The sequence below is a fragment of the Phodopus roborovskii genome, unplaced genomic scaffold, assembly GCF_943737965.1.
Source record: "Phodopus roborovskii unplaced genomic scaffold, PHOROB, whole genome shotgun sequence".
Lineage (NCBI taxonomy): Eukaryota > Metazoa > Chordata > Mammalia > Rodentia > Cricetidae > Phodopus > Phodopus roborovskii.
Window position 1 is genome coordinate 39,021,625 of NW_026125295.1, and position 144,179 is coordinate 39,165,803.

Genomic DNA, 144,179 nt, shown 5'->3' on the forward strand with positions numbered 1-144,179 from the left:
TATACAGGTTGCAGCATACTGTAAGATAAAATACAAAGGTAATATTGGATATTTGAGATTCAAGCTGCACTTGCCAGGATAGTTTTCACCTGAGTTGCAGAGTGTACACCAGTGCAGTTACGCTTCACGAGTAGAAGTCAAGGCGCATTGGCTTTGATTGCTTAATGTTGCTGAGTATTTGTGTAAAAGTATAATATTTACTACAGCTGGGGGGCCTCTCAACACACAAAAGCATGAACTGAAAAGATGTTCATTTTCCTTGCTATGAAAGCATGTAAAGATGCATTTTTAGTTTTAAATGTCTCTGACAATTATATTTTCACATTTTTGAGTATTTTAGAACAGAAGTTAAAAAAAAAGATACTTATATATATCCCCATGAAATAAAAATCGCACTCTAAGGAATTATACAAATCCACTAAAGAATATCAAATTAATCATTTCCTCCTATAAATAGTTTATTTATTTGTGTTTAGAAGTTGCAGTTTCAGTACTATTAACAGAAAATACATAACAACGGTTTCCTAAAAGTGAAAAAAATAATTATAAATGTTGGAAAAATTGGCCTCATTAACATATTTACAGACTTTTACTTAATACATACTCCTTTGGAAATTACTTATGTGACATTTTTACAGCATTAACATTTCCAAAATCTCTGAGTAGTGAGCATTTCAGCTGTGTACTGTGTACAACCCAAATAGAATGCCATGTGATTTCTGAAGCTACAAGCCCCAGCCTCCTAGTCATTCAGACACACTGCTGGCGTACTGCTCTGCTCCATCCCCTAAGGATGCTTCTGCTGAGGAAGTGTCCTTCAGCAGCCTCTTCTCTTTACTCTGCTCTTCCTGCAGCTGCAGAATTATGTTTCGGATTTCTTCTCTTTTCGTTTTCATTCTAGGCAGAGGAAACCAGTTCATCAAGTTCATAGGTAGCTCAAAATTTAGTATTGGATTCTGAAAAGATTAAAAAGCCTATTAGAAAATTATAATGGGTGACATTTTAATTTCAACTACAACACTCAAAAGTTAGATACCAGCATCTATTCACTTGTTACATTTCACAAGCAGGTGACTGAGTTAGGCACTTGAGATAAAACCAGTAGTGGCTTATGAAGCCTACTGTCTAGATTAGAGGGTGGCAAACTACAGACATTAGGCTGGGTTCTACCCATACCCTATTTCTGCAATATATTTCTTTATCAAGCAGAAGCAAATAAATTCACAGTTTGTAGTTGTTTGTACAACAGTAGAACTGAGTGCTGCTAGTCTCCACAGCTGCACAACATAGTATTTACTTTCAGACCTTGCCTAAGAAAAGACTGCCAGCATCATGCTAGATAAAAAAAAAAAAAAAAAACAATTGACCTTGGCAAACACTAAGGCAGGAAAGTATGAAGTGCAATGAGAATATAAACACCATCGCTGACATTTTGGCAACTCTAGAGAGTAAGCAGATGTTAGCTAGCTAAAGAGTGACAGAAGCCTCGGGCAAGTGTGACACATGGCACATAAAGAAACAGGATGACTACCAACTGGCCAGTATACAGCAATGTAGGCCACCAGAAGGGTTTTGTTCTTTAGCTCAATAGCACCAGGGAACCACCAAATATAAACATGGTGAGAGTAACCCAATTAAGAGGTTTTGGAAAACGGCAATAAAAAGCAGAGGGCATAAGAATCTCACTAGCATATGGACTTGGAAAGTGGCAGCAGGAATACAGTAGTGTACACATGTGACTTTAAAAAGGATTCAGTGGTTCATTCAAAATGAATAGTGGTTAAAAAGGAGTCACGGGAATACAGAGTTCTAAGAGAGGTATGTGGAGAGCCATGTTGCAGGACAAGACAAGAGTGAAGAAGGAATAGCTCAAAGGGTGCAGGAGGTCAAGAAAGCTTTCAACGTAAGGGGAGGGACGGTATCACCCTTTATAAAGACTTGAGAGGCTGTGTTTGTGCGTGTGTGTAGAGATGAACACATGATGGATAGATGTTGAAACATCATGAATCATAGGTGAGATTTGCTAAGATAAAAAAAATAAGCTAGTGGAAAGAAGAGGTTGATCAGAGATGTTCCACAAGCCTGGAATCAATAATTATAATATTTGGGATTAATAATTACAGTATTTTTATACATTAAAAAGCCTCTAACTTGGGAGATTTTGTTCCTTAGAATCATTTTTAAAAATGAATTATTTTCTTATTGTGTCCATTACAGAAAAGTCAAATACACATTTCATTATTTCACTAGGTGCAGTGAACTGAAACTCACCTCAAAAAAGCTCTCTACGTACTGCAGTGTGTACACGCCGCAGTCGCTGAAGTTGTTCTGCTGTGGGACTTTGGGGTTGGAACCTCTCATGACATCTTTGGAAAAACTTCTTTTGCTTCCTTTTTTAACCTCCCATTCCACTTCTAAATACCTACAACAATACACATGTACCAAGAATACACACACATGTAAATACTACTGCCTCAGCTACAGTATATCAAACAGCTAAGTTATGGTTTTGAACTTACTCTCTTAAAATTTTGACTACATTTGACCGAGACGGGCCTCTGAGTGAGTCCATAAGTAGGATACAAGGTCTGGAGGGTAGAAATAATAATAACATTAAATATGAATCATGGTGTTACATGTGCACAAGAAAATTTGTAATAGTGAATTAATATGATTAAAAACCTTGAAATTTTCTTTTATTTCAGTACTCAGGAGGGAAAGCAAACCTTACAGATATAAGAAATTTAAGTATCTATGGTAATATTAAACATTATGTTATAGGACAGTAATGTAACTCCAGTATAATAAAAAAGGAACCCTATAAAAAGCATATATATGCACATACATGTACCATGGCAACTTGAAGGGGCTGGCTCTCCCTTTCTACTATATAGGTTCTGGGGATTAGACTCAGGTCATCGGGCTTGCCAGCAAATAGCCTTACCTGCTGAACTATTGTAAAATACAGCTATTACAGAAAACCAGTTAATTCCAAGAATTTTTTTATGATACAATATATTTGTAGTCAAAATTTTTATTTTAGAACATTCCATGAAACTCATATCTAACCTTCAGAATTTTAATTTGGTAAAAGTATGTTGTAAACTCAAAATAAGTGAGGAAATCTAATGTGCCAAAATAAGTTCAAAATGTTAATCTTTTCTCTCCTCCATTCTAGCTCCCCCACCTCTTTATGCTAAGGACTGAACTCAGAGCCTTTATATAGATCCCTTAACTATCAGTTATATTTTCTAAATATCTGTATTTTCTTTTATAAATGACATTTGCTTTTCAAGGTCCATTAATGCAGTTTTTGCTAACATTTTCCACAGCAAAGTAAAAGGAGGTAATTGTAGTACTAGGCAGTACTGCATCAATTAATGAGTTTGGGAGCCTCAGGGGATACTATAGAATACACATGTAGTTTTGAAAATTGGTAATGACTTCCTTTATCTTCAGGGTTCCCACCTGCATCCTGTCCCTACAGTAATGCACACAGTCTCAGATAAACCAAGATATGAAGAAGGTGAATGTCCTCTCTTAGAATTCTGTCAGATATAAGTGAGTCTCTAAGTAGGAAATATGTCTGCAGTGTGTGTGGGAAGGCCTTCAGTCACTCTCTTCCCACTTCAAGTAGCTATGAAACTCACATTAACTGCCAACTTGTTATTATTGATTTGATTACATATGGTGTTTTCTTCTCAAAAACACTACACACAAATTTACAGTGGTTCATTATGAAGGTATATAAGCACCTATGGGAGCAGAGGCTGGGAAAACTGCAGAGTGGAAACCAGAAATGTCCTCCCTGTTGCATCTCTGGGTAGCATACCCACTCTTCCTCCCTTACCCTGAGAACACTTGTGAATTCTGTTTAAGTAAGAATTGTTCTGTTGTGTTTTATTCTATGACTGAAAAAAAAAAAAAAAAAAAAAAAAAAAAAAAAAAAAAAAAAGCCTGCAGGATGTAGTCAATGCTTACTGTTTACAGACAGTAGGCTTTAAATGCCACTGTCCTATTTCTGAAGTGTAGTTTTCATCAGCAAGGAGTCCATCATCGCTGCTATCATCCTATAAAAGACAGTCTTTGGTTAACTATTAAGGATCTGCTATGGAAATAACTAAAAATCTAACAAAACAGCATTGCATCCAAAATTCCTTCCAACAAAATGGTAGCACTTTTAGTTTCAAGGAGGTAACTGACTTAGAAAATTCATCCTGCTACTCAAATTTATCCAATGCTAGAGCATTAACATTAAGGATTTATTCATTATTATTATAAAGGAGAGAAACACCTCTTGCAATTGTGCTCTGACTCCCACGAGCACACTCTGGTATGTAGGTGTGCCCCCAACACAAAACAAACAAATACAACTTTAAAAAAGAAAATTTAAGAAATAGTATCTTGTTAGTTTCTCAAGAATTCTCACAATTTAAATAAACTGTTTCTGAAACTACCATAGTTTCAACAATGACACTAATACATGTATCCCGGTAACTTCTAACTAGAAAAATGTTTTTGTTTTGAAATACAACCCAAATCTGGAACCCATACTGCTTCTGTCACTGGTTGAAGGAATAGCTTCTAAGATTCTGTAACAGATTCTTACAAAGCATCTGAGTTTACCGGGTCATCCTGGTCCTCTGAGAAGTCAATGAGTTCATCTTCAAGCATTTTGCCACCTTCAGCTGATTGATCCCCATAGTTTAGTCTGATTTTGCTTAAGGCATCTGTATCAACAGGAAACACTGTATGATTAAAAAGCCCATGCCTATGACCCAGAAGATAGAATACTTAAATGAATGCTAGTAATAAATGACAGCTGAGGGTACAAAAATCTGCTACAGCATGTAATTCAACAAATATAAAGTTATTTTAAAATAAAAACATGGATTGGTGTCAAATTACAGAACTGTTCTATTACTCTATTACCCAAAACTTATGAAAAAATAAAAACAAGTTATATAATATATCTGTGTGTATGTATGGGTGTGCCAGATAGCAAATAGAAAGCTATGAGTCTAAAAACAGTAATTCCCAAACAAAATTACAAACCATAGACTACAACACAAGATTAAAAAAGAGAAATGTATACTTTCAAGATTAAAATTATGAAACCATGGAAAAAACAAAGATTAAAAACAGTACAAATAAACAGACTTGCTTCTGTACGAATCAGAAAAATAGTAATATGACAGGGAGTGGTGGAGCACACTTTTAATCCCGGTGTTAAGGAGGCAGGTGAATCTCTGTGAGTTCGAGGCCAGTCTGATCTACAGAGTTCTAGAGAGGAAAGGGGAGAAGAGGAAGAGGATCGAAAAATATGAACATGACTATAACGTTAGTATATTGGCTATAAACAAGATTCCAACTGTTCATTTTCTAAGTTTGGTTATATTAACTGTAGGTGTTGGTACCACATAGTTTATCATAGGATAAAACTAAATTGATATTCTTAAAAGTTCATTCTAGGGGGAGGGGAAAGGGAGTTAGGAGAAAGAGCAGGCAAGAAGAGGAGTGGGGGGGGGGGGGGAAGAAGACATGAGGGACCAGGAAGATTGAGTCAGGGGAAGACTAGAGGAAAGCAAGAAAAGACATACCTTAATAAAGTGAGCCATTATAGGTTTAAAGAGAAATCTGTCACTAAGGAAATGTCCAGAGATCTACAAAGATGACCCCAATTGAGAATCTACGCAATAGTAGAGAGGCTACCTTAAATGCCCTTCTAAAACCTTCATCCAGTAAATGATGGAAGCAGAAGCAGACACACACAGCGAAACACTGAGCTGAACTCCTGGAATCCAGTTGCAGAGAGGGAGGAGTGATGAGCAAAGGGGTCAAGACCAGGCTGGGGAAACCCACAGAAACTGCTGACCTGAACAAGGGGGAGCTCATGAACTACAGTCTAATAGCTGGGAAACCAGCATAGGACCGACCCAGACCCCCTGAATGTGGGTGTCAGTTAGGAGGCCTGGGCAGTCTATGGGGCCCCTGGTATTGGAACAGCAAGGTATCTCGAGAAAAAAAGATAAATAAAACGTATTCCTGAAAAAGATAGATTGATTAAAGTGCTGCCATCAGGAACATGCTACTTAAAATAACCAACCAAGCACAATGGTAAGCCCCCTGTTGTACACACAATAAACTTTTTAAAAATTAAGTATTGGCAATTAATGAGTTAACACAAATTATTTCTAGAAGCAAATCATTCCTATCTATAAAGTATCGTTACATTAATATTTACCTCACACCAACTAAAGTATTTTAAAACCTTCCAAAAAACATAGTCCATGGCCATACCACTCTGAATGTGTCTGATTTTCACAGGAATGTAGAAGTTAAGCAGGGTTAGGTTTGGTTAGTATTTGGATGGGAAAATTAATTTAAATAATTCAGGTTTAAGAAGTATCGTTCTTTCAGGATGGGTATAGTGGTACTCAGGCGGCAGAGGCCAGGGGATCTGAGTTTGAGGTTGATTGGTCGGTGCAGTGGCCTACATAGCAAGACCCTGTCTAAAGAAAGGGGGAGTGGGGTGGGAGTAAAAAAGACACAGCAGCTAAGATTGAGAGCATGTTACTGCTCTTCAGAAGAACCCAGGTTCAATTCCCAGCACCCACATCAGGAGGCAACTGCAGCTCTAGGAGGATTCCATACTTTCACCTCTGGCCACTGGCAGCACCTGCACATATGCAACACACATATACTATTTAAAAATAGTTTTAAAACAAACTATAGGGGTTGGGGATTAAGCTCAGTGGCCCTGGGTTCTGTCCTTAGCTCCAGAAAAAAAGGAAAAGCATTTATTTATTTACTGTGTTCATGTGTGTGTGCATGTGCATGTGAGCACAGTACATACATACTTCTCTGTGTGTAGACCAAAGTATAATTTTCAGTAGTCAGTTCTCTGGTTTCTGGGGACTGAATTCACCTTGGTGGCAAACATTTTAACACAATGAACCACCTCAGTAGCCTAGTATCTACATATTTGAGTATGACTGTAAAATTTAAACCCACATATTTCTCAAATCCTTGACCTGATCATCATGTACAGCTAAAAAAAACAAAATGGCAAATAGTGATCTCACACATTAACTTCCAATAGCTGGCCTTAAAACTGCAGACAAAAATCCCCTTTATTTACTGTGGCATGTTATCTGACACTATTAGTAAAAACATATTAGCTACATGGATGAGGGAGTTAAAATTATGCAAACTATTTAAAATACATCTCTTGAACTATATTGCCAGGCCAAATAAAATTTAGCTGCTTAGGCAGTGTGCCATCATCGAAAGACCAGTCAGTCATCCTCTAGTGGGAAAGTCACACTTAGAAACCATCCTTACTTAGTGTACTTTTGAGCCATTGTGTTCTTCAAAGCATCTGATAAACACAAAGAAACCTCAGTGTGTGTGTGTGTGTGTGTGTGTGTGTGTGTGTGTGTGTGTGTGTGTGTGTAGTGTGTAGGGATCAACTACCTCACTCTAGAGCTATTCTCAAACTGCAATGCTGCCAGCATTGAATCTAAGCAAGCGTTAAAAAAACTTATTAGTGTTAGCACTCAGACAAACAAACTGTTTTGTGAGACGCTAGTTTCATACATCTTCCCTTACTTTAGTCTCCACCAGAATTTTGAGACTGTGTCTTCAAATGTAACAACAACTTGCAGGGGACACACTTGGAAGTTCTGCAGTTGGTGTACAGGAAAGACCCAAACTGGGCTCCAATGCACAAAATCCCTCACTTCATTTATTTGATCTCATATTAGTGTGTAAGACTAGTGCTCGAAACGAAACTATTTTATATTGTTGGTAGTGTTGAGTAATAGAAAGTAATGCTGGTTTTCATAATGATTAAATGACTGAATACATTAATAAAACTTAAGCAACACCCATAAAATGAGTTAATGTTACTGTAAGAAAATGCCTGACAAGAAAAATACATAACTTTAACAATTCTAGTTTGAACTTTTTTACTCTTTCATAATGTATCAGTACATACCTGGATGATGTACAGAATTTAAACATTCATCCTGTGGGTCATTCTCACTTTTAGCTCTATCAGTAACTTCCTGGCATGCAGAGTCTCTATTATTTGAGTCTTCATTTTCACGCATAGCATGATTTTTTTTTTTCATACTACATTTCACGCTGTATGTGTTTCTCTGATAACAGGGCTCACTTTCTTCCTGTGCAGCACTGGACTCAGTGACAGTCAAGCAATGCTTTCTGTTTAGCATCTTCTTAATCACAGGCTTGGCAGAAGAGTTCTGTGAACAACTGTCCATTTCACTGGCAGAAGAAACACAACTGTCCCCTGCAGCTGAACTTTTTTGCGTGACTGCATTTTCATGGTAATGAGGGTTTGGCTCATATTTTGGTTTTTCCAAACCAGGAAAACAAACAACAGCCAAAAACCAGTGTGCACTGTAAAACAAACAAGCAAACAAACAACACTACTGAACACATTGGAAAAGCTCATCATGGCTGCCAATAACGATCAGCTGAAATGCTATTTTTACAAGTTGGTGAGCAAGCACCAATCTTTTAAAGTTCTTGTATTTTTATAACTTGTTTACCAGTGGTTAACATAACATAATGACCACTATGTTAGGATTATGTACCCTACATTCATGCTTGCAAACAATCTTCTGAATCTTTGTTTTTTGGAATGAAAGATCCATTCAATTATTTTTTTATCATGTCTCTTTCTATTGTTTGGAAAGTATATATCTAAATAATACTTAGTTTTATACTATGTAGAAATGTAAATACATTAAAATTAAAAGGAAATGGCATATCTAATCTAGGCACTGTTATAAAATCTCAAGTATTAGTAAAGAGTTTTAACCATCAAGTGAAAGTGCATGATATCGCTATATTCAGATATTACAGGTATCAACTATATAATCCACCAGAAAAAATAAAATAATATATATATATGTTATAATATATATATTTGTGTATATATATATATATATATATGTGTATATATATATATATTATAAACTAATTGTTATTAACAACTTTCCATTTACTAGCCATAGGGCTATATGCCAGCAGGCAATGGATAAGCTATAGATGAAAGAGGACTTATTAGCTAAGTACAATATCTGTCATGTAGTAAACCTTTACTGACAGGTACAGTGATTATAATGGCTCTAATTCGTATGACTCTAATAATATTTCAATTTAACATGTTTGTTTTTATTTCTTACAAACATTCCTCTTTTCTCCTAAGAAGTTTGTGCTACTTTTTATAAGTTTCAAGAAATCCTATTTTATGCATAACTAAAACTAAAATTTTATTATGCTATGCAAAATAATACAGTCTTGCATAAGTTGTGCTTTGTAGCTATAACGATGCTTTGACTTAAAGAGGGCTGAGGTTTCCTAATTAAAACATCATACACGCATGCACGCTTGCACACACGCACAGCGATGATGGGAATAGAACTGAGGACCTTCCACAAACAGCCAAGCAGCCTATTTCTAAATTATACTTCTAGGCCCCAAAACATAGTATTTATTATCTATTTTAAGAGGGGATCTTAATATATTGTCTAAACTTCAAATTCTTGTGTTGAAGTGATCTTTGTGCCTTAAACTCCCAAGAAGTCATGACTACAGTCACACATGTCAAAAACACTTTTAAAAAGTGGTTGCTCATATTACAAAGTGAATTTACTTTACCAAAAAAAAAAAAAAAAAAAAAAAAGATAACCAGATAATTAGTACACCAGATAATTAGTACACTTTCAAAATTTACAATCTAGTGTAATATGGCAACGCTTATTACATATAAACAATCCTACAAAATATTAATTTTAGTCACCATTCCAATTATAAAGAAATAAAAAGGGCCAAAGTAAGGCATTTCTTGATTTGTCTAAGCAGAGTACAAGACTAAATCATAATGCACACCATAAAATAAATACCTTTCTCAGAATAAGAATGGTACTTCATCATTCACACAAATCAAAAAATGACCAATTCTTTCAAATGGTTTTTTAAATAAAATCAAAGCAAACAAAGAAACAAACTGTCAACTCTTAATCACATGACAAAACTATACAATCTATCAATACTGTCATAGTCACTGGATAAGAGTAATCTGAGATAGCATGGCTTTAGCTTAAATGACATAATTTTATCCACCTTTTTCTTTACTATTAAATGTGAGTAAATTTTAAACTAAAAAATTAAATTCTTCTATGTGACCCAATCATTTCTTCAAACAAGGCAATCTCCACAGACTACCTTATACCATACAAGCATCATTTTTCAAAATGACTTTCTTATACTTTGTCCAATAAAATAAAATTAGAAACCGCTGTCCAATATACTCTATAAAAACTCCTGTTGGGTATTTTTTTTTCTCCCAAGACAGGGTTTCTCTGTGTAACCCTGGCTGTCTAAGAACTTGCTCTGTAGACCCAGGCTGGCTTCAAACTTAGAGATCCACTTGCCTCTGTCTCCTAAGTGATGGGATTAAAGATGTGTGGCGAAAATTCTGTATCTTACAAGTCAACAGAGAACTATACTTACTTTCATAAAATAAGTATTTTTAATTCATAAAGAATTTTACTCACGCTTCATTAAGGGGTACAAAAATAAAATCCTTCTCAAAAATATCTACATGTCGGGTCCATGTTTTTACTCTCCCATGTCGCTTTTGTTGTATTCTGTAAGAAAGAAACAATTACCTTCTAAAGTGTCATTACAGTTACAATTTATATACAGTTACTTATAAGTTAGAACATTGAGCTGTCATACCTCACAGGTTCACTTGATGTCTTAACAAGTTGAGGAAAGAACACGGTATCTTAAAATTAAAAAGGTTATTCATCTTTATTTTATGTGTTCGAGTATTTTGCCCACATGTATATGTATCATGTGTGTGTGCCTGGTGCCCTAGAACTGTTGGTACTGGGAACCAAACTGCAGCAAGAGTAGTAAGTGCCCTTAACCACTGAGCCATCATTCCAGTCCATGAACAGAGTATCTCAGATGAAGTCAGAAGGCATGAAACCTAATGATGGAATCTACAGGGAAGGGAATTTAGTTCATTTTACAACATTCTGGGAAATTACAGTACTTCTCCTGGATGAATTTCTTTTGTCTCTACCATTTTACTGGTGCAATGTTGCTATTAACAACTATACTGAGATACTTATCTGAGCATAACTTAATGGTAAATGAAAGGGAGCAAGTAAAACATGCAATGTTTGTCAATAAATAAAGCAGCACCAAAAGTTATCCACAATGTCAAAAATCTACCTCTAGCCTATAATATAAAATTGGGAATTTTGTAAAAAAATAGAAAATAGAATTTATATTTGGCATGGCAGCCCCAACTCAAGACATTTCGGTGTTAGAAGATGTGCCAATGCTTGAATCTTTTGACCAATTAAAGCAAAGCCTAAGACCTGCATGCCAACAGCATAGAGTGGAACTGTAAAGAACTTAGGTGTGATGGCCAAATAGAACCACCTCAAGTATTCTGAGATCATTCTAAAAGGTTTATTAAATGTACAAATCATGGATGGGGATGCAGTCTAGTGGTAAAGAACACCTGTTTGCCTAGTACAAGCCAAGGCTCTGGCTTAGTTTCCAGCCCACCAAAAACAAAAAAACAAGAGAAAACAAAACAGATTCAAGTTTTCTCTCTGCATCATGGAGGGAACACTCTGAGCCAAGCACAGCAGTGACTGCTACATAACCATCTAAGAAATACAAATAAGTCCTATTTGGGCCCCACTGTTCTAGGCATTAGACCACTAACCTCTGAACTCTAAGTATTCTGAAACCAGCAGAAAATTAAGGATATTATTTTAAGAGAATGGAAACAAATAAATAATGTTGCTCAATAGAAGTAAAATGATTTTTTTAAAAGTTGCTCCTTAAAATTAGTGCAATACAATTGAGGTAGCCAAACATAAACCCATGAGAAAAATGTCTTAACTGAGCTGTGCTTTCCCCAGTAGCACAGTCAAGAAACAAGCTGTGGGGCTTTCACTGGGCTTTGATTTCAGGGATCATGGGCCCTTCATTTTGTATCCATGAACTCAACAAATTGAGGACGAAAATATTTTTTAGAAAAATTATACCCGTAAGACAGTACAGACCCTTTTTCTTGTCATTACTCACTTAAGAATACAGCCTAACAAATATCTGATGTGTTACACTACAGTACAAGTATTCCTATGAAGTATTGAAAGAATATGTACAGGCCATATGCAATCCTGTAGCATTCTGTTTACAGCATATGACCATCTGTAAATTTGATACCCATGAGAGATATGGGGAACTGATACCCGAGGAGACCAAGAAATAACTCCCAACTCAATTGTTGAGGTCTGACTTACGACAGGTTAGCTGTCTCAGCGTTCCTCCTCTCTCTCTGATTAAGGCGTTTATAGAAAAAAGAACTGAATATATGGATTCGGTCAGCATCTTCTTTCCTCAGTTTTTCAAGCACCAAATATCTATTTTAAGCAAAGACAATGATCATATGATGGATCACAGTTCACTCAATAGACAACAATCAAGCAGTGATATACATTTATTTGGCCATCATAATCACCATCTTTAAGAAATGAAGTTTGCTTCATGTATTAGATGCAATAGTCATCAAAATACCTTTAGGCAATGTAAAGCATTTCACATATTTTTGTGTATTTACGTGTGCCTGGAGCCCAGGTAAGCCAGAAGAGGGTACTGGTTCCCCTGGATCTAGAGTCAAAGACAGCTGTAAGCTACCATGTGGACGCTAGAAACTGAACCTGGATTATCTGCAAAAACAGGAAGTGTTCTTAACTGTTGAGACATCTTCCCAGCCTCTAAATCCATGCCTTTAAAGACCTTAATTCTCATCTATCACTCTATTATAGCTTTGACTAGCTGGCCAGCTAGCTCTGTAGATCTGTTTGTCTCTGCTCACCCTCCCCTGATGCTGAGGTCACAGGCAAGTGAAGGCAGATGGGCTTTGCACACAAGAGCTAGGGATTCAAGCTGAAGCCTCTTGCTTATAGAGCAAGCACTCTCTCCCACTGAACCATCTCCACAGTCCCAAGGCCTCTTTTTTTCCTTTCTTTCTTATTTATTTATTTATTTATTATGCATACAATGTCCTGTCTACATGTATTCCTGCAGGCCAGAAGAGGGCACCAGATTTCATTACAGATGGTTGTGAGCCATCATGTGGTTGCTTGGAATTGAACTAAGGACCTCTGGAAGACCTGGTAATGTTCTTAACCACTGAGCCATCTTTCCAGCCCCCCCCCCCAAGCACCTTCTCAAATAAGTAAAATAAGAAGTTGGAGAGACACTGGCAGTTAAAGGTACTTTCTATTCTTCCAGAGGTTCCCTGTTCACTTCTTAGCAACTACTTGGGCAGCTCACAATTCCCCATACCTCCAGTTCCAGGGGATCTGACACTCTCCTGGCTTTGGTGGGTACTTATGCACATTTGCCCCCCACACACACACACAGTTAAAAAAAACTGCAACAAACCCCCACAGAACAAGAAAAACTGTCCTTTTATTTCACTTATAAAAACATCATTAGAGATACTAGTAAAAATTTATAAGTATATATTAATTTCCTAGATTTCCTTTATTAACTAAGTTTTACATCAGAAGTTTATTTATTATGGTACCATCTTTTTATAGACTGTGAGATATGTCTTTGGCAAGGCACCTTCTAATTGGTTTAATCAAGAGTTGAACAGCCAATAGCTAGGCAGGAGAGGACAGGAAGGACTTCTGGACACAGACAGAAACTCTGGGAAGAATCAGAGGCAGAGATTAGCCAGCAAGAAGATGTGGAGGAAATTGGACGAACCGTATGGAGGAGAGGTAAAGAGCCACATGGCAAAAATGTAGGTTAATATAAATGAATAAATTTAATTCTTAATAGCTAGATGGAAACAAGCCTAAGCTAAAGCCCAGCTTTCATAATTAATAAGTCTCTGTGACATTATTTGGGAGCTGGCAATGCAAATAAAGTCAGGCAACATTTTTTTCCCCCTGAGACAGGGTTTTTCTGTGTAGCTTTTAGACCAGGATGGCCTCAAACTCATAGATGTCTGCTTGCCTCTGCCTCCTGAGTACTGGGATAAAAGCATATGCCAGCTCCACCTGGCTTCCGGCAACATTTATTATATGAAATTTAATTAGAAATAAAGTCAGGATTACAAACAGTTTTTAGTATAATATAAAAACTAAAGATTATTTAAATATGAAGCACAAAGAGTTACAAGAGTATCAGGGGTCAGTTGGCAGAGTGCTTGCTTAGCATGTATGATGCCCGAGGCTTATTCTGCAAATAGCACACAAGCAAGTTTTCAGCTGCTTGCTGGTTGTGGTGGCATACTCCTGCAATCTCAGCAAGCAAGGTAGAAGTCCAAGGTCATCTTCAGCTACACAGTAAGCTGGAGACCAGTCTGGGATATATAAGACTCTGTTGCAAAGTAATAATAACAATAATAACCCCAAAATACAGTTAAAAGGAGGAAATGCTTGCTATAAAAGTGGGGGGAAAAATCTCTATTGTCAACAAAGCAGACCCAAGAACAGGAAGATCAGGGATAAGAAAGGGTATCATATAATGATAAAGGTTAATTAATTCTCCAAGGTTTTCCTACCAACAGACTTTGAAATACAGGTGGCTTTTAAAGTCAGCACATCTGGAGATTTCAACAATCCTTTGTAATAATTTTATAGAACAATAGGCATAAAATAAGCTAGCCAAGTGTTCCTATCTAAGGCAAGCTGAGCCCCACCTAAACCCCATCTAAAGCATCATTAAAAATATGCTATTCATCCTTTGTTTTATGAGCATGTGAGTGTTGGTGCCAGCACAGAGGCCACAAGAGGGTGTCAAGACCCCCTGGAGCTGGAGTTATATGCCTTTTCCCTCTCAAAGTACAAGATGAATTCCACTAGTAGGCTATTAAATCAATTTTGCAGGTTTCAAAAAATGTTATGCATTATAAAATACACTGAAATAAATTAGGAAAATAGCCTGCATACATGAAGGATAGGCTCTATTTTGTTTCATGTATGTGACTTCTTTTATTACTCATACCAGAAAATACACATGGTTAAGTTGGTATTTATGAAAACTATGCTGGACACTATCCTTACAACCTCACATATATTATATTACATATATTACAACCCCTTATTCTCATTTTTAAATGTGGAAATGTAGGCACAATAAAATACTTGAATAGAGGTTTACTCTTACATGTCAGAGTATGTTGCAGTGATCAAATTCCAATCAAAATAGTCTGACTTTATAAAACAAGGATTTAAAAGGATATGCAATAGCAGAATGGTTAAAGCTTTACTAGTAAGTTAGCTAACTTACTTCAAATAAAAGTCGATTATGACATCATTTAAAAACTCTCCTTCACTTAGACAGTGCAGGTCCTCATTGGTAACAGAGATGCCTCCCTTAGCTGGAGGTGGTGGATACACTATCAATCTATAATAAAGGAAGAAGAAAGCATTACTAAACACAAAAATAGATGTTTTTTAAGTACTTCAAACCCAGAAGAATTTTCTCACTTTTCTACAGGGCCAATAAAGATGGTGTGGCTCTCTCCAGCTTCTTCTTCATCATCATCAAAAAACTGCAATTCTTGTTTGCTTCTAAGTTGTATTTTAGATTCAAAGGACACCTGGAAAAGAAAATAACCAATTTGTGAAGTTTTGTTTTTTGTTTTGTTTTTTAAATAAAAAGAGCAAAGCAGAAAAGGTGTTTCAATGGAAAACGCACACCTATAACCTAGATACTCAGGAGATGTAGACAGGCTCACTGCAGGCTTCAGACAGCCTGGTCTCTAAAGTGAGCGTGAGGGCAGCCAAGGCTACAGCAAGATCCTGCCGCAGAATATAGAATGAGAAGCAAACAGCCAGGAACAGGACTGCTTTCACTTGTAGCTCCCAGACAATATGTAATAATGGCTTTCCAGTTTATTTCTACTATTCATATTGAATCAGACTGGAAATATTTGAAGAAACTAAGTAAAATAAACCCTAAAGTAGTTTTTTTTTTCTTTTTTCCTTCAAGTAGTAAAAACCTACCTTAGTTCAAAGGTTAGGCAGCCTACAGGGAGTGGGGCATAGGCACTGAAAACATACAGCTAAATGAGCTTAAGAGTTACTACAGGAAACGTAGTTTTATATCTGCAAAAGAGGTTTCCCCTCTTCCCCCATTTCCCTGCCATCTACTACATGTATGAGATCTAGATCATTTATCAAGACTGTATCTTGGGGGTAGATATATAGCCTAAGAAAGATGAATAATTGCTCAAGAGAGCAATAAAAAGAAAAGCTTGTCAGGCGTGGTGATGCATACCTTTAATTCTGGCCCTTGAAGTGGGGGTGGTTTTTAGGCTAGCCTGGTCTACATAGTAAATCGTAGGCTAGCCAGAGCTACAAAGTGAGAGCCATCTCAAAAATGGAATGAGTAAAAAAAAAAAAAAAAAAAAAAAACAGTTTCCAGCTGATTGTGGTAGACATAGGCGCAATTCCAGAACCTAACACATACAGCAGGCAGGACAGCCAGTTTGTGGTCAGCTTATAAAGCAAGGCCCTAAAACAAGTGAACAAACCCCATCAAATTATGCCTTAAGTAGCCCACATTTCTAAGATTATAGCCAGGTTGAGAGATTTATACCCAATAAACAGAGAAACCCTCAAAACTCAAAACTAGTAAAACCCAATAGCTGTACAAATGATACAGTTCTAGCATGGCCTATGGTTCACACAGCTTGAGAGTTACCTAGCTGAGGCACTTCCACGAAACTGTGTGAACTTTTTGACAAAGTGTTGTCAATATGTTAAAACAAATATGTACTATGCATGGGGGACCTAAGCCTCAACTCTAGAACATAGGGTAACGATCTATTTGATATATGCTCAGAATGAGGTACAGAGAGAAAGATGGAAGAGAAATAACGTTGTGGAAAGAATTAAAAAAGATCCCACAATTTGTATCAAATGCTGTTATACATTTTAAATTCCTCATTACTATTGAGGGTGTGGCTCAGGGACAAGGTAGCTGCTTAACATGTGCAGAAGCCCTGGGTTTGATCCCCAGCATCACAAAAAACAAACAATTACACATTATTAAAATTACTATAAGACTTTTAAATATAATTACAGTTTTCACTTTGTTCTCTTTTTGCACACAATTTCCTTTGATGCTCTCTTCATAGCTTCTTGTACAGGCAACAAGTCTGCTATTGGCTTCTTCAAAAGGAATTTTCGCAAAAAAGTTGGAAACATTATTCTTTATACCAATGTCAGTAATGATACTTTCAAAGACCACATTTGCCTGAGGATCAAGGCCAGTTTGAAAAATTAAAATAATGTACTGCTCTTCTAAACCTGTAAAGAAATAAATATAACTATAAGGCTGAGAGAAAAAAATAAGTTAAACAATTTTAGAACATACCAATAAGTGATGAGTATGGTGACTTGTACCTTTAATTCTAGCACTTGTAAACCAAAGGCAGGAGGAATGCCAAGAGTTTTTGGAATGCCTGGGCTACATAGTGAATACAAACATACTCTCTCAAAAGGGGGAGGGGAGAGCCAAAGAGGGTTGAGGAGATAATTCAGTCAATAAAGTGCTTGCCACCCAAGCATGAGAAAGAACCTGTCTGATTCCCAGACCCACATAAAAAAGCTGGGTGTGTGGACAGAAGCAGGCAGATCCATGGTTTGCATACCCACCAGTCCAGTCTACATGACAAGTCTCAGTGAAAGACAATCTCAAAAGTTGAACAAAACCTGAGGTAGACCTTGGGCTTCCACATCTGTACATGCACACCCACGCTTGGACATACATGTGCATTTGCACATACAAATAAGAAGAGTATCAACTATATCCTAGGTGATTATAAGTTCTAGAATATATATCCATAACAGTGTTAAGAACATAGGGAACACACATTAATATTGGAAAAATGAGCAGTGTTACCTGGAAATGTTAAGTTACCAAACAAAGGAACCAAATCCAGTGTAGCACATTAACAAAGCTATTTAAAAATATGTAAACAATCTGCTTCTACTAAAATAACAGTTCTCAAACTATAGGTCATGATCCCATAGGGTTCACATATACAATACCCTGGATATCAGATATTTACATTGTGATTCACATCAGTAGTAAAATTACAGTTATTAAATGGTAATGAAATAATTTTATGGGCTGGGGTCACCACAATATGAGAACTGTATTAAAGGGTGGAAGCATTATGAAGGTTAACAGCCCATAGTTCTAAAAGAATTAAAAACTAATTTATAGTCAGAAATAGATACCAATTAGCATTTCTGCTAAGAATGATTAGGAAAATGCTAAGCACACAGTATTATTTCCAGATGAGACCTGCATAGCTGGTGTTCACTAACTGCCAGATTTTAGTTATATTAGCATTTATTCACTGCTAAGCTGAACCTGCAATTAATGCTAAAGTGTTTTTTTTTATTAATTATTTTTATTGTGTGTGCATGTGTTTGCCTTCATGTATGTCAGGTAGGACTTATGTTCCTGGGGCCCACAGAGGCCAGAAGAGGACATTACACAGATAATTGTGAGCTGCCATGATGGTGCTGAGAAATAAACCCACATACTCTGCAAGACCAGTTAGTAAGTGCTCTTGACCACTGTCTCTCCAGCCCAAATGCACTTATTATATGAACAGCTGTGTTGCTATGGCACAAACTAAAGAACCACATCCATTTAAAGAAGAAATATTTCTTCTACCTACTCCAAAGTTTCCTAGTTCCAGCTTCTTACAGGAACTTAACTCAGCAGTCACATCAGTGAAATTCACTTTACTTAGTGTTACAGACTTCAGATCTTTTGAGTTTTAACCCAATTATCAAACTTTCTAAATGGTTTAGATGTATCCAGGGTTTATCTTTAGCCCTTCTACTTTCTGTGGGCTTTTCCTCAGAGGCTGCTGTACTCATTTCACAAAGTTAAGTATATCACATAATGAAGTAAGTGATGACTGATCTGATAATCACTGCTTCAACTTCTCATGATGGATGATAAAACTTTCCAAACACTCCTATTTTGCTACCCAGTAGACCTTCTTCTTAGTTGTAATTTGTTTACAAAACTTACTTGTTAACCTGTTCATTCCTTTACAATCATTCCAAACTTTCTCTTCTTTATTCATTTGCAGCTGCATGCTCAGCTTTTGATAAATTGGTGGTATTGCCTGGAGGAACACTACTGGTAATTTCCGGACATTACACCATTCACATTTAGTTAGATCAGAGGTATTTAAAATAATCTCTACAGGATCACTTTCTGGTGCTAGAGAGAAACAAGAAATGAAAAAGGAGTAAAATTTTAAACTGGCAAACCACAAATGAAGGAAATGCAGGCTTAAAATTAGTCACTTATCATACTCTATACTAAAGCATTTCAACCTATGCATGGTGGAGCACTCCTTTAATCCCTGTCCTCTAGGGAATTAGAAGCAGGAGGATCTCTTTGAGTACGAGGCCAGCCTGATTTACAGTGAATTCCAGGACACAGAGAAATCCTGTCTTGAAAAACCAAAAACTAAAAGAAATTCATTTGAAGTCAGGAGAGGGAGAGAGGGGTCATCAACGGTGAGCAAGAGGTCCAGAATTATTGAAAGCAGCAAACTTCCATAAACTTTCTTAAGAAGTGCCTCTGGCCGTGCAGAGACATTGCCACAGCCAGTCCAGGCCATGACAGGAGACAGCATCAGGACAGTGGCAGCAGACTATCCAATCACATGAGCCTGAGCCTCAGCCCCGGTTGCACCTGTGTCTGGCCCTGCCTACACGAGAGGAGAGACCATCTAAGCCTTGAGTCCATCAACACTTGAAGGAGTGATGACTGGTGGCTCAACCCTGCCTGCATCCAAGGGAGTGTTCAACAAAGCAACAGTTTCCAACTACACTAATTGGAGGAAGAGGGGCCCCCTGAAGCATAGACTCCCCTATACCGACTGGAAGAAGAGATGGGCAGACAAGGCAAGAATATACTCCATAACACAAAGAGCAATACAGCACCACCAGAACTATAGTAACAAGACTAGAACATCCCAATGAAGATGAAGCAGAGGAAAGTGACATTAAAAATAACTTTATGAAGATGAATGAGCCCTTTAAAGAAATGAAAAACTCCCTTAAAGAAATGGAGGAAAAGACAAAGAGTTGGAGGAGATTTTCCTTAAAGAAAACCAAGAAAAAGTGTTGAAGAAAACAGTTCAAGGTTTAAAAACTGAAATAGAGGCAATAAAGAAAACAGAAACCAATCTGGGCACACAATCAGGAACTACAGATGCAAGCATAAACAACAGAATACAAAATATGGAAGAAAGAATCTCAGGTGTTGAAGATATGATAGAGGAAATAGATTCATAGGTTTAAGAAAATGTTAAATTTAAATTTCTTAACACAAAATATCCAGAAAATCTGGGACACTATGAAAAGGCCAAACCTAATAATAATAGGGATAGAAGAACAAGAGGAAGACCAGCTCAAAGGCACAGAAAATATATTTGAGAAAATCATAAGAAAACTTTCCCAACCTAAAGATGTACGGTAAGGTTATAGAACACCAAATATACTGGGGGGGGGGGGAGGGGGACACCAAAAAACAAAACAAAAAAAGTCCCCTGCCATATAATAATCAAGAAAGAATATTAAGAGCTGCAAAGTAAAAAGGCCAAGTAACATATAAAGGCAATCCTATCATAGTAACACCTGACTCCTCAATGGAAACAATGAAAGCCAGAAGGTCCTAGTCAGGCATTATGCACACACTAAGAGACCACATGGACAGGACAGACCATTTTATATCCAGCAAAGCTTTCAATCACCATAGACGGAGACAAGATATTCCATAACAAAATCAGATTTAAACAATACCTACCCGCAAATCCAGCCCTACTAGAAGAAAAATTCGAACCCAAGGAAGTTCACAAAAAAACAAAAGAAATAGATAATCCCACACCAGCAAATCCCTAAGAAGAGAAATACACACACAATGACACCAAAAACAACAGAAACTAGCAATCACTGGTCATTATTATCCCTCAGTATCAATGGAATAAATTTGCCTATAAAAAGAAACAGGCTAACAGATTGGATAGGAAAACAGAATCCATCCTTCTGCAGCAAACAAGAAACCCATCTCAACTACAAAGACACATGTTACCTCACAGTAAAGGGTTGGGAAAAGATTTTCCAATCAAATGGACCTAAGAAACAAGGTGGTGTAGCTGTCCTAACAGCCAACAAAACAGACTTCAAACTAAAATTAGTCAAAAGAGATGAAGAAGCTCATTTCATAATCATCACAGGAAAAAATCCGTCAAGATGAAGCCTCAATTTTGAACATCTATGCCTCAAATACAATGGCACCCTTATTTTCAAAGAATCATTATTAAAGCTTAAATCACACATCAAGCCCCACACATGAATTGTGGGAGATTTCAACACCCTATGCTCACCTCTGGACAGGTCTCCCAAAGAGAAACTAAACAGAGAAATAAAGGTACTAACAGATGCTATGACTCAGATGGGCCCAACAGACATTTATAGAACATTTAACCCAAACACCTTCATCTCAGCACCGCATGGGACTGTCTCTAAAACTGACCACATATCCAGTTAAAAAAAACAAAAAACAAAAACAAAAACACCTCAATAGATACAAAGATATTGAAACAACACCCTGAATCTTATCGGATCACTATGGCTTAAAGTTAGAATTCAACAACACTAACTGCAGAAAGCCCATGAACTCATGGAAATTGATCAATGCTCAACTGAATCACAATTGGGTCAAGGAAGACATAAAGTTAAAGACTTCCTAAAATTTAGGAAGTGCTAAGTTTAGCAGCGCTAAGAGGAAAGTTCACATCATTAAATGCCGACATGAAGAAGCTGGAGAAATTCCACACTAGAGAATTAATAGAACTGAAAGCAAAAGAAGCACACTAACCCAGAAGGAGCAGACAGCTAGAAATAATCAAACCGAGGGTTGAAGTCAATAAAGTAGAAACAAAGAAAACAATACCAAGAATCAATGAGACAAAGTTGGTTCTTGGGGGGGGAGGGGTCAACAAGACAAATATTTATTCAAATTAACCAAAAGTCAGAGAGAGAATATCCAAATTAACAAAATCAGAAATGAAAAGGGGGATATAACAACAGACACTGAGAAAAATCCAGAGAACCACCAGTTCATATTTCAAAAACCCATACTCCACAAAATTGAAAAATTTACAGGAAATGGAAATTTTTCTGGTAAGTATCAAATATCAAAATTAAGACCAGTTAAACAAATTAAATAGACCTATGGAAATAGAAATGAAAAGTCTCACAACCAAAAAAAGCCCAGGACCAGATGGTTTCAGCGCAGAATTTGACCAGAAATTCAAAAAACAGTTAATACCAATACTCATTACTCAACACAACAGAAGGAACACTGCCAAACTCTTGAGGCTACAGCTACACTGATACCCACACCACACAAAGATACAACTAAGAAGGAGAACGATAGACCAATCTACCTCATACATTGATACAAAAATTCTCAATAAAATAAAATACTGACAGACTCAAAAAAAAAAAAAAAAAAAAAAAAAAAAAAAAGGTATCAGAAAAATCATCACCATGACCAAGTAGGCTTCATCCCAGAGATGCAGGGATGGTTCAACATATGAAAATCTGTCAATGTAATTCACCATATAAACAAACTAAAAGAAGAAACCACATGATCATCTCATGAGATGCTGAAGAAATCTTCAAAAAAAACATCAATACTCTTTCAGGGTAAGTGTCTTGGAGAGAGCAGGGATACAAGGAACATATATAAACACAATAAAGGCAATATATAGTAACCCAAAAGCCAACACCAAACTAAATGGAGAGAAACTCAAAGCAGCCACACTGAAATCAGGAACAAGAAAGGATGTCCACCCTCTCCATATCTATTCACTATAGTACTCAAAGTACTACCTAGAGCAATAAGATAGCAAGAGGAGATCAAGGGGATACAAACTGGGGGGAAAAAAAGGTCACACTTTCGTTATTTGCTGACGATATGACAGTATACATAAGTATACAAAAATTCTGCCAGGGAACTACTACAACTGATAAACCCCTTCACCAATGAAACAGGATACAAGCTGAGCTCCAAAAAAAAAAAAAAAAAAAAAAAATCAGTAAGTAGCCTTCCTTTACACAGATGATAAACTAAACTGGCTGAGAAGGAAATTAGAGAAACAACACCCTTTTCAATAGCCACAAATAACAAAAAAAATCTTGAGGTAACTCTAGCCAAACAAGTGAAAGACTTATATGACAGGAACTTAAGTCTTTGAAGAAAGAAACTGAAGAAGACATCAGAAAATAGAAAGATCTCCCATGCTCTTGGATAGGTAGGATCAACACAGTAAGAATGATAATCTTACCAAAAGCAATCTACATATTCAATGCAATACCCAGCAAAAACTGTCACAGGTCTCGAAAGGACAATACTCAACTTCATATAGAAAACCAAAAAACCCAGGATAGCCAAAACAATCCTGTACAATAAAGGAACTTCTAGGGGCATCACCATACCTGACTTCAAACCGTACTATAGAGTTACAGTAATGAAACCAGCTTGGTATTGGCATAAAAACAAACAGGTGGACCAATATAATTGAATTGAAGAGCCTGATATCCACACACCTATGAACACCTGATTTTTGATAAAGAAGATAAAATTATAAAATGGGAAAAAAGAAAACGTCTTCAACAAATGGTGATGGCATACCCAGATGTCAACATGCAGAAGAACACAAATAGATCCATTTTTATCACCTTACACAAAACTCAAGTCCAAGTGGATTAAAGACCTCAACATAAAACCAATCACACTGAACCTCATAGAAGAGAATGTGAGAAGAAGTCTTGAACATTGGCAGAGTAGACCACTTCCCAAATATAACACCAGTAGCACAGACAATGAAAGCAACAATCAATAAATAGGACCTCCTGAAACTAAGAAGCTTCTGTAAAGCAAAACATGGTCAACAGGACAAAATGGCAGCCTACTGAACAGGAAAAGATCTTTACCAACCCCACATGTGACAGATGGCTCATCCCCAAAATACACAAAGATCTCAAGAAACTAGATATCAAAAGACCAAATAATCCAACAAAAAACAACAACAAATGGGGTACAGATCAAAAAAGAGAACTGGCAACAGAAGAATCTCAAAAGATCAAAGACACTTAAGGAAATGTTCAACAGCCTTAGTTAGTCATCATAGAAACACAAATCAAAACAACTTTGAGATACCACATTAGACCTATCAGAATGGCCAAGATCAAAATCTCTGATGACTGCTTACTCTGGAGAAGATGTGGAGTAAGGGGAACACTCCTCCATTGCTGGTGGGAGTGCAAACTTGCACAGTCGCTGTGAAAATCAGTATGGCAGTTTCTCAGAAAATTGGCTAACAATCTACCTCAAGACCCAGCAATACCATTTTTGGGCATATACCCAAAGGATACATACTTACACCATTAGGCCATTTGCTCAACTATGTTTATAGCAGCATTATTTGTAATAGCTAGAAGAACATGGAATCAACCCAGATGCCCCTCAACTGAAGAATGGATAAGGGAAATGTGGTACATTTACACAATGGAGTACTACTCAGCAGTAAAAAACAAAGACATCTTGAAATTTGGAGGCAAATGGATAGAACTAGAAAAAGCCATACTGAGTGGAGTAACCCAGACCCAGAAAGAGAAATATAATATGTACTCACTCATCAGTGGATCTTAGACATAAAGCAAAGGACAACTAGACTATAGGCCACAACCCCAGAGAACCTAGAGGACCCTAAGAGAGACATATATAGATCTGCCTAGGAAGGGGAAATAAACACAATCTCCAGAGTAAATTGGGAGTGTGTGGGGGGGGTAGGGGGAGGGTAGAAGCAAAGAGGAGAGGGGGGAATGGAGTGTGAAAAAATATATAATTCAATAAAACAAAACAAAAAAACTTTATAAAACAGCCCCCCCCCCCAAATAAAAAGGGCTTTGTTACACTGCAGAATGAAATTACATAAAGACCTGGGCCTATGTAAGATGCATTAACTAATTAATGAGTTCTATGGTTATTTATTTTATTACTATAAAAAAATGGATCAGTGTAGACAAAGCTTTAGTGGATGTACAGATTAAAAAAAACAAAAACAAAAACAAAAAAACAGCTTACCATCTAGATGTATCCTGATTGACTCTAAAGAAAACTTTAAAAAAGAAAACAACAAATTAGTGCTGATGGTAGATTAAGATTTGTTCTATATACTCTAAATGACACATATAGTCCATATGTATACAGAAGGCAGAAAAACTGAGCCAGATACTATGTGCTTAAATTGAAGATGAAATATCCACCCCTCAAAAATAATAATAATAATAATAATAATAATAATAATAATAATAATACAAATCTCAGCTATTCTGAACATCTATTAGAGAAGTTGATGGAATAAAAGCCTACCTGAAGAGCACTCGAGAGGTAGAGACAGGCAGATCTCTGTAAGTTCGAGACTAGCCTGGTCTATAAAAGCTAGTTCCAGAACAGCCTCCAAAGCCACAGAGAAAAACTCTCAAAAAACCTACCCGAACACTCCTTTCCTGGATTCATCAAGTCATATTTATGCATCTACCACATTAGTTTTTACACATTATATTTTTACTTAAAAAAAAAAGTTACAAAGCAGGCAGCAGCCATAACTTCACCCTCAAATGGATTTCTTCAGCATGAATCTTCTCAGAACAAAAACATTTTCTTATGCAACTAAAATATCATCAGCACATCTAAGAAATCAAGACTAACTTCTTCAGTATATAGTTTATACTTAAATTTTCATAAATGCTCACAATTATTCATTGATCCCTGTTTTAACTTTCCCTCAGCCACTATTCTGTCAATATTTTATGGCATACATCCATTATGTCTACTCTACACTAGAATCTTGCCTCTCCATTCGTGACATGGCTTTTATGAGATCTAAGTTATACAAAACATACAATTTCCTGAAAGGATCCAGGCCATACATTTTCAGTAAAAAAGTAATGGGTGATATACTGAAATCCGACATTATCATACTTCAAGTGTCGGGCTGTCTCATTGGTGATGATAAGCTTATTCACCTGGCCTCAACAATAACTGCTAGGCTTTCACATTATTTCCACATTTATCCACATGCAACCAAATAATCTAAACAAAAACAATATCTTTGGATATATTTGCACACACTGGATATATATTGAATATATTTTACGCAATGATTTTAGCATCCATTGACATTCTTTCCTTGAATCATTTATTGGTGGTTATAAAATGGCTTAATTTTAGCCAGGTGTTGGTGGAGCAAGCCTTTAATCCAAGCATTCAGGAGAAAGAGGCAGGCAGATCTTTGAGTTCAAGGTCAGCCTGGTCTACAGAGTGAGACCCAGGACATGCAGAGTAACACAGAGAAACCCTGTCTTGAAACACTCCCCCTTGCAAAAAAATGTTAACTTTTCTAATGATTTCAATGTAGAGAGCAGTTACCATTAAGTCTAAGTAATAATCCTGAATCAAATTACCTTGTGTTTAGAGACTTCAAGAGACTCTAAAGGAGGCAGATACTTTGAAATGTATTGAAGAATAACACGTATTAATATTAGTAAACAAATATATGAAAAGTAAACACAGGCCAAGTGTTCTTAGTCCAAAATTTAAAAATGTTGAGGACCAGAAGCAGTTTCGATTTTGGAAGTAGTCATGTGGAATATTTCCTTAAGGCTTTAGTGTTTAAATATCCCTAATCTGAAAATGTTCCAAATCTAAAACTCTCTTATCCCAACCAGCACTGAGGACCGAACAGAAGGTTTGAAGCATGCTATGCTCGAGGTCTCACTGAGCTTTACCCCTACAAGCATCTCAACCTTTTTTTTTTTTTTTTAAATAAAACTGAGGGCAGTGCCTCTAACTGTATTATCCGAGCTGGCTTGTTCTGTTTGCTTGCTTGTAACTATGCCACTATACCCAACTCCCTGGTGATTCCAATGCATCAGCCTCCAAAATGGCTGGGGTACACAACAGCACATCTGGCTCAAGAATATTTTACCACTATATCCAGCAACATAAAACTTTTAAGTTACTGTCAGTCAGCACTCAAAGTTTCAGACCAGAGAATTTTGAATTTTTGGACTAGGGGTATTCAACCTGTAAAGTAAAGTACTAAATGACAGAACTTAACTGTAAGTATGAGTCACATGCATCTCCTACAGTAAATTAAACACTACTTTGAATTTTACATTGCATCTACATATCTACTAGTTTCTAATGGGTTATTATTATTTATATACTCTTAAACCAATCTGAAATCTTTAAAAATTTTGATATTCAATTAACTTTCTCTAACTTCATGAATTTTAAATACTATTGATTAGCCTTGTCAGTGGCATCTGAGTCTTAATAGTACAGCTACAGTTTAACAAAGTACTTACAATCACAGGCTCTACCAATAGTCGAAAGAGTGTTCCAACTCGTATACTTCGGCAGTTCAAAATGACACTTTCAAAGTTTTGGCAGTGTTGCAGTGATATAGTGTTAATTAAAGTTCCGTGAGTGTTTATTTTACGACGTTTTAGAGGTGTGCTGATGGGATTGCCAAGCTGAAAGAAAAAGAAAATTTCACACAGTAAGGTACTGTAAGAAGGCTGCAAAGTAAACACACATGTATAACACTACATGGACTGACTGTCCTTCCTCAGTGAAAGGAAATAGAAATTATGGCTATAATATAAAGTAAATTTGCAAGTTATGAGTTGAAAGTCGAGCATAGTAGTCAGGAATGAAACTCACAAATCACACTGGATACCTTCAAATAATAGCCAAAATACCAACTAATGATTTTGCAAAAATTAGCAATTTCCTTAAGCTTCAGTTTCCTAAACTAAAAAAATCACTGGACTAAGAATGTCTATCCAAAAGAGCATTGTCCCCAGAGTAGAGCAGAGAGATGGCCCATACATAAGAGCACTAGCTGCTGTTCCAGAGGATGCAAGTTCAATTCCTAGCACCCACATGATGGCTCACCACCAACTGTAACTCCAGTTTCCATTCTAGCTCCTATGGGCATCAGGCAGCCAGTGATATAAAGATATTCATGCAGCAAAACTCCCATACACATAAAACTTAAAAATGAAAAAGATTCCTATCTCTGACTATATTTAAAAAAAAAAAAAAAAAAAAACTCCAAAAGGAACTATGAACAGGTACAAAAAATACAGGGGAGTATTTCCAAATGATGGATGGCAAAAATCACACAAGACATTTAAAAAAAAAAAAAAAAAGCCCAACAGATATGAGAAAAACATTACAAACTATATGCCGAAAAAGGGTTAATATCTAGAATACATAAGGAATTCAACAATGAACTCAGAAACAACCCCCCCCCCCCAAATTGGGCAAGATGGCACTAGAAGTTCATGCCTATGATTCCAGCACTGGGGAGATGGAGGCAGAAAGAACAGCTCAAAATTATCCTTAGCTACCTAGAAAGTTCAAGGCCAGCCTGGACTAAATGAGATCCTACCTCTCAAAAATGTAGGTAGGTAGGTAGGTGGGTAAGTAGGAAGGATGGATGAATGGATGGATAGAGAAAGAGAGAGGGGGAAAAGAGAGAGGGAGAGGGAAGGAGGGAGGAACGAACATGGGCAACAGATTTAAACAGAGAGTTCACAAAACAAGGCACATAAATAATTACAGGTATAGGAACAACACAATCAGCTCCACTAATCACAAGGGAAATGCAAAGCATCTCAAAACAGCATCAGAAAGGTGGAAAAGATACAGACAAAAAAGGCACACTGAAAATTACTACAGCCGTTACAGAAATATGATTCTTCCAAAAATTAAAAATAGATCTAGTCTGTCAGAGACATCTACACTCACATGTTGATTACAGTATTATTCACAACAAATAAAAGAAACAACTTAAGAGCATATCAACTGATGAAGGAAATAAAAGCAAAAATATGGTACACAAACACACTAAAATAGTTCTCAGACATATAAAAGCACAAAATCCTGTCATTTGCAACACCATGGATAATTACTTTAACTGAATAAGCCCAAATCAGGTTTCTTCCACTTTTTAACCTTTGTACTTGGGAAGCTGAGGCAGAAGTACATCTGAGAACTTGAGGCCAGCCTGTGAGTTTTGAGGTTAAATGGGCTGGGAAGTGAGACTCTGTAACAGACCTGTTTATCCCAAGAATCCTCCAAGAAAACACAGCACACACGCACGCACGCACGCGCACACACACACACATACCCCTACCTACCTGATGGATATGGTTCTATACACTGATTTTTTTTCAGGCTAAGAAACTGTTTATTATGACTATTTTCTTTAATTATTAACAGGAACACAAAGACTTTAAGAAAAACAAAAAAACACCTTGGACATGTTTGTTATGTCTTAGTTTGGTTTTTAAGCTTTATGGTCATTTTCCAAATGAGAGTTATTCCGCTCACTAATGACAGATAATTTAAGTGTTATCCCCAATAGAATCCTAGAAAGATAAGAGTCTGAATTGAAAGATCACACACCCTGCTACAGAGCATCACTGAAAAGAGCAATAAAAGTCTTCTGGTCAGGGTCCCATCAAAACCTGAATAACCCTATCACATGAAAATCCAGGCCACCTAACAGAACTCATCTGCATTGCATGTACTTTCAGCCTGTCCTTTTAGTAAACTATCTCCAGTAAGCATTTCTGAAGAAGAGTCTAGTTCCTATGTGCAGTTAGTGCAGTTACTGCTCAGCTGCCCTCCAACCAACTTATACCTTACCCATCCCATCTTTCCAAACACCGCTGGAGCACGACTAGCTAGAAAGCTTTTTGGCAATCAGTACTGTTATAAAGGATCAATTCATTTCATATTCAACGTGTGCACACGTATGTAAATGCCTGTACGTCACCATGTGCTAGGCCCTAAGGGCTCTCTCACTGGGTAAGGGATGTACCTGTACCTGCTTCTCCAGCATTAAATTACCACCCACACTTGACTTTCTACATGGGTGCTAGGTATGGAACTCAAATCTTCAGGCTGTGTGGCAGGCATGTTAATGACAGCTATCTCCTCTCCTTAATCATTCTTGACTTCAATTACAAATACATAAAGAATCAACTAGTGCTATTTTTCTCATATTAACCTATCAAATCCTGATCATGTTTCATACACTGATCTGAATTTCATTTTAAAAACGTACCTATACTTCTGCTACTTATTTTTACTTGTATTCTCAAGCTTAGAAAGGCACTAAGGTTATATAAAAATACCAATCCATTTTAAAAAGTAATCTTTGAGTTACTTGTATTGTTTCTCATTTCTTCAGGTTCCAGTTTTTTCCTTTTTCTTTGGTAAACCTATGTTACTCTGTTTAAACTTCTGCTTTAAAAATAATCATTTCATAAATTCATATACTCCTGTACCTTATTATCCCTTCTAAAGTGTACTATATGCTGATTTAACTCTAATTGCTATCTTCAACTGGTCGCACTGGTTCAGCCTATTATTAAAGCAGGACTCCATACCTCTATTAGTGGGCAGTGATTTTTTTTTTTTCTCATTACTCATGTTTTGTTATTGTTTGGTTTCTATTTTGTTTTGATTTGTTTTTAAAGACAGGGTCCCACTTTGCAGCCCAGGTTGACATAGAAGTCACTCTACCCCAGAATAGTCTCAATCAAATGTGCAGTGATTCTTCTGCCTCAGCTTACCAAGTGCTGGGACTGCAGGCATGAGGCACCATGCTCAGCTAACAATCTTGTTGTATAAATACCTCACATCTTGGGAGAGAGGGAAGAATTCCTGTGAGAAAAATTCTATGGGGTCAAATGACATATATTAAAAAAAAAAAATATATATATATAAATATATATTATATATTTATATATATATATAACTTTCCTTTCTATTGCCAAAACAAACAAGTACCTACCTATGCCCTTGGAGTCTTACCAGAAACACATACTATTTTGTATTAATTTTAAGTCTACTTAATAAATAGTTAAGTTCTATTTCTTTAAGCAGTTCTTCCTTATTAATTTTTATGTGGTGGCTTACATCTAACAAAATGTCCAACTTCTGCTCTGATGGCCAAATGTAGTGATCAACAGCTATGAACACAACTTTAAACTTATTTAAAACACTGTGAGATTTAAGCAGACAATAACAACTCAACTGTTCAAGTCTCCAGCATGAACTGTATAGTTTATCTCAGAGACCATCACCTTAGAGTGACCAATCACCTTACACTGTCAAAAGGTTACAGACATCTGGTCCCTATTCCTTTCTTTTCTATCTTCAGTTTTAGTCATTTACTTTTTAAAAAGTTATATAGTTATGGGGAGAGGCAGTGCTAAGGTATGCACATGGAAGTCAGAGGACAATTTGTAGGAGCTGATTTTATTCTTCCATCATTACATCCTGGGAACATAAATTAGATTATTAGGCTTGTCAGCAAGCACCTTTACTTGTAGAACCATCTCGGCAACCCTATTCTTTCATTTTTAATAACATTTGATTATAAATATTTCTGTGAATCTTTTTATTTACATCACTTTACCTTTTTTCATTCGAATGTTTTGAAAATTTTAAGCAAATTATAAGCTATGGTAAAGATAGAACTATATACTATGGTGACATACACTGAAATTAAAATAACTTTTAGCCTACTAGGTTTTCTAAGAAATACACACATACATACACACACACACACATGCACATCATCCATAAAGTATGAACTACTCCAAACCCTGAACCTTTCTGAGCACCAGCATAGCACACCTGAACTAATGTGAGTGGTTGCAGTAAAAAATGCAAGTGAAGTACTGGTGAGATGGCCCTGTGGTTAAGCACACAACTGCTCTTCTAGAGCACACGGGTTCAGTTCTCAGCACTCACATAAGGCAGCTTACAACTGCTCCAAAGGATATGATGCCTGCTACCTCTGCTGGTACCTGTAATCATGTGCATATACCCACACATATCACATAAATAAAAGTAAGAAATTTTACAAAAAAAACATAAATGAACTAAAGATACTGTACAAGATTATCTGTACATTGTATGTGAAAGATATAATTTCCTTTTAGACTTAAGTCCTAGTTCAAAATACATACATACATAAATATTCCAAATTTTAAAAAACAACTGAAATTTAAAACAATAGTCACAGCCATATTGGAAAAGGAACCCGAACTGACATTTTGTTAGGAATGATACTGGCCTTTTTTGGGAAAGGGGGATGTTCAAGACAGGGATTCTCTCTGTGTAGCCCTGGCTGTCCTCGAACTTTCTTTGTAGACCAGACTGGCCTTGAACTCAAGAGATCTGCTTGTCTCTGCCATCCAAATGCTGGGATTAAAGATATTCGCTGTCACAGCCACCCTATTTTCTTTTTTTTTTTTTTTGCTGGATTTTTAACTTTGGTTAAATTGTAATTTATTTTGTAAATAATTTAATGGTCTTCCAAAAGAATCTTTTAATAGTATTTGAGCATGGATTTATAAATAAACCATCTTCTCCTGCTGTCATTAACAAATTGCTCCTGAAAACCAGAGGTTATACCCCAAAGGGAAGACCTTAATCTGAATGTACCTGGTCCTTCATTCTTGCTTTTCTTGGTATGACAACTGTATTTAACTCAAATTCTGCTGGAGTGCTTCTAGATTCCTGCTCTGCTCTGCAAATATTTGCATTTAGTGCAGCTTCTACTTTTCCAGTAGATGGTGCTGGGGAGGAACATGCGGAGTCAGCAGGCTGTGGGGATATACTTTCTCTTCGGTTAGTCCTGTCATCGTCGTCATCATCACTGGACAAAATGACTAAAATCATAAAGAACATTTAAAATTTACATTGAAAAATTGTACACTTATTTCACTTCTGTCAGTTAAAATTTTTACTGGGAAATACCAAATTTGTCTTAGATCTACTCCACAGATCAATAAAAGCAAATGACTGAGGAGCCAGTAAGATGGTTCAGCATGTAAAATTGCTTACAACAGAAGCCTAGTGGCCTGAGTTTGATCACTGGAACATGCATGCACACATGCACACACGCACGCACACACACACACGCACAGACACAAAGATAAAATCCACTGTATCTCATGAAAGGTTAAAAAAAGCATATGATTTATAGTCTTTATAAAAATAATTAGACAAATATGAAATCAACTTTTTAGCTTTAGCTTCTATAGTCACCACTATCAGTACTGGGGAGATAGCTCAGTGGCAGAGCACTTACCTAGCATTCACAAGGCCCTGGGTTCAAATCTCCAGTATTACCAAAGAAAAAATAAAACATGATAAAGTGACCACTAACCCACACAGCTACATCAGTAACTCACAAGAATTACCCACAGATCTTTTTCAGAGTTACAGAAAGCTTATGGCTTGAAAATTTCCAAATTATGTTCAAAATTATAACATACATTTTAAGTGTGTAGCCAAATAATTTTGCCTTACAATGAGAAGCACTAAACTCATAACTGGTCCTGAGGAGAAATCATACTAATATCCAATGTTCAACAAATCTTGCTTTATAAACATGGAACAAGACCACTGTAATGACAATTTGCTTAGATCTTGTGCTTATAGTACTACACCTTATCAAATCTATCCCTTGTAATCCATAACCTGACTGCGCTGTACTGGGTAAAATTCCAATACTCAATCCAGGAACACTACCAAGAATTTCTGTTGACTACCTTCAACACTCTTCATGTTTTGCCATAAAGTATTAGTCTGAAAATAACTTTTTGATGGACAGTCTAATGTAAGCACATAGTCAGTCACTCATTGATTTCAATGTTGTATCACAATGTTGTAGAAGTTTACTTGCAACTGTAAAACAGGGACAATGTCTTGCTCACTAATATAGTCCAAAACTTAAAACTGTGCTTCACATAGGAGGAAAGAAAGTGTTCCTGTGTAGGAGAGTAAAAAGTTGACTAAAGACATTCTGGTGATACAGCTGCCTGTGAATTATTCCCTCTTGGTAAATAACTTTAATAAAGAAGTGGGGTTTTAAAGAAGGCATGATGTATGAACTTACACAGACAGTTTTCTTTTTAGCACCCTCCACACACATGTTCAGTTAATACTGAGTAATGTACATGGCCCAGAGGGCCATCCCTCCAGTAATAGCCTTGATTTTGTTATCCAGTTTCATAACAAATACTGGCCTTTTGTTATTTTCAAAGCTAGTTATTTGATTCAATTTCTCTCCTCTATGGAATCAGAGATATCTACTTTACAGGATTGTTGCAAGGATATGTAAAATTCTATTACAGTGATTGTACCGATAAGCTTTTAAATTGTGTGTGCACTTTCTTTAACATGGCTTAAAAATGCCCACAAACTATCTTGCCTTTTGGTAAGAAAACTAATTTGCACTGTGACCTTTTTATGTGTCAAACATTATACTGAACTATGATTATTCATCATTTATGTGATTTTATTTCCTCAGCTCACTAACAAAGGGGCTGGGGAGGGAGACAGTTCAGTTGGCAAACCTCTGTAAGTACCCAATACCTGAGTTTGGTTCCCAGAACCCCACATTAAAAAGTTGGACATGGTAATTTCTAGCCCCAGCATTGGAAAAGGAGAGAGTGAACTCTGGAGCTCACCAGCCTACGTACCAAGTACACACATAAAACATCTAGACAGGATACAGACTAAGTAAAATTGAACAATAACTAATGGGAGCAAAGACTGGGGCCCAGCTACTGTTTTCTTATTGACTATTTTAACACAAGGGGAATGGGAAGAAGTCAGTTATTACTTCACAACTACATGGACATGTTCTAAATACATGATTCCCAAATGCTGCATACCTGCCACGAGACAACACCTCTGGAAACTGCTTCTCAAATAAGCTCACATTAAAAAAGAGACAATTAAAATACTGAATTGTTACTGTGTTCTTACAGTTAGTCTAGGCATGGTGGCTTGACCCCAGATGCTCGGGAGAGAAGGCTGGGGCTCATTATAGTCTTGGGAAGGTGAGACGGGAAACAAGAAGAAGATACTTACTTGGATCATTTAGATCTGACACGCTTGTCTTTCGTTCTTTCAGGTTTGTGATTTTAGGTATTTTTCCCCCAGGTAAAATGACTTTTCCATTAGTCTGTATATAATTATGTTTACTAGCATCACAAGTCACCAAAATATCAACTGGAATCTTTTCCACACTGTTACCATAAAACTTCTTAGCTGTTAATCCTGTGGTTTGTGACTTCTGTCCTCCAGAATTCTGATGAATTGATGTTCTTAGTAATGGTCCAGTGGATTCATGCAAAGTTATAGCTTGTCTGCAATTTCTTTGCAAGTCATTATGAAAAACAATACCACAACTTTGGCATTTGGTCTGATTTTCTTTTTCTTTTCCACATTTTGGGCAATATTCACGCTGTTCAGACACCTTATGTTCCAAAAAACAAAACAAAAAAAAAAAACAAAAAACAAAAAGAAAAGACTTTGGTATTTTAGCATCAAAAAGTTTCTTTAAAAAAAAAAAAAACTCAAAATGAAGTCTTTGTTTTTCCATCATCATTATTATGGCCTCCCTAAGATCCTGAATGAGTCATGATCTTTGGGAGTCAGCAACAGAATGCTAGAAAAATTTCAAGGCCATCCCATCCAGCAATTAGCTTTGCTAAATTTTCCCCCTTAAGAATCAAAAGGGAAAGAGAGCCCACTCTGCACACAATAGAGCCTAAGTTTGAGTCTCAGTGCCACAAATAAACCAGCAAACAAACAAAAAGGAAACACCCCAAGTGCTTGCTTTCAACTTTATTGTCTACAATAAAGGTAAACAAAACATATTTAAAAGAAAAGTACTTGAGGAAAAATAGCAATTCCATGTACTCTTTCTAGAAAAAAATGATACTAAAAAATATAGTAAGTTTATCCCCACCTTTCATGAGCTAAGACACACATAGTTCGCAAAATTGCAGCAATGAGAAACAAAATGAAATTATTGAACCAAATCAGACACTCAAATCTTAATGATAATAAAAACTACATGAATTTCAAGCCCTGGTTCACATGGATCAGATACTGCTCTTATAGAGAATCTGAGCTCAGTTCCCATGTAGCTCAACATAATTCATAAAGTCTAGCTCCATGGGGATCTGACACTTCTGGCCTCTGAGGGCACAAGTACACACACACACACAGAAACATATACAAAATTAAAAATATTAAAAAGGAAATAAAAATAATTTCAGGCAAAGAATGCTAACATACACCGGTAATCTAAGGAAAAAGAATGGTGTTGAAGGATAGCCTGGGCTACACAGTGAGACAGACCGACACAAAACACACATGCCCCACCTGCAAATACATCTAGGGATAAAGCTCAACCCTAGTTTATATCTCCTGCACCATGGAAACCCCAGCCCAAATGAAACTAATAAAAAAAAAATCTGAAAATGAAATACTACTTAGTTTTCCTAAGTTATATGTAACCCTCTGCCTTTACTTCATTGTTTTTGATTTTTTTTGAGAAAAGGTTTCACTACATAGATAGGTTGATCCTGTGCTTGGGCAATCCTCTTACCTCTCTGCCTGATGAATGACTGCCCAGCTTAAAGGTTTAGTTTATTCACATAAAGCAAAAACTTCCATAATTATAATTTCTTTATGAAAACAAAGATTATTAAAACTTAATTTTGCTCCACTTGGTCATAAAAAAAAAACTTATGAAGTTAAATAACTTCAAATTACATGGTTAGGGGATTATTTGATAGTAAAGTTCTTTCATCATGAAGTTTGATCTTCAAAACTCCAACAAGAAATCACTACAGATTTAATACTGCATTTCCCAGACTCTACATGAAATACCTTACTTAATTAAAAATTCTGTCTCAAACAATGGCATTCTTCTTATGTATTTTGGATGTTCAATTTACATAAAATTCAAAGATCCTGTTTGCTTGCTTAAGTCGCTCGCTCCCTCCCTCTCTTCCTTTTTTGATATTTAGAGACAAGGTTTCTCTGTGTTAACAGTCTGGCTGTCCTGAACTGGCTTTGTGAACTGCACTGGCCTTAAACTGCCTGCCTCTGCCTCCAGAGTGCTGGTTATAAAGATATGTACCACCACCCTACCCTCACTCCTGTTTTCTTAAAAAAGCAGTGAGGTGAAGAGTCTTACAGTCTTAGGCGGAAAGATAAACCACTAATCTTGTTTGTTAAAGATTACAAAGAGACTGTGTCCAATTTTTCCTCTCTCTAAGGGAAAATAGGATCAATTGGCACAAAAGTAGAGTCAAAGAAGGTTTTTAGGAATAAAGCAGTTTAGGCTCTGAGCTGGAAGCCTGGGGAAGAAGGATGCTGTGATGAAAAGGAGCTTCCCTCTTCCCCTTACTCCTTTTAGGAGATGTCAGTACAATCTAAGCCAACTTTAGACTGGTAAGCAAGGAGACTTGTCAATAGGGGAAAATGGAAATATATAAAAGTACAGTAAGGATGATGGCAACCAGATTTCTATGGCCAAAATGAATTACAATCCTATAAAGAGCAAAGATAAACACTAAAATAAACTCAAGGGCTTTACTACACATACATGTGTATTTCCCAGCCCTGTCTAATGATGGGGAATACAAACAGAAACTCAGTATCAATGAATATAATTAGAGTTCAAATGTCTCCCTGCCATGTAAAGTAACAATGACTTCCTGGAGATATATGACTCTTGGGCTGAGAGATCTATCTGAACAAATAAGACCAGAGTATTTTATTACAGCAAGTAAAGATGCTGTTAAAGAAAGAGACTAGCTTGAAAGGATAGTAGGAATAGTAGGAATTCCTACAATAGTAGGAATCATCTGAGCATCAAAAATATATGAAAGTTAAAGACTGTAACCCAAGTAAACTAATAATTCATGTGCTCACGATGATATACAACTAAATACGGGCAGAAGAGATAGCACTCGATACTCTACTATCAGGCCTGGAATTCACATCTCAACACCCACTTAAGAATTGGGTACTCCCATTAGGGTTTGCTGGCCTCCAATGAAGGCATGAATATGTCAATCCCATGTTCCTGCAAAAGACTTTGTCTCAAAGGAAGAGGTAGAGTGTGATAAAGGACAACTGATCATCTCTTTTGGCCTATGTGTGTGTCAACATAGGTCTGTACAACAACCAACACTCCCAGTCCTGGTGAACATATACTTACACAAACACACATATATACACAAATTAATAACCAATCTTCTACCATGTGTTAAAAACTCTTACTAATAAATGAGTAAGGACCTGAGAATACAGCTACAACCCATTGATAAAGCATAATCTTAGCACACATACAGAAGGCTCAGGATTAGATCCATGTAAAAGTGAAGGGAGAGGACAAGTTTAGAAACATATGAGAAAACATCTTAACTAAGGTGAAAATCAACATCATGTGCACAATGAGAAGATGCATATTATTTCTCAGATAAACATCGAAAATATATAATTATGATTAACAATAAATGTAATACAAGTGAAAGTAATGAAATGTAAGCACCTTAGAAACATTGAAGTTGGGGCTGGAGAGATGGCTCAGTGGTTAAGAACACTGACTGCTCTTCCAGGGACCCAGTTTCAATTCCTAGCACCCACATGACAGCTCACAATATCTAAAACTCATGAATCCATGCAGGCAAAACACCAGATGGAAATAGTCTAAATGCAATACAGAATACTGAAATGAAACCCAATTATGTATATGTTGAGGCAGTATGTGCATTTGTGAGTGATGATTTCCATAGGGTCCTATGATGAAAGATGACCCAGAATGTAATAAGTAATAAAGGCAACGTGAACAGGCTGTTGAGATAGCTCAGCACGTAAAGCCTGAAAGCCTGATGATGCCCTAAGTCTGATCCTAAGGATCCAGAGTATAAGAACCAACTCCCAAAGGCTGTTCACAGACCTCCATCTTATGTCATGGCATGCATGTGACCACACTCTCACAAACATACAGTCAGAAAATGAGATTTTAAAATAGCAATAAAAATTCTATGTGATTAGTAAGAAGAGTAACTTCTCTACCTACCTCTAAATGGGTCAAACACTTCTTTGAGGCAGGGGACAGTGGAGATAGCTGATAAGTACTACATTGCCGTTTCTGCTGCACTTTCCTCTTAATTTCAGGCTCTACATAGGATTCCGACTCTTCTGTTCTCTTCATTATACGGTCTAAAGGAAGCAGGGGTGAAAAGCACTAAATTTAAATTTAATAAGTTCCCCATGATCTTTGTTATAGACGAGTTAAAGCCCATATTTTCAAATACTAATTTCTAATTAAAATGGGATAGTGCATAAACATGTATGATAAAGAATAACCAGATTGCTAGTGGGCAGAGGTGCTTGTCACCAATACCGACAACATGAATTTGATTCTCAGGACTCACATAATGGATCTTTACTAACAACTTGTGTACTTCCACGACAGCACATGTGCGCGCGCATGCACGCACGCACACACAAATACATGTAAAAAACAAGACAACATGACCTTTAAGACGAAGGCAGTGATGTCCAAGCTACTTTTACCTGGTTTTCCCTTCTCAGCAGGATTTCCACACTGCAGACTACTTTCATTAGTATGGCAATTTATTTTATTCAGTTGAAATAAGTCAACAGACACCGGACTATACCACATATGCCCCTTTCCCTCCACTTATCTTTGTTCTTAGATTACTATTAAGAAAACATAGGAATTCAAACATTTGGTACAAATATTTAAATAATGTAAAAATAAACTAACCGTTAAGCTACAAGTGGATTTTTTTTTTTTTTTTTTTTTTTTTGTGGTAGTAGTTATTTAGATGTGTGTTTCCCCCCTAGAAATAGGAGAGAATTGTTTCAATGTAATCATTGTATTGGCATACTTCCAATTTTGCTAACTAGTTCTAATATTTCTTTTTTATTATTCCTCCCTTGTTGAGATGAGATCCAGTAATGCTAACCTGGCTAGTATGAACTCACTATGTATGTAGTCCAGACTGGCCTTAAACTTGTGAGCTTCCTCCTACTTCTGGGTCCCAATTGCTAGCCCAGCCATAGACCACCATATCCACCTTTCTTTTCTTTTTTGACTTCAAAACATCACGAACAAGCCAGCCTTGTTTATTTCATCATAGAGAGGTTCATTTCTCCGGAGTATTTTCTTTTATTCTCTTCCGTATGTTCCTCTCCACACAAGCAAAATCTACTCAATTTATCTGATGAATCCACATCCTTTTTTGCTAGGAAGCTGCCTTTGTCCCATCCTGGTCAATTAATCAATCCATAGTTGCCACTGCACCCACTTAATAACAAAATACTTGTCTGCACTAGTCTATTGTTGCCAATATGCCTGTGAGAAATAAGATATACATATACATACATATATACATATACATACATACATACATACATACATACATACATACATACACACACACATATGGTTTTCCTGAATAGCTTCGGAGCCTGTCCTGGAACTTGCTCTGCACACTAGGTTGGCCTCCAACTCACAGAGATCTGCCTGCCTCTGCCTCCCAAGTGCTGGGATTAAATACATATATATTTTTTTTTAAACCTAGAAACTACAAAAGACAAAAACTGGACAAGTATTTGCCAGATTAATGAATTGCCTGAAGACAAAACTACCTGATACATTTAAGTATGAAATTAGTGAAAGGTGGTGCTATACACCTTTAAATTCAGAACTTGGGAGGCAGAAGCAGGGGAATTTAGAAGAGATGATGTTTCTAAGTCACCTTTGAAAATAACTTATGCTTTACAATAGAGATAATGAGCCACATATAAACTTAGAACCTGAAGATTTTAGCCTACAACCAAAGGACATAAAAGACTTAAAAATTAATCAAAGTTTTACCCTGAGGTTACACAGAGAAACATGCTAGTCTAGAGTATCCAGATGTTATTGGTTATTATAAGGGCTAGTTTACTTCACTATTTTTAAACAAATGTCACTAAAAGCTACAGTATTCCACTCTGAGTAAAAACAGAGGGTCCGGAATATAACAAATTACTTGTAAAATTGATTTACAGCAAAATAGTCTGAAAACATGGCCCTCAACAGGATATGGGTTCTGAGTACTTGAAAAGCCAAGGCAGAGAAACTTGACCAGACTGAGCAACACAGAGTGTGCCTTAAAGAAAATCCTCAATCTTCAATGCCTTTCAACAACATGCTGCTTCAGATTTTTTTTTTTTTTTTTTTTTTGAGACAGGTTCTCACTATGTAGTCCTGGTTGACCATGACCTCACAGAGATGTACCTGCTTCTAACTCCCAAGTGTTGGGGTTAAAGGCTCGTGATACCAAGTCCAATTGAGTTTTTTTTTTGGGTTTTTTTTTTTGTTTGTTTGTTTGTTTGTTTGCTTTTGGAGACAGGGTTTCTCTGTATTGCTTTGGGGCCTGTCCTGGAACTAGCTCTGTAGAGCAGGCTGGCCTCAAACTCACAGAGATCCACCTGCCATTGACTTCCGAGTGCTGTGTGTGCCACAAGATTTGTTTTTTTTTTTTTTTTTTAAATTAAACTCAAGTATGAACATAAAGGAAAGTCCGAAATAAACAAATGTTTCATTAGATCTTATACATTGAACACAAGAGCTGTGCTGATCATTCTGCTCAAATATGTATCAGGTAGTATTTAATTAAGATACAAGTAAATATAACCGTATGAATTCTATTTAAAATGAGTATATAATCTTCTCTTTGTATCTGAGAGGGGCCTAATTACAGGATTCCTTAATACTACAATTTGCAAATGTCTGTTACCTGAAAGAAATGGTATAGCACTTACATATAACCTATGCCTATCTACCTATACCTTAAATCACTTTTAGCTTACTTATATTACTTACTATACTGTAAATGCTATCTATGTGTTATTTTACTGTGCTATTTAGTGTATAAAACAAAACAAAAAAGGGTATACATTCAATACTGTTACAATTTTGACAGATGCAATTTTCTTTTTTCAAATACAATAGATCATAGTTGCTGGATCTGCAGGCATATACTCCAAAGCTATGGAGGTTCACTGCACAGGAACACAAAGGTGAGATGAAGTTTTAAGATAATAAAATGGGCTAGCTGAGTATGAAAGGATACTTTCCTTCTGTACATGTGAATTAAGGAGTGACTTATCAGCTGACTGCCACCATTCTAAGGTATAACTGCATGAAAAATGTAAGTAAAATGTACATATTAAAAGCATATAATTGTCAAGTAGTTCTAAAACTTCTAGAGGAATACTAAAAACAACTGCAAAATAAAAAGGATGCTTAAGGAAAAAAATGAAAAGCAAAAAGAAAACGGGCAGTTTTAATGTATCATTTTTAAAATGCTATTCTACATGCTTGGAAAATTAAAGCACTATCAAACAAAACAAGCTACAAACCCAATGTGTTTTGACAAAGCCTAAAAAAAAATAGTTAATAGTTCATAAGCCTTAACTTTTTATTATAAAATTGCTTATAAATGCTAAAAGGGTATGGCTGTAACTTACTAAAACTCACTATTACTTACACCCTAAACTCAAAAATTGGAGCAAATAAAATAATAAAGAGAACTGAAGGCAAGCAAGACGATTACAGGTAAAGGTGTGTGCTGCTAAATTCAATCCCAAGCCGAGAAGATGGAAGAAAACATAAGCCGGTAGGCTTGTCTTCTTAAATCCACCCATGGAATATATGGCACTAGAAACAGGAAAAGGAACACATACACACACACATACACACACACACACCCTAACAAACTAAAATAAATAAATGTTAAAAAAAAAAACCCATGATATCAAGAACCTAAATTTTATTTTAAATTTTAAAATTCACTTAATGATGGTGGTGGAGATGTGTTTGAGTGCAGGCATGCGCACACCAAGGTGCATGTGTGGAAGTTGGATGGTAATGTAGTTAAGTCTCTCCTTCCACTTTTGAGGATTTGAGGAATCAAACTCAGGTTCCCAGCAACAAGTGTTCAAGAATTTTTATCCACTGGCCATCATGTGAGTACCACATTCATTTCTTTGAAAGGCAAAAACATTCCAGGAACTATGCTAGAAACTAATGATATATGATTTCCAAAGGAAATACGAAATTGAATGCGTTTTTCATGCAGCAATATATGTAATATTATGCTAGTACTGTAGTTTATCCTATAACCAGGCACATATCCACCTGCCTAACACAAAAGTGGCTAGCCAGGCAGTGGTGGCATTTAATTCCAGCACTTAAGAAGCAGAAACAGTCAGAAATCTGTGAGTTTGAGGCCAGCCTGATCTGGAGTTCCACAACTGGCTCCAAAGCTACAGAGAAGCCCTGCCTCAAAAATAAATAAATAAATAAATAAATAAATAAATAAATAAATAAATAGTGGCTGAAATGAAAGGCTCCATAACCTTTAATATAATTAAAGATAAGAGGTAGCATCTCAATATAATTTTGCACAAAACCCTGGGTTCAGTGCCCAGCACTACAGAAATCAAGAGTCTATCTGGAATATAAGACTCTGTTAAAAAATACCTCTCCCTTTGACAAAGCTTATAATTTAAATATGCAAATATTGTCCAGAAATTTATAGGTACTGCACATAAGAACTTACAAATATCAAAGAGTATTAACTTTCCTGAAAACAGAAAATTATCATTATACAAAAATGAAGTAATAACTGTTGTATGGATCAATAACAGCTTCATTTGAATCCACTAATGAACCTATGGGTGGTAGTGCAATTCTATAAGACCAGCACTACAGAGGTGTAGGCAGGAGGACTTGGAATTTAAAGCCAGGATTGAAATGAACATAGTCAAGTTTGAGGCTGAGCCATATGAGGCTGGCTGCCTGAAACACCATCCCCCACAACAATCACGAATGGATAATAAAATCAGATGGTGAAAAGTTGAACTAACATAACCAGTAAACCAAACATTAAAACCATGTAATCTCTGATATAATGCATTTAAAAAGGCACATCATTTCTGTTGTTGTAAAATAGGAGAGATGCAGCCTCATCAAATGAATGAATCATCATCAAACACAAATCAAGAGGCATTAAAAAAGCAACTCCCCTTGTAGTCATCAAAGTTAGCCAGGAAATTAAGAAAACAACTAATTGCAATGTGGGAAAGGCATCAATGGAAACCAGGTTACTTCTGAACAAGGTCAACAGATTAGCAAATAGTCTTATAACAAGACAGACCAACAGTGGCACACACCTTTCCCATCATTCAGAAGGCTACGGCAGGAGAGTACTAGTCTGAGCAAATTTGAACTACATAGTACTATGCAGGCCTGAATTATGTAATGAGGTTCTGTGTCAAAAAGGAAACAAAAACCCAATAAACAAATAAGCAAACACCTTATACTAATCTTCACTATAATAGAAGTATTGATTTGAAAGGTATTACAAGAATGAATAAATAGGAACCATTTTATAATAATGTTGCCATTTTTCTGTAATAATAGTACATAATTTTATCTACAGTTATTTTAAAGTAAAAAAAAAAAAAAAAAGGAATCCAAAGATTATTTCTAATTCCTTAATGAATATTATTGGGTGGTTTTTATTTGTTTGAGACAGGGTCTTGCTATGTAGCCTTCAATGGCTTGAAATTTCTGTGGACCAGGCTAGCCTTCAATTCACAGAGATCTGTCTGTCTACCTGCCTCTACCTCCAGAGTCCTGGGATATAAAGTGTGTGCTACAATGCCCAGTTGAATATTGTTGGAATATTAATGAGTGTTATTGGATAAACTTTAAGTACTCTAACAAACTGGCTGAATGGCATCTAAAATATTACTAGTGGATCTAATCACTTTGTCTCTCTGTAACCATTTATTTGTCAAATGGAAATAGTATTTTTATATTATTCTTCTCTAAAGACCAAAGTAACTTTGCACTGAGTAAAAGATTTAGCATTAAACAGATCTGGGTTTCATGCCAGCTGCCACTGCTAGCTTTTTAAGCCTGGGTTAGTAATTCAATGCTTCTATGGCACCATTTGCTCTTCTGTAAAAATGTCTAAAATCTGAATTTAAAGGGATTTTCCAAAAGAAATAGGACAGAAGTACATAACAATTATAATGTATTTGACTTATCAAGTAGGATGGAGTCAGTGTTCAATAAAGAATAAAAGTGTAACAGAAGATGGCCATTGTTGCTAAACTCAATTTATTAATATAACTATGCACTGTAAAGTATAATTCAAATTTGAAAAGAATAATGTGAGATCACGAGAAATGATGAAACTGAGCACAAAAAACTTATACAACAAAGGTATACTCAGTGCATGTACAAAAGTTTGGCACTAGGAACCATCATGCTTAAAAAACAAGCAAAGCCTTATCTGTAAACAGAGGACACACTTTGTTTGTTTATTTATTTATTTTAAAGAAGACACATGATAAGAAATCCATGCAGAGGACCAGAGCTAAGTTCCCAGCACCCATGTTAGATAGCTCATAACTATAACTCCAGTTCCAGGAGGATCTGAAGCCTTCAGCCTTATAGCAGCACACATCAGTAAGTTTCATCCACCTCAAAGGTTAAGAGAGGAGGAGTTTTGTTTTGTTGTTTTGGTTTTTCGAGACAGGGTTTCTCTGTATTGCTTTGGAGCCTGTCCTGGAACTAGCAGGCTGGCCTCAAACTCACAGAGATCCACCAGCCTCTGCCTGGGATTAAAGGTGGGGACCGCCAACATCCAGCTCAGGTGAGGAGGATTTAAGTTAAAGGACCCTACAACAGGAAACCTTAATCTCTAAACAACAAAAAGAATAACACTGGGCTGGCAGGATGGCTCAGAGAATAAAAGTACTTGCAGTACAAGCTCAGCCACTAGAGTTAATATCCCAGAGTCTACATCTGCAATTCCAGCATTCCTATGGTGGGATACAGTGGGAAGGTCCATATCCTGGAGTACACAGCGTGGCAAAAAACAACTAAACAGATTGCCTCAGCAAGGTGAAGGGAGGGAAGAAGATTCCCCAAATCTGTCTTCTGGCCTCCACACATGCCCAATGGCAGGCATTCCCAGATATCCATTAAAAGTAATAACTATTTTACATAAGGAAAATCAGATAGTGAAATACACTATGTGGTTGGTTTTTTTTTTTTTTTGCATTTATATAAAACTAGTATAATCTAATATAAAACTATTTTAAAGCTATAATGTATAATGAATACTTGGATCTTCAACAAAAACGTAACACAATCAAAAGATCTCAAATTGTACTCACCTGACTGTGCAACCATCCTGAAAAAAGACCACAGTTTAAAATAAAAAAAAAAAAAAAAAAAAAAAAAAAAAAATCTCAAATCTGTCATAAAGTATGGTTTTCAATATTGTTTCTATTATGCTGTAGACATTCTAAAACTAGTATCTAAATTCTCTCTGCATTCCTCAATCAGGAATTCAAAACCCTTCACAGGGTAACAAATAAAGTTGTACACTTACCTACACCTTGGACATGACTTAACATTACAGGGTTGTTTTCAGCTTTTTGTACATGAGGTGGATATTCTTTCCTACAAAAGGAAATTTGTATGATTTCATTCAAATAGGAAATGTAGTTTTCAAAATGACAAAGTCAAAGAACTACTTACAATACATTTATTCAGAGAAACAATTAACTTATGGTAAAAAGTTGATTCTATTAAATAAAGCTGCATTAGGAAAATAAAACTACAGCCAGAGAGCCTTGGTGTTATTTAAATTGTTAATCTACCAAAGCCACAATAGTGGATTGTTGGAATACTCAGTAAATAAATTCAAATTATCAGTTTTAAGGCAGTCACATGTTTAATTGAATTTTTTACTTAAAGTACCTCATTTATGGTCTCAAACTGCCAGATGTGAGAGACCCTCTGTCTTAACCTCAAGTAGCTAGCATTTCAGGCATTTCACCTTTAGCTGGCTTCTATGGCTTCTAAAGTAATCACTTTGGACACTATGTATTTATCCCTCAAAAGTAAACTCTAGACCCTTTTCTCTTAAAACTGCTTTTAACCAGTTTATAAATTTCACATTAAAAAACTAGTCACATACCAGCTTGAATAAATTACCCATCTGAATACAATTCAAAATTTTTTCGTGTGTTTTAAAATGTAATCAATTGAGTAAAATGAATACTGAACCAAAAATATGAATGTTAAGTTTGATCTTGACAATGCTAAAATCAGTACAAAAATTGTCTCATACAAATCAATTATAGAACAAGCAATATCTTGGTATTATCTTGCCACAGGACATTATGGGCAGAAATGCACTTGTGTTAAATATTAAACTAGTCTGTCAAATTTAGTATATAATTATTATTATTTCAGAAGGGGGTCTCATGTAGCACAGGCTGCCTTCAAACTTGTAATCCTCCTGCCTTGGTGCTGGGAGTACAATCATAAGCTACCACACTTCCCTCAACACACAACCTATAGTAAATATAATTTCAGGAACTAAGTGCCCTAAGTAGTAAATCTACCTATGTACACAATTTTGAGAAAGAACAATAATTTTCTGTAGCTAATATTGAGAGAATTCACTACATAAAGGGACAAAGAAGCACTGATTCATGGGGTCTAAGAGATAATTTCCAACCCTAGGTAAAAGTGTCTAAAAATACTGCTCTTATACAATCAGGAAGACAATGCAGCTATTCTATTTTTACCTGTTCTCACTAGTGTTTAGCAGTTTCTATTTAGTAGAGAGCAATGAAATTCATTTGATTAAATAAATCACAAATGAATAGTCTTTCAAGGATTTCGTATTTCCACATACAGGTCAAAGCAGTTAAAAAAAAAAAAAAAAAAAAAAAAAAGACAACAGCTATTTAAAAAGGAGACTGTAATGTATTTGTAAGTGCAATCAGTAAAACCCTGAACACTGCATGCCAGATACTAATGTTGAAGATGGTCCCTATTAATTCCCTATTCTCATGATAACCTTTCAAGCTACATATTATCAACATTTTCATATGTGAAAAAACTGAGGCAGACCTGGCTGTGGTGGCACACACCTTTAATCCCAGCACTCAGGAGGCAGAGGCAGGTAGATAGGTGTGAATTAGGATTAACTGGTCCATAGCCCCACAATTATTAAATGAAAATTTTAAAATAAAATTCCAGCAAACTGTGTCAGCAACTATGATGAAAGCAATAGCAGGAACATGTAAATAATTTCTAGTCTGCAAGATTTTTTTTGTGATAATATAAATTGTAAGGATGGGGAAAAGGACTACTCTTTCATGCAGTGGTAGCAATAGTATCAGGAAAAAAGAAAACTGCGGATTTAACTCAGTGGGTGGAACATGTTTACTTAGCCTAGATGAAGAACTGGGCTTGATGCCAGCACTGTATACTGTTTGTTTGTAATTCTATCCCTCAGGAGGATCAGAAGTTCAAGGTTAGGGATAGAGATAGGTTAGCAGTTACAAGCAATCTTAACTTCTATTGCATAGGACCCAAATTCTGTTCCCAGTTAGTACATGCATGCATGGGGACAGACAGACAGACAGACACACATACACACACAGTCGCCTATAACTCCAGCTCCTGGAAAAGCTGAAAGAGACAATGATTGCTTCTGACCTCCAAACTCACCTGCAGTCATGTGTCCATACCCACAGGAAGATACATTAACACATAATAACAATAAACCATAAAAGAAAAAAAATCAAGGTCTGGAATTTCAGCTACACAGAGTTCCAAGCCAGTTTGGAATATATAACAACGGACCAAAGAAAAAGAAGGGCTAAAGTCCTGCTAGCTAGTTTTCACAGTGCTGCTGTTATCTTCCTAGAATGACCCTACCGAATGACCCTACCTTCTAGATACAATACCCATCTGTCAAGCAGGACATGTTTACTGGGATAGCCAGATCCTTGCTGGTTAGCTCTGAGGTCCTCTGCACAGGAGGGAATTCATGCCTGATACCACAGACCTAGTCAGAAGCCCTTTACTGGAGAGGTCATGGGTCATAGTAATGACCTACTGCTGCTGGTTTGCCAAATAAACACAATATCAAACTGCCTTCTAAATTTATGTTTATACCTATATATACCTATAGAGCAGTGCTAACTTCAACCTTGTTCAGAGAAGTTTCTGTTTGAAATAGATGAGTCAATGCAGAGACTCACAAATGATCAAATTTATTTTTTCAAAACCATATTTTCAACTTCCAGCCCAGCATGGTGGCACATGCCTGTAATCCCAGCAGTTGGAAAGGCAGAAGGATCAGCAATTCAAAGTCAAGCTCAGTTTCATGGTGAGTTAAAGCCAGCATGGACTTCATGAGACTCCACCTCAAAAAAAAAAAAAAAAAAAAAAAAAAAAAAAAAAAAAGCAAAAATGTTTTGGGCTCCTAACTACACTAAAGCCTGATACAAATACAGTGGTACTTCACTGTAATTCTATGTCTCCTATCTTATGAACAACAAAAATAGTACTTTGAAATGTTGAATATTCCCCCGCACATTTATCTAACAGTTACAGATAAGTATCCTGGAAAACAAGTCACATACTGCATTACTGAACTACGCTCTTTGCAATCTGATGCCTTGCATTATCCTGCATTGCTAATGAAGATGAATATGTAAGTATCATGTAATACCCATAATGCTAAAATGTACTGCAACATTACATATATGTGCTTCTATTCCAGACTTCATAGCTACAGTCTCCAAATTTTCCTGCATATTTTCCTACACAAATAAGAAAAATCGGCTGATCTCAATTATACTAAAATGAAGACATAATAATATTTCTTAGCCAAGTGGTGCTGGCACACACTTTTAATCCCAGCACTCAGGAGGCAGAGGTGCACAGGACAGGGGTGCACATAGAAACCCTGCCTCAAAAAACGTAACAAACAAAAAAGCCATTAAGCCTAATATAAAATTTTTTCCATATGCATCCCAGATACCAAACTCAGGTTGTCAAGCTTAGTGACAAGCAACTTTATCTCGTGTCTTCTCACTTGTCCATAGGCATGATCTTTTTTTGTTTATACAAAAGTATTTTTGTTCGAATAGAAAATCAAATTACTAAATAAAGAAAAAATTTAAAGGTTTTATGTCAACAAACATAAAAAAAAAAAAAAAAGAAAAAGAAAATCTAATTACTGCCTATAATCTTCTATTCCTTAAATTGTAGTCTTCAGGCTAAGGATGTAACTTTGGGGTAGTACAACCAACCATTCCTGACATTCCCAGCTTTCTTTCTTTCTTTCTTTCTTTTTTTTTTTTTTAATCCCCTGGAGACAGGGTTTCTATATAGCACTGGCTGCCTTTCCCTTTGTAAAAGTCTCTTGTGGCCCAGACTGAGCTTGTACAGCTTAGATCCTACTGCCTCAGCTTCTAATACTGAGATTGCAGGTTGTGAGCCATCACTCCTGGCCAACCTTGGCCTCTTGTCTAAGGTAACCTCTACCAGTCTTCTCTATTCTAAAACTACCATTTTCCTTCCTTCCTCTATTTGGCAACAAATTCAGTCCATAATCAAAGGACAGCAATACCTACAAATTTACATTGCATTTAGCATTATTCTAGAAGAAAAAGTTATCTCGCTGTCCATTTTACAGAGCATGTAAAATTGTATTAGCAAGTCTAGCCTGGTCTACACAGTGAGTTCCGGCTATGGACAGATCTTGCTGTATAAACATGTATAAACTCTTCATGTCTCAGCCTACTCAAGTCATCCTGCTGGAAAGATTTTGGTGAAAGCAACTTAAGGCAATGGAAATTTTATTTTTAAAGAAAATTAGTCAGATATCTTCATAAATATATAATAACCATCCATGAACTAATATATGCATTGAGAATTATACTGAAATATTACCCACATACCAAATACCACAATGAACTATTAATAGGTTTCCTTTCATTAAACTAGTAAGCTTTAGTGATGAGCTCCAATTTAGGGTATTGTTCAAAGCATATAAGATGATAACTTACTGCTATACCCATGTTCTAATTTCAAACATTAAGCTTACCTTTCTTTTCGGTCCTGATTGCTTAAAACATGAAAAAGAAAAAAATGTAAGAGGGAAGACTTCATTGTTGATATGTCATTGCAGTTGTAATTATTGCAACCAACAAGGCAAAACTATTAATACAAGCAATTTGTTTTATTAATAATATTTACATATGTTATATACAAACTATTGCTTAATTTTTTTCAATTTTGGACAACATAAAATAATCTAAGTTGTCAAATATTTAACAGGAAGATATGGATGTGTAAAACTGAAAATTCTCAGAAGGGCTTTGCTTCTAAAGCATTTGATGACAGACTGTTTTATGACAGTCACAAATATCATTTTCAAAAAATAATGATTTTCCTGGAAATTATAAAAGATTCCAATAATTTCAGTTTTTATTATATTAGACACAAAGTTTCTAGAGCACAACAGTCTTAAAACAAATATTATATGTTATTTAGAACACAAGCAGAGCCTAGTATTATGGTCTCTTATCACAAGTCCAATGTATGAAAGTTCTACACTTCACCACAATTCATGAAAATTCCAGAAAACATCAGTCACTCCAGTAAAGCCATAGTCTTCAAGTTAGAATAAAACAAAACTCACATTATGAAACAATTGCTCTCCATCACATAAAGGGTTAGAGGTTCAAAATTATAAGAACTTAAGTAACAAAGTGTCAACACTATGAGCAGGAGACACATTAAAAGTTTTCAACAGTGAAGAAACTATACATCTATACTAATATATCTGGAAGTTTACCTTTGCTACTAAAAGTTTATAGAAAATGTATCTATGGTTACAATTTTTAAGGAAGGTTGATACATTTTTTTTTGTGTGCTTGGGGGAAAGGTTGTTAAATATATCATATTTTTATTATTTGGGGAAGATGATTTAACTCTCTAATCTGTTTTCTTACAACAAAAGTTGTTTTATACATAAAAGATAGGCTCATGCACTGACAGCACTAAGGGAAATTATTAGAGAAAAATGAACTTCAAGTATTTAAAAATTTGTTTACACTGCAGCTCCCCCCAACTTTTTTTTTGTTTGTTTTGTTTCTTTGTTTTTCGAGGCAGAGTCTCTCTGTAGCTTTGGAGCCCTGTCCTGGAACTCTTTGTAGATCAGGCTGGCCTCAAACTCACAGAGATCTGCCTTTCTCTGCCTCCCCTAGTGCTGCGACCAAAGGTGAATGCCATCAAGGCCCAGCTTCCATCTTCCATCCCATTTCTAAGCAGACTTAAAAACTAACACTTTTTTATACTTGTATGTTCTCGTTATAATTTCACTTTTTAATAGCTTTCTTTTAATGGTTGGTTTAAAAGTCTTATAAGGGGAAAATAAATAAATGTCTTTGAAAACATGTTTAATCCTGTAAGGTGTGACACAAATCTTTAATTCACCACTTAAGAGACTGAAGTGGTAGGAGGATCATTAGTTTGAGGCTACCCTTCATTGAGACCTACACACACACACACACACACACCATACTACACTCAAAAACTGACTGGGTCCTAGACCTACACACACACACACACACACACACACACACACACACACACACACCATACTACACTCAAAAACTGACTGGGTCCTAGAATAAGCCAGGTTTAATTTTTAGTGGATGGTTCTACCTTGGGAGACGTCTTGAGATCATAAGCCAAGACATGAATATCAGAATTAAATCAGTGTCTGCTTTCTTTTTTATTTTTATGGTTTTGTTTGAAGATCCACTTTTTGTTTTAATCTGTGTAGCTATATGTGTACATGAATCTAAAGGTGCTTAGAGGCTAGAAGAATGTTGGATTCTCTGCAGCTGGAGTTGTAGGTAGTTGTGTGTCCCAAACATGGGAGCCAGAAGACAAACTTTGTCCTCTCTGCTCTTAAACACTGAACCATCTTTCTAACCCATCCTTTTCAAGACCACTAGCACAGTGTTAGTTAAAAGAAACTTTTTCTTTCCCCTTTAGTATGAAATGGTCTAAAAAAGGAGTGCAAGTTGACACTTTCAAAGTCCTGGTTTTTTAATAACTTCCACATGTTTAATCTATTTATATATATATACATGTATATCCTGGTGTGAAACCTGTGAAGACATACATTGAAGCGTCTCGTGGAATGCCATGACTTGTGAATTAGTCTCTCTCTCTGTGTGTGTGTGTGTGTGTGTGTGTGTGTTGCTGAGTATGGAAGCTAGGGCTTCCACTCTTACCTACTGATACCTTCTGTTCCTAAAATGTATTTTTCTTAAGGGTAAGATAGTAATGAATTCTTTCTCTTCCTGCCTCTCAGTTTATTGGGAAGAACCAAACCAGTTTTTGTTTTATAGTCTACACTTTTTGTAGTTTTTTTTACAGGTGAGTTTCAAAAACACAAAGTAAATTCTTGTTTGCCTCTTGGGATCAGCAGTATGACATTAGAATTATCTCACTTTTAAGTGTTTTAATATTTCCTAAGAGAGAGAAAAAAGCTAGGCTGCTGACTTCAACAGAAATGCCATGTTACCATTACAAATTACTAGAATACAGAGTCTGACTGACTTCAAAAGCAAGTCTACTACTCTACCAAACTTGTAATAGTTCTTAATTTTTAAGTTAAGATCTAAGAGAAGTCATAAAAGAGTTCTTTCTCTTCAGGCCCCTCTCTCTCAACTGTGCTCAGGGCCTCTGGAGCACTCTCACAGGCTGCTTGCTGTACTACCTCCTCCTTCAGGACAGCTCTGTGCCATGCTGTTCTCACAGACTTTTGTACAACCCAACTACTGCACTTACTAAACCTAAGCCCTTGTTGCTAGGGGTGGACTGGTGGGGAATGGGGAGGGGGAGGGCCCAGGCCTCTCTGCAGTAGACCTCACTAAATTCTCTAGCCCAAGATGTCCTCAGATCCATGGCATTCTTGCTGCTTCAGCTTGTTCCTAAGTGCTGGGATTACATGCATATGCCAGACATCTGGATTCATTTATTTGCCTTCCTGTCCTTAACCATTACTCATTAAATTTGATCTTAGAGGGTGGAACATACTAATCATCCAGTACACTGTTCTTCAGCTATACCTGTTTTGTAACATACCAAATCCCTTTGTTTTTGAAGAAATACAACTGAGAACTTTCAATGACTTGACTTGGAGCCCAAATCCTTTAAAAGACAGGTCATAGACCAAGAAATGTTTCCTCTTACACAGAACTGAGACACGCATGAGCACTGTGCTGCTCACCCGGGCCGCTAAAGTCTCCCTCACTGCCCCTAAGCACCCTAAGATATTCTGACTCAGGATGGCTGCTGCTCTTTAGAAAACAATCTTTTTACCAATAAACACTAGTACCTACAAATTAAATCAGCATTTTCAGAGATGAGAAGCAATACACATAAAAGATAACTAGCATAAAACAAAGCACAACCCAATTTTTTGACTTTAATCTTTTTGTGTAACCATTTATATGTTTTATATCCTTTGTCCTTATTAGTGCCCCATGTTGGCCAGAGACCCTGATTTGTTTGTGTACCCTGCATTACAACAAAGCCATTTGTGCTGTGAGCACTAACATCTGTCTACTGAACTGAATGTCTTAAGAATTTTATGTCAAAACTATAGGAACATATTTACTAAAAAAAAGTTTTCATTTAGTGATCTTAAATTATGGGAAAAAAATTAAAGATTTTTGTCAAAGATTATTCCAGTAAATCTATATAAGCACCAGATACAGCTTGTTTCCAAGGTTTGAAACATCTTTTTTTTAAATGAGTAACAAATTTAAAAATAAAGAACACTATGTAAATTGTATACAAAAAAATAAATGTAACCAGTTATAATAAAGTATTTGTAGTTTACCATCCTACGGTCTAAGAATCTTGAATCAACTGAAAGAGTTATTAACATTCTAAAAATGATTCTGAAAAAGCTCAAACTCTTTCTCTAACCATTATACTTTCATTGCTTCAAGGATGAAACAGTTTCAAAATTAGTGATAACTCCAACATTTATAATATGACCGATTAATGGGATTTGCCTGATACTCTGAAATCTTAATAAAACAAGAAAATGAATAAAAATTAATTTTGCTCTTTAGGTCAACTACCAGTTCAAGCTAGTAAAATCAATAATATTTATTAGCTTCATTAAATATCTTCTTAGATCTAGAAATACAGCAAATAGTTCTTATTTTAAATTCTCCACAAAATGTGACTTTCTAAAAAGCAAATACAAAGTACAAGAAGTCATGAAAGTTTTTGGAGATATAACTCTTTAAAGACAGCGAAACTAGCAAGTTCTACACATGAAAGGAGTGAAAAAGATACTTAAGAAGAGGGAATGCTATAGCCCAAGAGAATGAGGTCCTTACCTCTGAGCCGCTGTTTTGACACCTGGTATCTGTACGTGCGCATGATGGAAGCGTCTACCATGAACTACAGTTCCAGAACACAATGCTGTAGCTTGGGTATTTTCACTGTGCATTCAAAAACAAAGGATAGTTTGAACACACAAAAAACTGCATACACACTGACAAAAAAACCCTTTAAAATTTGAGCACACACAAGCAAAAACTACACTAAAATAATAAAGACAAACCAAATTAACCTCTAAAATTGTCTTCCTAATATCTTTTCAAGTATTCCCAACCTCCTTAGCGGAAAAGAATGAATAGGATACTAGAGTAGAAATACAAAGCCTAAAACTTTACTTCTACTAACTTGAAAGTTACCTGGTGTTTACCGATCTTATTCAGCTATCTATATAGTGATAGAGTGACTTTTCTATTGCTAACAAGAGTGATTTTTAACTCCATTTATGGGCTGTTACTGATATTAACAGTTCAGTCCCAGGGTAACAATAGTTTACTACCACAGCCACTAGGAAAGGAATGTTTTATCTGAAGAAGTGGAATAAAGTCTTTGTGAAGAGAAAACAAGACCCATGTTGAGGTGATCTGAACTAGGAGGTATGTGAATGTGAGTACATATATTATACTGCCTTACACTTCTAATGTGACTGTTTTCTCCATACCTACACATAAGAAAATGCATGAGACGTCATGTACTAAAATGTTTCTAGATCACATGCTTTATTCAGAAATCATTACAATTAAGTCCTAATTCAAGCCTCAAAGGGCAATGAAGAGATAAGATAGCTTGGGGAGTAAAGTGATTGTTATATGAGCATGAGAACTTTAGTTCAGATCCCTAGCATCCTTGTGTAAGCCTCCTGTGGGCCCCAACACTGCCAAGGTTAGAACATGCAGACCTCAAGGCTCTCTGGGAAAACAGTCTACCTGAACAGCAAGCTAAAAAGGTATAAGCCAGGTGTGCTAGTGCATATCTTTAGCCAGCAGCAATCAGGGACAGAGGCAGTGCATTTGGATTTGAGGCCAGACTGATCTATATAGTGAGTTCCAAGCTGGCCTAGGACTACACAGTGACCAGGTCTCAAAAAAACAAAAAAGTTTAGAAAAAGAGACACCCTACTACAAATTCTGTTCAGCTTTCACACACATAGAGCACACACACACACGTGTGTGTGTGTGTGTGTGTGTGTGTGTATGATGCACACACAAAATAAAAAACATGTAAAAAATAATTTTAAAAGACTGGATATGGCAAGGTGAATCTGCTGGTAAAGCAAGTGCCACCAAACCAACAAACCTGAGTTCAATCCCAGGACCCACAAGATGGGAGAGAACAACCCAACTCGCTCAAGTTGTTCTCTGATCTCTGTGGGCACATCATGGCACATGTACATACATGTGTGTACACATAAACACAATAAAAATATGAGCATGAATGTTAAAAAAAATTTTTTTTAAAGATTCAAGGAATCAATGCAACCTCCTGGCCTTACTGAGAAATTCAAAAGAAATGAGGTATGGAAGACCCCGGCCACAAAGTATCAACCTCTTTATTTATCCTCTCTATAATGAAGCACCTACACGTCAATCTTTCTATTTTTAAAGAATTTATTCAACTTTTAAATGTACCTCAGTTTCTTATTGTTGCTTAACATGTTAATTCCAATTGGGTTGCCTTTCAAAGTTTTAAAACTGTCAGTCTTGTTTCGTCTTACATAAGTCTTCAAGATGAAATCACCAGAACTAGTAGCAACAATTTCAGATCTCCGATTTAACTGCAAAAAGATCCACAGATGTTAGAGTCAATAAGCGTGGTAATTTATCAACAATATTTGAAGACTCATTAGTTAAAAAAACAAGCCAGTTATGATGGCATACAAGATAGAGGCAGTAGGGTCACAATTTTAAGGCCAGCTTGGGCTATACATTGAATAAACCAGAGATGGCTAGGTGGGCAAAGGCACGTTCCACCAGGCCTGGCAACTGGGATTCTGATCCCTAGGACTCACAATGGTGAAAGCATAACTGACTGCTTTAAGTTCTCCCCTTACTTCCACATGAATGTGTTGTGCACGCACACACACACACAAATTAATTAAACATTTTAAATGCCAACAGGGCCTACTGGCCTCTAATTTCAGCACTCTGGAGACTGGCAGGCAAACTACTGCCATACATTTGAGGCCAGCCTGGTCTATACAGCGAGTTCCAGGACAGTTGAGAATATTACAGTGAGACTGTCAAAGGGAAGGGGGATGAGAATGGCAAAGAAAAGGGAAGGGTGGGGAGGATAATGCAGGGGAAGAGAAGACAGTTGGAGACAGAGACAAATGGAATATGGTAAGAAGACAGCAGGACAGACCTGAGAGAAAATGGTTAGATTCTTTTCCCCTAAAGACAATGTAAATTTGTAGGAACATTGTAGGAATATTGTTTTTCTTTTCATATAAATCTCCCCAAAAACACTTAGAAAAGTTAAGGTGGTGGTGGTACACACTTTTAATCCCAACACTCAGGAGGCAGAGGCAGGCGGATCTTTGTGAATTCGAAGTCAGCCTGGTCTACAAAGCTACATAGAGAAACCCTGTCTCAAAAAAAAAAAAAAAAAAAAAAAAAAAAAGAAAAGTTAATAAGTAAAATAAATAAACAAGCAAAAACTAGTAGTTACAAAAAATAACATATCCATTGATTAAAAGACCTGCTGCCATCAGCATGACAATATTGCAAAATCTATGCCTTTGCCTCAGCATCAAAGTTCCCACCTAAACACAAACCAAGATCATGTCTTTGGCCATCACAAATGTTAACATAAACATACTGACAGGAAGAGCCTGGGGAATTTAACCAACCTATCTTTGGTATGATTCACTGAAGGCAAAAGGTGCTTTCAGATTCCATGGTCCAAGTAGATATGAGTATTTTGTCCAAACATATATATGTGTGCTATTTGGGGGCTCTGGTGTCTTAGGCTAGAAGAGGACACTGGATTCCCTAGAACTGGAATTATAGAAAGCTGTGAGCTGCCATGTAGGTGCAGGTGCTGGGAACTGAACCCAGATCCTCTTTAAGAACAGCAAATGGTCTTAACCACTGTGCTGATGGGGGTTACCTTTCTATACATATGTTTCTATGTTTCTCTTATTGGTTAATGAATAAAGCACTATGTGGCTAGTGTCCAGGCAGGAAGGATAGACAGGGCTACCAGAGAAGGTGAATTCTGGGAGGTGTAGGCAGAAAGGAATCATCATGTGAACCCGGGAAGAAAGGAAGCAAGTCAAGCATTCTCCAGTAAGATAAGACCATGAAGAAATACATAGAGTAGCAGTTACAGGTTAATTAAGACAGAGCCAGCTAATTAAGAATCCCTAATCATCAGCCAATAGTTTCATAAAAGTCTCTGAGTGTTCATTTGGGGCAAGGTGGTTGCAGAACTGGGAGGGAAATCTGTAACACTGCACTATATCTCTAGCCCCAATATAAAAGAAAACCACGTGTCTATTTTACTATTTTCTTGTATGATCTGTTTACTTATTTCACATATGCAGTTCTCTTCTTCCTCCATGTGTAACAAGCAACTTTTACACACAGTACACCTCACTTTGGCCTTCCTATCTATTTTAATGCCTCCTTCCTTTTCAAAAATATCCATATTAATTTTTTGAGAATGTCATACAATGTATTTTGATTATTTTTACTCGCTTTCACCACTTCCTCCCAGTGGTGGGATTCCATAGTCACTTAGACATATATAGTCTTGGTATATATAGTCCTGAGAGGATTAACACTCAAAACAAGCCTCCTCAGACTCCTGCTGGGGTAATATGCATGTGCCATCACATCCAGCTTAATTTCTTTAAAAAACAAAATAAAACAAAACACTAAGGGCTTACTGTGGAAACTAGACTGGGATAAAGTGATAAAACTGGCTATAGTCTTAGTCATTAGCACAAAGTATATATACATGTATTTGTTCTGCAAAGAAATTCTCTTAGGCACAAATAAACTGCAAAAGGAACAGAGCTAACTGGGATAAATGACATTCTTTCATTTTTCTGAGGTAGATGCTTGCCTACTATGTTCAAAGCTCAGGGTTGGATTCCTGGCATAGCAAAAAGGCAAAACAAGACAACAGAACTCCCACAGCTGTTTCACTATAAAAGCTGCATTTGAGGGCTACCTCCCTGGGTGATTCTGATACGCTATCACATTAGGAATGCTAGAAGCAAAAGATTTACATACACCACAAACTGGCAGCAGAATCAGCGGTACATGCATGACACATTCTTGTTTGTGATGACCTGAAGCCAGAGGCAGGACTGAGTCTGAATGTGAGGTCCTCAAGCACTTTACTACTGAGCTGTCGTTCCAGCCCTTCAACCATGTCTCTGACTAAGGAATTGCGTGTTTTCAAATAGTCCTTTTGAAAGCAGATGTGGTGGGACAAGTCTGAACCTTCAGAACTAGAAAGGAAGAGGTAAGAGGATGGAGCGTTCAAGGTCAGCATAGGCTATATAGTAATACTGATTCAAATGAGTATCTTTTCTAAGAAAGCATTTGAGGGAATATCTACCAACAACCCAATGTCATCATCAAAGCAAGAGTATATATGTAAGAAAAATTCTTTAATTCCTTACTTCTGTTGCCTGTAAGTTGTTTATAGGACAGATCATTTCAGTCAGCAACAAAATAACCAGAACTTCTAGTTTCACTATGTGGTACTTCTAGTTTCATTATGTTGGGTTTGAATATGAAACATCACCACAGGCTCATGTGTTTGGACACTTGGTTCCAGGCTGTGATGTCTGGAAAGTTGTGGGATCTTGAAACAGAATAGGCTTGTTAAAGAAAACATGTCACTAAGGGTGGGTTTTGAGGTTTTATAACCTGCCCTCCCTCCTTGTTCTCTCTGTGCAGATGTAATGTGACTACTGCTTCCTAACTGCCAGGCTGGATGGACTAAACTGTCAGTAAAATAAGCCCTATCTCCCCTAGCTCACTTTTTGTTAAGGATATTAACTAATACAGTTAAGAACTATGAATATCATGGAAACTGTCACTTATTATATTGCCAATTCCCTTTAAAAAAGCTTTCCTTACTATCTGTTACACTTAGTATTTAGCTTCAGGAAAATTAATTTACCATTTCTTTTGTTTTCTTTTTTAAAAAAGGATGTTATGTATTATCTTTGTTTACATAATTGGCTGTTTTAGAGATAGGGTATTCAGTTTAGCTCTAGCTGGCTTTGAAATCACAAAGAGATCTGTCTGCCTCTGCCTTCCCAGTTCCAGTATAAAAGGCAAAAGTCACTATGCCTGGCTTATTAATGTTTTGTTGAAGCAGGGTCTCATGCATCACAGACTGGCCTTGAACTTCCATGTAACTGAGGGTGAACCTGCTGCCTCCATCACGCATACCTGGTTTATATGGTGCCAAGGTTCAAACCTACAGGTTCCTTTTCGAAGCAAGCATTTTACCACACCCCAGGTCCATAAATGTACTACTCTATAGCAGAATCACAAAATATAAGCTTACAATGTTTTCTTGTCACACAGCACAGTGCTATGCAAGCATGAGGGGTGGAGTCTGGACTCTCAGAACCCTCATAAAAGCCAGGCAGGCACGGTGACCCGCCACTTAAAATCCCAGCATTGGAAAGCAGACGGGATACCCAGGAACACAGGACTAGCTAGAAGAGCCAAATCAGCAAACTCTGGGTTACTCAAGAAACTCCGCCTCAACAATAAATACACCAAAGATCAGTCAAAGACACTCAACTTTGGAGCACAATCCCCACCCCAAAACACACAGTTTTCTTTTTAGAAAAAAAAAAAAAAAAGCAACATAAACAGTATTTTACTATTTTAGATTATCTGGTATATCTACTTTTCTCCTAGTAATTTCTAATATGGTCTTAGTCGGTGGCATACCAAATTATTGATGAGTGGGAAATAGTAGTAACAAGTATAAATTGAGCTATTTAGAAATTATTATCTCACAGGTTAGAACATTCCTGTTCATAATAATCAACATGATACTTTGGCCCAAGTCAGTTTTCTAAATAATACTAGCTGAATACTACTGAGGTATGGAGGAAGAAGAGGCTCAGTTTATAGAGCATTTGCTTGGCATGAGCAAAGCCCTGGAGATCCCAGCTCTAGGCCTCGTGTTCGTGGAAAAAACACTACCCACTGTGCCATCTCTCCAGTTCCTAAGCTATTTTCTTTGGACTGTTAGAGATGGCCTCCAGAAATTCCAAGTGAAAGCAAGACTAGAAAACCAGGTATAGTACGTACACTGCCAACTACATAAGGCAGCAAGCAGGGCGAGGGTTGCTACCTCCTGCTCTGCTTCCCATAAGCCAGGGGATGAGAAGCTTCCTAAGTCATATGTATGCTTCCACATGCTGTTACAGGCCCAAGCAACAATGGACAAAAACAATCTTGAGCCAAAACCAATCTTCCTCCACTATTAAGCTAATTTAGCTATTTTTTTTTCATATTCATGGAAAGCCCAACAAAGACACATTTCTATAGAGATAAACAAAAATGTAGAATGTTTGTGTCTAGAGTTGGGAATGGCACCACTGGGACTTACAGTAAAGAGAATATAAAGCTTTTTCTTTAAAATGACACACCTCACAGTGTAGCCTCGCTGGCATAAATTCACTATATATACCAAGCTGGCCTAGAACTTGGGGCAAGCCTCCCTTCATTAATTCCTAAGTGCCAGGATTACAAGAACAGACTATCATGTCCAGCCAAACTTTTTTTTGATACACACACAAAAGAAAAAAAAATTATTTTAGAACAACACTTGCCTTTTTTCCTTTTGAGGTTTCAGAATCCTCATCTTCTACACTGAGCAGATTTGCCCCACTATACAAAAAATAAAGGAAGAAATCTTAAGCAACAGTTACAGTCCACACATTAATGCATCTGCTTTATTTTCATTGCTCATGTTAGTGGAATTAGCAAACTTTTCTGCAAAGCCTCAGGCAGTGAAACATTTTAGGTTTCCCATATAGTAACTACATATACATTCTCTGTTACATCTTTGCCATGGCAGCATGAAAATAACCATAACATTATACAGCTGGCTGCTTTTCAACACATTATGAACAAATCTAGGCACCAAGCAAAAAAGATAATCCATTGACCCCCCCTCCCTTAAATGAACATATGATCTTGTTTCTCAGGCTACAGATTTTATTTAGTTGTCCTCTCCTTTTCTGTCTTGATGTTTAGAGAACAGCAAAGTTATAAAATAAGAACACCATTCAGGGAAGGAAAATGATTAGCTAAGAAGAAAGGGATTCCAATGGTGTTTGCACAATGGCAGTCACAGCACTGCCCTTGGAGACATCACCCTTTCACTCAGAACCAATGGCCACCATGCTACTACATTAACAGCTCACCAGCAACCTCAACATGATCAGAAAGTTGAAATCCCTGAGGAACACAATAAACTGTCAAGTGCAATCTACACACAAGATGCACAGGATGGCACCTTAATAGATCACTTAAAAAAGATAACAGTGGGAAATCTCTCAGAACAGAAATCAAATATATCTTTTAGATAATTCTGCTATATACAGTAAACTTCAAGCTATTTGTAATAAAAAGGTAATGTTTTGCTTCATTACTGTGTTACATACCAACACTAATACAAAAATTATCTTGTGAAAATTTTAATCTCTGGAAGATTAAAATATCTTTGTCACAATTTCATATTTAGCCCCAATTTTTCAAAATTATATTAATACCAACAAATATCTACTGGGGAAATTTTTTTTTTAATAATCAGGAAAAAAGGGTAGTATGACCAAAAACATTGAAATAAATATACCAATTCACAGTTCTCTTTCAAATAAAATTACCTAAAATAATGGACGTGGAATACCTCAAGTATTCAGCCAACATACTTCAACAATAACCTGTGCAAATATTTCTTTTTTAAAAAACTGGGTGTAGTGAAGGATATCTGCAATTCTAGTACTAAAGAAGCTAAAGGAGAACAGCTATAAGTTCACTGCCACTGAGTTATACAGTTGATTTATAGGCTAGCCTGGGCTAGAGTGAGACCTTCTCCCAAAAATCTAGGAAAACAAAATTTCTAAAAATATATTTATAACCAGGTGTAGTGGCACACAACTTTAATCCCAGCACTTGGAAGGCAGAGGCAGGTGGATCTCTATGGGTTTAATTAAGGCTAGCCTAGTCTATAGAGTAAGTTCCAGGACAGCCAGGACTGTTATAGAGAAACCCTTTTCAAAAACAAAACAAAAAACTCAATAAATAAATAAAAATATATTTATAGCCCTGGCAAAATTTTGTGTACTTACATGTCTCTGAACTTGTTTCTTTTGGCAGTGAAAAGGAAGTCAGTAAACCAATAAGTTAAAAATAGTATTGAATTTGCAACATGATTATCACAGTACACAAAAGTACTATTGCAACTCTTACTGAAGGCTATGGAAGTACACTGTTGAAAGCACTTTCCTAGTAAATGCTCTGAGTTTGATCTACAGTACTACCAAAGCAACAACAAAACCCACACCTCTTTTATAAAACTTCACACAGGACTGCTTCCAAGCACAGTGACAAAGTGACAGTGCCCATTTAAATCATCTAGACTGGTGCTGCTTCCCCTGGTAGAAATCTGATCAAAGGTCAATGTGATGATCATAGGATCACAAGGAGAAAACAAAGATAATCATTCATACAAAATTCAGAAGCTTGTTAAATTGTAGCTTTTCAGATCTTTCCAGAAAGGCTACCTTTTAAAAAGAGGAGGAGCCAAGGTTGAAAATTGTTGTCTAATCATACTTCAATCATTAGAAAACATGTATTATGTACACATACATTATAAAGACTAAGAAACTTAAGCAAAGCATTTACCAATAAAATACTGCTTTATCTTTTCTTACTGCAAAGATACCATAATATTAAAAGAAAACTTTCCACAATGTATACATTGAATTTCTATTTTAGTTTCATTCTTACAAAGTATCAGAAGGAAATATCCTTACTCTTTATCTGCATCTCCTTCACTTTCTTCTTCATGATCAAAGCTCCAATTATTTTTAAAACCTCCATCTCTCTTAGATTCTGATCTAGTCAAAGCTGAAATAAAACAAACTGAAATAAGTATTCATTAATGTAACTGTTGAATATAAAAGAATCTGAGCATTCCCAAAACTCTGACTGTTCTAACTTTTTAAATCTTCCTTTTTTTAAAACTATTTCTTATAAGCATCTTACTTCCTCCAAGAGGAAAAAAACAACAAAAACGTATTAAAAGTTGGTTTTCTAATGAGACGTGTGTCTACTACAGAAACTTAAATTACTAAAACACAATAAAATAGGAGGGGCATGCATGTTTATATTAAATATATAAAATCAATCTTTGATCACTGATTCCAGGAATTAGTCCCTCTGTTTTAGTTTGTTTGCTTTATTCATGAGAACTACATGGGGGGGGGGGTTCAAGACAGGGTTTCTCTGTGTAACTGCCCTGGCTGTCCTTGAATTCACAGAGATATGCCTGCATCTGCCTGCCAAGTGCTGGGATTATAGGCCTGCACCACCACAGCCTGGCTCTCCTCTGCCTTTTAACAAAAGAAAATGCAAGATCTTGTGTGTTGGCAACATAGTTAATTTGATAACCAGAAACCTCTGTATCACCAAAGATGTTATTAGGAAATAAAGAACAAAATGGGAAGGGTGAAATAAATGAGGTTCAAAAGCTAGGATCTGTCTTGGAGCCACATGACAAAAGTCTAACTTCCCCAAGTTTGGGTTTCAAGGTCCTAGTGTTATGAGAGGTCAGACTGACCCAAATGGCAGGAAAAAGTGAAATGGAACTAGTGAAGACCTAACCTTGGATCTTAACTTGTCTCTTGAATTACTGAGGACAAAGTATATCTATCTACAAGCCCCAGTGGGCAAGCAGAGGCTCAATGACAGAATGCTTGCCCACCATGCTACAGACACTGGCTTTAATATCCAGCACCACAAAACATAAATAAAGTGAAAATATAAAGTGTACCCTCTAGGTGTATCCAGCCACTGGCTGCAGCCCAACACAAAACTGTAAACTTACTTAAAACAGTATATTATTTTTTTTGTTTAAAAAAAAGTTACTTAATTTCATGTCTCAAGAATAACCTCTGTAGGTAACAATTTCAGATTTTCAGATCACAATATCAAAAGGCAAGGCATCAATCTATCTAAATGTTTGTGTCTCTCTAAAATTCAGATTTTTTTGTTTGACTTAAGAATGAATTAGAACATTTTAATTATTTATTTTTATGTGCATTGGTGTTTTGTCTGCAAGTGTGAGGGTGTCAAATCTTGGAGTTAAAGACAGTTGTAAGCTGTCATATGGGTACTCTCAATCACTGAGCCATCTCTCCAGCCCCTGGAGTTTTGTTTTTGTTTTTTTCTTTTTTAAAGGCAGGCAACCTGTAAATCTTGGCATCTTCGCAGAGAAGAAAAAAATGGAAACAAGAAGCGGGAAAAGCTATGATGTTTAAGTCAGCATGTAGAATAGCCAAGGGCAAAAAGCAGCCCAATAGCAGGGAGGCAGGCTTCAGAGAAAGAATAAGAAAACTACAAAGTTCCAGAAAAAGCATGCTTACTCTCTAGCCAGCATCCAAAAGAAAGACAGGAAAGAAAAGGGGAAAGTTTTTGTAACAGCACCCCAAGAGACTAAGCAAACATTCTTAATCATGAGCCCTCAATTACTAAGTGTTGATATAGAATCAGTGTGATATAGAAGTCCATAATTAAAACAGCTTCCTTTTTGGTTAGACACTTGAGTTGACAAAGGCCATCAATATTTGGAAGCACTGCAACTAGACATCCATAGTGTGCTGCCTTCTTTAGATGTTGGCCTCTGGAAAATTTGACTACCTTACTAGTTTTAGTTATCAAGCTATATAGCCTCTAGAATCTTGTGGGGTTAGAGTTTTAGTGAGGGGTTACCTAGATTAGTTGGCCTATGACACATCTGTGGAGAATTGTCTTAATCGTGCTGAGTTGGGGAGGACTTCAGATGGCACCAGTCCCTGTTTTGGGGTCCTGTACTATGTAAGAGTAGAAAAAGCAAGCTGAGCATATGCATGATTCATTCATTTTCTCTCTGTTCTTAACTGGATGGGACTAGGTGTTTCAAGTTCCTGCTTCCTTGACTTCAAGCAATGGTAGACAGTAATTTTGTGAGCTAAATTGAACCCTTTTTTCTCCTAAGCTACATTCATAACAACAACCAGAAACTAAAGTGGGACACTCAGCAAGAACAAAGAAAAGTGCAACTGGAGCACCGAAGATAAAAGCAAAACTAACCTGGAGTGCCAGTCAGATGAAACACTCAAAACACTGGCCAGCACACACTTTTGTGAATGGACTACCCAAACTAAGAGGACAACATGGCAGCATTCAGTCACTGTTGAGAATGTCAGTGAAGACTTAAAACAATGAATGCACCAAGTCTAACAAACCAGAGGCTGGAGAGAAGGCTAGGAAGTTAAAAGTGATGGCTGAAGGCCAGCATTTGGATCTCTGTATCCATGTAACAAGGTGGGCATCCCTGACACACTTGTCACCCCAAACTCTTAAGTGAGAAGAAACAAAATTGTTGGGGCTTACTTTTCTAAAATAACTGAGAAAATGCAAACCCCAGGCTTAGGCAGAGACCCACCCCCAAAAGAAATAGGTGAACAGTGATAGAGGAGACCTCCAATATCCTTTTCAGATCTCCTCATGCATACACAGGGGAACACACATATACAAATATATAAGCAAGAAAAAGAACCACAAACTACAGAACTGGTTAGATACAATCTCTCAAGTAAGGAACATATTTTCCTTAGAAAATATTTCAAATAATATTATGTGCATGATGTCCCGAGAGAATTTCCTCAGAATAAGCTAGACTTAACACTCACTCCCAATACATACATACATAAGTAGAAGATTTAGAATAAATACAAAACCACACAGGATTTAGAAAGGGTAGGGTCAGGCAGTGATGGCACAGGGCTTCAACCCCAGCACTCAGGAGGCAGAAGCAGGCAGATCTCTTGAGTTGAAGCCAGCCTGGTCTACAGACAGAGCCACTTTCAGGACAACCAGAGCTACACAGAGAAACTCTGTCTGGAAAAAAACAAAACAAACAAACAAACAAACCAAAAAAAAAAAAAAAAGTAAATGGACAGTGAAGAAATCCAACAAACACCTCTCCACTTAAGCATGGAAGGTTCCATCAATAGAGACATCTTATTTACAACATACAACAAACAGACAAGTCCACAACTGTCAAGAGACCAAAGGAAGTAGGCATGGTGATACAGGCTGAGGCAGGATGGGGATCACGGTTAATATGATGCCATGTAGGTCTACAAAATCAGTTCTAAGCTAGCCAATACTATTCAGCAAGACCTGGAGAGAGAGTTACTTTTCCAGTCTCTGTGCATCTCTCTCTCCTTCTCTCCCTCCTCTGCCCCCTCTCCTCAAAAAATGTGCAAGCTCAAAATAAGTCTGGTACTCTAAGTGTTCATGGGAAAACTCTTGCTCTGCATGAGACAACAGAAAGGGGCAAGGTGTAAGACCTCACACACCAAAGTCTCTACACTGATCCTGAACTCAGAATATAGCTGAAAGGGAACCACTTAGGGAAGTGTTTTTGTTAGGGTCAGCCTGGAGAGCATGCAGAGGCTGACACAATCATGGTTCAAAGAGGTGAGGGACCAGCTGAAGCTGGCAGCAGAACTTGCCATTGTCCATGTTCTGTTCATTTTTCAGGCATGCCTTCAAAGACTTAAGAATGAGTGAGTCATGCAGTCCACCTCCATGGTTCCAGAGGGCCACAAAAGCCACACAAAGTGAGGGAGGTTCAGAGCCCTTGGCCCTATGTGAAGTGCTTAAAGTGAAGTCTAGGTCGAAAACTGTTATGATTTGAATGAAAATGTCTCCCTCTCCCCCCATAGGCTCCTGTGTTTGCACACTTGGTTCCTAGCTCTTTGGCACTGTTTGGAAAGGTTATAGACTCTTGAGGAAGTGGAAACTTGCTGAAGGAAGTGGATCACTATGGGCAGATCTTGAGGTTACACAGCCAAGCCCCACTTCCTACTCACTCACTGCTTCCTGCCTGTATACAGCTCAACCAGCCTCCTGCAACTGTTTCCATGCCTTACTGAACAGAATGAAATCTCCCAGACTGTGAGACAGAATAAAGCCTTTAAAGTACTTCTTTTCCTTTCTTCTTTTTGAAGACAGGATCTCATTGTAGCCTATGCTAAGTAGCTGTGAATCACCTTAAACTTCTGATCCGTGTTGACATTGCAGATATGCAGCAATGTGCACAGTGTATGTGGTGCTGGGGAAGTAACTCAGGGCTTTATGCATGCTAAGCAGAAATGTAAAATCCTCAAACGTCCCTGAGTATTTACATGCCAACACACTATTATGAGTAACACTAGTAATTATCAGTGGAAAACTATAACCACTGTGCTTCAATGAAATTAGGCTTAAAAAAAAAAAAAGAAAATGGTTAAGAAAAGTTTCCAATAGATAACAAAGTTGTTTTATTTACTATTATCTTAAAGAAGAAATAATTTCTTCCAGTGGTGGGAATCAAAACTAGGACCTTGTGCGTGCTAGGTAAGTACTCTAACACTAAATTATCCCTCCTGCTCAATTCATACATTTTTTTTCCTTCTATATTTGCCACAAAAATGCCAATGATGTAAGGAGGAAAACAGAGAGATAATAATAGTGAGTAAAAGAAGCAACAACAACAAAAAACAAACAAACAAACAACAAAAAGAAGTGGGGACTGAAGAGGTTGCTCAATAGTTAAGAGTACTTCCTGCTCTTCTAGTGGGCTCCAGTTTGGTTCCCAGCACCCACATCAGCTGGCTCACATCCACATTACTCAAGAGGACCCAACATCCTCTTCTATTCCAATACACACTCACACACACTTACTTTAAAGAAACAAAAGATGAAATTTTAATGATAGGAACTAATTAGTTGAATCTGAAAGAGGGCAAGGGTGGTACAAGGCATGGTTTGGAGGAAGGAAATAGAAGGGAAAATGGTGTGATTATATTATAGCCTCAAAAATAAAAATATTATTAAAACAAATTATTTTAGTAGGACATGTTCAATCTGAAGAATCCAACTGAAGATTACTGTCCAGAACAGAAAATGCATTATAAACATATAGAATACAGACACTGGAGGAGGGAGAAATGGCTTGGTGATTAAGTGCAGTTGTGGTTCCCTATACCAACATGGGGCAGCTCCAAAGTACCTGGAACTCCAACTGTAAAGGACAAAAAGCTTCTGGCCTTCAGATGTACCTGCTATCATGTGCACCTACACCACCACCACCACAGACAGACAAACATAGATACACACACACTTTCTGTTGCTGTGATAAACATCACCAAAAGCAACTCAAGGAAGGAGGTTTATTTGGCTTACAGGTTACAGCCCATCATTGAGGGAAGAAAAGGCAGAAATTCAAGGCAGAACTCTGAAGCAACAAATGAAGCAGAGACCAAGGAAGAATACTGCTGCTTACTGGCTTACTCTTCATCGCTTTCTCAGCTTGCTCTGTGATACAATACAGAACCACCTGTCTCCTGATGGCACTGCCCACAGTGGGTTGACCTCTCCTCCAATCAGCAATTAAGAAAACGCCCCAAAAACATGCCCACAAGATAATCTGATGAAGACAAATCAATTGAGGTCCCCTCTCCCCAGACACACCAAGTTTACAACTAAAGCTAACTATAACAATTGTCTAGCACTAGGTTAGAACACAGTAATTTTGAACCTTGAATAATTTTTACACAATTTTAAAAATATTCATCCTTGGTATAAAGTACTGTAACTTCAAGTCACACATGGCACCCAATCAGAGAACAAAATTAAATCAATCAAATAGTAGTAGTCAAAGGATGATGATATCTAGCAAAAGGAAAACTTAAAGTCTGTGGACACGATTTCGCATACCAGTTTGGACAGCGATGTTGAGTTTGCTCACACAGCATCTAGTCATTCCCCGAGCACACAACAGATCAGGTGTGGGAAACTATGATGCAGCTGAATCTGGCTTACTTTTTATTAGAAAATGCTTAAGCTGCCAGGTATGGTAGCACACACCTTCACTCCCAACTTTACTCCTTTACTCAGGAAGTAAAGGCAGGTGGATCTCCGAGTTTCAGATTGGTCACAGCTATGCAGTGAAACCATGTCTCAAAAGGGGGGGGGGGCGCAATAATTGCCTATGTGTGGATATTGTTTATATGAGAATGCTTATGTATATATGTATACATGTGTGTATGTCTGTAGCTCAGTGATAGATGCATAAAGAATAAAGAAACGGCCAGGCCATGGTGGCCAATGCCTTTAATCCCAGCATTCAGGAGAAAGAGGCAAACAGATTTCTATGAGTTCGAGGCCAACTTGCTAGAGAGAGAGAGAGAGAGAGAGAGAGAGAGAGAGAGAGAGAGAGAGATTGAGATTGATTCAGGTCAGCCAAGGTTATACAGAGAATCTCTGTCTTGAAAAACCAAAAAGGAAAGAAAAAGGGGGGGGGGGGAATGTGTTCCTGGTACAAAGGAACAAAACTATAATGCAGAAGTCAGGAAGCTGAGGCAAAAGGATTGTTATGAGTTCAAAACAAGCCTAGGATGTGCAGTAAATACCTGGCCAGGCAGCGCTATCTGTATACATGCCAAGATCCTCGTTGGGGGGGGGGGGTGTAAAAAAAAATTACCGAAGCCCTAAAAAGGACTAGCAATCTAAGATGGTGCTATGTTGCTCGCAAAACTATCAAGATTCTCTGAAGGCACTTTCTGTGGAGCTCCTGGCTCCCTGTGTAAGTCTAAGCCCATGGCTGCAGATGCTGCTAACTATACAAAGACTGCATGGAGGGGGGGAGAGGGACAGCCAGCTAGGAGTCAGAATGAAGCCAACCTGGAATCAGAGTATCCAAGCCAGGGCAGAATCAGCCCTAAAGTTGTTTCATGAAGCCTCCCCCAAATTACCCAGCTGAGCCTTTGGCAAATTCCAAGATCTATGTAAATATTTACCTTTGAGCCAAAAAAAAACACAAAAAAACAAAAAAACAAACAAACAAAACAAACAAACCCAGAGCAGTACTTGAAGATTAAACCTTTGAACATATCCATGAGTGTAACACAAATTAGACTTTTTTTTATAGCCACAAAATGCACAAGATTCTCTCCCTCATGAAAACCCAGCTACTATTCACTTTTGCTCTTATTTCCTTTGCCGAGTTTCAGAAAATCCTCTATAAGTATTTGATCAAAGTAAGCCTAATGGCTTGATATGTAACTTACTTTTATTTACCCATCTATTTTGCCTCACCCCAGTGCTAGGGCTGGAACACACACTCTCATACATGCTGAGTAGGCATTCTATCACTAAGCTGCATCCCTAGCCCTGTTTTATTTTTCTTTATAATTCATAAACTGTTTTGAATCTGGCAACTTGGATTTCATAGAATCTCTCCCTTGTAATTTGAGAAAAGTAGCAGTCTTTCACTTATCTATCATGGTCACAGTGGACACAAACCCTGTCAGTACCTTAATGCCTTTTCCAAGTTGATTAAATATACATCATGCACTGTTGCTATAACCCTTAGTCTGAATTGCCAATGAAACTGTCTTCAATTTTTCCATCCTTACTGCTGTTTTTCTCTTAGTAACTAAAGAATCTTTTCCCTGTTATAGCACACTCAGAACAAAAGCATCACTACTCTTGAGCTTTAGAGTCATTATTAAACAAAACTGAACATAAATGTTATAGCACTTAATAGGCAGCTATTAAGTGACTGATATAAAAATTATATAAAGGACAGGAACAACTAGGCTTGCTGCAAAAGCACTGAAGACCAGAGTTCAGGTGTCTCTCCCACATAAAATGCCAGGTGCATGCTGGGACAAAACTCAGTTGACAGACTGCTTAGATACCATGGAGGAAGTGCTGGGTTTAACTCCTAACACCATATAGACTAGGTGTGGTGATTGTACACATGTGAAGGCAGTCAGGATCAAAAGTTTAAGGTCATCTCCCACAGAGAGTTTAAGACCAGCACAAAAAAGAGAGGATTTAACCACCATCTACTTACTGATGTTCCTGACATTTAGAGAACATGAACACTGTCAGCTGTTACAAAACACATATTTTTCAAGTACATTCTCCAAGACAGAATACATTAAGGGGGGAAAAAATAAGTCTCAAGAATTTTTTAATTAAAATTATGTAAAGGATGTTCTGTAGCTACAAATCAGTTAAATTAGAAACCAGTAATGCTGCATGTAACAGCACATGCCTATGTGCTCATCACTGGAAGGAAGAAACAGGAGAATCCCAGAGGGTGTTTGCCAAGTCAGCCAGTCTAGCTGAATCACAAGCTCCAGGTTCAGTGAGAGACTCTGTATTGAAGAATAAAGTGGGTTTTTCCCCCTGGTGCTGAAGCTGGTGCATCCAAGACTCAGCTTCCCAAACAACCATGGTCCAGGAAGTAGTTACTACTACTTTACAAGAGATTATAAAAACCTCCCTCATCTATGATGGCTTAGCATGTGGAATCTGTGAAGGTGCCACAGCCTTGGATAAATCCCAAGCCTACCTTAGTGTGGGGCCATACAATTGTGATGAGTCTGTATGTCAAGTCGATGGAAGCACTTTTTGTGCTGAGAATAAAATCAATCTAATTAAGGTTGATGACAAGAAATGGGAAATGGTTGGATGGAGTTGTCTAACAGTTAAGGACCACAATCTATAACAAAGAATCTCAGGTTAAGGATATTATCAAACAAGGTAGAAGGCAAAGACTGATTTATGCGTGAAGCTGTCCTCTGACCACTACATTTACACTGCAGCAAGTATGTGCCCACCTAAACAGGAGCACATACATGCATCACAGGGAAAAGAGAGAGAGAGAGAAAGACAGACATACATTTAAAGTGGAAAGGAACACCTGCTCTTGCAAAGGACCTAGGTTCAGTTCCCTGTACCCACAGGAAGCTAATAACCTTCTGTAACTTCAATTCCAGCATCTATCTCTTTTGACTTCTGTCTCACCATCACTCCTTTAAAGCACCCTGATAGGTAAAATTCTTATTGTGAATAACTCATTTGTTGTACATGACAGTTGTAATTTTATGATTATGATTTTGATTGAGTCTCCTCACTATTCAGGAGACTCAGGAAACCATCATGCTCCTCTTAGTGTAGTGACTAAACGAGTCATGCTGAATGAACAGAGAAACCTGCTGAAATTACAAGTGAAAGGGGGGTATGCGACATCGGTGTATGAACACCAGAACAAGAAATAAAAGCGGAAAAGAAAATCCAACCCAAGTACAATACACAAGGTCCATCAGTTCTCTAGAGAAGTTACAAAACAGAATTTAAATTCTCCTTAATTGTTAAGACCATATTATAGAGCAAAGATATCAAACATTCACTTGAGACTTGGTCTTAGAAGGGCATCACTCCCTTTCTCAGTCCACTCAGTCTCTAATGGTACTAGTTCCCAGTACTCATACTGGAGCCTTCCTTTACTCTCATCCTAAGTGGATACTGTATGAATAAATCTTATAAACTTTATACTGAATTATCTTCAGCCTCCTGACTCTCCTTTTCCAGTTTTCAGGCCAGGCTCTCTTCTACTAAGATTGCTACGATGTTTACCTCCCTTTTATTTTTGCACTTTTGTAATTTATTTCGGATGGGCAGCCAAAGTGACCTCAAAAAGAAAAAAAGTCTCCTGCTCCTGTATCCCACAGGGATGACCTTGAACTTGTGATTCCCCTGCTTCCACCTTCCTAGTGTTTACCACCCTGTCACCCTGTCGGTTTTACTCCCTGCTGGGGATCAAACCCAAGATTTTGTAGATAGTAGCCAAACAGTATCCACAGCCATGTATGTATGTATAAATTACATTAGAACACTTTTGCCCTCAATTCTCCAATGGCTTCTGCTACCTGGTTTGAGATCTAATTACAACCCTGTACCATAGAGCTTACACCACTCTCCCTTCACTTTAACCCAAGAACCACATGGCACCTCTGAACCCTTGAGTGTGTCACCTCCTTTGAAGCATCTCCTGATTAAGGTGCTTACTTGGCATCACCTCTTTAAAGACCACCCACACCTTTCTGTCCTTTGTGTTTTTTGTGTTTAGTCCTGGCTGTCCTGGAACTTGCTTGGTAGACTACACTGGCCTCAAACTCAGAGATCCAAGTGCTATGACAGCCTGGCAAGAACAACTTTACCATCTTTACTCTCTCTGCTTCTTCCACAGCATTTATCACATCGTAATGATCTAGTGTATTCATTAATATCAAATGTGTTCTAGCTACAAGAATATGACAGTAAAACTACAAGCTAATTGCTTCCCTAGAGCTTTTATTTCTATAGGGCTGAAAAGCAGAAAGAAATCATTTGATAAATTGGTAAAGAAAATAACAGTATTCCATGTGCAAGTATACAGATTTGTGAGCACAGGTTACACCAGGACATTATGGACAGACATGTCAAGTTTGTGCAGACCTCAATAAACTGATGGAAGTTTTAAAAAGGAGGGTAAGACTGTTTTAAATGCATTGTTTTGGTTTGTTTTACTGGTTGACAGCCTCTTCCATTAAGATAAACATTCTATGAGGGTGTGATTCTATGAGGGTTTTATTCCAAACAAGTAGTCTAAACTACTAAAATTGATTGAGAAGTTAAAAAAAAAAAAAAAACCTACATTTTTTTCCAAAAATACTGTCAGAGAAAACCAAAGCATCAGGGATCTTTAAAATATTAAACCTAGGGGCTGGAGAGATGGTTCATGGGTCAAGACCTCTTGCTGCTCTTGCAGAGGACCCAAGTTCAGTTCACAACCATCTATCTATATTTCCGCTTCTGGGTGAGTGGACGCCTTTTTCACCTCTTTGGGCACCAGGCTCATACATACGTGCTGGCAAATAATCATACACAGAAAATAAATATTTTCTGTGTATTTAAAACGTTGTAAAGGCCCGGCAGTGGTGGCACACACCTTTGACCCCAGCACTCAGGAGGCAAAAAAAAAAGACAGAGTTTGAAGCCAGCCTGGTCTACAGGGTGAGTTCCAGGACAGGCTCCAAAATCTACAGAGAAACCCTGTCTCAAAAAACCAAACCAAAAAAAAAAAAATCCTAAAAACCCCTCATACCTGTAATCCTAGTGCTTGAGAAGTGAGGCAGAAGGACTTCCAGAAGTTCAAGGCTGGCCTGGTCTACATCTGTACATTTATAGACACTTCAGTTAGAATAAACTAAAGCAATCTATAACCTGTCAGTGATGGCTTTGTGTTTTTTACCCTCCCTGTGTCTATCCACTCAGACTGAAGCCTACAGTCGTCTCAAATTTACAAGATCTTACAAGTCTAATCTCTGGTGAATATGAACACCAGAAAGCCTTCTATTGAGTTCCTAACTTCCAAACAAACAAACAAACAAAAAAACAGGCATAGCATTACCTGCAAAACAAATTACTCTCTCGGCCTGTAGGACCTACCGTGGTCAAACTAATATGGAGAGAATAGGAATGAACGAAAACATACAAGCTTTCTTTATCTTGTGAGGAAAGCAGAAAGGTTTCATCACTTTTATATAAACAAAGCAAGGTTAAGTTTTTCTCCACTTCCCTATTCTCAAGTACATAGAATAAAGAAAATTATTTTTGCTCTTCTCTTAAGTCTCCATTCATTAGACAGAGGGTCTACTCTCTGAAGCAGTAAACAGGATATTCCACCCTTATAGAACGTGTTACCATTAAGGTTCTTTTTTAATTTTAAAATATATTTTCTTAATTCAGTAATGCTTCTAAATCATTGCTTAAAGCATGGTCTAGATATATTTCAGGGGGGAGCCTTCAAACTACTCAAAGAGTAATTATTCTTTTGTTGTTTTCGGTTCGGTTTTTCTCTGTGTAGCCCTCGCTGTCCTGGAACTAGCTCTGAAGATCAGGCTGGCCTCGAACTCAAGAGATCTGCCTGGCGTGCACCACCACTGCCAGGCAAGAGCAAACACTGAATGCAGACTCATTTTCCTAAACATATCCATAAACTCAATTACACCAGAAAAATTAAAGTCGTGTGAACGTTTACATTCTCGGTCCACAACTCTAAATGTAGCTGTATTGTGAAAGTCCCTGTACAGACACAGGCAAAGGCCAGTTATCATAACCCATTTACCACCACCCCAAACCAAAACATACCTTTTAAAAAAACCGGCTTAGTCCACCAACCGAAAATAGTTAACTCTGCCTCAGTGAGCGACTAAAAATGGAAACACCCCATCTCCTCTTCCTCCCTCCCTCTCTCTCTCTCTCTCTCTCTCTTTCTCTCTCTCACTCTCCCCCTCCCTCCCTCCCTCCTTCTCCCCCTCTTCTGCCTCCCTCTCTTTCCATGTAAACTCTTTACAAAGTATGACCAAACAGGTCTTACCAGGCAACCGCCGGGTCTAACCTGCACCCCAATGGCAGCGGCCAGCCTAGGAGCTTTTTAACCAGAAGGCTGTGGAACGACAACTACCCCTCCCCTGCCTACTTGGATCGGCCACTTCCAACCAAGCTAGCAGTCCGGAACTTTCCACGAACGCTGAGCAAGACCCGAAAGCAGGCGGCTCTCACCCCCGAGACAACCATCGGAAATATGTGATGGGGACTAGCCCACGCCTCCGGCATGGCCCTCGCAGGCCGCCCGGGGCCTCGGCTCGCTCACGGCCACCGCGCCGCCTCGCGCCGGCCTGCCCGAGCCCTTACCCGGGCGGACCCGAACTCGGCGCGCCTGCGGCGCGTTCCCTGCCCGCCATCGACCGCCAGGCCCCCGCGGCCCCAGGCCCACCTGGAGCACACAGCTGAGTATCGCGGCCCGGGGAACCCCGGCGTCGCGAACAGCCCCCCACCCATCCACTCACCCTCCCCCGAGGGAGACGCGAACGTACCTTCCAGAAAAGGAGGCTGCCCAGCGCTGCCGCCGCTCTTGCCCGCCGCCATCTTCCTCTTCCCACGCCGCCTCCTCCTTACTCCATGGCCGGCACCGCCGCGGTGCTCGCGGGGAATGGGGGTCGCGCGGCGGGAGGGTAGTAGCCGCAGGTTGGCGGGCCTCGGGCTCGACCGTCCGCGAGCGGCGGGGACCGGGCCGGGCCTCACACAAAAGCTTGGCCGACGCGCCCCGGCCTGTCTGTCTCGGGCGGACGGGAGGCGGCGAGGCCCGCGGCCCGAGCTTCTTTTCCTCAGACCGCAACCGGGGCCGGCGGGCGGCGGAGCTTCCCGGGGCCGGCTTCCCTCGGCGCACGACTCCCCATCCACCGCCCGCGCCGGCCTCCGAGAAGCTCCGCTCCGCTCCGCCGCTGGCACCGGGGACGGAGAGCGAGGCGAACGCGCACACGCCTCCTGCGTCCCGGGCCGTAAAATGGCCGCAGCGGCGCGCCGAGCGAGGGCTCCGCGACCGTCAGGCGCCCGCGACCCTCGCTGCTCCAGCAGTGGCCGCCGCCGCCCGCCCACCCCGCCCAGGCGTCAGAGCATCAGCCCAGGCCTAGGCGACTGTCCATGTGGACGGGGGTGGGTCTCCGCCACCGCCGAGCGTCGGTCGCCACAGCAGCCCCGTCGCCGCTCCTCCCCCACGGGGCTCCGGGCCCGCCCCGCCGCCGCCCGCCGCCTCTCCCCTCGGGCCTCGGTTCCCCCCGCCCCCGCACGGCACCGGCCGAACCCCACTCAGGGGCTCTCGGCCGGCGGGCCGTGCTTGGCATCCGCCTGGCCTAGGCGGGGAACGAACAAAAACCCCTTCTTCACAAGGCCCCATGGCAGTCCCGGCCTGTGAGCGCTTCCGAGCCTGCCGCTGAGATATTATTTGATCCCGTGGCAGCACAAATGTTGAACGCCCGAAGTTCTTGTCTTTGAGGAGGCCTTCGAATTTAAAACATGTGGCATGTGAAGAGAAAGGAAATGAAGCGAGGTGATACCATAGCTTTGGAAAATAATTAGTGTTCACATCTATCTTTAAGACAATGTGTAAGGCTGAGCCAGTACCCTTTGGGTGTGTGGAAAAGAGAAGTCCTTTGTCATATATAAGGCTGACATCTAAAACACCAGAGTCTTTACCAGGCTATGGCTCAAGACAGTGATATAATTTGGAGTTCTTTTTCCTTTTCTTACAAACTGGGTCTGGTGGCATAGGTTTTTAATCCCAGCATCTGGTGACAAAGAAGGTGGATCTCTTTGAGTTAGAAACCAGCCTGGCTACAGAATGAGATCCTTTTTCAAAAGAAACAAAAAGCAAAAAACAGAACAAAAATAAAAAAAGGAAAATACAGAAATGAAAAAAGTTACCCTGTAGAATCACAGCTGAAATAAAAGTGCCTTAGGTGTGTGGTCTGCTAATAAGCGTTTTTTTCTTTAAAATAAATAAATAAATAAAATAAATATTATTTTATGTTTGCCTGGGTGTAGTTTGTGCACCCTGCTGACTGCAGTTCCTAGGTGTCCCGGATTTTCTGGAACTGCAGTTAGAGAGAGTTGTGACCTCCATGTGAGCCAAATTGCTGAGCCCATTTCTCCAGGTCCCTACCCCCTAATTTCTTACTATATAGTCCTGGCTGGCCCGGAACTGGCCCTGGCTTCAAACTCAGAGATTGCAACCCCCTGCCTCTGCCTCCCAAGTGATGAGAGAGAAAGTGTGTATCACAAGTTAGAAGTGTCCCAGACTGGCCCTAAATTCCAGTTGTAGCTAAAAATGGTCTTGAACTCCTGATACTTCTGCCTCAATTTACCAAGTGCTGGGATTACAAGCATGTACCATCACACCCTGACTATCCTTAAACCCTTCAGAAACTATCTTTAAAAACAAAAATCTAAACCAGGAGGTGGTGGCACACACCTTTAATCCCAGCACTTGGAAGGAAGAGGCAGGTGGATCTCTTTGAGTTCAAGACCAGCCTGGTCTATAGAGAGAGTGCCAGGACAAGCTTCGAAGCTACACAGAAACACCCTGTCTCAAAAAAGTCTATTCTGGATATCAGTTAAAACTCAATAGAAATTAAAATGATTCAAAAATACTTGTTAAGTAAATCTTTGAGCACTTACCTTCTAACTCTGTTGTTTATTAACCAAGACTCACATAGGAAACTTTTGATAACTTTTTATCTTATCCAACAGAGTGGCTCATACCTACAATCCTAGTACTAGGAAGGCAGATCTCTATGGATGCAAAATCAGCCTGGTATACATTCCAGGCCAGCAAGAGGTATACACTGAAACTTTGCCTCAAAACAAAAACAAAAAGCATAGTAACTTAATATTTTTAGTATTGTGATACCAGTAATCCCTTCTGATTTCATAAAAGTTACATAATGAATATAATATGTTATAATTTGTATTTTTTATTGCCTAAGGAAATACATGATTCTGTTGGGATAGTCTCTGAGAGACATAGTATGTGTGTGTCAATGACACAGTATAATACTGAGACATGTAGGTAAAAGGTAGATGAGGGTGACTAGTCTTACTTACAAAATATAAAGAAAGTATGCTTCTTGTTTATAAAAATAATACACCCTGGCTTTGTGAAGAAAGTTACCAGGAATCAAGAGATACAGGTAGTCCCTCAGGGATGGCAAGGGTAAAGAAACTGATTTTCCCCTTGTCTAGAGAAAGAACTTAAGAGTCTTGATTTTTAGCTCAGGGAAAGATTCTGTACTTACAGAACTGTACCATGATCAATTTGTAGTAAGTTGCCACCTTAGTGGTATAGTAATTTATTCCACTGTGGTAGCTCATACCTGTAATCCTAGTACATGGAAGGCAGACCCATGTGAATTTGAGGCCAGCAAGGGCTCAAGTTTTACACAGTAAAACTTGGCCTCAAAACAAAAGTAAAGAAAATTAATGCATAGAGTGGGAAACTAGGAAGTGTTGTCATGTTAGGAGAATTTAATTAAGTTAGGTGTGGTGGTGGATGCCTGGGGATGATCGACCTACAGGCATATCTGCAAGTTCAAAGCTAACCTGGTCTACACAGTGAGATGCTGTTGATAGGTAGGTAGACAGACAGACAGACAGACAGACAGACAGACAGACAGATAGATATAGACAGATAACTGAATTGGGCTTTTTCAGATGAAGGCTACTGCTTCATTGTTTTATATCTTTATTTATTTATTTTTAATATAGTTTCTCTATGTAGCCCTGTGTGTTCTGGAACCCCATAATATGTACCTGGCTGGCCTCAAATAGACAGAAATCCACTTGCCTCTGAAAGACCCTCAAAGCGTGGACCTTCACGCTCTGACTCAGGAAAGGCGACACCCCAAATCACTCACTGAGGACCCCGAGTGCAGAATTGAGACAGGGTTTACAACAAAGCCCACACATCGTAAACCAATCATCTCATAGCATAAAGAGCCTGAACAATGCGGGCCAATCAATTTAAACCATTTTATAGTTTTTAGACCAACCATTTTAATTCATCCAAGCCCGCGGTTTATATACCAATCAGTTTTCTATAGCCCCAGAGGTTTGCATTTGCTGGGCTCCTAGGTGGGGTGACAAATGGCAGTTAGGATAAGTCACTGGGGCTGGAGTTTCACAAGCAGTTTATGAAGTCAGATAAACAGCAAGGAGTGTGACCTTTCTTTCACCTATCTACTGGCAGAGGATAGGGTCTGGAATTTGAGGTTTTTAGGGCTTTTTAGATAGTATTTCTAAACTTTTAGCTTCCTGGGGTCATTGGAGAGTTAGGTTATATTTTCCATCCTTTCACCTCCACCTCCCAAATCCTGGGATTAAAGTTGTGCACTACCACACCCTGCTTTACTTTTAAGTGTCAGTAATTGCAGCTAGTGTCAGTGGAGTACCATCATTCCTATCTTAAAGCAGAATTTTGGATTAAACTAATCATCCGAAGGCTTGTTACAATACATTGTTTTACCCAAACCCCTGACTTTCAGACATAATGTCATCTAGAGTAAGACTAGAGAAACGTGTTTATAACAGGTTCCCAAGACATGTTTGCAGCTCACTGGGGGCTATAGTTTTAGACTGAGATTTCAACAGTCTTTTAAATTCCTTTCTAGTTCAGTCATTCTCATACGGAGCCTGCAACTAGAAATTGTTTCCACACTCAGGCATATTGATCAACCAAGAATCAGTAGTCTCATGTATTTATCCAGCATTCAGGGTCTAGAAAATTTTGTATTTAAAAGATGCTTCTGTAACTATATATTCAGTACATCCTCAAAACCACTGAGTTAGCAGACCTCCTCCTCCTCTTCTTTCTCCTGCTCCTTCTCCTGCTCCTTCTCCCCCCCTTTTCTTAGCCCCTATTGTCTCAGCCTCCTCAATGCTGGATGGCATAGAGGTTGTACTGCTCTGCCTACATTAGCCCTCCTTGGTGCAAACATTTTTGAAGTTTGTGGACATTACCACAATTACTGATGATTAATTCAAAAGCAGTTATCCTAGATACTCAGATTTGATAGTTTCTTCATTCTTTCAATTACATCTCAATACAACATGTAGAATACCTACTGTATACCAAGCACTGATAAAAAGCTAGTAAAGGGCTATTTATATGGCTCAGAAGGTAAAGGATGGCTGGACATTTGCTGTGCAAGCTACATGACCTGAGTTCCATCCTGGGAACCCATGTAAAGGTGGAAGGCGAGACCAACTCTACAACTTTGTTCACTGACCTCTACATGTGCACGGAGAAAAATAGTAGTAAGTAAAATATTTTTAAAAACCCAGATTAGCAGTGTGCATGTGCAGTCCCATCACTCTTACTACAAGGTGAGACACTGTGTGACTAGAATTGTTCCCAAGGAAGACTCAGGAAGGAAGCCATTTCTGAAAGTTGTCCTCTGACCTCTACACACTCACATCATCATCATCATCATCATAATAATAATAATAATGTTTAGAATAAGAAATGCATCTACTTTAACCCTTTTTATTACCGTGTCTTTATCATTTAAATTTAGCAAGTGCCATTCAACTCTCGGCCAACTTTAGGAAATTTTAATTTTGGCACTAAAATGTAAAGGAGAAAAGTTAGGCTATTTCAAGTTTATACAAGTAGGCAATTACTGGTAAATAATAAGATGAATTGTTTTATTCTAATTATTCCAATGAAGAAAATTTGGAGGGCTAGAGATGGAACTCATTTGGCATTTGTTTAGATCATGTAAGGCCCTGCCTGGCTCGAGTCCTTCCACAGGCGTCCTCTGTGCTTTTCATTTCAGCATTTGCCACCAATGGCAGCTGAGGTCCTTACTGCTTATTGCAGAATAAATGAAACCCTTGCTACAAGCTGAGACTTCCTTTATTTTACCTGAATTGTTTGCCTGGACACTACTTATTTTAGTTTTAATGTCTTGATTTATAATTCTCCATAGTCCATTAGTTTTTATCTTTTGTGTCTCCGAAAGTATTGACCCTACTGTTCACATAACCTTAGGATGCTTGGTCACCACAAACACTTTAGAGCTTTGCAGACAATTGGCCAGCATAGCTGTAGCCTTCTTAAGTTGTTTAAGCACACATATGAAAGCTGAGTATGTGTTACATTCCTGTAATGCCAACACTTAAAACAGAGGCAGGAGAACCACCCAGAAGCTCAAGGCCAGCCTAATCTCCATAGTGAATTCCAGGCTATCCAAATAGTGAAAGCCTGTCTCAAAAAGATGAAGACAAGCAAAAACCAAAAAAAGAACTGTGTGTGTGTGTGTGTGTGTGTGTGTGTGTGTGTGTGTGTACTGAAACTAGGATGCTATTTTATTACTAGTATGGACTAGATTGTATCGACCATTTTCTTTTTTTTTTTTTGAGACAAGGTTTCTCTGTGTAGCTTTGAAGCCTGTCCTGGAACTCGCTCTGTAGGCTGGCCTCGAACTCACAGAGATCCATCTGCCTCTGCCTCCCGAGTACTAGAATTAAAGGGGTGCACCACTGATGCCCGGCTTGTCTAGATCATTTTCTATCAGTACTCTCCTGTGTTCCCTCCTGCCCAGATCTGTGGAGATAGTCTCACCAGTTCTGGAGATGGAATTTAGTGCTTCCTGCATGCTAGGCAAGTACTCTAACATATTTTTCTTTCTTTTTTTCTCTCTGTAGTGAGAGAATGCACATGCGGTTCTAGGTCTGCATAGTGTAGAGGTCAGAGGACCTAGTTATTGGTCACCAGGCATCTTCTATCATTTGAAATGGAGTCTATAATTCATCTAGAGCTTTACCAGTGTCTTTCCAGGGATCTACCTGTCCCTGCCTCGCTTCCCAGTTTGCCATCCTTAGTATTAAAGGCATGTGCCACCATGCTTGAGTTTTTTTGTTGCTTTGACATTGATTCTGGGAATCTGTGTTAGTTTTAATAAAAATTGCCCCCATAGTCTCAGAGGTTTGAATATTTGGTTCCCAGTTAGTGGAACTGTTTGGGAAGGGTTAAGAGGTGTGGCCTTGTTGGAGGTGTGTTATTGGAGGTTTGAGTAGGTTGTAAAGCTTTCAGCTACTGTTTCAGTGCTATGCTTCCTCCCATGATCATTATGGATTAACCCTGAATTTAAGCCCACCAGTAATGCTTTCTTTTGTAAGAGTTGCCGTTGTCTCTATAGCAATAGAACAGGGACTTAACAAGATCTGAATTCAGGTTTTTACACATGTAAGGCAAGTGCTTTACCTACTGACCCATCTCTTTTCTCACCCCCTCCCCCTTTTGTTTTGGAGACCAGGCTTTATATAGCCTAGGCTGCCTGCAAACTCCTGATCCTTCTGCCTTCACCTCCAGAGTGCTCAGATTACAGGCCTGCACATCAGGCCTGCCTTTGACTTTTATTTTGACATAGGATCTCACTAAGTTGCCCATGCTGGCCTTGAACACACTCATAGCCCAAACAGATTTTGAATTTGCAATCATCCAGACTCAAACTCCAGAATAGCTGGGATTACAGGTTTAAGTCATCAGCTCTTTCAAAAAGGTTAGTCAAACAAAACAAGCCAACGAAAACAAACTGATTGAAAGGTCAAGCAGAACTGGGAATGTTGAGTGAACCTATAATCTTAAACCTCAAGAGATTATAGGGAGTGGGTTGTGGGAGCTTGATGCAGAATCACCATCACCATGAGTTTAAGGCTACTCTGAGGCATTGTTCAAGGCCAGCCTGTCTCAAAAAAGAAACAGGGAGAGGAGATGGGAGAGAAGAGAGGGAGAGAAGAGGATTCCAACATTTGTGTTGGATCTACTAGGGGACTATGGTCTTTTGGAATAGAAAAATAAGAAAAAGATGGGACTGTAAGGCAGTGGCAGAGCACTTGCTTAACATGTGTAAGACCTTGGGCCACTTGCAAGCACCCAACACCTGCCAGCCCCAAGTCAGAGAAAGAGGAGAAAGCTGCTTTGGGAAGAAAAACTTGCTTTATACAAGCCAGAGACCAAAGACAAAGAAGATAGCAAGGCCATGCAGTCTCATGCAAGGCCATACCCTCACTCACCCCTGCACTGGGCCCTACTTCCTACAGGCTGAATGATTTCCCAACAGCAGCATCCTGGGGGTCAACCCCTCAACAGATACATTTAAGACCCACCTATAGCAGTTACAATTGTTCTATTTTATTCTAGTTACTGTTGTTCCTCTTCTCCTGTAGTCAATTAAAGGATAAACTTATGTAACTACAGGGAAAAATAGTATCTATAGGGTGCTCCTGCTAGTTTTATATCAGCTTGACATATGCTAGAGTTATCTGAAAGGAGGGAACCTCAGTGGAGAAAATGCCTCCATAGGATCCAGCTGTAAGGCATTTTCTTAATTAGTGATCAATTCTGGGAGGGCCCAGCCCATTGTGGGTGGGACATCCCTGGTCTGGTGGTTCTAGGCAGACTGAGAGAAGACTAAGCAAGCTAGTAAGCAGTACCCCTCCATGGCCTCTGCATCAGCTCCTGCCTCCAGGATCCTGCTCTGTTTGAGTTCCTGTCTGGATTTCCTTTGGTGATGAACAGCAATGTGGAAGTGTAAGCTGAATAATCCCTTTCTTCCACAGCTTGCCTTTTGGTCATGGAGTTTGGTCCCAGCAATGGAAACCCTGACTAAGACAGGTGTGGTACTCCCTGTGGTTTCAGGTATCCAGTTCTGTCTGCATGTATACATGTGCTCCCCAGGAACTCTGGTTACAGATGGTTGTGAGCACAGTTCCTCTGAAGGAACAACAAACACACCTAACTGCTGAACCATCTATCCAGTCCCAATCCTCTGGTTTGTATCAATACTCAGTAGTTTCTTTCTTTTCCCTTTTAAAAAATAAACTTCATTTATGTATTTGGTGGTAAGTAGTACATGTAGAGGTCAGAGGACAACTTGTGAGAGTTAGTTCTCTCCTTCCACCGTGTGGGTCCCAGGGATGAAACCTAGATTGTCAGATTTGAAAAGCAGCACCTTTCCCTGCCACAGAGTCTTCTTCTTACTTTGGCTCTTTATTTTTCTTCTCTTTCTCTTTCTTTTGTACAAAGTCTCACTGTGTAGCCCAGACTGTCTTCAAACGTTCAACAATCTTACCTCAATCTCTCAAGTGCTGTGGGTACATCTAGTGTGTGTGTGTGTGTGTGTGTGTGTGTGTGTGTGTGTGTGTGTGTGTGTGTGTGTTTGTAAGAATAATCTTGAGTGTTTTTCTTCCACTTTTGGGGCAGGGAGGTGATAGATTCTCTCACCAGCTGGTTACAAAGTGTGTCAGTCTCTCTTTCCAGCACTGGGTTCACATCACCACACTCAGATTTTCATGTAAGTTTTCAGGATTAAGTTAGGTCCTCAAGATTGTGTAAAACACATTTTACCAACTGAGATATTTCCATAGCCCAGTTGCTGTCTTCCTTCCTTCCTTCCTTCCTTCCTTCCTTCCTTCCTTCCTTCCTTCCTTCCTTCCTTACTTTATCTTTGCCTCCCAGGCTAACCTCAAACTCATTATGTAGTTGAAGACAGCCTTAAATTCCTGATCCTCCTGTCCCTGCCTTTTAGGCTGTTATTTATAGGCATGAGCCACCATCCCTGGTTTATGTCATTGTCTTAGTCACTGTACTATTGTTGTGAAGAGACACTGTGACCAAAACAACTCTTTTTTTTAAAGCTTTTCCTTTCTTTTTTTTTCTTTTTTTTTAAATTTATTTTATATAACAAAGTCCAATTAAATGAAAACAAACATTTATACACAATATTTGGGAATTTGGGCGTTGTTCTTTCCAAACTACTTCCTGCTGGTAAGGGGTGCTGTCATGGGGGATTCGAAGAAGATTCAGAAATCCTGGCTGTAGTCTGTAAGGCTGCTTTGTCCAGCTGTTTTGAATGTAGGATCACCTTGTACTCCGTTTCAGGCGGTCTGGCGTGATCAAACCACATTAGTCTGGAAGGAATCCACATCTTTTCATTTTCTGTGGAAACAAAAATAGAAATCCTTTTCCCCAGTAACTTGTCCTTCAACTTAAATTTTGGAGTCAAAGCATTTTTTTAAATTTAATTTATTATTTTACATGTCAATCCCAGTTCCCTCTCCCTTCCTCTCTCCCTCCCTTCCTCCCTCTTTTCCTTCCTTCCTTCCCTTTTACCCTCTCTGCCCTCTCACATGCACTCTAACCACACTCCCCTCCCACCCCCCATCCCAATTCCATATGTAGGGGAATGCCATCCAGTTGGGGTCATGTAGATCTGTCAGGTCATGTGAAGTAGGGACTAGGGCTTCTCTCCTGTCTCTAGATTAAGGCAGTTATCTCTCCATGGGGGATGTGTTCGCAAAGTCCTTTTGTGCACCAGGGATACATCCTGGCTCCACTGTCTGAGGTCCCTTAGACTGCTCAGTCCTTCTGGCTGAGACCCATATTCAGGGGGGCCTGAGTCAGTCCCATGCTGGCTTCCCAGCTATCAGTCTAGTGGCCGTTAGCGCCTCCTTGTTCAGGTAAGCTGTCTGTATGTGTTTCTGCAGCATGGTCTTGTCCTCTCCATCTACATCTGGGTTCTAGTTCGACTCAGTGTTTATGTTTGGGTGTTTGATCCTGTTTCCAACAGGCATTAGTTGAGGGCTCCATGGAGAAGTTAGTTGTTGATCTCACTCTCCGGGAAGGGCATTTATGATAGCCTTTCCACAGAAGCTCAAATTGTTAGTTGGTGGCAGTCTTGTAGTTCTCTAGACCTTTCTTTGTGTTCAATTTTATGTTCAAACCAATATTGGCTCCCTCTTTTATGTTCTCTCTCTCTGTCTCTGTCTCTATCTCTCTCTTTCCTGTCTTCTACTCCTAACCAGGCTCAATCTTCCTGGTCACACATGTTTTCCTTTCCTCCCCCTCGTTTTCTCCTACTTCTCTCTCCATTCGATGCCCCCCCCCACTTCCCCTGAGCTCTGGGGGACTTGTCCCTTCCCAGTTCTGTGAGGGACTTTATATGAATCTCTTAGAATACACCTTGTATCCTAGTTCCTCTGGTGGTGTGAATTACAGGCTGGTGATCCTTTGATCTTGGTCTAAAATCCATATATGAGTGAATACATACTGTGTTTCTCTTTTTGTGACTGGGTTACCTCATTCAGGATGGTTTCTTCAAGTGCCATCCACTTGCCTGCAAATTTCAAGATACCATTATTTTTTTTCTGCAGAGTAGTATTACATTGTGTAGATGTGCCACATCTTCATTAACCATTCTTCAATTGAGGGGCATCTAGGTTGCTTCCAGGTTCTTGCTATTACAAATAGTGCTGCTATGAACATAGTTGAGCATATGTCTTTGTTGCATGGATGTGAATCCTTTGGGTATATGCCTAAGAGGGAGATTGCCAGGTCCTGTGGTAAACTAATTCCCATTTTCCTGAGGAACTGCCATATTGATCTCCAAAATGGCTGTATGAGTTTGCACTCCCACCAGCAGTGGAGGAGTGTTCCACTTTCTCCACATCCTCCCCAACATAAGTCATCACTGGTGTTTCTAATTTTAGCCATTCTGGCAGGGGTAAGATGGTATCTCAAAGTTGTTTTGATTTGCATTTCCCTGATAGCTAAGGATGTGGAGCACTTTCTTAAGTGTCTTTCAGCCTTTTTGATTTCCTCTATTGAGAATTCTTTCTTCAGTTCTGTACCCCATTTTTTAATAGGGTTATTTGGTGTTTTGTTGACTAGTTTCTTGAGTTCTTTGTATATTTTGGAGATCAGCCCTTTGTCGGATATAGGATTGGTGAAAATCTTTTCCCAGTCTGTCGGTTGCCATTTGGTCTTGTCGACTGTGTCCTTTGCCTTACAGAAGCTTCTAAGTTTGAAGAGGTCCCATTTATTAATTGTTGCTCTCAGTGTCTGAGCCCCTGGAGTTATGTTCAGGAAGCGGTCTCCTATACCAATTTGTTCAAGGATACCTCCTACTTTCTCTTCTAAGAGGTTCAATGTGGCTGGATTGATGTTGAGGTCTTTGATCCATTTGGACTTGAGTTTTGTGCATGGCGACAGACATGGGTCTATCTGCCGTCTTCTACACACCCTCATCCAATTGTGCCAGCACCATTTGTTGAAGATGCTATCCTCGCCCCATTGTATAATTTTAGCTGTTTTGTCGAAAATCAGGTGTTCATAGGTGCGTGGGTTAATATCAGGATTTTCAATTCGATTCCATTGGTCTACCTGTCTATTTTTATGCCAATACCAGGCTGTTTTCAGAACTATAGCTCTGTAGTAGAGCTTAAAGTCAGGAATGGTGATGCCTCCTGAAGTTCTTTTATTGTATAGGGTTGTTTTGGCTATCCTGGGTCTATTTTTTCCTATATAAAGTTGATTATTATCCTTTCAAGGTCAGTGAAGAATTATGGTGGGATTTTAATGGGGATTGCATTGAATCTGTAGATTGCTTTTGACAAGATTGCCATTTTTACTATGTTTATCCTACCTATCCAAGAGCATGGGAGATCTTTCCATTTTCTGGTATCTTCTTTAATTTCTTTCTTTAGAGTCACAAAGTTCTTATTATATAGGTCTTTTACTTGTTTGGTAAGCATTACACCAAGATACTTTATGTTGCTTGTGGCTATTGTAAAATGTGATGTTTCTCTGATTTCTTTCTCAGCCTCTTTGTCAACTGAAAAAAGTAGGGCTACTGATTTTTTTGAGTTTATCTTGTATCCTGCTAGTTTGCTGAAGTTGTTTATCAGCTGTAGGAGTTCCCTGGTAGAGTTTATTGGGTCACTTATGTAAACTATCATATCATCTGCAAATAGAGACAGTTTGACTTCAAACTAGGTGACATAAGAAACCTCAACAGATACAAGAGAATAGGAATAGTCCCCTGAATCTTATTGGACCACCATGCTTTAAAATTGGAATTCAACAACAACACAAATAGCAGAAAACCTGCAAACTCATGGAAACTGAACAATGTGCAATTGCACCACACCTGGGTCAAAGAAGAACTAAAGAAAGAAATTAAGGACTTTCTAATATTCAACGAGAATGAGGATACAACATACCTGAACTTATGGGACACCTTGAAACCAGTGCTACGAGGGAAGTTCATTGCACTAAGTGCACATATGAAGAAAACAGAGGATAGTCACATAAGAGAATTAACAGTGCAACTGAAAGCCTTAGAACAGAGAGAAGTGAATCCAACCCATAGGAGTAGATGCCAGGAAATAATCAACTTGAGGGCTGAAATCAACAAAATAGAAACCAGGAAAACAATACAAAAAATCAATGCAACGAAGAGTTGGTTTTTTGAGAAAATCAACAAGATAGACAAACCTTTATCCAAATTAACGAAAAAGCTCAGAGAGAACACGCAAATTAACAAAATCAGAAACGAAAAGGGGAACATAACAGGCACAGAGGAAATCCAGACAATTTTCAGGTCATACTTTGAAAACCTGTATTCCACAAAAATTGAAAATCCAAAGGAAATGGACAAATTTCTGGATAACTATCACTTACCAAAATTAAATCAAGAACAGACAAATAACTTAAATAGACCTATAACCCGCAATGAAATAGAAGCAGTCATCGAAAGCCTTCCAACCAAAAAAAGTCCAGGGCCAGATGGATTCAGTGCAGAATTCTACCATACATTCAAGGAAGAACTAATACCAATACTCCTCAAATTGTTCCACACAATAGAAACAGAAGGTTCATTGCCAAACTCTTTTTATGAGGCCACAATAACTTTGGTACCCAAAGACACAAGTAAGAAAGAAAACTACAGACCAATATCCCTGATGAACATCGATGCAAAAACACTCAATAATATACTGACAAACCGAATTCAAGAATACATCAGAGAAATCATCCACCATGACCAAGTAGGCTTCATCCCTGGAATGCAGGGATGGTTTAACATACAAAAATCTATCAATGTAATCCACCATATAAACAAACAGAAAAAGAAAAACCATATGATTATCTCCCTAGATGCAGAAAAAGCCTTCGACAAAATTCAACACCCTTTCATGATAAAGGTCTTGGAGAGGTCAGGGATAACAGGAACATAACTAAACATCATACTAGAAGTTCTAGCTATTGCTATAAGACAACAAAAGGAGATCAAGGGGATCCAAATTGGAAAGGAAGAAGCCAAAACAACTCTTATAAAAGAAAGCATTTAATTGGGTGCTTGTTTACAGTTTCAGATGCTTAGTCCATTATCATTATGGCAGGGATCACGGTATCAGAGAGTATGGCTGCAGGTAGCATGGTGCTACAGAAGTAGCTGAGAACTACATCATGATCCATAAGCAGAGAGAACGAGTGAGCCCATGGGAGCCCATGCACCTGGGCCTGGCATGCCCACATCCAGTGATGAAGTTCAAAAAGACCACACCTCCTAATCTCTCTAATCCTATCAAAAAGTTCTACTCTCTGGTGACTAAGCATCTAAATATAAAAGACTGGGGAGGGGGTGGGGGAGAAGCAACATTTTAATTCAAACTACCACTGCAATGTTGGGTGTCTTAGTTACTCTTCTATTGATGTGAAGAGACACTGTTACCAAGGCAACTTATGAAGGAATTTACTGGGACTCATGCTTCTAAAGGGTTAGACATGATCATCATGGCAAGGAGTATGACAGCAGGCAGGCAAGCATGGTGCTGGAGCAGTAGCTAAAAGCTTATGTCCTGATCTAAAATTACCAGACAGAAAGAAAAAGCTAACTGGGAGTATGGAGAGCTTTTGAAACCACAAAGCCCACACCCTAGTGACATATCTCCTTCATCAAAACCACACCTCCAAAACCTTTCCCAATAGTTCCACCAACTGGGAACCAAACATTCAAATATATGAACCATTGTCATTCAAACCACTACATAGGAGCTCAAACTCGTGCCACTGTGCATACTGGGCTGTGGTGATACCTTGTTTGTACTCTAACAAATAAAGCTTGCCTGGAGATCAGAGTGTGAGTGCGGAGCTAGCCACCAGTTAACCACAGAGGCCTGGCAGTGGTGGCACATATCTTTGATCCCAGCACTTGTGACCTCATGCCTTTAATCCCAGCACTAGGGAGGTGGAGAGAGGAATATAAGATGGGAGGAGACAGGAGCTTGCCCCTTTTGGTCTAAGGATTTCTTAGAAGTAAGAACTCTAGTGGTTGGCTGCTTCTCTGATCTTTCAGCTTTCCTCCCCTCATAACTCCAGGTTTTTATGATTAAGACCAATTAGGTTTACAAATAACTGGGCAAATATTCTACCCATTGAGTCACATACCTACCTCATTGTCATTATTTCTTTTGAGGAACCTGCCTGACTCCATTTTAAAGGCAGGAGCTGTTATGCTGTATTTTTTTTTTTTTTTAAGTAAGTTTCTATTTACTGTGAAAGTTGAGTAGCTGTTTCCTGGAACCTTACCTTCCTCAACCAATGACCTTGATTTGTTTTTGAGAATAATCTGGCCCTCCCTGACACTCCCTGATCCTCCCAGAGCCTGTCTAATCATCTGGTGGGTAATCACATGATTTTTGTTTGTTTGTCTTTACAGACAGGGTTTGCCTGTATAGTTTTGGAGCCTATCCTGGAACTAGCTCTGTAGACCAGGCTGGCCTCAAACTCACAGAGATCTGCCTGCCTCTGCCTCCCAAGTGCTGGGATTAAAGGCATGCACCACCACCACCACCACCACCACCACCATCACCACCCAGCTTGTGTTTTGTATTTCATTATTGCCCTATTATCTCCCTTCTGTAAAAGTAGTTGTGTGATTTTACTCTTTAAAAGGGGCCCAAGAGGTGACAGTTGCTGGCCAGCTCTTGAGTGCACCCCAATAAAAATCAAGCTTTTTTTCTCAGTCAGCTCAAATTGTGGTAGTGGTCTTATTCTCACCGTTGGGATTAATACTTTTATAACTTTTTTCTTTCTCACTGACTTCTGACTCTTCCTTTATCTTATATTAAATCCTACTACAATTTTTTTTTTACTACAAGACTTTTATACTCTACATTATATTGTATTAATGGTCTTTCATTTCAACTGACCAGTATATTTTTAAGATATGTTTTTCTTTTTTAAAGATTCATTTATTTTTATTTAGGGGCTAGAATTACAAATGGGTGTCAGCTGGCATGTGGCTTTTGGAATAGAATCTGAACCTAGGTCCTCTGCAACAACAACCGGTCTCTTAATTGCTGAACCATCTCTCTGGCCCCAGATTATAGTTTTTCAATAATACATATATTTGCTGATCATTCCACCCCCCATTGCTATTTGTTCTTATTTGGGTATACTACAGAATTTCAGAATTTTACTTTTCAAATTTAAAGTAAAATCCCCTTAGAAAACTGAAATTATTTAACCTATGGAGGAAAGCTTCAAGTTAACAAAAAAATATTTCCAAGAATTTTTAAAGCCTTCTAAAAATATCACTAGGCTTTAAAAATAATTTTCTTTTTTATTCCCCAAATGGTGCCAGCTGTGCAATTTTTCTTCCAGCCAGGATATTGCTTTCAACTTCCACTGAGTGGTTTTTTCCCCCCTGCATTAATCAGGCTATTTTGGATGACATTTGCCATAGCCTGAGAGAATACTGAAACACAATTAAATATTTCAAGACACAAAATTACTACACGATTACATATGCAATGAATAAATTGTCATCATTTTGGATTCTTTTTCTTTTTAAGTCTTTTTACTTAAAGTCCCTTTCTTAATTTTTTTTCTGTTCTGTGGTCTTTAAGAGAAAAAGTGAGAGGGCCCCCTTCTTGTACTGTAAGATATTGTAGACTTTGTCCTAAATACCAGCTGGATCCCTGAGAACAGGGTGAGGACATCATAACACAGTGCCTCTGTACTGACCATAGACTCAGTTCATCAAGGCTTTTTTCGTTCTCACTAGCTCCTATTGCCCTCCTGTTGTATTCTTTCAACAGGCTTATTTTCTCACATCAACCACCCCCCCATCTCATCATCTCGTATCTCAGTACTCTTCCCATTCAAGGACAGCCAGCCTCACAGATAAACTTGTGCTGGCCCTTCCTTCCTAGATTCCCCCCCTGAACTGGCCACTTAGGTACCCTGGCCAACATTCCTTCCACATTCTCGGTATCTGAAGAGCAAGGAAGGAAGGGAAAGGAAGGGAGGATGGAAGCATTCAAGGTCTTCTTTGATTAAAAAAACAAAAACAAAAACAAAACAATAGGCAGAATGCTTTGATTATTAAGTGGGGCCTCAAGGACCCCAAACTGCAGCCATAGCAGTCTGACCTCAAGTGTGGTGGCTTCCATGTCTGTGCTCTACTGTTCTGCTGAAGCATTTGGGTAATACACACATTTTTTTCTTCTTGGTTAGTGGTGTCTGCTTGAGTTCTGATTTACTGAGGCTTGATTAAGTCAGACAGTCAGAGAGGCCTGGCCAACTATGTCTAGGAATGAACTGACCTACTCAAGCAAGCATATATAGCTCTGGAATACAGCCCCTCCTACTCTCTTCTCTTCCCACTCTCCCTCTCTTAACATAGGACTTATTTGGGGGAAAAAAGTGTATGTCTGTAGTAGTTTGAATGAGGATGGCCCCACTGGTTTATGTTTGAATGCTTGGTGCCCAGTTAGTGGAACTATTTGGGAAGGTTTAGATGGTATGATCTTCAAATTGGTGTGATGTTTTTGGAGGAGGTGTGTCACTGGGGGTTTGAAGTTTCAAAAGCCCACGAAAGTCAAGTCTGTCTGTCTATTTCTCTGGGCTTCCCTCTCCCATCCCTACATCTCCACCTCAAGGCCTTTGCCTCTGCCTCCGATTACAACTTTTGAATTAGTAATGAGCTCGAAGCTACTGTTCAAGCACTATGTGCTTGGATGCCTGCTGCCATCTCCCTGCCATGATGGCCATGGACGAACCCTTCCGACACTGTAAACTATCTCCCAGTTAAATGCTTTCTTCTAAAAAGTGCCTTGATCATGATGTCTCCTCCTAGCAATAGAACAGTAGCTAAGACAATATTCAAATGTACTTGCTAATTTTTGTTACTGTGATAAAGCATCGAGACCAAGAACAACTTGTGAAAAGAATGTTTTCTTGGTTTATGGTACCAAAGGGAGAGTTCACAGTGGGCAGAGGAGGCATGGCTGCTGGATCACAAAGCCTATTGATCCCCTCTTCAAAAGCAAATGCAGACTGGAGACTGAACTGGAAGGGGGCGGGGTTGGGGTGGGTGGGACAAGGTCATGACAGACACTTTTCACTATAAAGATCCAATTTCAAATGTAATCACCAATGGAATGGTGGTGTTTGTCATAGTCTTAGGCTTGTACTGGCATTTTGAAACAAAAGAGGAATATTGGGAATATACAAACAGTATTTTATTTATGTTAAGAAAAGTATGGGATTTTAACTTTCAACCCTGCCCCCCATGAATTTACTTTCTTCAGCAAGGCTCCACCTCTTAACGATCTCACAACCTTTCTCAAACAGTTCCATGAACTACAGGTCATCAAGTTCTCAAATGTGCTAGTCCATAAGGGGACATTTCTTATACAAACTATCACATAAACAGAATGTTCTGTTACATCTGGAAGATGAGAGCTGGTTTGGAGGTTCTATTAGGGTAGCACAGCTGCTTGTATACCAAGACTGGAGCCCTTCCTCTGTATGGGAAGGTCATCCTCTTTGATCAAAGGTAGGGGAAGAAAGAAGGGGTTCTTGCTTAGCCAGTTAGAATACCCTGATGATCAGTGGGTTGGAAGATACTGTAGCCGGGTACCCCTCACATCCTGCATCCAAGTAGATGAGCAAATAGCATGGCCACTTCAAAGTGTCAGCAACAAAATCTGAGCCATTATAAAAGAAGGAAGAAGGCTGGCATTGTTCACATCTTTAACTGTAGTCCAGGAAAGCAAAAGAACTACTGAGATTTTGAGGTCACTCACAACAGGAGAAAGAGTTATTTCTATCCTTAGCTCTGACCACTGGCTCCCTGTAAGCATATTTCTGGAGTTTCTGGGCAATGCCCACTTTGTGCATCTTGTCCTCAAGACCTGGAAAAAGTGGAGGAAAGTGAGGATTTTCTGTTCACAAACAGGTGAAGGATGTCAAACACCAGATCAAGGAAAAGGAAATCATGTGATATTCAAAATTCCTGAAGCAGACACCTTTATACATTGCTCATGAAACTGAAGAGAAGCCGAGGCAGCCTTTGTCCCCAGCTTTGGCAGCCAAGCAGCTGAAAAGAAACAAATGAACTGAACACTACAAAACAGACAAACACCAGAGGAAAGATCTTTTTGAGGGTTTTCTGTTTTTTGTTTGTTTGTTTGTTTTGTTAATTTTTTCCCCCTCAGTGAGCATTCACTTAGGAAAGCGTTTAAAGGTTGGCTTGTATTCTACTCAGTGAGTCCTGAGTCAACCATACTCATATTGTTAAATAGTGTGAAGATTTAAAACAAAAGTTATAAAAGGTGTGTGTGTGTGTGTGTGTGTGTGTGTGTGTGTGTGTGTTACATGCAAATGTGTGCTACTTGATTTGGATGCTAGGACCTGAACTCATGCTCCGAAGAGCAGGAAATACTTTTAACCTCTGAGCCATCTCTCTAGTCCCTCAGAATAATCACTTTTAAAGAGAGTTATATGCCATAGTTGCTAGACAGAGCCACATGTTTTATAAAGTGTGGAACACACAACAAAAGATTTAAACAATTGATGTTGAAATAAAATAACAAAAATAAACTAGATTTAGAAAGGGACAATTGACAGAGTCTCCCTCTCCCCATTAAATAAGCCCTGAGTATTGGCATGCAAGGTAGGTAATTACAGTCTCCCCATCTGTGATTAGATTAAAATCCCATACTTTTCTTAACATAAATAAAATACTGTTTGTATATTCCCAATATTCCTCTTTTGTTTCAAAATGCCAGTACAAGCCTGAGACTATGACAAACACCACCATTCCATTGGTGATTACATTTGAAATTGGATCTTTATAGTGAAAAGTGTCTGTCATGACCTTAGTAGTCATGCAATTAATCTTTGGACCTTGTGTACTCAACTGCTTTCTTAATTTTATCCATTCTCATTTACAGTTGACCCATACTCAGATGACCCTCTGACATTCTAACTCAATCTTTCTTGGTTCCGTTGATCACCCTCCAGCACCTGAGAGTCATCAAAAATGGATACCCTAAACCTTTCCATGCCAAATTTCAGGTAGAAGCAGCTAGATTGACTTGACACCTATTTCTTAAATAATTTTAGGGTCTCAACTCATGAGAGAAAATTGTTAGGTAACTACACGATATTAGCAGGCTCAGAAGTCATTCCACCCTTCTCTCATGAATTTTGCATGCTTTCCTTGACTCTCTGGGCCTTCTTGTTCCTTTTCTGAAGCTCTCCTGCTCTCTGCCATGTGACCTTGTGGAGCTGTTGGCTGACTCCTTTAATAAACCTACCTGTGAACTTTGACCCTAACTTAAATGGCTCAACTTTTAAGCCTTGTTTTTTTGTGTTTGTTTGTTTTGTTTTTTCAAGAAAGGGTACTTCTGTATAGCTTTGGAGCCTGTCCTGGAACTCACTCTGTAGACCAGGTTGGTGTCGAAATCACAGAGATCCACCTGTCTCTGCTGAGATTAAAGGTATGCCTTATCTTTTAAGCTGCCTAATCAGTCTTGTATCCCAGAGACTAAAATTTATATCCAGGACACTGCCAAAAGGCATCAGTGTTCTTCTCCTCTAAAATTTCTACCAGAGACTGTGTCAAGACTCTCTTGCTGATGTTACACTTGTCCAGTAGGAAAGAACTGTAAAAACAATAACCATGTTTCTTTCTCTACATATCTAATAGAAACAAGTCAGGAATGTGGGTCAAAGCTGTATAGTTTTGGTTGAGCTATGACAGCATTAATAACTCTTCTAATAATTCTTCCCCTCCAAAGGGAAGAAACCTTTCAATCATGCTACATTTGGGATTTACTTCAAACAATACAATTTAACTTAAGATAATCTTTCTAGCTCTGACAAATTCTGCTACCTGGAAGTCAAAGACAGTCAGATCTTAGTAAGTGTGATGCCAGTCTGGTATACATAGCAAGTACTAGGCCAGTCAGGACTACATAATGAGACCCTATTTTAAAAAGGGACGGGGGTAGGAAAAAGTTGGTTTTCCATTTGTTACCACATTTTCATTACATTTAATTAAAGGTCTTTTAAGACTGTATCATTAGTTTGAGACCAGCCTGAGATACATGAGACTATTTCAGGAAAGAAAAGAAAGAACGAAAGAAAGAAAGAAATGAAGGAAGGAAGAAAGAGAGAAAGAAAGATCCACTCAATAAAGTCATTGTCTCTGTGGTTATGGATAAAGTTCAGTTGGTAGAGTGCTTATCTAATATGTGCAAGGCCCTGGTATGCTGTTGCATACCTATAATTCCAGCACTCCAGAAGTGGAAGCAGGAATATCAGGTCAAGATCATTCTTCACTATACAGCAAAGAGGAGGCTATTTAAATAGGGGGAGCTAACCATCCTATCTCATAGCTTCAAATCAGTAGGAAGTATCAATTTAAGTAAATAAAAGTATAAGCAGAGTATTTTCATGTATGGAAGACATGTCAGTTAAAGACCTACATGATTTGAAGGTGTCTTGAGAAGAGGAATCTTGGGTAGAAAAAGTTGTAAAAAGGTAGACTGAGGGTAGTGAGTTTCAAAGCCACCTTGGGTTACAGCAGAAAATGCTATGACTATGTGATAGGGAGGAGTCAGAGGGGAAGAAATTAGGTGGATTTGAGAAAAAAAGTATACCTATGCATGCATGGAATTATCAAACAATAAGCTTCTTTTTAAAGACCCTGTGACTAAAACAAAATGGAAAAGAAAAAAAAAAACAAAACAAAAATAAAATACTAAGTATTAGGGGAAAATTGTTACACAGCACTAGATAACATACAGAGCCATTAAATGTCTGATTTTTTTTTAAATCTTCATTTATGTTTGTAGTTTTGGCTAGAAATTAAGAATAATCTTGGAAGCATTGCAGCCGAACAACCATCAGTCATCTTTATTTTTATGTATTTGCTCCTTGTTCTGGTTTGTTTGTTTGTTGATGTTGTTGTTGTTTGCCAACTTGCCACAAAGGAGGGTTCCTTTGGGAAAGGAAGCACAGTTAAGAAAATGTACCTATCAGAGTAGCTTGTAGGCAAGTCTGTAGTTTCTTTTTTAATGATTAAGGTGAGAGAGCCCAGCTCACTGGGTCAGTTGCACTGGTGGGAAGGTGGTCCTGTGTGCTGTAAGGAAGCAGGCTGAGTAAGCCATGATGAACAAGAGAGTAAGCAACATCCCTCCATGGGCTCTGCTTCAGTTCTTGCTTCCAGCTTCCTGATCTGTTGCAGTTCCTGTCCTGGCTTCCCTCAGCGGACTATGATGTTATTCTGTAAATATGTTTCTTGTATTGGTTAATGAATAAAGCATTGTTGGCCAATAAGAAAGCAAGATAGGTGGGACTAGGAGACTAGGAGGAGAGAGGAAGTAGTAGGGAGGAGATCCAAGATGGAGGACGGGGAGAAGAACGCCAGCCCCTCTCTCCGGCAAGTTAAGACCATGTGGAAGTACTTAGATTAATAGAAATAGGTTAATATTTATGACAGAGCTAGGCAGTAAGAAACTAGTAACTGACCAACAAAATTGTAAATTATATCTAATACAGTGTTTCTGTGTATTATTTGTCTAAGTACCATAATCTGGACTGCATTTACTCATTTCTTAACAAAAGCAACAATTTTACAACAGTAAGCAACAAGAGAGGAATACAAATGACTGCTGGAGCAGTATTAAGAGGCTGTTCCTGGGTCCTATACCCTTGAGTGGCATGGGGGTGGGTCCAGGGAAAGAGGAGGACATATTCTGGATCGGCCACAAAGTGTGCCTTTCTACGAGTCTCAATGTGCAGTGACATTTAACATAGACCAAGTCCCCAACTTGGAAGCAATGTGGGACTTGCAAGTCTTTTTCCAACAGAGTAGGCCTCCCTGAGCTGCTTTCACACTCACAGTCTCAACCACTCAAGCACCTTGAGCCTAGCAAACAAAGGCTGGGAGAGCAATGCATCAGCACTATGTACAGAAGCAATTTCCATCAGTGGAGGAGCATCCCCACAGCAATTCATAGGTGGTTAGCCCAGATGGTCCAGGGGGTGTTTCTAACCCTGAAAAGAACAAAGGGTAGGAGAGGTATACAATCATTAATGCCAGTCTCTGCAGTCAATTTAGTGAGGGTCTTTATTAATGGTTTTATTTATCCTCCCTACCTGCCCTGAACTTTGGGGTCTGCATGTACAATATAATTTCTAATTAATCCCCAATGTCTTGGCCATTCTCTGACTTTCCTGGGCAACAAAAGCTGTTGCTTGGTATTTCAAATCTGTTGGAGTTCCTGTCCTGGCTTCCCTCAGTAGACTGTGACCCAGGACATGTACCTCCCCCCCCCAAAAAAACATTTCCTCCCATGTTCTTTGACCCATGTTTTTTTTTTTTTTTTCAGTAATAGAAACAAAACTAACACACTCCCTCGTCTCCCAGAATGTCCCTCTCCCTCCCTGTCTTTGATTTTATTGAGACAGTCTCAAGAAGCCCAGGTAACCCTGAACTTCCAAATCTTCTGCTTTCACTTTGTACATGCTGGGACTACAGGTATGGGTCAACATGTTCTGCTGTCTAGCCACAATGGCTTAGGACCTTCCCCTCCTTACAGTCAGAAATTTTGTGATGACATATTTTAGCTTGGCTATTATTTATTTTATTATGCTAGAACAATGTCAGTTTCTTTCAGTTTGAGAATCTTGGATGTTTTTCTTAATTCTTTCTGTGGTGGCATGAATAAAAATGGTCCCCATAGGCTCGTATATTTGGATTTGGTGAAACTGTTTGAAAGGATTAGAAGGATTAGGAGGTGTGACATTGTTGCAAGAAGTGTGTCACTGGAATTGGCTTTGAGGTTTCAAAACTTCATCATACTAGACACAGTCTCTCTCTCTCTCCTCTCTCTTCCCCCTCCCCGTCAGCTTGTAGATCAGGTGAACTTCTCCAGCACTGCCAGCTGCCACTTCTTGATGACATACTTTCCACCATGATAACAGACCAAGCCTCTGATACTGTAAGCAAGTTCCCAGTTAAATGCTTTCTTTTATAAGAGTAGCTGTGGTCATGGTGTCTCTTCACAATAATAGAACAGTGACCAAGACACTTCCCTCCAAATTTTGTCTCCTCTGTTTCTGGGAAATTTTATGCTAAAATTGAATCTTTTACACTGGTCTTTTAATTTCATGACTCTTTTCTTTAACATTCCAATGTTTTTTCTTTTTCCTTCCATTTCCTCTACCTTTTAGGTTTTCTATTGAACTTTTAAAGTTTAGTATAGCAATATTATTCTTGGGCTGTGGGTAAGATGTCACAGCTGTTGAGTTATCTCTTCTAAACACTTCTCAGTGTTGTATACAAAACTGGGACTGCTCAAAGGCCACACAGGCTTCATAGCTATCACTGGATACACTGTGCAGTGTACACCTTCCAAATGCAATTGTAATTCATATTTGAACTAATGATTGCTATCATCTATGGGTTTGTTTACGGAGTACATACACACACACACACACACACAGAGAGAGAGAGAGAGAGAGAGAGAGAAGGAGGGAAGGAGGGAGGAAGGAAGGGAGAGACAGAGACAGAGACAGAGACAGAGGAGAGAGTTTCCATTTGGTATATTTTTCTCAACCTGAGGGATTTTCTTATAATTTCAGCATTTGGAATACCAAGATAGGAATACTTGAGCTTGAAAAGGCCAGTTTAGGACATTTACAAAAAAATTTCTCATAGTCCCTGTCTCTTCTTCCCTCCCTTTCTCCCTCCCTTCCTCCCTCCCTTTCTTTGTGTGTGTCTATCTGTCTCTGTTTCTCTCTCCCCTTTCCTCTCTGAGACAATGTCTCATGTAGCCCAGGCTAACCTAAAACCAGGCTGGGTTTGAATTCCCAAGTGCTGGAATTACACACCATGACACTATGCTAAGCTCTAACATTTCTGGTAATATAGATTTGCTGGTGGAAAATTCTCTCAGGTTTTATCTTCATGTTTTTTAGACAGTATCTCACTCTTCAGTCCATGCTAGCCTGACACTCTCTTGGTAGATCATACCCTTCGCCTGAGTGTTAGAATTATAGGCATGGGCCATCAATCCTGGAATGGTTTTAAGTCTTTCTCACTGTGGTTTTAAGCCATCTCACTAGCCCTTAAAATAATTTTTAGGTCTTACAATGTGGGTTTTAATATTTTGGTGATATACATGTCTATAGTTTAAAAGTTAAAAATGTGAATAGTTTTTCTTCTACTCCAGGTGCTTGGGTTCCTAAGTTCCCTCTTTCAGGCAGTCATGGCTATCAGTTATTATGTGGTTTTCTAGAGGTCACACGCAGAACAAAAAATTATGCTGTGCCCATGTTTAAGCAGCATACTGGACTAGGGCTCTGTATCTTCTCCATTTAACAATGTTTATCTTAAAGAGTACGCAGAACTAATCCCCCTCCCTTTCGTCCTTTACTCTCAGACATTTATTCATTTTGCCACTGTGCTATGCATGGGTTGGAGCTTGCCCTCTTCCAAATGCCTCACCTTACAGAATATGAATGTATGATAGATTTTTAACCACTCTTGCTGGGAGGCATTTACATTATTTTTGAAAAATTAATAGTAAATCAGGTATGGTGATGTTCACCTGGAATCCGGCATTTAGAAGCTAGAGGCAGAAAGGTTAGTAGTTCAAGGTCATCTTCTACTACATAGAGTTTTGAGGCCAGCCTGAGGTGTATTAAACCCTGTGTAAGAACATAAACAAAAACAACAAAATTATTGATATGACAGAGATATTGCTGGGATTAATCTTGGCTAGCTGTTATTTTGAAAATCAATGAATCTGACTGACAGACAAATTCCCCCAGTGAAATTGATGCAACAATAATGCTAAGTTGCTGAGGTGTCTTGCACAGAGGTTATACCACACTGCACCCCAGGAGTGGTACATACTGCTTGCTAGGCAGAGTTCATCAGTTTTCTGCTTTTTGCACCTGTTGGGTAAATACTGAGCTCAGTTGTTTTGCAAGAGCTCTGAGCATGAGCATGAGGGTGGTGGAGAGTCTTTAGAGTAATCTTTTGTAATTACTTTATTCTACTGTCTCTATGCCCAGCCCACGCCCCACCCTCATTCCTTACCTAATTTTTCTACCACAAGCTCTATAAAATGCCTCTGGACTGAGTGAGCCTGGTGGCACTTTGTTTTGGGGACGTGTTTCTCTTCTATAGGAGCTTTGCTTCCCCCCCCCATTTTCCTCTTAAGCTCCTACCTAGAACCTTACAATAAAACTTACTTTAAAATAGATGTCCTAGTGTCATAGATTCCATTCTTCCAATTGGTCAGACAAAGGGTTCAGAAGCCACAAGCTTGGGGTGGCTTTTTCCCTCTCAGACTCCACTTTCCTATAGCAAGGGGCCCCTGGTTTGCCCTATTTTAAATATTCATTTCCTCTTCATCCCTTTCTGAAATGTACTTTTATGTGCATGAATTCTAGAATAGTTCCCCCCCTTTATTTTTGTTTTTGTTTTTGTTTTTTTTATTTTTCTTTTTCATCTGTGAGAGCAAGAGAAAATTTCTAGATCCAGGTTTTTCTGGAGTCCTATGTGAAAAAGACTTGGGGCCGATGAGATGGCTCAGCGGGTGAAGGCCCTTGCTTCAAAGCCCGATAACTTGTGTTCTATCCCTTAAAACTACACTGGAAGAAGAGAAAGTTGTTTACTGACCCCCACATGCGGCACAGCACACCCCCCCCCACTCCACATGCTAAGTAAATAAAAATATAACTTGAAAAAAGACATCAAGGTCAGGTATGGCGGCACACACGTTTAATTCCTACATTCAGGGTGCAGAGGCAGGGGGACTCTATGGATTGAAGGCCACCTTTCATCCATACTGTGAGTTACATGTTAGCTAGGGTTATACATTGAGGAAAAATATTAGAGCTATATTACAGGTTTTTTTGAGATTATAATATAATTATAAATGGCCCCCATAGTCTCATATATTTGAATACTTGGTCTTAGTTGGAGAAACTGTTTGAGAAGGTTTCTGTGGCCTTGTTTGTGTTGGAGGATGCATATCACTGGGTGTGGGGCTTTAAAGTTTTAAAACTCCACACCATTCCCAGCGTCTCTCTCTGCTTCCTTCTCTCAGATAAGGATGTAAAGTCCTCAGCCACTGCTCCAGCACCATCCTGGCTACCAGCTGCCATGCCCCTCTTGATGACCACGGACTTTCACCTTCTGTAACTGTGAGCCCCCAAACTAAACATTTTCTGTATAAGTCACCTTGGTCATGGCAATAGGAATGTAACTAAGGCACCTTTCCTCCCTCCAAGCCTTCATGTATACCCTATTCTTACTGTTCTTTCAAGCCTTTGACTGTATTGAAAATTCTAATTGGTCTTACTAACGAAAACCCCGGAGTCAGATATAGGGGTAAATGCTGAAAGATCAGAGACTTAAAGAATCAACCACTAGAGAGACCTTTTACCTTTATTGAATCCTCAGACCCATGTGGGCAAGATCCTGTCTCCCACGAATCCTCAGACTGAATGCTTAATACTGTCTCTGGGAATCCTTAGACTGAATGCAATGAGCTCCTGTCCCTCCCCTGTTATATTCCTTTCTTCCCCCCCAGCCATATCTTCTGTCTCCACCTCCCTAGTGCTGGGATTAAAGGTGGGTGACACCCAAATACTGGGATTAAAGGTGTGTGCCACCTGTGCTTGGCCTCTATGGCTGACTAGTGGCCAACTAAGCACTCTTACCTTGAGGCAAACTTTACTTGTTGAGGCACAAACAGAATATCTCCACACATGACTGTTGTTTTTCACTAAATCCAGAAGCTGCTGTCCTAAAGGGCAAGTGTAGCTTCAGTTCTGCTGCAGTAACCAAAGCCAGGCAGGAACTGGCTCTATCACAGCCACTAACGTGAACTTTATCTAGATCACACTCTCTCTAGAGGATTCAAAGGTTGCGGTGTGCTTGCTCAGAGAGGCTGAATAGCAAATAGCTAACCTTCTCTCCTAGTTCACATCTCCCCCCAAAACAGTGCCTTTCTGCTTAGCTCCCACTTAAGAATCCTACTACCTCCTGTCAGATAATTGCTGATTCAGACTCCTGACCAGGTTAATTTTAGTTCATCAAACAAATGTAACAAGTCTTTGCATCATGAAACAAATATTCTACAACAGAAATAAATGTTAACATATCAGAAATTTAATATTCTACAATAACTCTTATTACTGTTACATGCATTATGTGTATATTCTAGATGTCCCTCTAATAATTAATACAACCACTTAGTCTGTATAATATTACTTGTATGTATTTTTTCATGGCTGAGTGTTTTACTATTGGATGACCAGTTGGTGTGCTCTTCCTTGGGTAAGACTCTTTTTCATGTTCTCAGCACTCCTTGGTTACCTGTGGCTCTTTGTCTTGAGCTGAGGCCTTCTGAACTTTAGTATGTCTATTGATGTTGTCCTTGGGTAGCTCATGTTTAGGCAGCCATGTTGGTGAGATGTTAGGGTATAGATTTCTGACATTGATAGAAGACACAATCTCATAACAAATGTCCTGGTCCTCTGGATTTTGCAATATTTCTGCCCCCTCTTCTGCACTGATCCCTGAGCCTTAGGTGCAGGAGTTGGGTTGTAGGTGTATCATTTGGGACTGGGCTCCATAGCTATGTGTTTTGATTGGTTGAGGTTTTCTATAATGGTTTTTGCCTGTTGCAAAGAGAAATTTTTTTGATGAGAACTGAGGACTATATTCATTTGTGGGTGTAAGGACAAATGTAGATGGGGATTTGATTGGCTTAGTAAAATGGAATTGCTCTCCTTCAAGATCCATGACTTGCTAGGCTTCTACTATTAGGCATTATTTTGTTCTTTAATTTTAGTTTAGTTTTTTTTTAATTAAAACTTTACACATTATATTCTGATCATATTCTTTTCCTTCCCTCATGTCTCCCCAATTCTCTCCATCTGCCTACCCACACAGCTTTAACATGTCCTTTCTCTTTAAAAACAAACAAACAAATAAACAACAAAAAATGATGTAGTTTTTGTTTTATTTGTACTGTTTGTTGTTGTTGTTGTTGTTTTTTGGTCTGAGTTCTTTCTTGATGAACAAGACTTAAGTCCAATTAGATGCTGTTACCATCAATGCATGCATGTTAGTACTGTGCCCTTAGGTTTATCCTGCCATACTAGTTGTCATTATGGTTTTAGGTGTCATAGCAGAGTAGGACAGTCAGTTGATTCCTTCCTTTGGAAGCTGCATGACACCTTCTGGTATAATGAAGGCTAGTCCTCAGGTGGAGACATTAAGTTTGGTTCATGCTCAGGGGCCAATGAAGTGTATAGTGTCTTCAGCCATAGAGGCTATCGGGAGCTAATATTTATTTAACATTTATATGTCAGGCATTCATAATTGTTTTTTAATTTGTTTAATTATTAAAACAGCTCTCTGGAGAATCGCTAGTGTAGTTTACTTTTATTTTTAAAAAATAGTTTAATTATTTTGAGACAGAATTTCACTATGTAGCCTTGGCTAGCCTGGAACTTGCTTTGTAATCCAGGCTGTCCTTGAACTCTGAGAGATCCACCCCTCTGCCTCCTGAAGGCTGTGATTAAAGGCAAACACCACTTCCTCATCTAATGCACTTCTAAAACACACATTAAACAGGAAGTAACCTTGGCCATGAGTCTTAAGGGTAAGTTCATAGGACTGAGGCTCTGAGTGTCTGTCAGATGCCCCCTAATAGTACCAGCTCCACAACTGCTATCATTGGCCCTTATGTCCACTTTTTACCACTTGGTGTCAGGGTTGTGCTGTTTGAATACCTTAGTTAACGTAGGGAAGCTTGTAAGGCTTATTTGTGAGTTACAAAGATCTCGTTCCCCATTTAAAGGCTTTTTAAGAACAAGAACTATGGTCTTTGTGAAGACAGTGAGAAGAAATGTTTCCCTTTTCTCTGGTATGTTTAAGTTAATTACATATCAGACTGGAAGGTGAATCAGATTTTTTTTTTTTTTTTTTTTTTTTTTTTTTACTGTGACCAAATAAATAACTGCAAGAACTATTTTCAAAGGAGGAAGGTATCACTTTATTCCTGGTCTCAGAAAACTCTGTCTATGGTTGCCTGGGTAGAACACCATGTTGAGTAGAGCCTTTTACCCTATGGCCAGCCAGCAGGCAGTGCAAGACAGGAAGTGGCTAGGGATAATTATCTTCCAAGGTCCTGACCCTAGTGACCTACATTCTTTAGTGAAAGTTTCCATACCTGTTGGCTCAGTGCTTAAGAGCATCTGCATGGGGACCAGGAGATCCAACACTCTTCTTAGACCTCCTTGGGTACTAGGCACACACACTTACATATATGCAGGCAATGCAATGTGGGTACTAAGAACTTACACTTAAAACTTGACAAAAGCTTGAAAAGGTATTTTAGAAACAAAAGAATAGAGACAAGCAGAGACTTGAGTGGCTCTTTTAAGGAAGTGTTCCTGACTCAGCATAAGCAGAAAAAAAAAATACAAGGCTGTTTTAAGAGGCACTGCTAACAATGAAATGGTGTGTACAAGCAGCTGGGAGTGACCACATCTCCAAGCTGGCAGCGTGCTGCTTGATGGCAGCATAGACCAAGGCAGTGAGTACAGCTCTCAATGCTGGTGGTAAATGTACCCCTGCCATATTGGATAGACAGTGGCTAAAACAGCCTCCATTTTAATTTTAGTGGTGTTGTTTAGCAGATAAAAGACTCGTGGCTAGAAAAAGATGAGTTACACAGTAAAGACAGATTCAGAGGGAGAAAGTAAAACATCTGAAGGTTTACAATGTGTTCAAAAAATATATGTAGATTTGTGAGAGACAAGGAAACAGAATAAAGTGTTTGAAAAAAGAAAAAGAAATACTTAGCTGGGTGTAGTAGCATATGAATTTAATCCCAGCACTACTTGGAAGGCAGAGGCAAGCAGATCACTGTGGTTTCAAGGCCAGCCTGATGTACAGAGTGAGTTTAAGGGCAGCCGACGTTATTCAGAGAAACCCTGTCTCAAAAAAGGAAAAAATAAAAGTAAATAAAGTAATAAAAAAAGCTACATGAAGATGAAAAGTACACAGAGAGTCTGGATACTGTATGTTATTGTGTTATCTTTGAGTTTTTTGATTGCTAAGGAAAGAGCTACAGCCACTAAAATACCCTTGATTATAAATGCTGCTAAACTAATTCAACTTATATATTTTGGAAATGCCTTGACTTCAAAATTTATAAGGACATGTTACCTTGGAAAACAGATTTCATTTTTGTTTCCACAAAAAATGAAAAACTGTGGATGCCTTCCTGACTAATATGGTTTGATGAAGCAAGACCCCCTGAAGCAGTGTCCCAAGTGATCCAACATTCAAAACAGCTGGGACAAGGCAGCCTTACAGACCACTACAGCCAGGATTTCTGGGTCTTCTTAGGATCCCCATGGATTACAGCTTCCACGACCAGCAGGAAGCAGTTTGGAGAAAATAATGCCCATATTCCCAAATATTGTCTATAAATTTTGTTTTCATCTACATTGGGTTGGTTATAAATGGTTAATGATGACAGCCAATCTCTTTAAAGGTAAAAGGAGAATATTGTATAGAAATGAATACTTTGTATTGGAATGAATTTTCATTTATTGATACAAATTTAAGGTCAATTTTATGATAAGTATATTTCTCCTCCTGTTTAAGTACTGTATTTATATCGCTCATTTAAAAATGTAACGTATAATTTAGTACAGATTTTAGATAGTTACCTATAATAGTCAAAATTTATAGTTAGGTTAGTTAGGTTTTCTAGATATATAGAGATATATTTGAGGTGGATAGATATTCTTCAAACCTTTCAAAGACCTACAGAATTTGGCATTTAAAATGGTTTAGGGTTTTTCTTGACAGTGAGACACAACTGCTCCTGGCAACACCAATTATATCTGAGAGAAAGTTGGGCATTGAAGAAACTTGTTACTGAGTTTGCTTTCAATATGGCAAGACTAGCCATTTAGACAAGAAACTGCTCTTGTCTGAACTGTTTGGCTGATTGCTGTATAAACTGGACATGCAGGACCCACAGGAAAGTGACTGCTGAACTTGCCAAAACAAGATGGACAGTCCAGAAGGGTTCCTGCTTCATGGAAAAGTCTGCCAGACATTCTCCAGGACACAGAGAAAAATGACTGAAAAACTGTCAATACAGGTGGACAGTTTAAAGTTTCCTGCTTTGCTGAGGAGTCTGCCAGACACACTATGGCCTATATAGGCTGAAGATGGAACATTACAGAAGAACTTCGGGTGACTGACTAGGCTGCGAGTTGTCTCTGTCAATTATAGAATTTATATATTATCCTTCTGTGGTCTTTGATGGAGTTGAAGACAGATAGTTATGGTTATAGTTTTCCTTAGGATTAAAAATAAGTTACATATAAGACTTTAGACTCACAAATGTAGGATAGATGATAGAATATTTTTTTTTAATTTCTGATAATTCCTGATAATGTTGTTAACTATAGTTCTAATTTGATAACTGTTTGTTATATATTTTACTCTGTTAAAGGTAAAGCCCCCCTTTTTTTTTAGATAGAAAAGAGGAGATGATGGGAGATGTCATTCTGTAAATATGTTTCTCTCATTGGTTGATGAATAAAGCACTGTTGGCCAATAGGGAAACAAGATAGGTGGGACTAGGAGAGATGGAGGATTCTGGGAAACGTAGGAGTCCTGATGAGATCTTGGAAAGAGAGGACCAGTGAGTTTGGCATTCTCAGTAAGATAAGACCATGTATTAGTAATTATGGGTTAATAATTTAGACAGAGCTAGTCAATGAGATATGCTAGTAACTGTGCAACAGTTTCATAATTAATACAGTGTCTTTGTATTAATTATGAGGCTGATGCAACTGTGGGACCAGGCTGGCAGGAAAGTGCTGATAACATTTTATGCTTTGTTTTCTATTGAATATTTTTTTTCATACAGTGTATTTTGATCATGTTTTTCCCTACCCCAACTCCACCTAGACTCTCCCTATCAATCAAACTTCATGTTCACATTTTCCTGGCAATAAAAGAAAATCAAAATAAACAAAAAGCCAGTAAAGCAAAACAAACAAAAACTAAACAAGAAAACAAACACAACAGAATAAATAAACAAAACAACTAAAATGAGACAAAAACCATGAAGTCCCCACAAAGTGTTAGCCAACTATTCCTAGAAGTAGTTAACCTGGTTGTTTTATAAGTGTTAGTTCGAATGCTATTGGTGAGTTCTTGGCTAATGGTGCAAGGTGAGTGTAACCTGTGCTTTTACAACATTGCCTTTGTACTGAGCTTTGAGTGAAGGCTTGCTGGTCTCAGCTTTTCTCTTGTGAATGAGAAAAAGCATCCTATGCATGCCTCTACCTCTGCAGACAACCTTGCTGTCTCTTGAGATTCATATGTTTTCAGACTAAATATTCCTCTTGGTGAGTTATTTACCATTTTAATTCCTCTCTTCTGTTTGCAATGTTTGTTTGCTTGGTTCTAGTATAATGTAGAAATATCACAGTCACAAATGCAGTCAAATAAAATCTGAACAGTTTACAAAGTCTTCCAGAAAAAGCAAATCTTCTATTATCTGCTTTATATTGCTCTACTTACATATCTCAAAAAATTAGAATAACATGGAACAATTTTTAAAAGACCATCTCTCTTTTTCCTAAACACCCATGTATGTATTCATAATTGCTATATTTAAAATTCAAGGTTGTGTTTTTTCTCATCTCCCCTGTCATTAAATCTTATCAGAAATTCATGGATATATTAATTGTATACAAATTACCAATATTAGGGCTCAGGAGACAGGGAAACCCTGTCTTGAAAAACAAAACAAAATTCCAAAACAAAATTTACCAATATTTTAATGTTTAACAATTTAAATACATAAATTTATAATAATATGATCAATAACTAAGAACTATAAACTTTAAGGAACAATAGCTAAAGATATTAATGTACAATATGAGAAATAAGTTAATTTGTTTTGCTACAAAACCCATGGATCATTTCTACAAGTAGAGCTTATTCTAGTGCTTTTAAATCATTGATAATTCCCCATGGGTTGCCTCACCCTCCCTGAGGAGTGGATGGGGGGTGGGATGGTTTTTTTTGGGGGGGATGGGAGGTGGGATGGGGGTTGTTGGGGTAACAGGAGGATAGAAGTGGGAAGAAACTGGGATTAGTATGTAAAATAAGATTATTTTTAATTTAAATCAAAATTAATTAAAAAAAACATTTATTTTAAAAGATTCCAGTTATTTTTCCCAAATAGAAAGGTTTAGGAATTTTTGTTGTTGTTTGCTCACTTGTGATAGTGGAATGTCTTTCTGTATATATGTTTCTTTTATTGGTTGAAAAATAAAACACTGATTGGCTAGTAACCATTCAGGAAATATAGGCAGGGCTACCAGATGAGGAGAATTCTGGGAAGAGAAGAGAGAGGAGCCGCTAGGGAAACAGCATGTAGCCACTGAAGGAGAAACATGTCTGGTCATTCTCCAGTAAGCAAAGACAATATAGAAATACTTAGATTAATAGAAATGGGTTAATAATAAGAGAGAGCAAGCCATTAAGAAGCCTGAGCCATTGACCAAACAGTTTATGATAAAAACAAAAACAAAAACAAAAACACATATATGCCGGCAAGATGCTCCTGCACTTAAAATTAAAATAAGTAAATAAGTCTTTTTAAAAAGTTTCTACACTGTTCTCTAAGAGCACTACCATCTGAGAACCAAACATTCCAAACACAGTCCCATGGGGAACACTCAGCTCATGCTAACAGAAGAGAAAGGGAGGAAGTAGAGACTCAGATATACTGCAGGGAAACAATTGTCTTGGTGCATATGGAACACCAGGTGTGCTTTACAACAGCTGTGGCAAGGGGCTGGAGAGGTGCTTCAGCAGTTAGGAGCACTTGCTGTTCTTGAAAAGGTCCCAGGCTTGATTCCTAGCACCCACATGGTGGCTCACAACCATTTAACACTCCAGTTTCAGGGGATCCAGTCCCTTCCTCTGACCTCCAGAAGAACCAGACACACAGGTGGTATATACATACATCCAAGCAAAGCACTTATAACACATAAATAAAATGTGAAATAAAAAATTGTGCATTTGTAAAAGAAATGCTACTAAAACTCAAAGCTCACATAAAACCTCACACACTTATAGTGGGAGACTTCAACACACCACTAGACAGGACCACCAATCAGAAACTCAACAAAGAAACAGAAGAACTAACAGAAGTTATGTCTCAATTGGGTTTAACAGACATCTATAGAACATTCCATCCAAACACAAAAGAATATACCTTCTTCTCTGCTCCACATGGAACCTTATCAAAAATTTACCACATACTAGGTGGCATAACAAACCTCAACAGATACAAGAGAACTGGAATAGTCTCCTGTCTCTTATCAGACCACCATGCTTTAAAATTGGAATTCAACAACAACACAAATTGCAGAAAACCTGCAAACTCATGGAAACTGAACAATGTGCAATTGCACCACACCTGGGTCAAAGAAGAACTAAAGAAAGAAATTAAGGACTTTCTAATATTCAACGAGAATGAGGACACAACATACCTGAACTTATGGGACACCTTGAAAGCAGTGTTATGAGGAAAGTTCATTGCACTAAGTGCACATATGAAGAAAACAGAGGATAGTCACATAAGAGAATTAACAGCACAACTGAAAGTCTTAGAACAAAAAGAAGCAAACTCACCCTGGAGGAGTAGACACCAGGAAATAATCAACTTAAGGGCTGAAATCAACAAAATAGAAACCAGGAAAACAATACAAAAAATCAATGCAACAAAGAGTTGGTTTTTTGAGAAAATCAACAAGATAGACAAACCTTTATCCAAACTAACGAAAAAGCAGAGAGAAACATGCAAATTAACAAAATCAGAAATGAAAAGGGGACATAATAATGGATATAGAGGAAATCCAGACAATTTTCAGGTCATACTTTGAAAACCTGTATTCCACAAAAATTGAAAATCCAAAGGAAATGGACAAATTTCTGGATAACTATCACTTACCAAAATTAAATCAAGAACATACAAACAACTTAAATAGACCTATAACCCACAATGAAATAGAAGCAGTCATCGAAAGCCTTCCAACCAAAAAAAGCCCCGGGCCAGATGGATTCAGTGCTAATACCAATACTCCTCAAATTGTTCCACACAATAGAAACAGAAGGTTCATTGCCAAACTCTTTTTACAAGGCCACAATAACCTTGGTACCCAAGCCTCACAAAGACACAATTAAGAAAGAAAACTACAGACCAATATCCCTGATGAACATCGATGCAAAAATAATAATATACCGACAAACCGAATTCAAGAATACATCAGAGAAATCATCCACCATGACCAAGTAGGCTTCATCCCTGGAATGCAGGGATGGTTTAGCATACGGAAATCTATCAATGTGATCCACCATATAAACAAGCTGAAAAAGAAAAACCATATGGTCATCTCCCTAGATGCTGAAAAAGCCTTTGACAAAATTCAACACCCTTTCATGATAAAGGTCTTGGAGAGGTCAGGGATAACAGGAACATACCTAAACATAATAAGAGCAATATACAGCAAACCAACAGCCAACATCAAACTGAATGGAAAGAAGCTTAAGGCGATTTCTCTAAAATCAGGAACAAGACAAGGCTGCCCTCTCTCTCCATATCTCTTCAATATTATACTTGAAGTTCTAGCTAAAGCTATAAGACAACAAAAGGAGATCAAGAGGATCCAAATTGGAAAGGAAGAAGTCAAACTGTCTCTATTTGCAGATGATATGATAGTTTACATAAGTGACCCAATAAACTCTACCAGGGAACTCCTACAGCTGATAAACAACTTCAGCAAACTAGCAGGATACAAGATAAACTAAAAAAAAAAAAAAAAAAAAAAAAAAAAAAAAAAAAACCAGTAACCCTACTTTATTCAGACGACAAAGAGGCTGAGAAAAATTAGAGAAACATCACCCTTTACAATAGCCACAAACAACATAAAGTATCTTGGGGTAATGCTTACCAAACAAGTGAAAGACCTATATAACAAGAACTTTGTGTCTTTAAAGAAAGAAATTAAAGAAGATACCAGAAAATGGAAAGATTTCCCATGCTCCTTGATAAGTAGGATAAACATAGTAAAAATGGCAATCTTGTCAAAAGCAATCTACAGATTCAATGCAATCCCCATTAAAATCCCACCACAATTCTTCACTGACCTTGAAAGGATAATAATCAACTTTATATGGAAAAACAAAAGACCCAGGATAGCCAAAACCACCCTGTACAATAAAAGAACTTCAGGAGGCATCACCATTCCTGACTTTAAGCTCTACTACAAAACTATAGTACTGAAAAAAGCCTGTCATTGGTACAATAAAATCGAATTGAAAGTCCTGATATTAACCCACGCACCTATGAACACTTGATTTTTGACAAAACAGCTAAAAGAATACAATGGGATGAGGACAGCATCTTCAACAAATGGTGCTGGCACAATTGGATGATGGTGTGTAGAAGACTGCAGATAGACCCATGTCTGTTGCCATGCACAAAACTCAAGTCCAAATGGACCAAAGACCTCAACATCAATCCAGCCACACTGAACCTCTTAGAAGAGAAAGTAGGAGGTACCATTGAACAAATTGATATAGGAGACCACTTCCTGAACATAACTCCAGAGGCACAGAGCAACAATTAATAAATGGGACCTCTTCAAACTTAGAAGCTTCTGTAAGGCAAAGGACACAGTCGACAAGATCAAATGGCAACCCACAGACTGGAAGAGATTTTCACCAATCCTACATCTGACAAAGGGCTGATCTCCAAAATATACAAAGAACTCAAGAAACTAGTCAACAAAACACCAAATAACCCTATTAAAAAATGGGGTACAGAACTGAAGAAAGAATTCTCAATAGAGGAAATCAAAAAGGCTGAAAGACACTTAAGAAAGTGCTCCACATCCTTAGCTATCAGGGAAATGCAAATCAAAACAACTTTGAGATACCATCTTACCCCTGCCAGAATGGCTAAAATTAGAAACACCAATAACAACTTATGCTGGAGAGGCTGTGGAGAAAGTGGAACACTCCTCCACTGCTGGTGGGAGTGCAAACTCGTATAGCCATTTTGGAGATCAGTATGGTGGTTCCTCAGGAAAATGGGAATTAGTTTACCACAGGACCTGGCAATCCCCCTCTTAGGCATATACCCAAAGGATTCACATCCATGCAACAAAGACATATGCTCAACTATGTTCATAGCAGCACTATTTGTAATAGCAAGAACCTGGAAGCAACCTAGATGACCCTCAACTGAAGAATGGATAAAGAAGATGTGGTAAATCTACACAATGGAATACTACTCTACAGAAAAAAATAATGGAATTTTGAAATTTGCAGGTAAGTGGATGGCACTAGAAGAAACCATCCTGAATGAGGTAACCCAGTCACAAAAAGATGAACCTGGTAAAATCGCTCATATATGGATTTTAGACCTAGAGCAAAAGATCACCAGCCTATAATTCACACCACCAGAGGAACTAGGATACAAGGTGTATTCTAAGAGATTCATATAAAGTCCCTCATAAGGGGGAAGGGACAAGTCCCCCAGAGCACAGGGGAGGTGGGGGGGCAGTGAATGGAGAGAGAAGCAGGAGAAAGCGAGGAGATGAGAGGAAAACACATGCGACTAGGAAGATTGAGTCAGGGTAGGAATAGAAGACAGGAGAGAGAGAGAGAGAGAGAGAGAGAGAGAGAGAGAGAGAGAGAGAGAGAGAGAGAGAACATAAAAGAGGGAGCCATTACTGGTTTGAAGAGAAAACTGAACCTAAAGAAAGGTCTAGAGACCTACAAGACTGTCGCCAACTAATAATTTGAGCAACTGTGGAAAGGCTGCCATAAATGCCCTTCCTGGATAGTGAGATCAACAACTAACTTATCCATGGAGCCCTCATCTAATACCTGTTGGAAACAGAAGCAAACACCCATACCTAAACACTGAGTCGAACTAGAACCCAGATGCAGATGGAGAGTACAAGACCAGGTTGCAGAAACACATAGAGACAGCTGACCTGAACAAGGATGAGCTAACAGGCCCCCAGACTGATAGCTGGGAAGCCAGCATGGGATTGACTCAGGCCACCCTGAATATGGGTCTCAGTCAGAAGGACTGAGAAGTCTAAGGGAACTCAGACAGTGAAACCAGTATGTATTCCTGGTGTACAAAAAGACCTTGCGAACACATCCCCCATGGAGTCATAACTGCCTTAACCTAGAGTCAGGAGAGAAGTCCTAGTCCCTACTTCAAATGACCTGACAGATCTACATGACCCCACCTGGATGGCATTCCCCTACTAAAGGAATTGGGGTGGGGGGATGGGAGGGGCAGGTGGTCAGGGTGCATGTGAGGGGGCAGAGAGGGTAAAAGGGAGGGAGGGAGGGAGGAAGGGAGGAAGGGAGGGAAAGGGAACTTGGATCGACATGTAAAATAATGAATAAAAAAATTAAAAAGAAAAAAATGTGCTGGGCTGGAGAGATAGAGGGCTCAAGCATTTAAAAGCACTGATTGCTCTTCCAGAGGACATAGGTTCAATCCCCAGCACCCACATGGCAGCTCACACCTCTATAATTCTAAGATGTGACACATAGGTGAAATACCAATGCATGCACATAAAATAAAAATAGAGAAGTTTAAAAAATTCTGCTAAAACATACATATGGAAAAAAATTTACCATTTTGATCATCAAGCTATCTTTAGGAATGTGTATGTCAGTCTTAAGAATTTTCTATTAAATTTTAATGAAAGTCAGGTTATAAGAAATATGTGGATTTGGTCTCTGGAGAGATGGCAAAGCACTGGTTGCAGAGGTCCTGAGTTCAATTCTCAGTGCCACCCCCCACCCCCAGTAGCGCATAGGCTTCTGGAATTCCTGTCCCAGGGGATTTGTTGTCCTCTTCTGTCCTGCATGAGGTGCACAGGCCCATAAGCAGATACAAAGAATACCAACACACAAAATAAATAAAAGATTAAAAAATGATGATTTTGTCATATTGTACATTGTACAACATAAGTTAGGAACTAGGCAGGAAAAGTAAATTCTGAAAAAGAGAATGAGATTCTTGTGATTATTGGGAAATGCTGCACGTAGTCTCTTTTTTCTTTTCTTTTTGTTTTTTTGTGACAGTGTTTCTCTGTAGTTTAGGAGCCTGTCCTGGAACTTGCTCTGTAGACTAGGCTGGCCTTGAACTCATAGAGATCTGCCTTTCTCTGCCTCCGGAGTGCTAGGATTAAAGGTGTGCACCACCATGGCCCAGCTGGCATATTTTCTTTGTACACATTAATTTGTGGATCTGGAGAGATGGTTTAGCTGTTAAGCATGTGTGCTAGCTAGTGTATGTCAACTAGACACTAGCTATGTTCATCTGGAAGAAGGGAACCTCAATTAAGAAAATGTGATAAGAAAATAAGATAAGGCTATCGGCAAGCCTGTAGGACTTTTTCTTAATTAGTGATTGATGTGGGTGGGTCCAGCCCATTGTGGGTGGAGCTATCCCTGAGCTGGTGGTGCTGGGTTCTATAAGAAAACAGACTGAGCATGCTATTGAGAGCAAGCCAGTAAGTAGCACTCCTTTATGGCTAGTATCAGCTAGTATCTTGAGATTCCTACCTTTTTTGGGTTTCTGCCCCGAGTTCCTTCAGTGATGCACTGTTACTTGGAAGTGTAAGCTGAAATAAATTCTTTCCTCCCAAACTGCTTTGGTCGTGGTGTTTCATCACATTAACAATCACCTAAAACACAGAGTGTGTACTGTTTTTGCAAAGGACCTGAGTTTGGATCATACACCATGTAAGGCATCTCAGAGCTTCCTGTAATTCCATTTCCAAGGGATGCAATGTTGCTGACCTCTGGAGGCCTTGCACTTATGTCTACTTACCCAAATGCACACACCATGTGATTAAAAAGTAATCTTTTAAGTATCTTTAAGGGGAAAATATAAATTTTAGCTTGGAGTGTGTTACATGTATTTAATACTATCCATAGACAGAGGCAGGCAGATCTCTATGCATTTGAGGCTAGCCTGACCTACATAGAGAGGTCAAGACCAACCAGGGCTACAGAGTAAGATTTTGTCTCAATAAATATATATATTTAAAATAAAAGAAATATATATATATGTATATGTACATACATACATACATATATTAGCTGGCACAGTGATACATGCCTATGATCTCAGCTATATAGTATATTTGCAACCAGCTGGGCTTTAGGAGACCCTGTCTTAAGCCAACACACAAAAACAAAACAAAAAAATTATTGAAGAAACAATGTAATCAAATTTCAAAATTTACAAACATGAACTGTTCATGTGGACAGCAACAAACATGTTCTGTGTTGGCATATCCATCTTATCCATAATTAGCAATCTCTGCTTCTTATTTCCCTCCTATGTGGAGGGGGATCTTGGAGATCTTTCCACATCCCTTAATAAACATTTTCTGGTTTTGTGTTTTGCTTTCTCTCTCTCTCTCTCTCTCCCTCTTCCTCTCCCTCTCTCTCTCTCTCTCTCTCTCTCTCTCTCTCTCTCTCTCTCTCTCTGTGTGTGTGTGTGTATACTCAGTATTTCATTATGTTGTCAATTAACCTGATCTAGATAATCTTCACAGAACTGCAAAGAGGCTTATTTCAAGATCCTATGAGGTTGACAATATTAATTATAACATGAAGATCTTGAACTAATATTTAGTGTATAAGTAACAAATTCTGATACAATTCTGAGATTTTGATTACTAAATATTGTATTATATTTCCATGCTTTCCTTATTTTATATGAATATTATAGAAAGGCTGTAGTCTTGGTCATTTTTCTTCATATTAATATTTTGCCATTCCATGATGTAAAAGGGATGTATACAGCTGTAAGAGATCATGAAACATGTATCCTTGAGCTTTGCTAGTCTGCTTTTTATTAAGCAGTTTTCTCTTATCCACCATTTTTTTTGGGGGGGGGGGAAGCAGATGTTGACTACTTTGACTAAAGTAATAATATGGGTAGTTGAGACTATACTGTGAGGTTAGGTGGTAGAAAAATGGAATTGTTGTGTTTTATCTATTTATTTCATTATTTATTGAGGAAAGAGAATAATTTATTGCATTGTAGGTATTCTCAGGTATTCTCAAGTCTTTTAGTCTTAGAATCCCTTTATCACCTACAAAATTTTATTTTGAGGCAGTGATACTTCATGCTGGTATCAACTCATAGAGATCCACTTGCCTCTGCCACTAGGGTGGGCATTTTTTTTTCTTTCTTCAAAAAAGCAGGGTCTCACATTGTCCTGGCTGATCTAAACTTACTACATAGCAAAGATAGCCTTGAACTCCTGATCTCCCTGCCTCTACTTTCCAAGGGTTGGGATTACAGATGTGTGCCACCACACCCGGCTATATCCTAAAACATTAAAGGGCAACTGAAGAAAGAGCCCTTGTTTACATTTACTGTAAATGTAATGAAAATCAAGCTAAAGCAATTGATTCTTTTGTGAAGTAGCAATGGTGAACTGGTTGCATGTAACCTAAGTAACATATTTAGTAAAAATTAACTGTATTTTAAAAAGTTTGTGCTGGCAGGATGGCCTGATAGGTAAACAAACAGCCAAACAACAACAACCCAAACCCAACATACTTGTTGCAGCAAACCTGATAATCAGAGTTCAGTTACTGCAAGCCACTGTGGAAAGAGGGAACCAATTCCCAAAAATGTTCACTTGACTTCCACACATTTGCTGTAGCATGTATGCTCCTGCCATCTCTCTCTGTCTCCCTCCCCCCCTCTCTCTCTAACACACACTAATGAAAAAATTAAAATGATATGAACTGTAGATTGGATATGGTAGTGCATGCCTTTAATCCTAGCTCAGGAAGGCTCAGGAAGGTAGGTCTCTATGAGTACAAGGCTAACTTGGTTTAAATAGTCAGGTCTGGGGCCAGCCAGGTATACATAGTGAGGCCCCCATCTCTACAGAAAATTGTATGAATTGCATTGTTTTAAAGTTTTGTAAATTTCTTTCTTTCTTTTTTTTTTAAAAGACTTATTTATTTCTTATGTATACAGTGTTCTGCCTGAACACCAGAAGAGGACATCAGATCTCATTATAGATGGTTGAGAGCCACATTGTGATGCTGGGAACTGAACTCAGGAACTCTGGAAGAGCAGTCAATGCTCTTAACCTCTGAGCCATCTCTCCAGCCCCAAGTTTTGTACATTTCTTATAGTTTTGGTTTAAAAAAGCATAGAGCTTTACTATCAAATAACTGTCTGAATTTAATATGTAATATTACATACCACATAGGTCTTGAAAATTTCACTACATACTTGTAAAGGGCAAGCATACAAAAGGCAGTCAGTTCGAAATGTTTAGGATGTGAAACTTTGGAAATGAATTTTGGTTCTAACACATCAGTCTGGAAAGAATGCATGTAATAGTTTAAAATTCTGGCAGACTTTGTTCAGTTTTTATGGTTTTGCCTGCTTGACTTGCTAATTGATGTCTTTACCTTTGCAATATGCAGTTTTACATCCAGACATATGCCCAATTTAGGAGACTGAGGCAAGAGATTCAAAAGTAAGACAAACCTGTAGTGAGATCTTCACCTTGTCTGCACCTGTGGCATAGACCACGCCCATGGGAGGGTGGAGACAGGGCCAGCCATGACCTGGGGGAACTAAGGCTGAGGAGGGGGCTCAGGGAGCTCTCTTGCTTGCAGCATGGGGCAGGAGCACTTCTAGAGGCTACCAGACTCTTAATGATCTTCAAAAATTACTAGGAGAGATTTCTCAACTACAAACCTTATTGGAGTAGAAGGGCATGATTTGAAAAACTTGAAAATGGCCCTAAAAGGAGACAAGAACTTGAATAGTTCACGAATACTATCAGCTGTAGCTGAAAAGGAATTAGAATGGGTAGAAAAGAGGATACTAGGAGCACATGTGGACCATGTGGATCCAAACTTTGACTGTATTCTGGTTATATTACCATCTAGAGAATATCCTTCAGGGATTTTGATGCAGAGAGAAGATATCATATTAGAATGATATTCCTACCACATAAACAGAATAAAAAACTAAAAACATATATAGAAAAGATCTCTGACTTGATTATAAAAGGTAAATTAAGACTTCGTCAGCTAACAGGAAGGGATGCAGCAGAAATTATAGTACCTTTAACTAATGAGGAAATTTCCTCCTTATGAAAAGAAATGAATATTGGCAGAGAGCATGCAGTAATTTTTTGGGAATGATTAGCAACAATTATCCCAAAAGTGAAAGAATCAAATTCATAAAGAAAACGATTTGGATCCTTCCATGTATTGTAAGAAAAACACCTATTTCTGGAGTTCATACATTCTACACTGATGCAAACAAATCAGATAAGGCAGGATATAAATCAGGAAAAATAAGTAAAGTGGTTCAAAGCACTTACAATTCTGTACAAAAGGCAGAATTGTATGCCATTCTCATGGTACTTACGGATTTTACAGAACCCCTCAATATAGTTACTGATTCTCAATATGCAGAGTCGTTGTAGTGAGATAGTTCTGTGGCACTGACCACACCCATTGGGGGGTGGAGCCATGGGCGGAGTGACCTGTGGAAGGAGGTCGGAGGGAGAACCAGGAAAGGCCCTCTTGCTGGCGTGACTCGGACAGGAGAGGACAGGAGAGGATCGGGTTGAATTTCCTGGTGTTCATCTGTCTAGGTTGTAAGTTATTTCTCCCTGAATAAACATCTATTCGGCCTATTTGTTTATCCTGATCCTTATTTAACTGCGTTAAGTCGTCTTACACATTGAGACTGCAGAAATTATTCCTGACCATACAGAATTAACTTCACTGTTTATACAGCTCCAAGATACTATTAGAAAGAGGACTCATCCTATATATATAACACACATCAGATCCCATACGGGTCTGCCAGGTCCTCTAGCACAAGGCAATTATGATATTGATTGGTTATTAATAGGAAGTGTGCTAGAAGCCTCAGAGTTTCATAAGAAATACCATGTGAACAGCAAAGGTTTAAAAAAAGGATTTTTCTATTACTTGGCAACAAGCTAAGAAAATAGTAAGGAATTGTCCTACTTGCTCATTCTATAACCAAACTCCTAAAAGTATAAATAGAAATGAAATATGGCAAATGAATGTGTTTCACTTTGCAGAATTTGGAAAATTAAAATACATGCATCACACTATATATACATTTTCAGGGTTTCAATAGGTTACTGCTCTGAGCTCTGAAAAGGCTGATTTTGTTATCACATACCTATTAGAGGTAATGGCCATTATGGGCATAACTGCACAAATAAAAACTGACAATGCTCTAGCATATGTCTCCAGCAAATTAAAACAGTTTTTTGAGTATTATAACATAAAACACATAGCTAGTATACCACACAATCCCATAGGACAAGCAGTAGTTGAGAGATCCAATCGTACTTTAAAAGAAATGCTCCATAAACAGGCAGGAGGAACCAAGACACCCCAACACAGATTACATAATGCTTTATTAACATTAAACTTTCTTAATGCTGATTAAAAAGGAAAAAACAGCTGCAGAAAGACACTGGACAATAGAAAAACTTCTGAACTAAATCAGCCAGTGTACTTCAAGGATGTATTGACCTCAGAATGGAAATCAGGATATGTGTTACATTGGGGTAGGGGTTTCACATTTGTATCTACAGGAGAAGAAAAACTATGGATACCACCTAAGTTAATCAAGATCTGAGTTGAACAAGAGAAACACCTTAATGAAGAGAAATGACAAGTCATCCAACAAATTAGGTTCCATGAGATGTGTGGAGACCGCTCAAAGGTAGGGGAAGTGTTCTGTTCTTGTCCTTACAGGAAAACAGAGAGCACCTATCTTCAAACAGCCAAAAGACACTGAACATGTAGGTACCTACAGAAGAGAAGACAGCTCCCCAGAAATAATCACTTAGTGAAGAGGAATCTGATTTATGGTAAAAATATTTAATTCTAGTAAACTATTTCTATACAGAAATCTATTTCTTGTTACTATCTAGTATTCCTGTAGTCCCAAATCATGTAAACCAATGCTGGCTTTGGAGATGGATTTAGCTTTCCTTCTCTAAATTCAAGCATGTTGTTACGATTAAATGCACGGTTTCTGCCTTAAATCAAGAAGCCAATTGGTGTAAGGCCGAAGAAAACACAATCTGGGGACTCATTCGCTTATACGAAATTTTCTCTCTGAAATCCTAATTTTCTCACATACATTTTAATGCTTATTGTTGCCTTTCCCTAATGCATACCTTAAAACTTGAAAATTTTACTTTCATATTGATGTTTAAGTTTTCCACAAGGAATAATAACAATTCCTAACAGCAGTCTTTGAAATTTCCGGAAAGAAGATGGGTCCCCACGTCGTCATTTCTACTTAACCCAACCTGATGCATTTGGACTACAAACATCACCCTAAAACCAGTTTGAGACTGTTTTGCTCGAGACAACTCATGACTGGCTAGCTGTAATGGTGCACCTTCTTATTACACCCTGGCCAGAGTTTCAAATAGAACTACAGTTAAGCATTTTCTGCCAAACAGTAACTAGCTACATATGTCACAGTTAGTTCTGTTGAGAAATTTGCTTGTTAAAAATTTTCTTCCTATAGGATCCCATGGAGCAATCATCGTCCCATTTTAGCAGGAAGTAATCTTAAGATAACGATGCCCCCTTTCCCTCCTCTTGGAATTTGGGGATAATATTCATCTTCTTTGGATTGGTTTTAGTTACTTAGGGTTGGGTATGGAAGGTGATGCTTAGACTCGGGTTTATCTTTTAGACAGGAATAGGGTATGGTTGGGAAAGGTATGGTTTAGATGGGATATATGTAGATTAGCCTATCTTCTCATGAATTATTTAATAAGAGTGAGATAATAATACAGCTTACATTGTTATATATTCTTATTTGTGGTAAGCTATGTAAAATTAAGTTTATATTCCCTTCCTGGAAGAATTTTATATTATATTTTGTCATATTGTGTGAAATCTTTCCACTTATGATGTTTTATGCACATTATTCTTACCACATTCTATGTATGTATGTATGTATGTATGTATGTATGTATGTATACTTTTTCTTGTATTCAAGACAGTTTGTAAATTGATACAATTGGGGATATTTATCTTGCTCCCCTTTATAGTTCTACCTCTCGTCTAGACATTTCTACTCTACCTCTAATTTAGGGATTTACATATATATATATATATATATATATATATATATATGTGTGTGTGTGTGTGTGTGTGTGTGTGTGTGTGTACATAGTTATATTGTTTAGGTATTTATCTCTGCTTTACTCAAGGAAGTTTTAATCATTTTTTTTAGCTAAGTTCCTGAGTATTACAGATTATCTTCACCCATGTTTACTTTAACTATGAGATTAGTCAGACATAGATGCTTAATCTTCAATCACTTCATAGACATGCAGAACATGGCATTTAAATGTTTTAATATTAGTACTCTGTTGACATGAGACACTATTGCTCCTGACAGCACTGTGCACTTTCCCGAAAATATGTTGGACACTGTTGTTGCTCCTTCTGGAGTTCATCCTTGCTTCAGCTATGGCCTCTTGGGCAAAGAACTGCCCCCACCTCGACCACTGATTTGGATGTGCAGTCCTATGTGCTTGTAGGAGACAAACATAGAAGGCTGCTGAACCCTGCCATGTCAGGGTAAGACAGCCATTTTACCTCCCTGCTTTGTTGTGGTCTGTCAGGTACTCTAGGCCTTAGCCAAAACTGGCTGTACCAATGTTGCTATGAGACTTTGGGTGACTGTCCTGGTAGCATGCTGTTTCTGTCCTTCCTGCACCTTTTGGAAGTTGCCCATCCATACTTCCCGCCTACCCTAGTATTATTATTTTCCTTCTCAGGTCTTTGATGAGGTTGAAGATTAAATTATCACAACTATTATTCTCTCTTCCTAGTTAGATATATTAGGTAATAGACTTAAGCTTTCCAGCTTAGGACAACTCTATTTTAAACCCCCGTTTTGACTTCACCCTAGGACTAGATAGTTAGGTCTTAAGTTTGTATGTTCTTGATTTTCCTTTTCTTAGAGCACACTTGTTATTCACTATTTTGTATATAGTTTGTGTATCTAGCCCAAATCTTTTCTTTAGACTAAAAGGGGAATTGTAGTGAGATATTCACCTTGTCTGCACCTGTGGCATAGACCATGTCCATGGGGGGGGGATGGAGACAGGGCCAGACATGACCTGGGGGAACTAAGGCTGAGGAGGGGGCTCGGGGAGCACTTCCGGAGGCATCCTTGGGACCAGGAACCTGCTGGTGTTCATCTGTCTATGTTGTGAGTTATTTCTCCCTGAATAAACATCTATTTGGCCTATTTGTTTCTCCTGATCCTTATTAAACATCAGTACAAACCCGAGCTATATTTTGAGTTCAAGGCCTGGCTGAGCAATACCCTATCTATAGCAAAAACAAAAAAGAAGGGATATAATGTGCTTGTCTAGCTTGTGTAGCATGTGGGCCTCAACCCCCAGGGCTGAACAATAAAGTCTTTGATTTCTATCTTCTGTGCAAGCTGCCTGGATAGCTTTCCCACTTTATCTTCATCTTAGGTTTTCTCCGTTTGCCAGAATAATTTTCAGTGCCTTATATGGACTGTGTATATTCTTACAACGATGAGTGGAGAAAAAGCTTGCATGTGGGCATGGCAAAGCAAAGTTGCCCCTCATGGATGGTAAGAGTAGGGTGAGAGGGAAAAGAAGGGCCTGAGGACAGATATATCCTTTAAAGTCCCCTAGATGGGCCCTTGTGGCCTTGGCTGGTTTGGACTTAATGTGTAATAGAGGGTGATCCTCCTTCCAAGTGCTGGAACTATAGATATGTGATCACCACCATGCCCAGCTTCTAAGATTTTATAGAATCTTTTTCTATTTTTCTGTAATTTATATTGATTTATGTTTCCTTTTAAAAATAAAAACCACATTCATTTACTAAAGGGCAAAGGTTCTGTACAGTAATGTTGCTTCATATCTATTTTAAAATACTTTATTATCATTGATTAAATAGGGAGCCAAGCATTGATTTGCAGCTTCTTGTACCTACCCACCCCACCCTGCTGTGATTCAGTCTGAACCAAAGGCCCAAATTTCTTCTGACATCTATTGATTTTTGCCTTCCTAAATTTTTATCCTAAATAAAAGAAAATCAAATAAAATTATAAGAGTAAGGAGATAGCATAGTGGGTAAAGTGCTTGCTGAACAAGCATTAAGACAGGAGTTCAAATCCCCAGAACCATGTAATCTCAGTGCTTGTATGATGAGATAGAGAGAGTGACAGGGGTCTCACAGGCCTCCTAGTTAGAGTGTGCTCTGCAGAAGGCTGAGACCCTATTCTCTGATCTGCACATGCACACTGTGGCACTCACATGCCTGTGGTCACATGCATGAATATCTGTGTATGCATGTATCACACAGAAGGATAAGATAAATTATCAAAGTCTCTTTGATGTTTGGACTATTCTTGAAGATTCCCAGAAAACGTCATGAGGTTTGTTCTTTCACCCATACTAATTAAAGGTTTCAGAAATAATTTAATTTGGTTATTTGCAGTTTCCACAGGGTCTCCCCAGGAGTTCTGAATCACCAGGGGTAGAAGGCATGCCAAATACTTCCTGGAGTGAGACTGTCGGGAGTCATGCCTGAAGAGGAGTTGGCATAGAATCTGCAACTGAAGTATGGTGGATATATTGGGCAGTTAAGAAACCTGGGTGTGAAGACTGGCAGTGTGAGAGGGAGGGCTTCATCATGGACGAGCTCAAGCTAATCTGAGTGTTGAAGGGCTCCATGGCATTGCTGTGTGAGGTGGGGATGGGAACTTGTTGAAGTGGCCAGTGATACCTGGTCTCCTATCTCCTCTTGCTCTCTTACACAAGATCAAGAGAGCTGTGGTAGTATGAATGTAATTGGCCCCCATAATCTCCTAGGAAGCAGCACTACTGGGATGTGTGGCTTTGTTGGAGTGGGCGTGGCCTTGTTAGAGAAAGTGTGTCACTGTGGGGGTGGGCTATGAGGTTTCCTATGCTCAGAATACTGCCCAGTGTCTCAGTCCACTTCCTGTTGCCTTCTGATCAAGATGTAGCCAGCACCATGTCTGCACTCTGCCATGCTCCACATCATGATGATAATGGACTAAATCTCTGAAACTGTAAGCAAGACACCCCAATTAGATGTAGGAGTTGTGGCCATAGTGTCTCTTCACAGCAATAGAAACCCTAACCAAGACAAGCACCAACTTAGATTTTTCAAAATTAAAAGCATTGGGGATCCCTAGCTCTAATCCCAGTATTTGGGAGGTGGAGGCAGAAGGCTTAGTTCAAATCTGTTTTTAGCGTCATAGCAAAAACAGTTAAAGGCCATCCCAGGTTACACATGTAATAATGAATGAATAGGAAAAACATCTGTCAATGTAGCCTCTACCAGTGGCTCAGCTGAATCATTTCTACTGGCAGTAGGCTTCACAGACAGCAGAAATGCCAACACAGAGCTAACAGTGAACCTAGAAAAGGAGCTTGTTCTGTTACTTGAAGAATTAACACTCTGTTACTTGAAGAATTAACACAAATTATGATAATCTGATATTGGTTTGGGGCATACTTTGCCTTTATTATACCAACACAGGATAATCCCAGCAGTTGCCACTGTAACACTTTTATCTATATACTCAAGAAAAGCCCCCTTTTCCATCTTTTACTAATGGACTGACAAACATAGTATATAGTCACATCAAATGTCCTATAAATGTGTTCATTGTCTTTTCTTATTAGGGAAGTCTGGACATAGGACACAAATGTTTTGGTGCATCGCAGTTTCCATGGAGCTAGTGCAATTGCCAGATAAGAATGATCATAGTCAGAATGGTGCCCACTTGGGCCATAAGTGTTGCTTGCTGCACAGCACTCTTAGGCCTACGGGAGTGCCACAAAGCCTTTTTTTTTTTTTTTTTTAAGTGTAAATAATATTAAGGACACACATTTTTTTCTTTGGGTTATGTTTCATTTATTTGTGTGAAGAAGATGGAATAGCTTAGTTAAGACAATAAAATTAGTATAATCACTAATTTTCCTTGTATATTATTTTTCAGTATAGGTGAATATGATGATCATCACTAATTGATTTGATTCTTTTGTATATTTTTTTTCTCCTTTTGAGGTAGGATCTCATTATGGCCTGGCTGGCTTGAAACAAACAAACCAAAAAATCCAACTGCATCTGCCTCCCAAATGCTACAATTAAAGGCATGTGATACCATGCCTGGCTACACTTTTTTTTCAAAAGATTTTTATTTGTAATTATGTGTGTTTGTGTGCCTGTGATGGGTTTCTGAACATGAATGCAGTACCTATGATGGAACCCCTGCAACTGAAGTTATAGGCAATTGTGAGCAAACAGGTGCTGGGAGCCAAACCCTAGTCCTTCAGTCATTTTACTCTCTCACTCTCTCTCTCTATTTTTTGTCTTTTGAGACAGGGTTTCTCTGTGTAGCTCTGTAGATCAGGCTGGCCTCGAACTCACAGAGATCCACCTGCTTCTGCCTCCCACGTGCTGGGATCAAAGGCATGCACCACCACTGCCATGTACCCTAGTCCTTTTGCAAGAGCTGTGTGCAGCCTTCACCTCTGAGACAGCTCTCTAGCTTATGATGCTTCTGCCTTTAAATGGGTGTATATAAAACCACTGTGTCATTTATGTTTATGAGCATGGTAGTTCTGTGGGACATGTTCTCAACCAGAAGAGGTGCTCAGTCTTACCTGGTGTTCTAGTCAAATTTCTCCCTTAGGACAAATTAACTTTCTGTTTCTTTTTTTTTTTTTCAGGCAAAATCCAATAATATAGCTTCAATTTGCTCTTAGACTTGTTATATCTCAAACTTTCTACATAGTCAAGGCTGGGCTTTAACATGGCTCTTTCTGCCCTGGTCTCCCAGATGCTAGGATTATAGGTATGTGGTATGAACAGCTGCATTAATTTTTGATGAAAATTGTCTATAGAATTTTTCTATAAAATTTTTTATTACTGGGGCTGAAGAGGTGGCTCATCAGAGTACTTACCTCTCTCTCTCTCTCTCTCTCTCTCTCTCTCTCTCTCTCTCTCTCTCTCTGTGTGTGTGTGTGTGTGCGTCTTACAATGCTAAGCAAGAACTCTGCCATTGGGGTATACTTTCAGCCCATCTTTTTCTGTAATTGAGCTATTTCTCAATTATGATATGGTAAACATAATAATTCAAATGAGCTCTCTCTCCTAGAAGCCAGCTTTGCATCTGTTGGTGAATTTGTTCAGTAGTCTTGATTGCTTTTGTGTTGACTGATGACTGATGGTATTCTATGGTTGATTGTATGTGCCTGTGCTTCTTGTCTTCTAAACTGATTATGACTTTCTTCTTTTTTTTTTTTTTTTGTTCCAGTGTACACCAATAAATCAGAACTTTTGTTTGTTTGTTTGTGTCTTAGTTAGGGTTTCTATTGCTGTGACAAAACACAATGACCAAAAAAGCAAGTTGGGGAGGAAAGGATTTATTTGGCTTACACTTCAACATTGCTGTTTATCACTGAAGGAAATTAGGACAGGAAATCAAACAGGGCAGGATCCTAAAGGTACGAGTTGATCCAGAGGCTATGGGGGGTGTTACTTACTGGTTTGCTCCCCTTGGCTTGCTCAGCCTTCTTTCTAATAGAACCCAGGACCACCAGGCCAGGGATGGCCCCAACCACAATGGGCTAGGCCCTCCCCAGTTGATCACTAATTGAGAAAATGCCTTACAACTAGATCTCATGGAGCTATTTCCTCAACTGAGGCTCCTTCCTCTCTGATGACTCTAGATTGTGTCAAGTTGATACACAAAACTTTTGTGGCCTTGATGGAGGAATGGGCTTTGATGTCTTATATATGCTCAAGCCATATTGTGGCTCAGTTTGCTTCCTGTTGCCTTTGGATCAAGATGTAAGGACTCTCTTAGTTCCAGTTCTATGTCTGACTACATGCTGTCTTGCTGTCTGCCATGATGATAATGAACTAAACCTCTGAACTCTAAGTGAGCCATCCCATTGAATGTTTTCGTTTATAAGCATTGCTGTGGTCATGGTGCCACTTCACAACAATAGAAACTGATGGGAGATGTCATTCTGTAAATATATTTCTTGTATTGGTTAATGAAAAAAGCACTGTTGGCCAATAGGAAAGCAAGATAGGTGGGACTAGGAGACAAGGAGGATTTGAGGAAGTAGTAAGGAGGAGTCAGCATGTAGAGACTGGAGAGAGCAGGACGCCAGCCCCACTCTCCGGTAAGATGAGACCACGTGGAAATACTTAGATACATAGAAATGGGTTAATAATTAAGACAGAGCTAGCAGATAAGAAACTAGTACCTGGCCAACAGAATTATATCTAATACAGAGTCTCTGTGTGTTAATTGGGGCTGGCGCCATGGTGGGACAAGACCGGTGACAGGGAAAACTACTTGTAACATTATCGCGCTGCAACGTGGCTAATAAGAACTTCCATTTAAAACTTAACAGAAGCTTAAAAAAGGGTTTTGGAAACCAAAAAACAGAGAAAAGCAAGGCTTCTTGGTAACAGCATTTTTTCTCAGGTGGACTCTGTTTTGCTAGAGACAGAGATGTGCACGGCTCCTTTAAGGGAGGTTTCCTGACTCAGTATAAGCGGCAAAAGACCGCACGGCTTTAAAAAAGCACTGCTAACAATTTATTGTGTACAAGAGCTGGCAATGGCAGTGACCACATCTCCAAGCCGGCAACATGCTGCTGGATGGCAGCCCAGACCAAGACAATGAGCACAGCTCTCAGTTCTGGTGGTAAAAGTACTGGCCACCATCTTGGATAGACCGCGGCTGAAACAACTGTAGCTTTCATTTTAGCAATGTGTTTACCAGATAAAAGACTCATGGCAACAAAAAGATAAAGATTTACAGTAAAGACAGATTCAGATTAAGAAAAACCTCTAAAGGTTTACAGTGTGTTTTAAAATATATGTAGGCTTGGGAGAGAAAAAACAATAAAATGGTTTTAAAATGACAGAGATGAACTGGGTGTGGTGGCACATGCCTTTATCCCAGCACTCTGGAGATAGAGGCAATCAGAGCTCTGTGATATCAAAGTAAACCTGGTATGCAGAGTGAATTCCAGGACAGATAACTCAGATAAGAGTTACACAGAGAAACACTGTCTCAAAAAATGAAAAAATAAAAGTAAAAGAAACAGAGTAATAAAAAAGCCATGTAAAGATGGAGAGAATCTGGATACTGTACAGTATTATATTGTCTTTGTATTGTTTGACTGCTGAGGAAATAACAACAACCGTTAAAACAAATACTGCTGGATCAATCCAATTTATATATTTTAAAAATTCTTTGACTTTAAAATTTAAATCTAATGACAAGTTACTGGGGAAAAGGATTTCGATTTTTATTTCCACAGAAAATGAAAAGCTGTGGATTCCTGGACTGTTTGACTTTATGCGGTATAAACTGGACATGCAGGACCCACAGAAAAGTGACTGCTGATTCAAGATGGACATTGCTACAGAGTTCCTGCTTCATGGGAGAGTCTGCCAGACAGTCTGCAGGACACAGAGAAAAGTGACTGACAAACTGCCAATACAAGAAGACAGTTTAAAGTTTCCTGCTTTGCTGAGGAGTCTGCCAGACACACTATGGCCTATGGGCTGAAGATGAAACATTACAGGAGAACTTCGGGTGACTGACCAGGCAGTGAGTTTTCTCTGTCATTTCTAGAGTTTATATATTATTCTTCTGTGGTCTTTGATGGAGTTGAAGACAAATGGTTATAGTTTTCCTTAGTTAGGATTAAAGATAAATTACATATAAGATATTAGACTCACAAAGATAGGATAGATGATGGAATATTTTCTTAATCTTACTAAATGTTAATGGACTAAATATTGTTAACTGTGATTCTTATTTGATAACTGTTGTATGATATATTTTGCTATGTTAAGGTTAAAACCCTTCTTTTTATTTTAGACAGAAAAGTGATGATGGGAGATGTCATTCTGTAAATATGTTTCTTGTATTGGTTAATGAATAATGCACAATTGGCCAATAGGAAAGCAAGATAGGTGGGACAAGGTGGATTTGAGGAAGTAGTAAGGAGGAGTCAGCATGTAGAGACTGGAGAAAGCAGGACGCCAGCCCCACTCTCCGGTAAGATGAGACCATGTGGAAATACTTATATAAATAGAAATGGGTTAATAATTAAGACAGAGCTAGCAGATAAAAAACTAGTACCTGGCCAACAGCATTATATCAAATTTAGAGTCTCGGTGTGTTATTTGAGGCTGGCGCAGTGGTGGGACCAGACCGACGGGGAAAACTACTTCTAACAAGGAACCCTAACTAAGACAGTTTGTTTGTTTGCCTTTGCATCAGAGAAACCCTATTTGGGAGTTGTGTGCTCTGCTGTAGATATTCATTGAGGAATGACTTCAGCGGGGATTACCTCCCAATGCTGCCAGAGATAAGTGTCTTCTACACCTGCGCTAGACTTGGGTCTGTGACAACTTTCATCACACTGGCGTTGGTTGAACTGATGTAGTTGTAACTCAGAGATCTGCCTGCTTCTGCCTCCTGAGTGCTGGAATTAAAGGCATGCCCTCCCTCCCCCCAACCTGGCTTTTGGATACCTTCTTAAGCTAGCAGTTCAAGTATTTTTGAGGAGACAGTTTGAGCTGATGTAGTTGCTGGCCAGCATGGGCACACCATTCTGTGCTTTCGCATACGCTTATGAATGACTAGCTGTGATCCAGAGTATGCAAATAAGTAGGAAACTATGTAAACAGGAAACAGATGGTTATTTTGTTGCTGCTGTTAAAAAGGAAGACTAACCCTTTTTATTTATTTTAACTTTCTTTTCATTTATTCTTTGTGTCTTTCACATCATGCATCTCCATCCCATTCATTTACCTGTCCCTTCTTACCTACCCTTACCTTTGCAGAATCCCCCCAAAATAAAATAAAATTTAAGAGGAAAAAAAAAAAGAATAAAAAAGGGGGGAAAAAAGAAAAAGAGAAGGAAAAATCAACCTCATCATGGAAGCTGTAATGTGACATGCTGAGTCATGCAGTAAACCCTTTTATCCATATATCTTTACTTGCAAGTGTTCATTACAAGTTCGAGCCCTCTGGTTTCTGCTACATTATTCATGCTTGGCCCTCATTGGAACTCCTCTTGGTTATCCTGTTGTCACCGTGTCATGGAGATACTGCAGCTTTGGGTCTGGCGAACTGGTCCCTTCATGTGCTCCAGCAGATCATAGATGGGGTATATACTGGGGTGAGCCAATCCATGACCCTGGTTCTGGGCCTGGGTAGGTGCAGGGTTGGTCAGCCCTCCAGCTCTCCCTTGTCGTCATCACCAGGGGGAGCCCTCCTGAACTTCCCTGGTGAGTTCACTCCTTGCAATGAATAACAAGGGGCAGGGCCCTTTTTCCCGCTTTCATACCTACAGGGACAGGACTAACTCCTTTTAAACACAAGTATTTCCTTGCACAGGAGGTAAAGAATATGAAACTTTGGAGACATCAGCGTTTGGAGTGTTTCTGAATACTCTGACATTCCCAGAGTAGATGAATGGGGTGGGCTCATACTGCAGCACCTGGGCAGAGGTAGCATGAGGGAATGTAGCACAGGGGACCAGAGTCTATTTCTGGAGATAAATGGTATTGATTTTTACTTGTTGTACCAGGATGGGAATATGATTTCACTGGAAAATCAGAATATTAGATTTCCTAAGTAACTGACTTAGCAGTAGCCACAAAGTCTCATTTACATTGATTAGAATCATGCTCAGTACTACTTCTGTTCAAGAGTAAAAGAAAGAAAGAAGGCAGGGAGGAATGAAAGAATGAAAGAAAGAAAAAGGAAGGGAGGGAGGAAACTTTTCTTTTTGCTGGAAAAGAAGCAATTAAAACATAAGCTTGTATATGCTTCACCTTGCTATCATGTGGTCTCCATGATGAAAGTCAATAGAAAAGAGTTGAAAGATGGAGGTAGAAGGGGTCATACTGTACATGCACATTGAGCCAACTTGCTGAACATCCACTCTCCCTTACAAGAAATCCTTCTTTCTGTTGTGACATCAGGAAAAAAAATCATTAGGACATGGAATCTCTTTCCAGTTGAACAGGGTTTTGGACAATAAATAAGAAGAAGACGTTCTCCAGTTATGGGACCCAAACTCCATTGTGACTAATGAAAGAGCCAGGGGTCTGCTGAGTTGCAAAGTCTATTCTTGTCCACCTGCAGATAGATTCAGACCATTTGATTATCACTTAGATTTTGTTTTTCATATCCTTGTTGCAAAAGTTTGACTATAACTTTTTGTTGTTTCTTTTGAGGTGGGGTCTCATGCATCCCAGACTGGCATTGAACTTAATACATAGCCAAAGATTACCTTGAACTTCTAATCCTCCTCCTCCCTTCCAAGTGTTGGGATTCATGCATATCCTTCAGCACAAGGCTTATGAAAGAATCTTTTCACTGAATGTAGAATTCTGAGTTCACAGTTTTTTTTTTCTCCCAAGAACTATAGAGGTAAATTTATTTTTCTTTACAATGTTATACACTTATTCATTTTAAACTTTTTATATGTATGTGTGTGCTAGGTTGTAAATGTATCCATATGTGTACAGCAGCCTAAGAGACCAGAAGAGGGTATCAGATCCCTTGGATTGAAGTTGCAGGTGGTTGTGAGTCGAAATTTGGGTGGTAGGAACCAAATTCAGGTCCTCTGTAAAGCAGAGTTCTGAGCCATCTTTCTAACCCATCTTAGATAGTTCATTCTGGTGGCCATAGTTTCACACAGAAATCAGTATATATTTGAACATACATCATTTTTCTTTGGCTGCTTTTAAAACCTTTTAGCAGCTGAATGTTTTGTATCTGAAAGACCCCCACTATGCTTATTGCCTGTTTAAATTGCTCTTGCTAATTTGCCAAGGTCAAGTTATGAAAAAAGTACAGGAGGGAACCAGGTGCTGCTCTCATCCAACGCCAACCAGATATCTGTGGTCTGCAGCTTGGACTAAAGCAAGGTCAGCAAGACAGTGTCCAGTATGCTGAGATAGTCATAACTGAATTCTTTGTATTCTTTGTGCCCAACCCGAATAACCAACTGTCCTTGGTTAACTACAACTGCTACATTTAGATGAAACAATGAATTCCCTGTAACCATGCTTCTGCTTCTGTAAGCCTGCTTCTTGCTACACCAACCTTATATAAACTGCATATGCTTTAATCAGGCACGCTCTCTCAGTCTCTCAAAAGACTGGGGCGTCCATAGGTACCTGTGTGTAAATAATAAATAACCTCTTGCACTTGCATCCAGTGGTCCGGTCTCGTCTCTTGGGGGCAAGGGCCTTCCCCCCCTGACAGGCTCCAAACTCTTGGGGTCTCTGGGGGTCTTTCATTGGAGGTTCCACCGAGATTGGAGACCCTTCCCCCTGGAGACTGACACTGACACCCACAGGGAGGTAAGCTGGCCAGCGCTTAATTTCTGTTCTTTGTTGTCTTGTTCATATGTCTTTTACTTGTTGCTTGTTGCGCAGCGATCGGTAATCGGCTAGGCTAGTCGAGTCTGTAGGCGGCTTGAGAAGGAGCTGACGAGCTCGGACTTCCACCCGCCACCCTGGGAGACGTCTCAGGGATCTGGGGTGCCCGATTTTTCGGGGCCCACAACGAGTCCCGGGGATTCGTGGTTTTGGAGGGGCCAGAGGGGGCTTAAGACCCTCTGTGCCTCCAACTCAGTATCTGGTTTCGGTTTTACGCCGAGTCGCGCAGCGTGTCTCTGTGCCGGCTGTCTGTGTGTTCTGTTTGCCTTGTCTATTTATTTGCTTCTTTATTTTGAAAAAGACATGGGACAATCTGTAACTACCCCTTTGAGTCTGACCCTAGGTCACTGGAGCGAAGTCCAGGGCCGAGCGCACAACCAGTCAATGGACATAAAGAAAAAGAGATGGCAAAACCTCTGTGCTTCTGAATGGCCGACATTTAACGTCGGCTGGCCCCGTGATGGGACTTTCGACCTTGGTATTATCTTGCAGGTGAAGGAACGAGTCTTCGATGCCGGGCCCCACGGACGCCCTGACAAGGTGGCCTATATTGTCACCTGGGAAAATCTGGCCTCTGACCCACCCTCTTGGGTGGCTCCCTTTGTCACCCCCAAACCCCCTTCCAAATCTCTCCCCAAGACTGATGTGGCCCCACTTTCACAGGGACCCACTGCTCCCCCTTTGCCTTCTTCTGTACCACTCGTTCCCTCTCAGGCACCTGCCAAATCTCAATTATATCCTGTCCTCAAGAAAGAGAAAACCCCTCACTCCAAATCTATTCTTCCTGCTGATGAGTCTGATCTTATAGATTTACTTTCAGAAGACGGAATCACCCCCCCTTATCAGCCCCCTACCCAGGGCACTGTAGGTGGCGGTGATGCCCGGCATAGGGGTCCGGACAAACCAGACAGTACCAGTACCACTCCTGCCCTGGACTACAGACAAGAAGAGACTACTGCAGACTCCCCAGTAGCTGGCAGACTCCGTGGTCGAAGGGAGACAGCCACAGAAGGAACCTCCCGAGCCTTTCCCCTGCGCCAGACTGCTGGACCAGGAGGCCAATTTCAATACTGGCCTTTCTCGGCGTCCGACCTCTATAATTGGAAATCTAACAACCCCTCCTTCTCCAAAGACCCTGTAGCTCTCTCTAATCTAATTGAATCCATCCTAATAACCCATCAACCCACTTGGGATGACTGCCAACAGCTTTTGCAGGTCCTTCTAACCTCAGAAGAAAAACAACGTGTCTTCCTGGAGGCGCGAAAGAACGTCTTAGGAGATGATGGGAGACCCACTCAGTTGCCTAATGAAATTGAGGAAGCTTTTCCCCTAAATCGTCCTGACTGGGACTTCAATACTGCTGCAGGTAGGGGACACCTGCGCCTTTATCGCCAGTTACTCATAGCGGGCCTCCGCGGCGCTGGACGCCGTCCCACGAATTTGGCTCAGGTAAGACAGATAACCCAGGGACCAGAGGAAACTCCGACTGCATTTTTGGAGAGGCTAAAGGAAGCCTACCGTATGTATACACCCTTTGATCCTGATAGTAACGAGCAAAGGGGCGATGTTTCTATGGCTTTCATTTGGCAGTCGGCTCCAGATATTAGGACTAAGTTGCAGAGATTAGATAATTTACAAGATTATAGCCTGCAGGATCTGGTAAAGGAAGCAGAAAAGATCTTTAATAAGAGAGAAACACCTGAGGAAAAAGAAGAAAGACTTAGAAAGTTGCAGGAGGAAAGAGAGGACAAGTTAAAAAAGGAACTAGAAGAGAGGGATCGTAGAAACCGGAAAGAATTAAACAAAATTCTGGCCACTGTAGCTCAGAATAATCATAGTGCAGGAAGTCAGGAAAGAAAGGGAGAAGGAAGGAGGCCCAGGGTAGATCGAGACCAGTGTGCCTACTGCAAAGAAAAAGGCCATTGGGTCAAAGATTGCCCTAAGAGACCTAAAACTCAGAGGCGTGGAGACGGACTCCCAAGACCAACTCAGCTTCTAGCCCTAGATGAAGACTAGGGCAGTCGGGGCCAGGAGCCCCCCCCCTGAGCCCAGGCTAACCTTAAGAGTCGGGGGGCAGCCAGTCACCTTCTTGGTGGACACTGGAGCCCAACATTCAGTTCTCACTGAAACGAATGGGCCATTGAGTACCAAAACAGCTTGGGTACAAGGAGCCACCGGAGGAAAACAATACCGATGGACCACGGAGAGAAAAGTTCATCTCGCATCAGGTAAAGTCTCACATTCCTTTTTGCATGTACCGGACTGTCCATATCCATTACTGGGTCGAGATCTACTGACTAAATTAAAAGCCCAGATCCATTTTGAAGGATCAGGAGCTAAAGTCTCTGGCCCACAAGGGGCTCCACTTCAAATATTAACTTTACAATTGGAAAATGAATATAGACTTTTTGAAAAGCCTCCTGAATAGCAGGAAGGAATGGACTTATGGTTAAAACAATACCCCCTGGCCTGGGCAGAAACAGGAGGCATGGGACTGGCCATACAACAGCCACCCCTAATAATTCTCCTGAAGGCAACAGCCACCCCTGTCTCAATTAAACAGTATCCCATGTCAAATGAGGCATATCAAGGAATCAAGCCTCACATTAAGAGACTATTAGACCAGGGGATCTTGATCCCCTGCCGATCTCCATGGAACACTCCACTTCTGCCTGTAAAGAAGCCAGGAACCGGGGATTACAGGCCAGTCCAAGATCTTAGGGAAGTCAATAAGCGAGTGGAGGACATTCACCCCACGGTGCCAAATCCCTATAACCTACTAAGCACCCTGCCTCCTACTCATCCCTGGTACACTGTCCTGGACTTGAAAGATGCTTTCTTCTGCCTGAGGCTGAGCCCCCAGAGCCAGTCTTTATTTGCTTTTGAATGGAAGGATCCAGAACTGGGCATTTCAGGGCAATTGACCTGGACACGCCTACCCCAGGGGTTCAAGAATAGCCCCACTCTCTTTGACGAGGCCCTTCACCAAGACCTGGCAGATTTCCGGATCAAGCATCCATCTCTGATCCTGCTGCAATACGTGGATGACCTCCTCCTTGCAGCCACCACTGAACAGGACTGCACAACAGGTACTGGGGCCCTATTACGAACACTGGGGAACCTGGGATATCGAGCCTCTGCAAAAAGGCTCAAATATGTAGACAGGAAGTCACCTATTTGGGATACAAGCTAATGGATGGGCAAAGATGGTTGACACCTGCCCGCAAAGAAACTATATCTCGTATACCCATTCCCCAAAACCAACGCCAACTTAGGGAATTTTTGGGGACTGCAGGCTTCTGTAGACTCTGGATTCTGGGGTTCGCAGAAATAGCAGCCCCCCTTTACCCACTAACCAAGCAAGACACACCTTTTAAATGGACTGAGGAACAACAGCAGGCTTTTGATGCTATCAAACAGGCCCTGCTGTCCTCACCAGCCCTGGGCTTGCCAGATGTCACCAAGCCTTTTGAACTCTTTGTTGATGAAAAACAGGGCTATGCAAAAGGAGTCTTAACCCAAAAGTTAGGACCCTGGAGACGGCCCATTGCCTACTTGTCTAAGAAATTAGACCCAGTTGCATCAGGATGGCCTCCATGTCTCCGGATGGTGGCAGCGATTGCAGTTCTAATGAAGGACGCCACCAAATTGACTCTGGGACAGCCAATGACCATACTGGCACCACACGCAGTTGAGTCCCTCATCCGTCAGCCACCAGATAGATGGCTATCTAACGCCCGTCTAACTCACTATCAATCCCTGCTCCTGAATGTAGACAGGGTTCAGTTTGGGCCAATAGTAACCCTGAACCCAGCCACCTTGTTACCGCTGCCAGAGGGACCAGTGTCCCATGACTGTCAGCAGATACTTGCAGAGATGCATGGAACACGGCCTGATCTGTCCGATCAGCCCTTGAAAGATGCAGACTACACCTGGTTCACGGACGGCAGCAGCTACTTGCTAAATGGTGAGAGACGGGCAGGGGCTGCAGTGACGAATGCCTCAGAGGTCATATGGGCCACTGCACTCCCCGGAGGCACCTCTGCTCAGCGAGCTGAACTCATTGCTCTGACTCAGGCTCTCCAGATGGCAGCAGGTAAGAAGCTTAATGTGTACACTGATAGCCGGTATGCCTTTGCCACTGCCCATGTCCATGGAGAAATTTATCGGAGAAGGGGCCTTTTAACATCAGAAGGCAAAGAAATCAAAAATAAAAATGAAATCTTGACATTATTAAAGGCCCTGTTCCTTCCTAAGAAATTGAGCATAATGCATTGCCCTGGACATCAAAAGGGGGAAAGCCTGGAGGCAAAAGGAAATCGCCTGGCTGATGAAGCAGCCAAACAAGCAGCCTTAGGCCCCCAACTATTGACTATAAGCATATTGACTGAAAAGGAAACAGCTAAGACTCCAGATTGGGACTATGATGAAACGGATTTGGACATTGTTCAGAAACTAGGTGCAGATTATGACCCCAATCGACAATGCTGGGTCTACCAAGGAAAGACTATACTGCCTATAAAAATGGCAAAAATGTTAATAGACCACCTCCATAAGCTGACTCATTTGAGTGCCAAAAAGATGAAAACTTTGCTAGATAAACAAGAAATTGGAACTTACCTTCCCAATCGGAATTTATTACTGGAACAAGTAACTGCTAACTGTATGGCCTGTGCCCAGATTAACCAAGGAAAAACCAAACTGGATCCTGGAACCCGGCTTCGTGGCCATAGGCCTGGTGTCCATTGGGAAATAGACTTTACTGAAGTCAAACCTGGAATATATGGTTATAAATATTTACTGGTTTTTATAGACACCTTTTCAGGATGGATGGAAGCGTTTCCTACCAAACATGAGACTGCAAAAATGGTCACCAAGAAACTATTGGAAGAAATCTTTCCCAGATATGGGATGCCACAGGTAATAGGATCAGACAATGGGCCTGCCTTCGTCTCCCAGGTAAGTCAGCTGGTGGCCAGGTTGCTGGGGATAAATTGGAAATTACATTGTGCTTACAGACCCCAGAGTTCAGGACAGGTAGAAAGGATGAATAGAACTATTAAGGAGGCTTTATCCAAATTAACGCTTGAAACTGGCTCTAAGGACTGGGTGCAACTCCTACCTCTGGCCCTCTATCGGGCCAGAAACACTCCAGGCCCTCATGGCCTAACTCCCTTTGAAATCCTATATGGCAGTCCACCGCCAGCTGTATCATTCTTTGATGCTGACATTTCTGATTTTGCAAACACCCCCCTCCATGCAGGCACATCTACGAGCCTTACAGATAGTCCAAGAAGAGGTCTGGAAACCTCTGGCGGCCGCATACCAGGAGGAACAAAGAACCTCTTGTCAGCCCCACTCTTTCCAGATTGGCGATTCCGTCTGGGTTCGGAGACATCAGACTAAGAACTTAGAGCCCCGCTGGAAGGGCCCCTACACTGTGCTCCTGACAACTCCCACCGCCCTGAAGGTGGACGGGATTGCTGCCTGGATCCACGCATCCCACGTGAAGACCGCACAACCAGAACATCGGACCCAGGACCAGGCACCATCTAAAACAACATGGAAAGTTCAACGCTCTCAAAACCCCTTAAAGATAAGACTTTTACGTTCCCAACATTAGCAAGCATGCTTTTGTACATAGGTTTAAATGCTTCTGAAGCGGGATCTCCCCATGCCCCCCCCCCCCCGCTCTTAACCTGGCAAGTGATTTCCCAAACTGGTGAGGTCGTCTGGTCAACCTCTGGCCTTAATCTACCTGGCACCTGGTGGCCTAGCCTCACCCCTGACTTTTGCCAACTAGCTGCTGGACTGGACACTTGGGACATCCCCACTTATGGTGCAGACTCCCTTCAAAAGGACATGCCTAGAACAGAAGACGGATGGATAGGATGTAGCAACCCCCAGACCCGATGTTTTCTAGCCCAATCAGACTTCTATGTCTGTCCTCAGCTGAGTCAAACCAGGGGGTCAGGATGTGGGGGGCATCAGGAATACTTTTGTAAAAATTGGGGATGTGAGACCACCGGGAGTGCCTATTGGAAGCCCAGCTCGTCCTGGGATCTAATAACAGTGCGCCGAAATTACACTCCGCCCCCCCCCCCTTGGGCAGGAAAAGCTGCCACCCTCCCATCAATGTGGGAGGTTGGGTCTGTGAGTCAGCCCGTTGTCTCCCTTTGAGAATTGACTTCACCATCCATGGGAAAAAGGACTATGCGGTTTGGACACAAGGGAAGACTTGGGGGCTAAGATGGTATCTGCCAGGCCTGGATAAAGGAGTTGTCTTTAAAATTCGCCTAAAAATTAGAGATCCTGACCCACAAGCCATAGGGCCAAACTCTGTGCTTACAGACCAAAAACTTCCCTCCAGGCCACAGCCAACTCTCCCTAACAACACCCACTTATTCTCAATCCCAGGTACCGGGGATAGACTATTAAAATTAATTAAAGGGGCTTACACGGCCCTCAATGCTACACGCCCTGATCAGGCCAAAGACTGTTGGCTCTGTCTCCTTCCAACCCCCCCCTATTATGAAGGTATAGCTATTAATGAAAAATTTTTAAACCATACCAGTCCCCCTCAACAATGCTTGGACTCACCAGGTCTTAGTTTGACTCTCCCTGAAGTCACAGGACAGGGGCTCTGCCTAGGCACAATACCCAAGACCCACCAAAAGCTATGTAATCAGACACTGCCAATTACCCCTGGTAATTATTTTCTTTCAGCTCCCAATGGAACCTACTGGGCATGTAGCACTGGACTGACTCCTTGCATTTCAGCACAAATCCTGAATAATCCTTCTGATTATTGTGTTCTGGTTGAATTATACCCTCGTATAATCTATCATACTTCTGAAACTGTTTATAAATTCTTTGAGAACAAACATAGGTACAGGAGAGAGCCTGTCAGTATAACCCTGGCCCTTTTTCTAGGGGCTGGAATAACAGCAGGAATAGGCACAGGAGCAGCAGCCTTGAGTCGAGTCAGCCAATATGAGTCTCTTCATACTGCTATGACTGCAGACCTAAAGGCAATAGAAAGATCCATTAGAGATCTCAAAGACTCCCTAGTCTCCTTATCTGAGGTAGTTCTCCAAAACCGGAGGGGACTTGACCTCCTATTTTTAAAGGAAGGGGGCATATGTGCTGCCCTCAAAGAGGAATGTTGTTTTTATGTGGACAAAACAGGAGTTGTGACTGAGACCCTAGACAAACTACGGGATCGGTTGGAGAAGAGACAAAAAGAATTTGAGGCCCAACAAGGATGGTTTGAAAAACTTTATAATCGCTCCCCTTGGTTTACAACCCTGATATCCACCATCACGGGACCGCTAATTATATTCCTTTTGATTCTCACCTTTGGTCCCTGCATTCTGAACAGGCTAATACAGTTCATGAAGAAACGCTTGTCAGTAATTCAAGCCTTAGTTTTGACCCAACAATATCAGAGACTAAAACAATTAGAAACTGAACAACAGTGAATAAAAGGTTTTATTCATTTAATAGAAAAAGGGGGGAATAAAAGACCCCCACTATGCTTATTGCCTGTTTAAATTGCTCTTGCTAATTTGCCAAGGTCAAGTTATGAAAAAAGTACAGGAGGGAACCAGGTGCTGCTCTCATCCAACGCCAACCAGATATCTGTGGTCTGCAGCTTGGACTAAAGCAAGGTCAGCAAGACAGTGTCCAGTATGCTGAGATAGTCATAACTGAATTCTTTGTATTCTTTGTGCCCAACCCGAATAACCAACTGTCCTTGGTTAACTACAACTGCTACATTTAGATGAAACAATGAATTCCCTGTAACCATGCTTCTGCTTCTGTAAGCCTGCTTCTTGCTACACCAACCTTATATAAACTGCATATGCTTTAATCAGGCACGCTCTCTCAGTCTCTCAAAAGACTGGGGCGTCCATAGGTACCTGTGTGTAAATAATAAATAACCTCTTGCACTTGCATCCAGTGGTCCGGTCTCGTCTCTTGGGGGCAAGGGCCTTCCCCCCTGACAGGCTCCAAACTCTTGGGGTCTCTGGGGGTCTTTCATATCTAAATGTAGTTTCATTTGCAAATATCTTCAAACTATCCCTACATTACATCCCAATAAATTTCAAAAACATTTTTGCTATCATATCTTAAATATTTTTGGAATTTCTCTAACTACATGTATGTTAACATCTTCTGTTATTATGCCACCAATTTAATGATATTTAAAATCTTAAAAAATTTGTCTACTAGATCAGATAATTTCTACTGATTCCTTCTGTTTGTCTTTTCATTTTATTTGATCACTATATAAACTCGTGAGTTCTTTTAAAG

At 39.1% G+C, this 144,179-nt stretch overlaps 2 protein-coding genes across 5 annotated transcripts; one reads left to right on the forward strand and one right to left on the reverse strand.

Moving 5' to 3' along the window:
* Positions 1-437: 437 nt before the first annotated feature.
* On the reverse strand, positions 438-77,797 carry Senp6 (SUMO specific peptidase 6). 4 transcript variants are annotated; one of them, XM_051173140.1, is made up of 24 exons: positions 77,490-77,797; positions 64,497-64,590; positions 62,286-62,343; positions 57,097-57,242; positions 55,468-55,572; positions 51,138-51,158; positions 46,611-46,681; positions 39,197-39,339; positions 35,182-35,569; positions 32,743-32,969; positions 27,576-27,743; positions 25,288-25,321; positions 19,147-19,341; positions 17,173-17,399; positions 15,573-15,685; positions 15,373-15,489; positions 12,366-12,485; positions 10,590-10,682; positions 8,000-8,424; positions 4,627-4,730; positions 3,982-4,070; positions 2,520-2,588; positions 2,272-2,422; positions 438-956 (listed from the first exon to the last, which is right to left on the reverse strand). In XM_051173140.1, the coding sequence occupies exons 1-24, from the start codon at positions 77,539-77,541 to the stop codon at positions 747-749; spliced, it is 3,420 nt and encodes a 1,139-aa protein (XP_051029097.1). In that variant the 5' UTR covers positions 77,542-77,797; the 3' UTR covers positions 438-746. The 4 variants fall into 4 exon arrangements, with proteins under 4 accessions (XP_051029097.1, XP_051029088.1, XP_051029114.1 ...); XM_051173131.1 differs by lacking the exon at positions 51,138-51,158 and having other exon boundaries at positions 77,490-77,693; XM_051173157.1 differs by lacking the exons at positions 62,286-62,343; positions 64,497-64,590 and having other exon boundaries at positions 77,490-77,643.
* Positions 77,798-136,166: 58,369 nt separating this feature from the next.
* Positions 136,167-141,486, forward strand: LOC127234351 (uncharacterized). The gene is given in 4 exon segments (XM_051201240.1): positions 136,167-137,897; positions 137,899-139,000; positions 139,003-141,095; positions 141,097-141,486. Coding segments are annotated over 4 exon segments (5,316 nt in total).
* Positions 141,487-144,179: the final 2,693 nt, after the last annotated feature.

Bases quoted from the DNA above. Each gene is read 5' to 3' on its own strand.
- Senp6 (XM_051173140.1), bottom strand. From the start codon at position 77,541: ATGGCGGCGGGCAAGAGCGGCGGCAGCGCTGGGCAGCCTCCTTTTCTG. The intron at 57,243-62,285 runs GCAAGTGTTGTT...ATCTTTTTGCAG, and splicing joins AAACCTCAAAAGGAAAAAAG to TTAAATCGGAGATCTGAAAT. The intron at 15,686-17,172 runs GTAATTATATTT...TTTCTTTTCCAG, and splicing joins AAGAGAACAAAGTGAAAACT to GTGTCCTTTGAATCTAAAAT.